Below are 144,179 nucleotides of genomic sequence, written 5' to 3'. Positions count from 1 at the left end.
GGAGAAACAACAATAACCAATAGGGGTATGTATAATACACGGATACACAATAGCGTCGCGCTGGCACAGTCGCCCAATCGGAGTGTCGCGCTGGCACAGTCGTCCAATCGGAGTGTCGCGCTGGCACAGTCCTCCAATCAGAGTGTCGCGCTGGCGCATTCAAACTGAAGTACCATTATACGGGCACCAGCCGACACAAACACACACATACATACTAGGGGAGCGGAGCCGGCGGCGGGCTCGAGCCGCCAGCCGTAATAACGGGAAACACGACAAACATGACGGGACATTTACGCAGGCATCACAAAGATTTAGATTTATCAAATTCAACTAGAAGTGGGAAAACAACGGTCCAACCAACTATTTCATCCTCATTTACAGTGAAACTTCCACACTTCAGCTCGCGCGAAACGCCAGATCCATAGGTCTATTTATAGCAGCAGACCTGCAGCCTTGGAAAACGCTGGATTCAAACATTTAATTAGTGTACTTGAACCACGCTACAGTATGCCCAGCAACTGTAAATGTTGGGATATAGTTTGTTCAGGCTGTATTTGTTCCATGACTTTGGATACAATATATTTTTTGTTGTTGTTGCACATTGCACATTATTTTAAGAGGAACGCACAGCACACTGTTGTAACCAAAAACAGTCAATAGATGGCAGGCACCCACTGTGACTTTTTGTTTTTGTTTTTTTATTTTTTATTTTACACTTCAGTAAGAACAAGACGGTTAACTTTATATTGTAAATAAATTCTTTGAATTTGATCATTCCTGCCTAATGTCAATTATCATATATTACATAAATTTACACAAAAATAATATGGAAATTGCATCACCTATATGTAGCCGATCTTTTGAAATAAGATTTACTGTACAATGAATAGAACCAATGATCATAGACTAGCCTTAGCCTACAGAAGCATATGCCTCTGTGTTATAAAGTGGGGGAGCGGAAAAAAAAAAAAAAAAAATCGAAAAAAAAATCGAATCGTGACCCCAAAATCGAAATTTAAATCGAATCGTGGAGTTGGCGAATCGTGACACCCCTAATATATATATATATGTATATATATATATACATATATATACATATATATACATATATATATTAGTGCTGTCAAACAATTAAAAAATTTTATCTGATTAATCACACTTTAATTTGGATTAATCACGATTAATCAGCTAAATTGCGTCTTCGCGTAATATAAAATAAATATAAAATACCGTTAATATTTTGACATTAACGCATTTTATTATCTGAATGTCATTTGCAAACATTGATTAAATGCATGTACGCAATTGCATCCATGCGTGTATTGCTCAAAACATAACAGCATCATATCATTTGGGTGCAATTCAGCAATTATTTTGCAAAGAACGTGCTAAATACTGACGAAAACTTGGTAACAGCATCATATCAACTGGGTGAAATTCAGCAATTATTAATTAATTAAACGCAAATTACTTTTGTTTAATCTAAAGTCCCGTCGGGGTGTTTTTTTAAAGCGAAATTTACCACCGAGCACACCAACTGAAGTCACCCCGCTCATTTTGGAACAACAGGCGTAGGAAATGCCTGCATTGACGTCATCACTGACCTGTGCAGCCTTCAATGTAACCATCCGCCGTTACTTTCAAGGCCCAAGTGCGCTCCAAAAAAACGATTAATCTGCGTTAATACGTGATTAATGCAACATTTTTCTGTGATTAATTAATCTATTAACGCTTTAACTTTGACAGCCCTAATGTATGTATGTACGTATATATATATATATATATATATATATATATATAACACAATTTATGCAATTTCCATTTCAAGAACACCTTTGTTCCTGAATTTCCCCCCCATCAAAGATTAACTAAATATCAAATAAACTGTAATTCATAAAAATCAATAAATTACTTGTGAGCTATTTGACCTTTTCATTTTCATACTAAATTATTGTTCCCTACTTTTGCTGTACTAATCTCAAATCCAAATCGATGCAGCACAAGCTGGACAAGATTCTCTGAAACACTGAAAACATGTACTGTACTAGAAGAAGTTAGATTCCTGTAGAAGAATGGAAAAGTGTCATTTTTATATATTTAATTAATTTGCCATTATTTAATGCTGCTTTTTAATTTAAGGACATTTGCTTTCATTTAATGGGCATTTTTAAGGTTTATTTGTGGAATTAGTTATTTTATTACTGGTCAAAGGAATGCAGTTCTTTGAAAGGAATTACAAACAAATAAACAAATGAAAAAAAGTCCATAAAATGGATGGACGGACTGGTAAATAAGTACAATCTGTCTCGGAGTGAAGGGAAAAACTTTTTTGGAACTTGGCACCGATGGCAGACTTGTCGCAAACACCAAAAAAAAATAAAAAAAATAAAATAAAATAAAGATCCATCTGTTGCTCTTAGATCATTCATTATTGGCACTATTGATCACAGTCAAACCCAAGAAAAATAAAGTGAGAAAACTAAAGTTGACCAAAAACGGAGCGAAATCCTTGCCAAGAATTGGCGGAAACTTTTTCGGTTTCTCCAAAATGGGATTGATTGACGCTGAAGTTGAACATGTCAACAACGTTTCATGCGGGCCTTCCAATTGATTACGTCGTGGAGACAAACACCTCATTCATTCCAATGGCCAGCACATTGATCCCCCGTGGCTCATTGTGTCACATGCAAAATGTGCTTGCTGTCGACTCGCTCGGCAAACTGTTCAAATGTGGAAGTATGCAGCATGTACAGAAAAGACACATGCATGTGTGTGTGCATATGCATGACGGATGCGCACACACACACACACACACACACAGTCTTTCTTCTTGTCTCATTGGCAGGCTCGTGTCCCATCTGCTCTCCAGGGGAGCTGACAGAGAGATAGTTGTCATTATAGAACATCTCCACTCACACATACACACACAAAGTACCCCCCCCCCCCCACCCCCCCTCGTCGCCACTCACACATGAAACCATGCACGTTTACTTTTAAGCAGTCCAACTACATTCTTCTGTGCTAATTGACTGTCATAACAGCGGAAGAGATTAACTCCCAGTCCAAGAGATGATAAAGGATGAGGGGCCGAAAGAGGGTCGTCTCATGCCACATTTTTTTTTCTTATTTGTTATTGATATTTACAGGCAACCTCGCGCTCATGAGGATTTAGCGTTTAATGGCAGGCCCGGCTTACGGCGGGCAGAAGCGAGCCGCTGTCACAATCTCTCAGATTAGCCGACGCTTTGTGATGGGCTCGCCCGGCAAGATGCGACTTTGTCTCCCCGGCACTGCGGAAAGAAAAAAGGAGCTTGGAGGAGCAAGTTTTTTTTTTTTTTTTTTTTTTTTTTTTTTTAATGGAACGGTGCCCGCTGGTTGGTTTTTGCTTGTGTTTTTTATTTATTTATTTATTATTATTTGTTTTTGGAATTTTTCTTCCCCCAGTTCTGTATCCCAAACGATTGACTTGGACGTCTTGAAACCTGTTTTCTTGAAGACGTGTAATCTGTGCACCACTCTTAATTTCATCATCGAAAACTCAACAAAAATAATTTCGTCAACACACATTTTTCACCGGACTAAAACTAGACTAGACTAGACTAAAACCCTCATGAATAAACAATAACTGGGACTAAATCAGCATCCATTTTCGTCGACTAATGAAGACGAGACAAAAACTTAATTTCATAAAAACTTGACAAAACTCTATGGAGATTTTAGCGCATGAACAAAAACGAGACGGAAATTCTTGTCTGTGCTAATCTGTCACTGTTTTTATGAAAAAGAGGAGAGAAAATTTGATGTGAAATAGTTTTAGATCCAAAATGTTCAACAAAATCTGCTTGCTGACAAAAAAAAAAAAAAAAAAAATGCAGGGATTAGACTAAAACATTGACAGTTTTTGTTGACTAAAACTAGACAAATAAAATGATGTTTTCTTGGACTGAAATATAGACTAAAATGCTCGATTGATAGTAAACTAAAAATGGACTAAATAAAAACGGGATGAGGTTGACTAACTAGAGTAAAAACTAGCAAGCATGATTGAACCTGGACTAAAACCGAGACTAAGTGTAAAAGTGGTGGTTAAAATTAATACGTGCAATATTTCCAAAATGAGAATTCATGATTGTCCATTTTCTATCATGCTTGAGATAAGATATGAAGCCTGTCCCGGGTGGCTTTGGGAGAGTGGCGTGGTACATCCAGGATTGGTCGCCAGCCAGTCGCAGTTCACAAGATATACACTAGGGTTATAATAGTTTTGGGTTATCATTATATAGTTGTTGTTTTTTTTAAAATTATTTTATCTTGACTTTTGTTTTCTAAATTCAGTTGTTAGTTTGTATATATAAAAAAAATACTTTTTACTAGTTTTTTAACATATGGAGTATTTGTCGAGGGCAAGATAAAAAACAAAACAAAACACAAAGTCATAAGTATTGTGCAATAAAGTAATGTTTAATTGTTAAAGGGATACGTGACTCATTGAGCCATTTTCAGAATTAAAAAGTTAATATTTTGTCAATAATTAATGTGGAAACTTCATTATTTTTCATGTACAATTTTTTATTTTTTATTTTTTTAAAAGTAATGTTTCTACTTGCTGTCGACTGCTGATGACATCACCTGTGCTGAGGAAGTCGTTAACGACCAATCATGGCTCAGTTTGCTGACCAATCCCAGAAAACAGGTGAGCCATGATTGGCTGTTACCTACTTCCTCAGCACAATGATGTCATCATCAGTCGACAGCAAGTAGAAAAAATACTTTTTCAAAGTATTAATTGTCCATGAAAAACTAATGACGTTACCACATTAATTATAGACGAAATATTAACTTTTTATGCTGAAAATGGCTCAATAAGTCATGTACTTACAAAGGATTGTCTGTTCAATTATAGTTAGTTTGAATTAGTTTTATAAATGTACAACAATGTCCCTTCAGTTAGTTGTTGTCTTTTTTAAATTTTTTATTGTACTTTGTTAACATAGTTAAAACTGTTTTTTAGTATTTGTGGTAGTTATTTCATTAGCTTTCGGGAGGAAGCCGAGATTTGAACCAAGAACTGCTGAACTGTGAGAAAAGATGTATTAACCACTAGCCTACTATGATGGTCATGTCATTTGTAATAGGACTTTTTTTTTTTTTTTTTTTTTTTTTTAATGAATATTGGTTATTTTGAAAATGTTAACTCTTATTAGAAGACCCAGAAAATGTCCAGTTACAGTTGGTTACTTGCTCGTCTTCTACAGTATGATCCAAACGACAGGAAGCGATTTCCTATCGACCGTAAAAAATCTCTCCAACAATCCTTTGCATGGGTGATAAAGAGAAGGAAAAAGGATAAGTGATATTACACAAGTTGTGTTGTGTTGTCTGGCCAGCCGAAATGCACGTTTTTAAAAGACGAGCATGAGTTTTGTGTACATTCCAAACCTGTGAACGCTCGCATTAGCGATTCACAGCACCTGGCACTGACAGAGAGGGTGGAAATGCAGCTGATGGTACAGTACAGCACTGAATATTAATGACTTTTTAGGACTCATCACGAAACATTCCACCTGATTTTGAACATGGAGACAGTAAAACCAAGCTTTCTAAATTCATATAGTAACCACATCATCACAAATTTCAGTCACCACATATTATTCTTCTCTCTGTGACCTGGGTTGCTTTTTAAGTTTATCTATATGCTGTCGCTGTTTGCATTTTTTTTTTTTTTTTTAGTGATTGATGACACATCGTTGAGCCTGAATGTCAATCGTAATCGTAGCAACCACTGGCCAGTTTTGTTTTCACTTAACAATTGACTTCTGTGACGCTATGAATAATTTAATGTCTAAGTTCTTTTAATGGTTGGTTTTACTTTTTCTTTTTTTTCAGGGTGAAGACAGACAATCGCAGTTACACGAGCAATCACTGTTGAGCTTCCATGCAGCTCAAATTCAGGTAAGATTAAATCAACATTTTTTTACTTCCGTTTGCCTTGGGGTTCATAGTTCAGAGGATGCCATGTTGTTGTAGGTGTCCATAAAGTTTGGGTGTATGGTTCAAAAAATGTTTTTCAAGTGTAATGTTGAAAAATAATGGATTTCCCAATTTCCCTTTAGACTTCTTGACGGCAACAAAACAATAGGTTGCCAAAATTGGCGTCAAAGTTGAAATTCTTCCACTACTTTGCAATGTCTACTTAAGACTAACAAATCCATTTGTTTGTCTTTAGACAGAGCTAGCGTCATTCATGAAAAATAATATAAATAAATTAAATGGTGAAACCCCGATGTACCCAAACTTTGTTGACACAATTGACATTTCGACAGTGGCTATAAAAAGTCTACACACCCTTTTCAAATGGCAAATGATTTTGTGATACAGGGTGACCCAAAAAGATGCGTACCCAGATTTTATTCGATAAAAAAATCCATTTTTTAACGAATGTCTTTTCTGTTGCAGGACGTGAAAGGTGAACCTATGGATGATCATTTGCAGCTATAGTTGCCCTGAAAATGTCTTGGACAAATCAGCAGAAGATATTCTCCCTGGAGACCTATTTTGCGACAAAATCATACCAGAGTGTACAGATTCAGTTTGGAAAGCGTTTCCATTGTCGCAACTTTCCATCAAAATCAACGATTGTTAGTTGGATTAAGAAGTTCAGAGAGCATGGGACTGTAGTGGGCCTATGTTCTGATTTCGTCGCAAAATAGGTCATCCATAGGTTCACCTTTCACGTCCTGCAACAGAAAAGACATTCGTTAAAAAATGGATTTTTTATCGAATAAAATATGGGTACGCATCTTTTTGGGTCACCCTGTATATATATATATATAAAAAAAAAAAAAAAAAGAGACCAAGATACAATAAGTCATTCCAAGTAGTGTTAATAATTTTGTCAACAAAAACTAAACAAATATAATTTCATCAACACACATTTTTCACCGGACTAAAATTAGACTAGACTAAAACCCTCATTAATAAACAGTAATTGGGACTAAATCAGTATGCATTTTTGTCGACTAATGAAGACGAGAGGCGAAAATTTACTTCACTGAATTAAAAACTGCATTAAAATCTATGGACATTTTAGTTCATAAACAAAAACAAAATGAAAATTTTATGATTTTGTAAAATCCTGTTGCTGCTAATTTCTCACTATGACACTGTCACGTCACACCCCCCCTTTCAAATCTGCATTTTGAATGTATGAAAGGTGCTATATAAATAAGTTTGATTGATTGATTGATTGATTGAAATCTACAGCTAGCGAGTGCAACATGCACAAAAAACGTGTGACAGACAGGAGGTGGATTCACGGTCAAAGGTTATTAAAAAAAAAAAAAAAGTAAATTATAGCTATAATTTAACATTAATCCAATGGCTATGAAGTTCCAACAATAATGTTAATCCAACCGCTAACTAATGTTGGCTAACTTAATAGCTCGTAAAAAATAGAGCCATAGTAGCCACTTGTTGATATATTCTAATTGTGCGTAAAGTTTTTTTTTTTTTTTTTTTTTTTTTTTTTTTTTTTTTTTTTTTTTTTTTTTTTTTTTTTTTTTTGTAATCAAAAAGGTGACAATATTTTATGTGAAATAGTTTTAGATCTGGAATGTTCAACATTATCTGCTGGGGAAAAAAAAAAATACAGGGGTAAAATGATTGTACTGACTAAAACTAGATGAATAAAATTATTATTTTTTGACTGAAATAAAGACTGAAATGCTACATTTATAGTTGACTAAAAATGGACTAAATAAAAATGGGACGAGGTTGACTAACAATAATAAAAACTCACAAGCATGATTGAAGTTGGACTAAAACTGAGACGAAATTTAAAAATGGTGGATAACATTAACAGTAATTCCAAAACCCCACCTTTCACGTGGCTTTACAAAAAAAAAAAAAAAAAAAAAAAAGTCTCATTGCGTGTTGACAGTGTCCTGTATCCTAAATTTTACAATTCTGCAGTATTTTGGTAAAAGTGATGAAATGCAGTACAATTCAGTGACAAACATAAACAACAAAATAGATTTTTATTACATTATAAATAACTTTATCTTCTACAATAGTTTTGCATTTCATTGTCAGCAGTAGCAGTGAAAAAAAAAAAAAAAAAAAGTCAATAGAAAGAACTGTTGGACATTCAAACTATTTTATTGGCGCTTTTGTCACACCTCTTGTATTCCTTTGAAATTATTTCTTCCCTCCGTGGATGACAAGCTTGCTGTGGTGGCATCTGTCTGCTGCTCCCCAGCTTGTCTGCGTGTGATCACTTCTTCTCCGACTCTCCTCCGCACTTTAACTCCTTGTCTCAGTGCAATGGTTCCAAACCCCACCCCCCTTCCCAGACCACCACTCGGCTCCCTCGCTGCCAACTCGCTGTCGCTGTTAACTCCCATAGCATTTTATGTATTGCCAAAGCAGATTGTGTTTGGAGGGCAAGCAATTAAGCTCAAAACTGTAATGTCATTTTGGCTGCAATATTTATGCACAAGAGAAGAAGTGAAGAAGTGAGGGGTGGTCTTGGTGGTGGGAAACAGGGAGGGGGTTCTCTCACTGAGAAGGGCTTAAAGCGGGCGGGACGCTGCGCCGTCGAGAAGAATGATCCCGAACGCAGATTTAGCGGGACGGAATCTGCCACTTGGCTAATTACGAGAGGCCAAAAGTCAAGCCTGCTCGCTTTCGGCTTGGTGATGAACCGCAGAGCTTCCATCACAGTCTTCCGCTTTCACTTTTGCAAGAACCCCATTCCCCACTATTTTTTTGTCTGATGCAAGTTTTGCTTTTTTTTTTTTTTTTTTTTTTTAATGAATCTCATTAAAAAGCATTTGGTGAGAGATTTGTTTCAGAGAGAGAGGACAGGAATTTTTCATGAATTTGCGTTTTGAATTTGGTTGATTGTTGATTAGCTACGGAGCTAAAAAACGAGTGATGTCTACTGTGACCAGTAGAGGCACTGCTGGCTCAGCCTCAGTTAGTTTGTGGCCTGAATGTTGAACAACATGACATTACAGTAGCAACGGAAAGTTTTCACAACTCTGAACTTTCTTCTGAACTCAGCTGTCGTAATGTGCGTGTATTTTTTATTTTTTTATTTTTTTAGCTTTCTAGACTATACATAATATGAGTGTGACGATATATCAATTTCGTGATAAATCATGATACTTTGTCTCCTGGTAGATTATCGATACATCTACGCAAGTATGGCAATATTTGTAGATAATATACAGCCACGAGAACGGCTCCATTGTTTATTACTTATTGAGCAATAACTTGGGGGGCCGCTAGGGCCCCCCCAAGTAAATTGAGAAGCACTGCACTCAGCCAAGCTGGCCCCTGCAATCTCCGATCTGAGAGTCAGCAAGACGGGAAAAAAATACATTCACAGACAACAAAGGCAAGACAGGATTTTCAAGTAAATAACAGGATGGAGATTAAAAGGTAAAAAAAAAAAAAAAAAAAAGATATTTTCTGAGCAGCTCTGTAGCATCTTTCCCTCGAGAAGAGGTCACAGGCTTGTAAAAGCGTTTTTCACTATTTAACAAGACACAAGCATTCCAATTAAATATCAACCAACAAACATCTTTGCTGGGTGCTTTTCAGACAATTTCGGCTGTTTTGAAAATGAAATTATTCTGCTTTTACAGTACAGCCGCAGGATATAACAACACGGTGACTGAGTCAAGGTTTTCTTTTGGCGTACTGTGCAGGACAAAATGTCATATTCAGTTCGTATAAAGACCTGCTGTTTTTTCTCCGATTCCGGGGTCAGGGCGAGGTGGGGCTAAAGTGCGTGCTTTGGCTACATTCTCTTCGAGACCTCTCGGCTCAGATATCCGGCGGTGAATGGAATGAGCTTCCTCCCCATTGGAGGCGACAAGTGAATGGACGGTTCAGGAGGTGAGGACGGCTCATGTAAAGAAACGAACGGGGCCCGGATGAAAGAGCGCGTGTTTAGGTGAACGGATGGTGCTCTAAACGCCAATAACAGTCGGTCAGTGGTCGGTCGTGCTCCCAATTACTCCGGTTCAATAGACTGGTTCAAATCCCAAAGAGCCCCGAGACCTGTCTTTGTGCAACCCTGCTACTGTACATGTTAACACCCCTGAGCCTCCTACACTCATAAAAGCCTGCAGACATATACTGTACATGCATCTATCGCAACATGGTTGAAATGAGTCACGAAACCCAGAATATTATAAAAATGTGACTTGATTTCATCATCAGCAAAGCTGCAGTTCATTTCAAAGTGCTCTTATGACAGGATGTGCGTCCACGTAATACAATAAGCTCATGCTAATCGTGAAATGATGATTTGCAAAGGCCAGAACAAGTGCATAGGTGTACAGTTAACATTTCGCAGAAGTCTGGGCGCAGCGCAAACAGCTGTGAACAGCAAATCATTACAATGAATATGTATCCAGAAATAAAATACGACATGCGGTGGTTGGCATGGATCAGTGGTCGAGTGGTCGACAAAGTCTATTAAATATTATATATAATTATATATATTATATATAATATCAGCAATTGTTATTTGCGTTTATTTGTGCTATTTTTCACCACAGAGGACTAAGTTTGGAGATCTACAAAATAATTCTCATATATTTTTCCCCCTTTGATAATGAATTTATTAAATTGATCTCATGACAGAAAACAAAAAGCAGTTTCTATCTATCTATCTATCTATCTATCTATCTATCTATCTATCTATCTATCTATCTATCTATCTATCTATCTATCTATCTATCTATCTATCTATCTATCTATCTATCTATCTATCTATCCATCTATCTATCTATCCATCCATCCATATATCATCCAGCCCTCCATCCACCTATCATCTCTGAACGCATTATTGCTGCTTTAGTTAGTTTCAGTGGGAAAAGTTGATTTGAGATAGGAATGATTTGAGTTATGAGCAAGGTCCTGGAATGAATTAAACATGCCAATCAGGATTAGGTTACCACTGTGTTTTATTCAAATTGGTGGATGGACCCTAAAGAGTGTTGGTGTTGTGTTGCTTTGTGTCACATGGCCAGTCTAACAAGAGAAATGATGAAAACCGGTCAGAAACATCTTATCTTATTGTTAAAAAAAAAAAAAAAAGTTAAACAAATGTATCATCCGATGAGTCGGATGGAGATTAGCGTCGTCTCCGCCAAGGAGCTGCAAGTTGTCTCCCTCGAGTGACGGCAACAGACGGAGGTGATCTTGCGAGGAGGTGCGAAGTGGGAACGGTGCAGGGGGGAACCCCTACTGGGCACGAAGGCACACGCCCCCGCACACGCAGTCTCTCTCTCTCTCACACACACACGCTTGTCAGACAGAGCCCTGCAGTTGCACCTTTGACACTAAGCTTCCACAAGCAGCAACTCGGGCTCATCCTCACTAACACAGACTGGCAGGTGAGGCTAAGCAGCCTCTCTGTTCTCCTCTACTCTTCTCTCCCTTTCTTTCCTTTTACTTTCACCCCAATTTCTTTTTTTCGCTCTATACATCTGTTCATTCTCTTGCACACAAACCCACGCTAAGCATCATACCCCCCCCACCTCGCATCTCTTCCCCTCGGTGGCTGCGGGCTGCAGGTTGAACTCATCTGTCAGGATCAGAACGGGGCTGGAGTGACGGGAGACTCCTGTTCCGGCAAGATAAACAGCCAGCGCAGATCAAAAATATTCTCCTTGAGAACACACACACACACACACACACACACACACGGATTCACGCATGCACACACGCACGCCCACGCGCGCGCACAAAAGGCATCGAGATGCAGGGTGTTAGCGCCTTGTCAGCTTAGGAAAAAAAAAGCGGTGCATGCATTCCAAATTCAGGAGGCACCTTGTTATTTACGGGGGGGGAAAAAAAAAGTTTGAATCGGACCAAAAACGTTTGGCGAGAGGACCAAAAAACCCAAGTGACAAACACATTTTTGGAAGAGCCTCAGAGACTTTGACTGAATATCGGAGCGAGAACATTATTTTGCTAGTTTGACTTTTTATGTGTTGAATCGCTACCATCTGGCTGTGAATGTACACGACAGACAAGAGTGCACGGCAAAAAAGACTGCAAGACGTTTGCTCAGTCATACAAATGCTTTGCCATTTACTAATTAAAAAAAAAAAAAAAACGAAAACAAATTAAGATATTTTCTGTCAGTCTAGATGATCCTGATAAAAAAAAAAGTACTTATTGTCTGTACTTCAATACATATTTTGTTGCTTTTGGTTCATTTTTACGTACGTTATTTGTAACCCATTTGCCATGCGAGTGACACACGTCAACAAAAAAATGTACGGTAATCAGAGATGGCTTTATGTGTCCATGAGAAATGTGTCCATGTGAAAGGGGCACGTCACCCCACAAAACATGTATGTTTTTATTTTTTATTAAAGGGATACTTCACTTATTTAGCCCATTATAGAAATAAAAAGTTACGATTTTGTCTATAATTAATTTGATACTTTCATTATTATTCACGTACAATTAGTACCTTTAAAAACACATTTTGCAACTTGCTGTCGACTGAAAATGACATCACAAGGGCTCAGGTAACCAATCACAGCTCACATGTTTTCTAGGTTTGGCCATGTGACATTCACAAGCTGAGCTGTGATTGGTTACCTGAGTCCTTGTGATGTCATTTTCAGTTGACAGCAAGTTGCAAAATGTGTTTTTAAGGGTACTAATTGTACATGGAAAAATAATGAAAACATCAAATTTATTAGAGGCAAAATATTAATGTTTGACTGCCAAAAATGGCTAAATAAGTAAAATATCCCTATAAGGGTGTATTCAGACCAGAAAAGTCCTTTTGTCCACTTGTTTGGTCCAGACCAAAAGCAGACTTTATTTTTTTCGTTTGGTGCAGTTCATATTCACACTGTGCTTTTTGCAAGTGGACTATATTGTGCAATCATGTTGACCCGCGTGATAATCTGTGCTCCAATTGGACAAAAATGACGATCTGGGACTTCACTCGGCAGATCTGTTCAGGATAGGAGGGAATTTGCTGTACAATATTTTCGAGCTGATTGGACGACGCGACATCTTTGCACGTTTGTTTTGAACAATCAAGGCAGCGGATGAAAATTTCGTCTTCCGTCTCGTCTTGCAGGGGAAGCGCAAACATCTTTACCAGATAAAAATGCACGAAGCACCTCTCACTGTTCAAATTCAACAAGGAAACGGTAATTCTGCGAGAGGAACTGCCTCGTCCATTCGTCCCTGTTAGGTTTGTTTGTTTCCCCCACACCCACAATTGGTGCTTATTGGTTTCCGCCCACCCTAAACAACGCCTGATTGGTCCGATGTAAAGAAGTTAGGCTGCAAACGTAACAACGGGAGCGGTACAAGAGTTATTCTGTCGAGTCCGTGAACTCACAAATATCGCAAGAATTCATCTTGCTGGTAAGGTTAGCGAAAGATTGGAGAGCGCAAAATATTTTCTTCTTGTAACAGAAAATAAATGAGAAGTACAAAACAATGTCTTTACTTTTTTTTCTAGCATCTTTTCATTTTTTTTAGTATGCAAATTTGACAAATGAAAGCTTGCACAATATGGAGTTTATCATACATTGTACAATTGTTTATATCTAATGTTTAATTAAAAATGCAATTTTATTTACATTCATAGACAATTCATAAAGGTAAAAATGCTATTACTTTATCACTTATTATTATTATTATTATTATTATTATTATTATTATTATTATTGTTACCTGTGCTAGAGAAAAAACAAGGAAAGATGCAGACTTAAAAAAAAAAAAAATCATCTACAAAACTTTACTTGCACCTATGAATAAAAAATGTTAGTAAAAATTTGTTGTCCAGTTTATTGCTGGCTTGCTTTTCTGTTATTTGAGTAAACTATATGCCATGTTCAAGAAAAGTTCGGTCTGAAAAAAAAGTGGTAACAGCGCACTTCTAATAATTATGTAAAGTAAATACACTTTCACTTACACAACCTGTATCAGTTCTTCCCAACATTTATTGAGCCAAAAAGTAAATATAGTGAAGTAATGCTGATCTCGTCTCACACAAATGTAATTAATCTTTTTTTTTCTGTTGTATGCATGGCAACAGGTAGACACACAGGTTAATTGTATTTTCTGCCTTCTAGTGGAAGAGCATTTCCTTGTTCTGTCTGCCTCTATACATTGCCGCCATAGATATCCAAACAAAGATGGCGTATTGTAGTAAGTAAATGTAATCTTCAGCGAAATGGGATCATTTCCGCAATAAGGTGTTGCATAGTTTACGGCAACGATAGATCGTCAGAAATGACAAAATCACTTTTTTTTGGAAGAGCCACACAGACGTCGCTGTTCGCTTGAACTGAACATCTGAGCGAAATGCCAAGATTCCCAAATGCTCCATTTGATGTTTGAAGCCTCGAGTGGCAAGAAATACGGAAAGAAGCGGAAGGGGCGGAAAAGGGGGGGAAAAAAGAGAATGAGACGGGAGGGAAAAGAACATTAGCGAGGGCCATGCCAAGTTCGGGATCTGCCAGCCCGAGGTGAGCGCTGTTGCATTGTGGGAGTGGGAAGCGAGAGGAAGATGGGGGGTGTCAGGTATGTCTCTCTTTCTATCTGAGCGCTCCAACATGTGCTTTTTCTTTCCCGGCTGCTGCTCGGCCGGATAACAAATCATTCCCTACAGCGCCTTCTGCTAACCTCGTCATTGCGCTTAATAACATTTGGAGATGCTAAGCTTGTAAATTAGCAAATCTGGACCGAGGAGATATTATTTATGCTTGTCTCCTGTCCTGAAAGACTTGTCTTGATGGGTAAATTGTGTTTAATTCTTGGAGGAAGCCTTTTTTTCCTTTTTTTTTTTTTCCTTTTTTTTTTTCCTGCTTCTTTCGCCCCAGCGTGAGATGAGATTAATCCCTTGACAACCTTTGCGGGCGCACTTCAAAATTGCTCCCAAATGTCACCGCGAGATTTGCGGAGAGGAGGAAACAGGCGGCGTGCAAAAACGGGGACACATCCAACATTCTTCCTTACGCACATACACACACATACACTGCATGTCTTTTAATATGCTCCCTCCTTCAAAAAAATACAAGAAAAAAAATGAGGCACATGTGAGACATACAGACACACACCCTACTATAAAGCAGTGGGGAAAAGCAAAGTTAAATACTGTACTCGGGTATCTACTTTACTTAACATTCATTTTTTTGAAGCACTTTTTATTTTTACTTCCTAGTAAACTGAAAGCAGATCTCTGTGCTTTCTTGTCGTTCAAATGGGCTCGTTATTGTTTTGAACCTTCACAGTTGACAAAATAATATATATATAAAAAAAAGCGTTAAAACATAATATAAATCACAATTAAGATTAGGGATGTAACGATATCCACAATATGATATTATCACAATATGAAGGTCACGATACGATAATTATCACAATATTGTGGGGAGGTTGGCGATACAAAAAAAAAAAAAAGTCACAATATTGTATAAAAAAAAATGTGCTCATAGTAAAACAAAAAACTTTTGTACATAAAAGCAATGCATATTAACAACCTACATTCTCGAATAACGCTTAATATTGAGGCACTTACTTGCAAATGCAAGCACACATTAAGTTCCTCCATGTATTGACTTCGGTTCACAAGCATATTACAATCCCCTTCATCTGACCAATAGCGTGCATTTTAAACAAGAAGGGCCAAAACATGCCTTGTGAAAATTAAACTGCACTAAAAAAAAAAAAAAAACTAGCCACCAGAGGGTGCTAGAACTGCACAAATAGAAACCAACCTGACTTTTTTTTTTTTTTAACAGATGTGCTGCTTTTAATATTGTGACATGACGATGACGATATATTGTGGCAGTTTTAATATTGCGATATCACAATATTGCCATTATCTTTACATCTATAATTAAGATGCAGTTTAAAAAAAATGTTTAAATGCAAATATATTGTTCAAAGTTAAATACCACCCGTGTTGTTTCTGAATTACTGCTCTAAATGATCTTCTCATTCCATCGGCTCACTGTTGTCCAAACACTTACTTGTGCCCCCCCCCCCTGGAATTGCCTTTTCCTAATCTGTTTGCTCCGAGTCAGAGTGCCTTCCTGTGTCACTTTGGGCCAAGCGTGCGCATCTAAGTGAATCTCCAGGCTCATTTCCCCACCTCGGGGTCTTACTTGACAACTTGACCAGGGAGCGGATGGGTCCTGGTGCGGTTCCAACCTCCCCGGAATCCCGGCCGAGGGGGCGATCACTTTCCGAAAGATTTGCACACATACCAAGTGTCAACCCGCATCCGTTGCCCCCCCCCCCCCCCCCTCCCTCCTGAGGTTTGTTTATTAAGGGAACAATGCCTAATGTATGCATGTGGATATCAGTTGACCAAATGGAGCATTATTCCACAAATTAAGATAATTTTAGTGTAAACCAGGGATGTCAAACTCATGTTAGCTCAGGGGCCGCGTGGAGGAAAATATATTACCAAGTGGACATGAAGTAGTTCTCTCAAATACAAATGAAAATCCTATCAGTCATCTCAGCAGAAGAGGACAGAGGCTGATCGATCGGTGCACCCCTAGTTGATAGATAAGATGTGATGATTGATAAGTCCCTAGTATTGTCACTGTGATTAATGTGAATCAAAGTTGACTAACGAGTCAGTCACTATTGGACAATGGGCCATGAATATTTCAAATCAAATGAAGAGCTTTTTGCATTTCAAATGAAAAGAATTGCAGGTTCCCAATTTTAATGCACCACACGCACACACTTGTATATACACTGGGTGGGGCCACATTCACGGTGTAAGGGTAGAGCTCGCCAGTCGGCGAGCTGGCGGACTCAGTAACAGGGTTAGGTGTCACTAGTACGCTGGCGTGACGACCGGGGCCTCTCCCCACCGGGCTCGGTGTTCTGGTGTTCCGCCTTTTCCCCTGGTGCTTCCTCCTCTGCTTCCCCCCTCCCGCCGCTGTGCTACTCTCGCACGGCTGGAGGTGGGGTGGGCACGTTTTCCCTCTCTGCGCTGCTGCCCGGTGCCGGTTTCCGGGGGTGGGGGGGGGGCTCGCGGGGGGCCGGGTTCGCGTGGGGGTTGGCGGTCGTCGGGGGGGGGGGGGGGGGGGGGGGGGGCGGCTTGTTTGGGGGGGGTGGGGGTTTGGGTGTTGGGGGTCGGGGTGTGTTCGGGGGTTTGGGGGCCGGGGGTGGTGGGGCCTGGGTCCACGGCTTAGGCGTGGACGGCTTAGGCGTGGACGGCTTAGGCGTGGACGGCCCTGGCGTGGACGGCTTAGGCATGGACGGCTTTGGCTTGGTCGGCGTGATGCAGGGACTTGGCGGGACCTGATGCAGAGACTTGGCGTGACATGATGCAGAGACTTGGTGTGGCTCAGGGTCTTGGAGATGCGCCCGGCGAGACTCGGGGGCTTGAGACGGTGACTGGCGAGGTTCAGGAGCGAGAGGCTCAAGCGTCACCTGGTTGACCGTGGCTGAGGATGCACTGGTTGATGACTGTTCCAAAACGTGATCCATACAGTCCATTCCCCATTCCAGTACGTTTCCGGAGTTCCAGTCGATTCGGGGGTTGTGTTGACGTAGCCAAGGGTGTCCCAGAACCAAAGTGGGTGTCGAAGCTTCGATTACATGGAAACGGAGGTTTTCGATGTGTTGTCCTATTCGTACTTCTAGGGGTTCGGTGATATGGGTGATGCTGAAGAGCTCCTTGCCATTCAGGGCTCTGGCCTGGATGATCCGGGGAAGGGGTGCGGTGGTGGCTCGTACTTGCTTAACGAGGCCCCAGTCCATGAGGCTCTCGTCGGAACCGGAGTCGATGAGTGCTGGCATGTCAATGGTCATAGCATGGTGGCGTATCTGGGCTTGCGTGATTCTTTGTGTCTTAGCAGGTCGGGGTGACGGGAAACTCACCGGTGAACCTCTCTTCACGGTGCAAGTTCCAACCCGATGACCAAGTTCACCACAGTAGTAGCAGCGGCCTTCTTGGCGGCGACGCTGTCGCTCCTCTGTGGTTAACTGGGCCCGACCAAGCTGCATGGGTTCCTCGTCATTCCCACTGACCTCCCTCGCGGAGGATGACTGGGGAAATGCATATCGTGGAGTCTCACTTGCCAGTGGATGCTGGAGGGGTCCAGAACCGGGTATCCCTTGGAGTCCGCTGCTCTGCTTGAGCTCCCGCCTCCGATGATCAGTGCGGATGGCAAGCGAAATCAACGAGTCCAGGTCGCCGGGTAAGTCACTAGGAAGCAAGAGTTCCTGCATTGAGGTTGTGAGTCCCTTTAAAAAGTGATCATAGAGAGCTGTGTCGTTCCAGCCACTCTTGGCTGCTAGAGTTCGGAATCGGATGGCATAATCATTGACCGATTCTCTGCCTTGTCTGAGATAGCTGAGTTCTCGCGTCTTCTCTCGATCCATGTTGACTGGATCGAAAACTTGGCGGAGAGTCATGCAAAACCCGGCTGCGGTTGAGCAGGTCGGGGAGTTTCGTGCCCATTCCGCGGTGGCCCAGTCCCTGGCTCGTCCCGTCAGGTGGGAAATCAAGAAGGCCACGCGGGAACGGTCTGTGGGAAATGCCTGTGGTGAGAGTTCGAAGTGAATGTCACATTCGGTCAGGAATGCCTGACAATGTCCTGGTTCTCCCGAGTATCGCTCCGGGGAGGCCAGTCTCATTCCAGCCCCGGTCAAGGCTGGAGTCGGGATCGGGTATTCAGCTGCTTCCGGTTTCGTGACGGTTGGCGAGGAGTGTTGCAGGTGGTTCACCAGCTCCTGCACCCGTCCAGCAAGTTCATCTATCCGGATGACCATGGCTTGCTGGCCCTCCTCCAGGTGCGACAGGCGGACAGCCTGTTGCCGAAGTGCAGCCACCAACTTCTCCGCTGGGTCCATGCTGGCCGAAGTGTACTGACACGGAGCGAGGAGGTAGGACTCAGACGCAGAGTGTAAGTTGGCCAACAAGGCTGCAGCTTTAATCCAATGAAACTCAAATCGCCTCGCAAGGAGGGAAAAAAGGCTGAACAAAAAGAGCTCCAAACGGGAGATACAAAAAAGGGCACTCAAAAACAGGGACAACAAAAGGCGCTCCACAAGGGAGGAAAAACAGGGCAAACTAAAGGCGCAAGACAAGGCAAGGCTAGACATCAAACAAGGACGGTGGTACGAGGACTGAGAGGACGCTTCCATGCACTGAGATATGTGACACTTCGGCAACGAGGAGAGAATTCAGGTGGCTTTTATGTCCGGGTTGATTAGGAACAGGTGGTAGTGATCATGGGCGTGGACCGGTAATCAGTGAGGCTGCAGGAAGGGTAAGTGACCTGGGGTGAGAGTGGAGTCAGGACTATCAAAATAAAACAGGAACATGACTGTAAAAACAAAAGCATGAACCGCCACTCTGGTGGCGGCGTGACACCGTCGCACCAGCATCTACTGAAACTCAACAGAAGTAGCCTCTCCCTCCCACAGCCCCTTGAATCAGTGGGTGCTGGTGTCTGTGGATCTCACTTTGCTTTATCTATCCTTCCCTCCTTCCTCTCTTTAGTTTTTCCTCTGGTCACTCAAGAGATCTCAATTTATTGGAAGTTTGAGGTTTCTGGGGTTGGCATAAGACTCTGGTTTTGTAACCACGCAGGATGGGTTTTGTTGGTGCTGGATTTCACTTTGATGGATTGGATGTACTGGCTTCTATGGATCTCACTCTGCCTTATCGATCCTTCCCTCCTTCCTCTCTTTAGTTTTTCCTCTGGTCTCTTGAGATCACGCTAAATTTGCTGGAATTTAGAGGCTTCCGGGGTTGGCGTAAGACTTTGATTTTGTAATCATGGGGAAGGCAGGAAGTGTTTGGTCGGTGCTGGATTTCACTTTGATTTATCTTTCTTTTCTCTTTATTTTTTTCTGACCTTTTCTCTGGTCTCCTGACCATTTAAACCTCACGACTCTGGCAAGATTCTGAAGTACCTGGTTAAGGCGAAGGGTAATGGGATATTTATAAGGCTTTAGGTGAATTAATGAGTATAAATTTATACGTATTTGCACGCACACGCACGCACGCGCACGCACGCAGGCACGCAAGCGCACGCACGCAAACGCACACACGCAAACGCACGCACACACAAAAAAAAAGAAAAAAAAAAGAAAAAAAAAAAGAAAAAAAAAGAGCAATGATGATAAGACGTTGAATCGGTAAGACTACCGAATGAACAATTCTGAGCTCTTTAAAAAAAAAATAAAAAAAATAAAAAATAAAATAAAAAAAAAGAATAGAATTGCAGGTGGGTGGACAAAAGGGCAACAGAAGCAACTGAGACAGGTGGACTTAAAGCACACTCTAAGAACAGTTGGGTCAAAAATAACCCAACTATGCGTCAAAAAATGAACCGATCCGCTACTTGGGTCAATTTGACCCAACTTTGAGTCAAGAAATGGGTCTTTCATTGTAAACCAACTCATAAATATTGGTCAGATCATGTACTTGGGTCGAAAAAATTGGGTCATTTTGTATTAAACAGCTCAGAAAGTTAGCTCAAATTGACGCATACAGTGGATTACTTTTACCCAACTGTTTTTAGAGTGCATTAATTGGAAGACAAGTCACAGGTGATCTGAATGCTCGGGCAGGGAGAAAGGTGATTGGCTGAGATGGAACCATGCGAAGACAATTGCCACACAATGACGTCATGAACAAACAACGCACAATCTTTCCATTAAAATAAAAGCACGGTCGCTATACATTTTTTTCTAGCTATTAACACAAGATCATCGAAGTTCAGTACAATTTTTTCTTTTTTTTTCCCCTCGTCTGCGTCAAAGAAAAGTTTGTTTGAGGTGGTTGACTTAAAAGGTCAGATTTCATTTTCTGGGCTCCACCAGTCACAAGGTCCATCTCCTTTTCAGGGTTTTTTCTTTTTGTCCCTCCGACAAAGAAGCTGATACATTTTTTTTTTTTTTTTTTTTGAGCGATAACTGACAAAAGATGACCGCGCCAGCCGAGGTCGTGATGTCAACATTTGTCAGCTGTTCTTTCAAAATATTTGCCATTGACTGCATTGCGATGGAAAGAAGAAGAACAAGGATGGTTTTTGAAAGTTTTCCGCACTCAAAGAGAGGAATATCATAATCCATAAAACTGAATAACAAGCATTATCTATGTGTGAGTGTGTATGTGTGACACAGGTACACCGCGTCTGTATCATAATCCATAAAACTGAATAACAAGCATCCTCTATGTGTGAGTGTGTATGTGTGACACAGGTACACCGCGTCTGTCTGTCACTGTCTGCACAGATTTGACACTTTTTTTGCGAGCTTGTGCGCACAGCGCCGAGAGAGAGGGAAAAAAAAAGCTGTCCTCCTGCACCGCCGTGTTTGTTTATTGAACAGTTTGGAGACAGAGTACTTGTGTCGGATAAGTGACAGTTAGCACGATGCGGCCAAAAAAGTGGCACGAGGCTCCATTTCAAGACTGATTGGTTGGCAAAGAAAACAAGGACGCCGTCTTTTGTAGACATAAACATGTAACAATACCCTACTTGATATTATATAGTGTGCAACACTTCAAAATTGCAATCGGGAGATGCTTTTGCTAAGCAAAAAATGACAAAACTAACATTTTGTAGAACAGTAATGTCGTGGTTACAGTTCTGAAGTTGAAGATTCTAAATTGTCCGTAGGTGGAAATGAAAACAGTTGTTTTTTTGCTTCTCATCCAAAATCAAATAGATTAGATTTTAAGCCGAAGCCAAAAAATCCTAAAGATGTTAAGCAGTACAGAAACTGGATGGATGGATGGATGGATGGATGGATGGATGGATGAATGGATGAATGGTTGTTTGTGTATGTGTCCTGCAATTGCCTACACCCTTAACTAATTTGCTCCCAAAAACATATAAATACGTTCTATTTTGAATGTTTTAAGTGTCGCAAAGACGTATTCATTCGTTTTTTTTAATGTTTTTTTTTTTCATCCTAGAGCAGTGGTGTCAAACTTAGTCCCTCGAGGGCCGCAGCCCTACAGGTTTTCGAGGCCTCCCATTTTCAACACAGCTGATTCATATTTAAGCTCATCAGCAAGCTCTGCAGGAGCCTGATAATTATCCTGATCCTTGAATCAGGTGCGTTGGAGTAGAGAAGCCTCGAAAACATGCCGTGCTCTGGCCCTCGAGGACCGGATCTCGACACGTGTCCTAGAGCATACAAAAGTGTTTGATGAAGCCTCTCAACTGCAAATAACGGTTGAAGAAATGGTGGTTATTACACAAACAGCCAGCAGGTGGCAGAGTATAAGAGCTCAACCAGGGCCATGTTGAAAAAAAAGCTAAATTGTTCAGAATTCTATATTGATTTGTGAATAATGATGAAACTTAGCTATATTCTAATGCTTATTGCTGAAAAATGGAAACTTTTTTTTTCCCCCCTGATGAAAGAAGAGACTCTAATCCAGTGGTGCCCAATCCAGTCCTCGAGAGCCCCTGCCCAGCCTGTTTTTCATGTCTCTCTCTTTCAGCGCAGCTGAATCTAATGATCAGCTCATCAGCAAACTTTGCAGAAGCCTGATAACGATCCTGATCATGAATCAGGTGTGTTAGTGGAGAGAAACATGGAAAACGGGCTGGATAGGGGCTCTCGAGGACCGAACTTGGGCATCACTGCTCTAATCTTTCTTTTGGTATGTTCCATGTTTTTATAGCAATAGAACACAATATTCTGTGGGCCTTGAAAAATCAGTCAAAATCCAGTAAAACAGCCGGCCGGGATTGCTTCTGTGAAAATGGATGGGACTGCTTGAGTTAAAGAGGAAGTCAACCCCAAATTTTTGTTGACAGGGTTAGGGTTAGAATATGTTCTATGCAGCCCCACAAATCTATGTATGGTATTCTGGTTAATATTGCGCTAGTGGATTTTGAGTTAAGCAGCAAAATCCAGCCATTTTTATCCATCTCAGGGGGCTGCCATTTTGCCACTTGCTGTCGGCTGGAGATGGCATCAATGTTGCTCAGGTCTCAGGTAACAACAGGTGAGCTCTGATTGGTTGTTGCTTGAGCCCTGAGCAAAATTGATGTCATCGTCAGTCGACAGCAAGTGGCAAAATGGCCGCCCCCTGAGATGAATAAAAATGGCTGTATTTTGCTTCATAGTTCATATTCCAAAAATGTCATATTAATCAAAATGTTATGTTTAAACCGGTGAGGTCATATAGAACTCCTTATTGTCAACAAATGTTTATGGTTGACTTACACTTTAAAACTGCTGGCTCAAAAATTGCACTCACAACTCACAACTTGGGTCAATTTGTCCAAACTTTGGGTAGTTTGATACAAAACACTGATGGCTATTAATACCTTGTATGAAGCACCGATGTCCGCAGAGTAAAATGAAACAGCACCTTAAAAGGATTATTAAGGAGGGCGAGACGGAGATGAATATGCACCGTGAGAAAATGTTCTTTGCAGGCATTGCTGTCAAACACAATAGGAAGTGCATGTGGATTTATACAGCGTGTTTGCGGATCGGGTGAATGTTGACATCGCAAACATCATTTTAGGGTCAAGCTATCCCACAGAACTGCAACGTTCTGGCGGGCTCGTGCGTCAACGTCAAGCCCCGTCTGCGTTTATGGGCCCGTGTTCAATTGCGGTCACCGTCGGGCTCTCCCGGGCCTTGTAAAGAAGGTCGGCGCGCGGCGGCTTAGCCACGCTCACGCTCCGCATTTATTTCCATCAACCAACGGGACAAGAGGGAGAGTTGAAGACTCGCTCCATAACGCTCTGTTCCGACTCATAGGAGGTGTTTATGTTCCACGTAAAATATTACTATTAGTAATATTTAGGCCTTATAATATTGCAATAGTTGGGGATTCGGGCTGCTAAGTTGCATTAAAAGAAAAAAGTGTGATTTTACTCATTTGCTCCCAGCAATTTTCACTGAACCAACCCCCTTCACTCCCGGTTGTTTTACTGGATTTTGACTGATTTTTCAAGGCCCACAGAATATTGTGTACTATTGCTATAAAAACATGGAACCTACCAAAAGAAAGATTCAAGTTTCTTCTTTCTTCAGGAAAACAAGTATATTTTTACCTGTTTCCATTTTGCAGCAATTAGCATTAGAATATAGTTAAGTTTGCAAACCTGTTTAAAACACTGGGGAAAACAGCTTGTTGCAGCATGGCCCTGCTTGATCTCTTATACTCTGCTACCTCATGCTGGCAGTTTTTTTTTAATTTATTTATTTTATTTTTTTATTTTTTGTTTTTTTTTTGTTTTTTTTGTAATAACTACCATTGCGACCTCTTCAGGTCAGAAGTTGCATCAAAGCCTTCTGTATGCTCGAGCTTAAAAAAAAAAAAAAAAAAAAAAAAACTTTTTGGGACCCTGGCAATCTTTAAAATAAAATATTTTTATTTTTGGGAGCAAATGAATTAATAAATTAATGTAACCCTCCAAACTGGCGATGGATATGCTCCTGAATTTTCTTTGAAAGGACCCCTGGAAATTTCCACAGTAACCCTAAAATGGCTGCTTCTAGGGGTGTGCTCAAAAAATCGATACGGCAATATATTGTTGCGGGCCTCATCACAATACACGTATCGATACGCAGGCGTCAGAATCGATATTGCTCGCTAACTTTAAATCGGCAGTTCACGTTTGCCTTTGCGGCTTGCATTGTACCTAAAAAATCAAAACCAGCAGCATCTTTGAAGTTAATTGCCTTCAATTAATGCAAGAATAGCTCACCGGTGATTGGACACTGTGTCTTGCTAAGAAAAATGAAAGCAGAGGAAGAATGTCAACATGTATTTATTGATAAACTTAACATAGCACATGTCTCAGTATACCTATTTTCCTATATTTTGTTTAAAAAATAAATAAAATGTGTCTTATGTCTTATTTGGGATACATATGTATCGCGATACGTATCGTATCGTGGCCCCTGTATCGTGATACGTATCGTATCGTGAGGTTGGCGGCAATACCCAGCCCTAGCTGCTTCCAACCAAAATTGCTGACTTCCTGTGTCTTTTTCAACATTGGCAACTCAGACTTTTTTTTTGTGGGTCTGCTCACGGTAGACCTCGACTCATGACTACCAAGTTTCGTGCCTCAATACCAAAATCACACAAACGGAAGTCTTCGACAATTGCTTTGAAGACACGGGTTCTTGAGACTTTTTTTTTGTGCGTCCATTAACAATTTACGTTTGTTCCAACTTTCTATGCTGATGAGTGAAAGAGCTTTGGGGGCTGAGTTGTCTTTTGAGAACCCCCAAACTGAATGGCTAACTGCCTGTGTCTTGAAATTAGTTTTTTGAGGGTCTACTCTCGTGGCTATTGAAGATTTTTAGAATCGATTCATCTATTGATTATTCATTCGATTAATCGACTAGACGGATTCATTTTAATTTTGCATTAAAGTGTATTACAAAAGCATTTTTTCCCCCGATTACGTTTTTTTAACCAGTGATTAGTGTTTATTTGGCAGGTTAATTGGGCGCTCCGAATTGTCCCTAGGTGTGCGTGTGAGTGTGGATGGTTGTTCGTCTCTGTGTGCCCTGCGATTGGTTGGCAACCAGTCCAGGGTGTCCCCCGCCTACTGCCCAGAGCCAGCTGAGATAGGCGCCAGCAGCCCCCGCGACCCTTGTGAGGAATAAGCGGTCAGGAAAATGGATGGATGGATGGATAGTGTTTATTTGGTACTTCGTATTCATATAGTAATTTTTATTCATTTGATTATTTTTTATTTTATTTTTTTACGTTTATGTTTACTATTTTACCGGTTCGGTCATTGTTTTCCAAAGTAAAAACAGATGCTTGCAAATGTCTACTCACAATTGACATAAAGCAACTTTCATGCCAAGTAAAACTGGCTTCAGCGGATCAATTTCTTCAAAGGACCGCTGTAACTGGCTGTCTTCCTGTGTCTTCTTGCTTATCATTATGTATTATGATAAATAAGTCTAAATAAATCGTGTACATGTTATTGAATCAGCAGTTGGCCCGAATTCCAGTCGGGATTGTGATCATTGTTAGATGTTCTGCTGCATTTCTTTATTTTATTTTTTTTCCCCCCTGCACGATTTAGTTTACTTTAGTTGTCTATTACTCCACAATCAATCCTCTTTATGGATCATTACGAACAAGGGAGAGCGGATAAAGAAAGAATGAAGCGACAGTATTATTAATAGCATCCAAAAGCTTCCAGTGAAAAATCATTAAAAGCAAGCTTTGTGCCAACAATTGCCTGCCATTGAACAATATTGAGGATTTTATTATCCCAAATTGCACTCGTGCCGTTTTAAACAATCGCTCCAACCTCCCCTCCCTTGATTTATCTTCAGGAGTTATGGACCTAAATCTACTCATAATACACAGCTCACCGAGGGTGTAATCCCCGACATCAGAATAAATCCATGACAGATCCGCTGCATGTAGACGAGCGGCCGGAGCCAGCCAAGGCCATGATGGCGTGGCCTTGGCGGGGCGCTAATGGGTCGTCTGCGAACTGACATTAACGCCATTTAGGACACCTCCATCCAGGAAATCCTTCTTAGCCTCACAGTACACTACAGCAGCTGTTGCAAGTTTAGCCTTAAACCCGCACAATCCCTTACTATCATCATACTTCCTGTCTTTTTGTTTTGTTTTGTTTTTTTCCGTGGCCTCACCATCGCGTGCGGTCTTTCCAGAATTGTAGGCCACTGACATTTTTGAAAAATTGCCCATTTGATTTTAAAAGTTTCATGTTGCAAGCTAATGTTAGTTTTGGTTTAAGAGTACATGCTAGCTGTTAGCTGCTATGCTAACTTAGCCAAGAACAAACTTTAGTCATAAATAAATATGTAATTTGTCTTATTTAACTCTTAGACTGCCAAACATTATCCAAAAAACAACCCCGACATTGCCAGCCAATTTTGAGTATTTTCACTCATCTTCCAAGGCAAAGAGTATATTATAAATAATAATAATAAAAAAAGTATCTTTCAACATATTGCGGTCTTTAGTAACCACCATTTGAAAATAGGTAATTTGAGTGACATTGATAATAAATTGAAAATATAAGGAGAAAGCAAGTTTTGTGAATAGATACATTTTCTGCATTTCTGCGATACATTTAGCAACTTTGACACAAATATTTTTTTTGTTTCGTGACACTGTGAATTAGATTTAATGTGACCAAGGCTTTGATCATTCACGTCATCCTTGAAAACGTTCCATTTCGTCAGATTTGTTATGTTTCATTGTAATTTCATACACTTTGAGTCCATTGAAAAGAGATACAATGCTGCCATCTGCTGGTCATAGTTAGTGGGTGTTTTTGATTTCACAACTCCATTGACCAGTAAGCATTCCACAAGAAGTTGCACTGCCCATTGATTAAAAAACAAACAAAAACAAAAACAAAAAAACCCATAAATGACGTCAATTAACGTTTATGGCGGCATTCATTAGTATTTTAGCATACATCATTAAAAGTTTTTGGCGGTCAAACAGTTAATCTTGAGTAAAGTACACTAAAATGAAAATTAGACCTACCGTTAGTCTACCCACAGTCAGAAGTTTTCTTTATCTTCCTTTTGATGGCTGACAAGGTTTTGGAGTCATGTGTATGCAGCTTTGGCGCTTAATTACTACTATTTGAAATGTGTTAGTGATAAAAATAAATTGTTTCGACAAGTACAAGGAAAACAACAAAATTATAAAATAGGTTATCTGTTATTAGGGGTGTTTAGTGATAGACCGATATGGTTTTTTCAAGGCCGATACCGATACAGATTATTTGTAGTCAAGTTGGCCGATAACCGATATTTCAAGCCGATATTCATTTGCAGTAAAATGGGGAGGGGGGGGGGAATTCTTTCAAACTATATATAATTTCTCACTGAGTAACAAATTCATGTGAATGTAGCTCATTTGGGGTTTTTGTTAGGGTTCGTAAAAACGTTTCAAAAAGATTTTTGCGGTGAAAAATTGTGTGAATATGTTCCAAATCTGTTTACGACAAATAAAAACTGACTGCGAACATCTTACAAATCCTGATGAAAACCCCAAATTCGCTACGTTCGCAAGTATCCCCTGCTGAGTGAGCTTTATCGGCCTTCAGATTCAAAACATGGCAGATGCCGATATTTGTCAAAATGCCAAATATCGGTCTATCCCTAGAATTGCCAATTCATAGGTCGCGATTCGATTCGATACTGACTTGTCTTGACTTGATTAATCCCGATATGAATTTATAAGTCGATTGTTGCGATTTTTATTTTTGTACTCAAATTTAGAAAATACTAATCAGTAAACTTACATGTACACTGTAATATTTGTATGCAAATGTAATATTTACTCATCTGAAACTTGAGTCTTATAACTGTGAGCCACTGTATTTGACATACAGGTTGTAATCTATTTCATGTTTGAACAGCAGTGAAATAAAAAATTAAGGCTTAATATTCCATTAATATACATAACATTCCTCCGTGCTTAAGGTGTAAATTCTAACCTTAAAACATTTTGTTGAATATTTTTTTTTACGTTCGATTTTAAATGTTTTAAGTGTCCCAAAGACACTTTTTTTTTTTTTTTTTTTTTTTTAATTTTAGCGCACACAGGCTTTGATGCAGCCTCTCAACTATAAAGGGACGGTTGAAGAAATGGTAGTTATTACAAAACGGCCAGCAGGTGGCAGCAGAGTATAAGAGATAAAAAAAAAAAGAAAAAAAAAAAAGAATAAGCTTAAATACAATTCTAATTAGATTTGTGAATAATGGTGAATCTTAGCTATATTCTAATGCTAATTGCTGCAAAATGAGAACAAATAGAAATATACTTTTTTTTTTTTTTTTTCCTAATGAAAGAAGAGACTTTATTCTTTCTTTTGTTTTTATAGTGGGCCTTGCAGAATCAGTCCAAATCCAGTAAAACAGCGGGGAGCGAAGGGGGTTGCTTCTGTGAAAATGGCGGCGGATGAATGAGTTAAAAATCGATTTGGCTGCCTAATAATTGCTTCAACAATTGTGAGCTGTAATATCGTGATATATTGCCCAATCATTTTTTTAAGACCCCTATCTGTTATAGATGTAAATTGTTCATGAAGAGGGTACAGACAAGCAAAAAAATAAAAAATAAAATAAAATAAAAATATTGTAGGGAGTATATAAAAGTTATTTTAAATACCAAATAACATGACAATTGGACATCTACAGTTAAATGTTGTCATTGTTTCAGCATTTTGTTCATGGATTACTTGAAATTTCACGGGTGGGAGAAAATTCTGGATTGACCTGCATCCAGCTGGATTGTCCTGGATTTGTCCCAACTGCCAAAAGTCCTAACAATTCCAGCCCGGGGGAAGGAGCAAGACGGAGCCAGCTGGTGCAAATGTGCTTACAAATGCATGCTGACAAGTTTTTTTTTTTTTTTTTTTTTTTTTTTTTTTTTTTTTTTTTTTTTCTGTCCACCCACCCTCGTCGAGAAAAACAAAAAATAATGTGCAAAAGAAAGGCAAGTTGGTCTCAAGTGGGATTCAAAGTCAACTGTCAGGACACATGGCGGTCAGCTGTGGCTTTTGGCACCCGTGTCGCCACGCACGTGCCGGCGAAGAAGCATCCAAAGCTAAGAGACAAATAAACGAGCTTTTAAATCTTGGAGCCAAATGAAGCGATGGAATTAAAATTACAAGCCCCCCCCTAGTTCTGTCTTTCCAGGGGCAAAGTGAGGGGCCAACGAGAAAGAGAAAATCTCCGAGACTTTAGCGGGGGCCCGGCGGACTTGTCGGTTTCCTTGGCCGGTCGACAGTTTCCCGGCCTGGAGGGGTCAGCGGTGGGCTGTCTGAGAAGCTGGCAGCCACCGGGGCTCCAGCGGGGGTTGTTTTTTTGAGGAGTGGGGGGGGGAGTGGCGGGTGGGTCTTGTGGCTGCTTGGCATGCAACGGACACCAACGGCTTCCAAATAGCGACACTCCTGCCAGGGCCCACCGAGCTCTCGCACATTACACCACACGAGCGGAAGCGCTCCAGGCCCGCCGCATGCAAACCCCCACCCCCCCTTGACAGATTCATAAGAAAACCCGCTGGGTGCCTTATTTATTTAGCCGACTGTAATGTTTCACAACTCTCAATACTCCAAACAATTATGTCTTGCAACGCGAGCTGTCGGGAGAGTCTGTCCTGGTAGGATCAAGAATCTCCCGAGTACTTAACTTCCGCACATATTCGCGTCCTCAGTTTTGACCTTTTGCAGCACTATAACTGAAAGTTGAACATTTTTGCAACTTTCGCACACTTCTGTGGAAGAACTCACTTAAATTTATGCTCCAGTATCACAAAAAGTTTTAGTATAACAGTGTACAGCAGTCAGACATACGGACTGCTCGTTTAAGAATTTTTCATCCGAAACTTGGGCTACTTAAATTGGAATGATGACCAACATTTTGCACAATTTTCTATGCTTTTTCCACTTAATTGTGTTTTGCTATTAAACCAGGAAGCGGTGAGGCCAGAAGAACTATTAGAAATATATACAGCATGTTTTCTGTGTAGAATTTTGTAGCATTTCATACATTGTTTATTTACATTTACATATTTCCAAAGACGTTTTTTTTTTTTTTAATAAACCCGGAAGTGGTGCATTCAGAAAACCCATAGGCAAATACACAGGTTGTTCTTGTAAGAATTTATTTTTAGGATTTCATACAAAAAACACCTGTAATTTCTGGTTTTACATTTGTAAAAAATATTTATGTAATTTCACTCTTCATAATCAACAAAATGTAAGATTTTGTATGGTTTATTACTTGAAAAAAAAAAACATACCCAAACTAATCTATCTTTAAAATTTAGTAGGGTTTCATACAAAATAAGCATTGTATGTTGTATGAAATGATCATTTGATGGCCTTCAATTATCTATTTGATTAAAAAAAAATGTGATATTCAAATTGAACTAAAGTAAGATTATGTACATTTGCCCGCTAAATTGTCAGCATTTTTCAACCAGGCAGTAGTGATGGCAGAAATTGTGGAAAATATTTCGAGAATGTTTCAGGATAATATAAAATATCCAACACTTGAATTAGTAGAAAAGTTACATATTTATTGATTTCCTTAATGAATGTTGTCAATTACTTTCTGAGAATGTCCTCCATCATTATGTCAATGACTGAATTCATAACAAAGCGTGTCAAATTGTGGGTGATTTCCTGCTACTTACCGATCAATCAATCTATGTTTACTTATTTACTTTCCTATGCGTCTTCCCACCAATTTATGATTTACTTTGATTTTTACTCCCCCCCCTTAATCCTGCCTCCATTTGCATTTGTTACGTCTCTATCCTTTTATAGACTTGCTATTCTATCCACTTTGCACGCTCTTGTATTTGTTTTACCTCTGGCCCATTTCTCGTGTCGTCCCATGTCCCCCTTTTAATCCCTCTTAGAGCATCCTCGCACATCTTCCCCACGCTCGTTCCTCGTCCCTCTGCCTCTTCATCTTTGCGTATCCCCTGAGCCGATTCCCTTGCCCCCCACCACCCCACCGCCTCGTCGACAGCCCCTTGTATTCCCTGTCTCTCCGCTCATCCGTTTATCACTGGCCCTTGTTCCGCTAATCCCCGAGGGTTTTGTTTATTTGTGTTTCGAGCCGCTTTTACAGCTTGCGACTGACCCCACCTATTTTCTCACCAGTCATTTGAACAGCAGGGCTGCTTTGCAGCTACGCCGCCAATTAACATAGCATTATCATAATATTTGCATGTGTGCATTAGGGTGTTGATGGGGAGAGAGAGAATAACAGTTTTTTTTTTCTTCCCTTGTGTGTATGTGGTCAAGAAAATGATATACATTCCACGGAGTATGACGTTAAACGATGTTCAAGCGCCCACGGGCTGCACACAGCGAAACAACATGTTTTCAAGTTTGCTGTGAAAAGTTCTGCCCGTGGGTCCGCCTACACGCCAACAGCTGACGAGCCGTCAGATCGCTTCCTCTTCTCATCTTACATCAGCGTTTCTGTCTTAATGCTTTTTTTTTTCAGTTACTTGTGAAGTACACCTGCACTCTCGTCACCTCTCAATCACATCCAATAAAAGTTGTCTCTTCAGAAAAAGACTTTAATCACACGCTTTGAATATGAGTTATTAGTTTTTTTTTCATGATGAGTCGTCAAAGTTCGCCACGATGCTCCACGCCCACACGCAGTGAGGGAAAACGGAACGTTTCCTCAATTCTGCGTTGCCCATCTGTCTCATGCAGGTGGTGGAAATTTGGTAGAAATCGGACAAGATCTCTGTCAAGTTCGTCTTTGAAGGATTCCTGGAAAATGAGCATAAAATTGTTGGGCCTCTTCTGAGGTATTCTTCTGTTCATGAGACTTTTTGTTGGTCTAGTCATGATTGGCTTGTCCACCAACTTTTGAGTGAAATTGGCTTTGTTCGGGGGCTCAATTTTTCCTTGACGAATCTCTGGAAATGACACTGAAACAGCTGCTTCAACCAAAAAAGCTTACTTGGTGTATCTTTGTAGACATTGTGAGCCTTTTTTTTGTAGGTCTGCACATGATAGTCAGCTTACGAACATTTGTTGGCAAGAGAAACAGATATTGGGGGAGTCTTCTCTAGAGGAAAACTGGAAATGATCAAAGTGAGCCGAAAATTGTTACTATTCCCCCACATCGCTTAAGACAAAGATTCTTGAGGTTTTTTTTTGTGGGTCTACTCATGATGAATGTGCCTACCAAATTTTTTCTTAACTGTTTCAGGGCTTCATTTTCTATGGAACACCCCTTGAATTTCCCAAAATGACCCTAAAATAGCTGCTTCAGATTTGCTGCCTTTGTGTGTCTTTTTAGACATGGGTTCTTGGGGCTTTTTTTTTTTTTTTTTTTTTTTTTGTAGGTCTGCACATGATAGACAAGCTTGGTTGCGGGGGAGGAAACCTGAAAATGGTCAAAGTGAGCCGAAAATTGTTAGTCCAACCAAAATGCTTGATTCCCCACATCTCTTTAGACATAGATTCTTGAGGCTTTTTTTTGTGGGTCTACTCATGATGAATGTGCCTACTAGGGGTGTTAAAAAAAAATCGATTCGGCAATATATCGCGATACTACATCGCGCGATTCTCGAATCGATTCAATAGGCGGCTGAATCGATTTATTTATTTATTTATTTATTTTAATTTATTTTTTTTAAAGAGCTCAGAATTGTTCATTCGGTAGTCTTACCGATTCAACGTCTTATCATCATTGCCCTTTTTTTATTTTTTTATTTTTTTATTTTTTTTTATTTTTTTTTGTGTATGTGAATCGATTTTTAAACTTCCATTTTTAATGGAAAAATATTCAACAAAACGTCTGACTTCGGGTTAGGATTCACACCTTGAGCATGGAAGAATGTTATATGAACGGAACATTAAGCCTTAATATTTTATTTTAATGCTGTTCAAACATGAAACAGATTACAACCTCTATCAGACTGAAATTTCAGATAAATAAATAATACATTTTCATATAAATCTTACACTACAAGCTTACTGATTAGTATTTTCTAAATTTGAATGAAAAAAAATCGCAACAATCGACTTATAAATTCGTATCGGGATTAATCGGTATCGAATCGAATCGTGACCTGTGAATCGTGATACGAATCGAATCGTCAGGTACTAGGCAATTCACACCCCTAGTGCCTACCTTTTTTTTTCTTAAGTAAAACTGTTTCAGGCCTTCATTTTCTATGAAACACCCCTTGAATTTATCAAAATGACCCTAAAATAGCTGCTTCAGAATTGCTGACTTTGTGTGTCTTTTTAGACATGGGTTCTTGAGGCTTTTTTGTGGGTCTACACATGATAGACAAGCTTCTTGAGTTTTCTTTCGAGGAAACATAAAAATCGTCAAACTGATCATGAAACTGCTTCCTCAAACCAAAATGTCAGATTCCTTGTGTCTCTTTAGACATGGGTTCTTGAGGCATTTTTTTTGTGGGTCTACTCATGATGAACCACATTTGATCTTGTTCAGGAAAACTGCTTTCAGGGGCTTCATATTCTTTCAAAGTTCCCTCAAATTAGGCAAAAGGACCCTAAAATGGCTGCTTTTAAAGCAAAGTTGCTGACTGTGTGTCTTTTTAGACATGGGCCTTTTACTTTGGTCTACTTGTGATAGACGTGCCTGGCAAGTCTTATTTTGGTAAGGGGGTCTAGTCGCCCAACATTTATCCCGAAAAGCCGCAAAACTGGCTTCAGGGGCTGAATTTTGTATGCCTGGCCCCTCAAACGGACCAAAGTGACCCTAGAAATGACTGCTTCAAAGCAAAATAGCAGACTTCTTGCGACTTTTCAGGCATGGGTTCTTGAGGCTTTTTTTTGTGACTCTACGATAGGCATGTATACCAAGTTTTGTGTTGCAAACTCAAGCTGTCTTCAGGGGATGAATTTAAAAAAAAAATTCCAATGGGTGCGAATGTTATTTAACAGTAAGACTCACATACAAATAACTAAATGCCCATCAAATGTCAGTTGATGGACAGGGAGACCAGGGCAAAAGTAGGCCAGCCAACGGCAGCGCGAGTGACGTCGCAGAGACGGGAGTTTTTTCTTCTTTTTTTTTTTTGCGGATACCGAGCCAGCTTCTTGGCTCCTGATCCCGGATCAGCCCCCGCGGGGGCCTTGCTGCTACGTCGCGCGCCACGCCTGTCCCTCACACGCCGCCACTCTCGTCACATTAGGCTGTCGCTCAAAACGCCGCCGCCGCCGCTGCTTTGTGACAACCTAATATGTGCTTGCTCACGTTCGACCATTTTGTCTCCCGTTTTGAAGGGCCCTCAAGTTGAGAGCCTCGTGGTTGTCGTCATGCGATATCGTGACACGCAAACATGCAAAGTAACTTGCTGGCCATGCACCAAAGTATTCGTCTCTAATGCACACAGGTTTATAACACGTTTACAAAAGACCAACATTTTAGAATGTTTTCATTTTTTGCGTACTTTTGGGAAAGTCTTCTTCACATTTTCAGGATGACATTTCGAGTATTTTCGTATTGCTGTCGAATGTCCAAATTCTTAATTTGACCCAAACAGTATGTGAGGGTTAAACGGTACATTTCCGCATGCATATTTTATTCCGCAATGCGGCGTCGCGTTATATCATTTTTATGGCTTGAGTGCTTGCGTTTTCTGATATGAGAGCATTTTATGGACTCTTAATGCATAATTCACCAAATATTAACGGCCTTCTTCTTCTTCAGATGATCACTGACGGATGTTTTTGCAGCTTAGCTACTCCGCTAGCATTTGTTATTTTTTTTTACGAGATGTTTATGAATGTGTCACGCTTTTAACGACACAGTGCATGTCACGTTGTAGGATGGCTGATTAAGCGAGAAAGGTGAGGAAGTAAAAAAAAATAAAAAATCCTTAACTTGCTTATGATATATTTATTTATTTATTTATTTATTTATTTTCTGGAGCCTATTCCAGCTGACTTCAGATGGACGGATTACACTGTTGACCGATGACCACTCAATTAAAGTGGAGAAATACCGTTAGGCACCATTTAACAAGATCCAATCCAAGAGTGGCATCAATATTGATTGCTTTATGCCTTTGCCATTAAGCTATTCATAAATCAATGTTTACTATCGAGGTGTGCTATCCTTTTTATTGTTACATGATTAAAAAAACAAAACAGTCAAGATAATGCAGTGCATTTTTAAACCAATAAAAAAAAGAGGTTACCACAATATGACATGCAAGGTGTAGCGCTTCTACTGGATATAACTACCCTTTTTCAAAAATAATCAAAATCAGCCACAGTTCTGCAGATAAATTACTTTCTCATGAAACAATATATGCTGTTCGGTGTTGGCCATTGTTGACAACAACAATGGCAGATTATCAGGTTAAATTATTGCTGAGAATCTATTGAATAGGGCCCGACCGTTAAATTGGCTCCTGTTAAAATCCGTGAAAATTGTCAGATTTAAATTTTTTATTAAAAAATAATAATAATCTGCCAATTTTTTATTTTTTTTTTGCCCATTTTTCTCTCTGTTGTGAAGTTTATTAAATAAATGTAAAGGACTGCAAGACAGTCAAATAGTCTGCCTGTAATTCACATCGTTTGAATTATTAAGGGACCAAAAAATAAGTCATTTTATTCATAATTTATATTTTTTATAACGTTATCAAACTTTTGTTCTACCAAAAAAAAAAGTGTAACATCGAGCCCTTCTCTTGAGCATGTTTTCTCGCTTTTACGGCAATCTTTAGCTAAAAATAGAGCCAGAAAAATGTATGGGAAACTTTGTTTACATGAACCTTTTAAAAAATTGAAGAAGAAACAGATTGGCAACCAACTCAAAGATAACATGTTTTGGCATCTCTAAACGCACCTTTGCTTTTTATTTTCAAGGCAAAGAAAGTAACAGAAAGGTAAAAGTTTATGTATTTATTTATTGGTTAAATGTTTTTAAAAAATGAATCGGCTGATAAATCAGTTAGTGGATTTTTTGTTGTTGTACTGGAACCGATTCATTTGATTGACATTATTTCCTATGTGAAATATTGCTTTGGATTTTGTACGACTTTACCGAGGCGGTAACAAAGCCCAAAGTACAGATAGTGTGTTTTTTGGAAGCATGGCTGCTTGTTTTGGTTCTACTCCCCCCAACACGTACGCCACGGACGAGGCCTTTTGGCCCAGGCCGCTGTGCCGCACTCGGCTCGCTCTTTTTCTCGTCTCTCGCCTGTAATCCCTCCTCCTCATGAATACATTAACGCCACAGCCCTAAACTCCGCTTAGCTGGCGGCTCAGCGTCACAGCACATCCTATTACCGACTTTAAATCATTAATGTGACATCGTTTTCACCAAAAAAAAACAACAAAAAAAAACACCCACAGTTTTGTCACACAAACTACCAATGAGCATCCTTGGATTTTTTTTTTTTTTTTTTTTTTTTTTTTTTTTTTTAATCCAAGCAAGAGAAAAAGTTTCAAATGAATGCAAATGCAAATATGTGCCCACTGTAATAGTTTTGCCGTTTTGTTTCAACTATTGTGATGCAAATAGCCGAGTGGATAATTTGCGCTTTAAGCTGAGCTAACTCCTACAGTGCACCTTGGGCTGTGTATGTGTGAGATTTAATCTGTGAATACAGTTGACAATAAAGAGGAGAGAGGAGAGAAAAAAAGATGTGAATCTCCTCTCTTTGCTTCTCAACTATTCACACATAAAGCTTTTTTTTTTTTTTTTTTTCTCAAATTTTTACCTCCAGGCTGCCTCTGAAAAATTCATCACGCCCAGAGAAACAACTAAGTCTTTCACTTACTGGAGGAGTTGCCGATCTGCACCCGTCTTTATTGCATCAAAAGGGCATTTGTGTGTGTGTGTGTGTCTATGCTAATGAGCGAAAATCCTCTCTCCCTCCGAGTGCTTTCAACTGTGCTTTATGCACAAAGTGTTTTTTGTTGTGGTAGCGGGCGGGTGGAGTTGATTGTCGAGCATATGGACGCAGATGAGTAGGACATGATTTTCATCGGCGCACTAGAGTGGGGTTGTGTGTTTTTGAACCTGTGGTAAATGGGAGCATCAATAAAAGATTCATCTTTACATTTTTTTTTTTTTTACCTATAGGATGCTCTCTTGCTGAGAGTATGCAAGTATGCGACTGGCTCACCCATTCCTCTGCCTTAATAATGCTGCTAGCGGGTCTCGATGTGGCCCAGCATCTTACGGTGATGATTGAATTGTTGCCATTTCGTGCAGGAGATGGCAAAAAAAAAAGACAAAAACAGTAGAATGAAATAAGCGCCATAATGACATCTCTGGAGATCTGACGGTAACCATCCAAATCACTCAAAATCTTGTTTTTAGTCATTTTAGTAAGCTACATTTTATTTTAATTTATTTCTTTATGTTACCCTGTATTTACACATAACCTAGGGATGTAACGATAAGCACGATATCTTGATATCGTGAAACTGCCACAATATCGTCGTCGTTAATGTTCACGATATTTAAATGCAACACATCTCTTAAAGAAGTCCAGCTGATTTCCATTTGTGCAGTTCTAGCACCCTCTCGTGGCAAATTTTTTTTAGTGCAATTTAATTTTCATTAGGGATGTTTTGGCCCTTCTACATTTAAAATCAACACTAATTGTCAGATGAAGGGGAACGTAATATGCGTGTGAACCGAGTCAATATGCGGAGGAACTCAATGTGTGTGTATTAACAACATACCATAATAATAATAATAATAATAATAATATTAATAATAACATTGATGTTATGTACAAAACCACAATATAGTGCCTTTTTTATATTATTGTTCATGTATTATTATTAATATTGTAACCTTTTTTAAACACAACCCCCCCCCCCCCCAACCCCCCCATATCGTGATAATTATCTATCGTGAGCTTCATATCGTGATATCATATCGTGACGTATGGATATCGTTACATCACTAATATAACCCTGCTAAAATGTGTGCAGCAACATCAAAACAGCACTAGCCTAAAACCATGTTCAATCACTAAATGAATACACTACAAAAAAAAATAAAAAATTATTACGTGTCATTGATTATAGCGGGAAAGTGATTGCCGGCACCATCTGACCTATCAAAACATTTTTGAACAGTTTTGGTTACATCTAGTGTTAATTTTGTCAACAAAAACTAAACAAAAAAAAATTCGTCAATACACATTTTTCACCGGACAAAAGCTAGACGAGACTAGACTAAAACCCTCATTATTAATAAACAATAACTGTGACTAAATTAATATGCATTTTCGTTGACTAATGAAGATGAGACAAAAATGTACTTCACTTCATAAAAACTGGACTCAAATCTATGGACATTTTACTTCATAAGCAAAGACGAGACAAAATGATATAATTTTGTCAAATGTGGTCTCTGCTAATCTGTCACTGTGACACCCCCCCTTTTTTATCAAAAAGAGAGAAAATTTGATGTGAAATAGATTTAGATCTGAAATGTTCAACATTATCTGCTGACAAAAAAATATGTACAGGTAAAATGATCGTTCAGACTAAAACTAGACAAAAGCGCTGAGAGTTTTTGTTTACTAAAACTAGCCGAATAAAATGAAGTTTTTCTTGGACTAAAATAAAGACTAAAATACTCCATTAATAGTCGACTACAAATAGACTAAATAAAATTGGGATGAGGTTGACTAACTTTGATAAAAACTAACTCTTGTATTGTGTTTGAAACTGGACTAAAACTGAGAAGACATTTCAAAATTCCTAATAAAATGAACACTAGATCATCTTCCCAAATTCTTTTTCATACGTCTTGGAGCCATGAGCGATGCAATAAGTGAAACACTAAGCTGGCAAAGCAGCGTAATAGAAGGAAATGACTCTGCATGCATGCACTTACCTTTGCGGCTGACACACGTCCTTTCTCCACTGGAGCATTACAGTGACACATTTTTTAACAAAACCGGCTTAATCAAATGTATGTAACTGAACTGTTTTCGCTTATATTATCGTCTAAAAAAAAAAAAACACATCTAGACTTTCAGTCTTCATGAGGAAGAGGCTGAGTTTTTTTTTTTTTTTTGCTTCTTCTTCTCAGACTGTTCGAAGTGTCCAGCAGATTTAATGGATTTGTTCTCCAGCTATTTTCAATATAGTATAATTATACATATAAGCTGCTTCTTAAAGGTCATATTGTTGCACATATTGTTGCATTATGTTTCATTAAAATTGATGAATAGTCCCCAAATCAGTTAGGTTCATGCTAAACACTAATAGAGTAACATGTCCCGGCTGGTGTTAGCAAAGTTATTGTCACGCCGCCACCGGCGTGGCGGTTCATGCTTTTATTGTTGTATCCCTGTTTCCTGTCTTACCTTGAAAATCTAACTCTTATCTCACCCCAGGTCACTTGCCCTTCCTGCCGCTCCATAATTACCGGTCCCCGCCCTTGATTATCACCACCTGCCACCAATCACCTACAGCAATAAAAGCCACCTGCATTCTCCCCTCAGTGCCGAAGTGTCACCGTCAGTGCATGGAAGCGTCCCACAGTCCTTATGTCCTTGTTCATGTTGCCTAGCGTTGTTGCCTTGTTTTTGTGCCTTTTCCTCCCTTTTGGAGCGCCTTCAGTTACCCCTTTTGCCTTGTGCCCTTTTTCCTCCCTAGCGGAGCGCTTTCTGTTGTCCCCAGTACCTTTTGCCTGTTTTTTCCTCCCTAGTGGAGCGCTTTTTGTTCTCCACTTTTTCCCCTCCCTGTTCTCCTCTCAGTTTGAGAGGAGACCTCTGTTGGCCGGAAATAAACCTGCTGCCTTGGTGGCCTACCTTACGCCTGCGTCTGAGTCCTACTTGACCTCGCCTTGTCAGTACACTTCGGCCAGCATGGACCCAGCAGGCATGGTCGAGGCCGCACTGCAGAGCCAGGAGGCCCGGCTCAACAATCAGGACCAGATCCAACAGACCATGCGGTCCCGGATTGAGGAATTGACCAGCCAGGTCCACGAGCTGGTAAGCCTCTCACGGCGTCGAGTGCCAGCTTCCACCAGACAACTTCCTCATCCTGAGTTCTCCGTCCCGACCACGCCATTCACCGGGGTAGGATTAAGACTGGCCTCCCCAGAACGATACTCCGGTGAACCCGGGCGCTGTCAGACTTTCCTCACGGAATGCGACATTCATTTTGAACATTTACCACAGGCATTTCCCACAGCCCGGTCCCGAGTGGCCTTCATGGTGTCTCACCTGACGGGACGGGCCAAAACCTGGGCGACCGCGGAATGGACCAGGGGTTCCTCGGTCTGTCAAAGTGTACAGGACTTTCAAGTCGCTTTGCGCCAAGTCTTTGACCCAGAGAACAACGACCGAGAGAAGGCACGAGCATTGAGCCGGCTTCAACAAGGCAAAGAACCTGTCAGCGATTACGCTGTCCGCTTCCGAACATTGGCAACGAACAGTGGCTGGAACGCCATAGCACTTCACGATCATTTCTTAAAAGGACTCTCACCTGCCATTCAAGAACTTCTGATCCCCGTAGAACTCCCCACGGACTTGGACGCTTTAATCTCCCTCGCCATCCGCACCGATCATCGTCGCCAGGAGCTGGCTAAGATCGGCGGACCTCGAAGGAGGGAGGAACCCACCCCCTGGTCACGGCAACCGGAGGCCAGAAGGCTGCAACCCATCTTTTCTTCCCGACCGGAACCAGGAGAGGTGGACCTCGCCAGCGACGAACCCATGCAACTGGGAAGGGCTCGGCTTTCGCAAGAGGAAAGACAGCGCCGACGCCGAGAGGGCCGTTGCTACTATTGTGGTGGTCTTGGACACTTGGTGGGATCCTGCACCACGAAGGGCAACTCTCCGGTGAGTTCCCCGTCACCCCGACCCGCCAAGAACCACAGACTCACGCAAATTCAGATAGCCCACCACAATGTCACCACAGATCTGTCAGCCCTTATCGACTCCGGATCCGACGAAAGTCTCATGAACTGGGAGCTCGTAAGGCAAATACGAGCCTCCACCGAACCCCTTTCCTCGACCATCCTGGCTAGAGCGCTGAATGGCAAAGAGCTCTTCAAAATCACCCACATCACTGAACCTCTGGAAGTCCGAATCGGATCTCACTTGGAGACTCTCCGCTTCCATGTTTTTCACGCATCGTCCTCCACGTTGGTTCTGGGCCATCCTTGGTTGCGTGTACATAATCCCAGAATCGACTGGAACACTGGAGTCGTTCTGGAGTGGGGAACGGACTGTATCTCACACGGGTTGGAACCACCCTCACCCCGAAACTCCACAGCCCAGGTTCACCAGGTGACTCTCGTCCCACCGGCTCAAGAAGAGTACCCAAGCCTGCACACTGTTCCCTCCTGCTACCACCACCTGCGGGAGGTCTTCAGCAAAACCAAGGCCATGACTCTTCCTCCACACCGACCGTATGACTGCCCGATCGATTTGATTCCCGGTTCGACCATTCCCAAGGGGAGACTGTACTCGGTTTCAGGACCAGAACGCCAAGCCATGAACAATTATATTGACGACTCCTTTAAAGCCGGCCTCATCCGACCGTCTTCCTCACCTGCAGGCGCAGGTTTTTTCTTCGTGAGTAAAAAGGATGGATCCCTACGCCCATGCATTGATTACAGTCCCCTGAATGACATCACTGTTAAGAACCGGTACCCCTTGCCCTTGATGTCCTCGGTGTTCGACCAGCTGCAACAGGCTAAGATTTTCACCAAGCTCGATCTCCGGAACGCCTATCACCTCATTCGGATCCGCGAGGGAGATGAATGGAAGACGGGCTTCAACACTCCACGAGGACATTATGAGTACCTGGTCATGCCATTTGGCCTCACGAATGCTCCAGCCGTCTTCCAGGCCATGATAAATGAAGTACTCAAGGACTTCATAGATCACTTTGTGTATGTTTACTTGGACGACATCCTGATTTACTCTCCTGACCTAATGAGCCACCGAGACCACGTAAACCGAGTCCTGCAACGCCTACTGGATCATCATCTGTACGTGAAAGCTGAGAAGAGCCTGTTCCACGTCAACACCATCTCCTTCCTGGGATTTGTTGTTTCACCCGGGAAGGTGGAGATGGACTCGGACAAGGTCAGCGCCGTACGAGAGTGGCCCACGCCGGACTCTCGGAAAAAAGTTCAACAGTTCCTCGGATTCGCCAACTTCTACCGTCGTTTCATAAGAAACTTCAGCACCATTGCCGCGCCCCTACACGCCTTGACCTCCCCACAAGTCCGGTTCATGTGGAACCCGGAAGCCGAAAAGGCATTCAGAGACTTAAAAGCACGATTCACCAATGCCCCAATCCTCAGGGTCCCTGACCCCAAACGCCAGTTCGTGGTGGAGGTAGACACCTCCAGCATTGGAATTGGGGCAGTTCTGTCTCAGCGTTGTCAAGAGGATGGCAAGACACATCCGTGCGCCTTCCTCTCACGAAAATTATCCAAAGCTGAACGCAATTATTCGGTCGGAGATCGGGAGCTTCTCGCCGTAAAAGTGGCTCTTGAAGAATGGAGACACTGGTTGGAAGGCGCCGAACTCCCTTTTGTGATCTGGACCGATCACCGAAATCTGGAATACTTACGCCAGGCCAAAAGACTCAACCCTCGACAAGCCAGATGGTCCTTGTTTTTCAACCGCTTCGTATTTTCTCTGACTTACAGACCAGGCAGCAAAAACGTCAAGGCGGATGCGTTGTCAAGAGTCCACGAATTCGAGCCATTGAAAGCCGAGCCTGAGACCATCCTGCCCCGGGACTGCATAGTTGGAGCCATGAGATGGCAAATTGAGGACGATGTCAAGGAGGCACTGCGCAACGTCACTCCCCCCACGTCTTGCCCGCCACGTCGACTCTTCGTGCCTGAGGAACTAAGGTCTCAGGTGATACACTGGGCTCATACATCACAGCTGTTTTGTCATCCTGGAGTCCGCAGGACCATGTATGCTGTTGCCAGGAGATTCTGGTGGCCGGCAATGGAGACCACCATAAAAGAGTACATCGCCGCCTGTCCGACTTGTGCCCGCAACAAGACGTCCACTCAGTCCCGGATGGGTCTACTCCAGCCACTACCAATCCCATCCAGACCATGGGCAGAAATCTCAGTAGACTTTGTAACCGGACTGCCCCCATCTCACGGTAAAACCACGATCCTCACAGTTGTTGACAGATTCTCGAAAATGGTTCGCTTCATTCCACTAACCAAGCTCCCGTCCGCCAAGACCACAGCAGATATCATGATCCACCACATTTTCCGGTTCTACGGCTTTCCATTGCACATCGTCTCAGACCGTGGACCACAGTTCGTCTCCCGATTCTGGTCACAATTTTGTAAAGCTCTAGGTGCCAAAGCCAACCTGACGTCTGGATACCACCCTGAGGCCAATGGACAGGCAGAACGATTGAATCAGCAACTTGAAACCGGACTGCGATGCCTTGTCTCCCAGAACCCGACCACCTGGAGCAAGTACCTGGTATGGGTCGAGCTTGCTCACAACTCTTTGCCCACATCTGCCACAGGTCTTACCCCGTTTAAATGCGTCCACGGCTACGATCCGCCATTCTTCGCCGAACTAGAAGAGGAGGCAACGGTCCCCTCGGTCAAGGCCATGATCCGTCGGTGCCACAAGGTCTGGTCGGCGGCCCGGACGGCGCTTCAACGCCAGGGAGACCGGGTGAAGAGGGCCGCCGACCGGAAGAGGAGACCGGCACCAGAATACCGCCCAGGCCAGCGAGTTTGGCTATCAGCCAAACACCTCAGGCTCAAGGTACCATGTCCAAAGCTGGCCCCATGATTTGTGGGGCCTTTTCCAGTAACCAAGTCCATAGGTCCTGCCGCCGTTCGACTTCGCCTACCAAGATCCCTCAGAATTCATCCAACGTTCCATGTCAGCCAGGTCAAACCCGTCCACGAAAGCCCACTAGTGCCCTCCGAACCCGACCCACCCCCCCCGGAGATGATTGAAGGCGGCCCCGTTTACAAGGTCAGGAAACTGTTAGATGTTCGTAATCGGGGCCGCGGGCGACAATACCTGGTCGACTGGGAGGGGTACGGCCCGGAGGAAAGACAATGGGTCCCCTCCCGGTTCATCGTTGATCCCTCGCTAATTGATGATTTTTACGCTGAACACCCTGACATTCCTGGGCCGTCAAGAGCCGGCCGTTGAGGGGGGGGTACTGTCACGCCGCCACCGGCGTGGCGGTTCATGCTTTTATTGTTGTATCCCTGTTTCCTGTCTTACCTTGAAAATCTAACTCTTATCTCACCCCAGGTCACTTGCCCTTCCTGCCGCTCCATAATTACCGGTCCCCGCCCTTGATTATCACCACCTGCCACCAATCACCTACAGCAATAAAAGCCACCTGCATTCTCCCCTCAGTGCCGAAGTGTCACCGTCAGTGCATGGAAGCGTCCCACAGTCCTTATGTCCTTGTTCATGTTGCCTAGCGTTGTTGCCTTGTTTTTGTGCCTTTTCCTCCCTTTTGGAGCGCCTTCAGTTACCCCTTTTGCCTTGTGCCCTTTTTCCTCCCTAGCGGAGCGCTTTCTGTTGTCCCCAGTACCTTTTGCCTGTTTTTTCCTCCCTAGTGGAGCGCTTTTTGTTCTCCACTTTTTCCCCTCCCTGTTCTCCTCTCAGTTTGAGAGGAGACCTCTGTTGGCCGGAAATAAACCTGCTGCCTTGGTGGCCTACCTTACGCCTGCGTCTGAGTCCTACTTGACCTCGCCTTGTCAGTTATAAGTCAATATTTTAGACGTACAGCACAAAACCAAGTACAAATTTATACAACTAGAAACTTTAAATTCAATGAATTTATGGAGTTTAATCGCCTTAAAATGTATAAAGCCCATCATGAAATGTTATCAATTAACATGTAAATCAAATATAAAAAAAAAAAAAAAAGTGAAAGTGAGTAATTTAAATTAAGAGGAACAGGTATTTTTTTTTCCAGACCTAAATACAGAACAAAACAAAAAGAATAATGTATTTCAACTCAAGGTGTCAGTTTGTGGAACAATCTGGGTTATAAAACTAAATCATCCCAGTCCATTTGTATTTAAAAAAAAAAAAAGTATTAAAGCTCAGTTACTGAAAAAAAAAAAAAATATATATATATATATATATATATATTAATAATATACAGCACAAGGTCATGATTATTATTATTGTTATTTATTTATTTATTAGCAGGGACAGATATCAAAAGTTTCACTTTTTTCTGTCCCCTTTCTTTTTCTTTAAAGAATGAAATAAAAATTTCAAATTAAATTGAATGATTGATGGTTGCCGTGGTAACACCAGAGCGGCTTTTCTCCCCTCTTATCCACATTGATTTGAAGTTAGTTCAGGGTCAATTTGTTGATTATTATTTGCTTTAAACTTCATCAAAATTCAATAATACATTCTTTTTGTAATGTTTGTAAAAATTAACATCAATGCTGGGACTAACCCAATGTACGTTGTCCTGGCATCCACCAAGAATTTAATGTAATTTATGAAAGTCGAAATCATGCCAGTGACAAATGTCCATTCGAAAGATTTTCTGTAACAATTACAGTTAAAATGTTGTCTGAGTTTGGTCCGCACTGCCAATTGTCAATCATGCTCAGGCTAACTTAACGTGCCTTGGCTGGCCCAGTAACGTTGATGTTACATCATCATGATGCTTTCGTAATTGCGCCCTTGTTGTTTGTAATGCATTCCTAATTAGCCAAGCCGTTTTGTGTAAAACGTCAACAGTCTGTTTGACAGGTTTAAGCCAGTATGCGTCCTGGCTGGTCCACCAATGTAAAGTCAGAAAGTGCATAGTGGAGGAGAAGTGATGAAGACCAAGACACAAGTTTTACCGAACACATTGCTGTCTTTATTAGAGCCTCGTCTGGCAGTAATACTGAAAAAAAGTGAACTTAGAACAGATGGTGGTGGTAGCCCACGACTTTTTCTCTCTTTTTTCGCCCCTCAATTTTTCATTGTTTCTTTCAAAAATTTTCATCATTTTGTTTTTTTTTTTTTTCATGTGAGAGTACTGCGACTCTTGTGGCATGGATAAACATTAATAAAAGAGACAGAGGAAGAGAGAAGAGGAAAAAAAAACAAATATACAACTTATATTACACTGTGTTATGAACAAAATATAAATCTATAACTCTATGTTATATTTACATAATTATCTTTCTTGATTTTTCAAGTTGAGATGGTCAGGTATTTTTATTTTTTTCGTAATTCTGACTTTGTTTTGAGCTCCATTCATGACTTTGATTGTCTTAAATAATATGATCGCCTTCTTCATTGTCTCAATACGGGGGCGGGGCCGACCTTGCCAGCAGGGATGATTGACGTCCATGTGCACCCCCCCCCCCCCCCACCTCTTCTCTCCAGCATCATGGCGTGATAACAGGGCTAGCTGTACAGCAAAGTCAAGTCATGAGAAGTCAAGGCTCTGTGGAGCTCAAAAAAAGCAGCAAAAAAAAAAAGTCTCCTGATGGAGTTTAATTCATTCCAACCCCAAAACGTGTAAATACGTTTTTGGGAGTGAAGGACAACGTATTAAAAACGTATTTACACGTTTTTGGGTTGGAATGAGTTAAGATGCCGTACGCACACAGCGGAACACCATTGGTGGGGTAAACACTGCTTTCCTATTATTATAACAAACCACTATCACAAAAAAAATAAAATAAAATATGTACAGGATATATAATGCAAATGTAAAAAAAATAAAAGAAAGAAAAAGACAGCATAGGACTTGTTTGGTTGTCACAAATAATCTCTTAAGTGTGTGTGCATGTGTGTGTGCGTGTGTGAGTATGTGTACAGGACTGTCTCAGAAAATTAGAATATTGTGATAAAGTCCATTATTTTCTGTAATGCAATTAAATAAGCAAAAATGCCATACATTCTGGATTCATTACTAATCAACTGAAATATTGCAAGCCTTTTATTATTTTAATATTGCTGATTATGGCTTACAGCTTAAGAAAACTCAAATATCCGATCTCAAAATATTAAAATATTTCCTCAGACCAAGTAAAAACAAAAAAACCCCAAAAAAAAACAAGCCATAATCAGCAATATTAAAACAATAAAAGGCTTGCAATATTTCAGTGTATTTGTAATGAATCCAGAATGTAGGGCATTTTTGCTTATTTAATTGCATTACAGAAAATAATGGACTTCATCATCCATCCATCCATCTTCTACCGCTTTTCCGAGGTCGGGTCGCGGGGGCAGCAGCTATAGGAGGGAAACCCAGACCTCCCTCTCCCCAGCCACTTCAACCAGCTCCGCCGGCGGGATCCCAAGGCCAAGGACTTTATCACAATATTCAAATTTTCTGAGACAGTCCTGCAATCCAGTCAATGATGTTCCACTGCGTATCCAGCCGCACTAGTAAACATTGGGGCTAGGGCAAAAAAAAAAAAATCTTCACATTATACATTTAGAATAAGCAATACAAATAAACTTCATAATAATAATTATAATAATAAAAAATATCATGTTCTTTTCTCTGACTAGAGATTCTGAGTGCTTTTTAGAAACCGACGGGTTACATCTTCAACTTGTCCACCCGGTGGAGGATTAATACGAAATGGAAAAACTTAAAAGGGAATAAAAAAAAAAAAAGGAGTTGGGGAGAGGGGGGATGTTTAGATCTAATACCTGCAGACTAAAATAATGTCATAGAAACCCGATATAGAGAAGAAAAATAAATTATACTGTACATAACTTACTAAACATAGCTGACCATCCTTATAATTATTGTTAATAATATTAGAATAGAGGCAGTTTAGAGAAATAATAATAAAAATACAGTATTCAAATACAAAACGGAAACACTGACTGGCGGCCCGCTGAGGTCAGCAGGCGAAAAACATATAATAGTTGTCTGTTTGTGTGTGTGTCTGTGAAATAAACAGCAGTTAGTTTCTTGTCGTTTTTTTTTTAAGTACAGAAAAGGGGCTAAACCTTCACACGCACACACGGTTGCATGGTTCAAGCAATGTGTCACGGCTGTTGAGCTCGTGGCGGGACGGCGCGAGATGACAACGGGTGGATTGTCTCGCAAACACAGTGCCTTTTTTTTTTCTTGTCATCGACCCCACCCACAAAATTATAAATAAAAGAAAGAAAAAAATCACTCCCTCGCTGACGTCCATGCTTGCGTGGCGGCGAGTTTTGAGAAAAAAACAAACAAAAACAAAACAGCAAATCTCCAGGAATAGATCTCTTTCTTGATGAAAATAAAACATCAGGTGCTTCATAACAGGCTTTGGGGGGAGGGGGTGGAGAAATGTCTCTTTTTTTCCTATTATTATTCAAACTTAGCACAAAAAAACCCCAACAAATCACATTCACAAGCCACTTATTGGCACCGTGTACCTGAGTGAGAATATTATAGAACTGAGAACAGGAAAAACAAAACAAAAAAAAAAGTTATTTTTTTCTCTCTTTTCAAAAATGTCTCTTGAGGAAAAAAAGGTCCGCCATCTTTAAAGTGTCATCTGTTTTGGCCCGTGACAGATCCTCTGTTTTGCGACATTTTGTGGACAAACTGTTTAAAAGGTCGCTTTTTTTCCCTCCCCCCCATCCCCCCATCCCTGCCCCCCCCCCAAAAGGGAGTGACGTTCCTCCCGGATTCTCCCCGGCAGCGTGTCGGGGGCTGGCTGGCTGGCTTTGACTTCCTCCCAGATTGTGTAACAGTCATGTGGGTGACAAGTCCTACGCGTCAGCTGATTGGTCGGATGCTGGTATCGGGACTTGGATGGGAGGGGCTTTCGGCTCTGCCAAGAGTCCGCAGTGGGGGAGGGGGCGGAAAAGCAAGGGGTGCAAAAGGGCGCTGGACAGGGCTCCTCCTCCTATTGGGCGACGTGATTCTCGTTGTCGCTGGCGTAGTCGGCCTCCTCGTCCTCGTAGTCGAAGTCGTCGTAGGCGTCGCCGTTGCTGTCGTCCAGCCGCAGCTCCTCCTCCTTGACGCGAGGCTCGTCACCGCCCTTCAGGCCGCCCAGGCGGGGCGAGGCGTGGTGGTGGTGGTGGTGGTGGTGGTTGTTGGCATTGGGCTCGGGGCTGCTCGACATGCTGGAGTGCTCCGAGGGCATCTGGGGTGACGGCATGCCCGCCATGGAGAGGGCGCCCGGGTAGACTACGCCCGCCGACGATAAGGGCAGCTGACTCTGCTGCCTGGAAGGCACACGTGCGAACGCAACTTCACTTACAGTGCGCGTTCCTGAACATTTCTCGAAACAAAAAAACGTTATACTACACTATAAAAAGAAAAAAAAAAATGCTGTTTTTACGTTAAAATACTGGCGGCTGTGGTTGCCGAAAATGTACCATAGTGTTTATTATGTCAACGAAAACTGAACAAAAATAAATCCGTCAACACACATTTTTGACCGGAGTAAAACTAGACTAGATAGACTAGACTAAAACCCTCGGTAATAAACAATAACTGGGACTAAATCAGTCTGCATTTTCATCAACTAATGAAGACAAGACGAAAATGTCCTTCAATTAATAAAAACTGGACTGAAATCTATGGACATTTTAGTTCATGAACAAAAATGAGATGAAAATCATATGATTTTGTCTCTGCTAATCTAAAAAAAAGAAGTAAATAATACTTATAACTTAACATGAATCCAACGGCTATAATGTTCCAATAATAATGCGACTGCTAACTAATGCTGGCTAACTTACTAGCTCATAGCATGGAGTCATAGTAGCCACTGTTACTGTGTGTCAAGTTGTTTTTCATCAAAAAGATGAGAGAATATTTGATGTGAAATAGTTTTAGATCCAAAAAGGTTCAATATAATCTGCTGACAAAAAAAAAAATAAAATATATATATATATATATATATATATATATATATATATATATATATATATATATATACAGGGATAAACTCGTTGTCCCGACTAAAACTAGACTAAAATGTTGACAGTTTTTGTTGACTAAAACTAGACGAATAAAATGTCGTTTTCCTGGACTAAAATAAAGACTAAAATGCTAGATTTATAGTTGACTAATAATGGACTAAATAAAAAGGGTATGAGGATGACTAATTGTGATAAAAAACTAACAAGCGTGACTGAAATTGGACTAAAGCTGAGGCTAAATTTAAAAATGGTGAATATGGTAATAAAGTGCTCTCCTACCTTACAATGCCCTCAAAGTGCTTTGCATTTTGACTGGTACTCATTTCACCTATTGATTACATACATATTCTATATGTATGTATTTATTATAGATCCATCCATCCATTTTCTTAACCGCTTGCTCCTCACAAGGGTCACGGGGGTGCTGGAGCCTATCCCAGCTGGCTTCGAGCACTAGGCGGGGTACACCCTGAACTGGTTGCCAGCCAATCGCAGATATTGATTATCAAGAATATATAATATACAAGTTGTTCTGTAAAGTTGTTTGTATTTGCACCATATATACGTATATATGGTTTTACAAAATTATTCAGGTAACCATAGCTTCCAGTTTTGTTTCTATAAAAATAAACATTATTTTTACACACGGTTTTACAGAATATCCAAATATTCTAATCTGTAATATGAATTTGTAAAATGCATGTTTGTTTTGGCATAAACAAAATGTAGCAAAGAACCTATACTGATAAAAAAAAGTGTTGTTCTCACATTTCAATGATGTCATTTTAACTGTATCCCAATGTTTTCTGTTTTACAGTTAATCTGTGTTTAAATTACAGTAATTTGTGAATTATCCAAAAGAATTTGATCTTTTTCACATTTTCTTACTGTCAAATACACAGTTTCAGAGTTTTACAACACATTAATGTAAATTACACAATGTTTCATTGTTTTTTAATGTCCCGATTTACAGAAATTCACTGTTAAATCCACAGACATTATGAGCAGTCTCGATAGTCGAACGTGAGAGTTTTGTGTACTGACCCTACGCTGAAGTACTGCCTCATTTCCTGCCGCCGGGAGCGCATGATGGCCTTGTACTCGCCGATGCGCAGTTTCTTGCCGTCCACCAGGCACGTGCGCTTGGGCCGCGGCTTGTACTTGTAGTCCGGGTACTTCTCCAGATGCTGCTTGCTGAGGCGCGCCTGCTCCTCGTAGTACGGCTGCTTCTCCAGGTTGGTCATGGCTTTCCAGCGCGAGCCTGGGAAAAAGAGGGAGATAGTCAGGTTCATTGAGGATTAAGGCTGTGGCGTCACAATATAGCTTATTGAAGGTGTGAAAGCTGGATTTTGACTGATTTTGCAAGGCCACAGAATATTGTGTTCTATTGCTATAAAAACATGGAACCTACCAAAAGAAAAATTAAAGTCTCTTGTTTCATCAGGAAAAGAGAACGTATATTTCTATCTGTTTCCATTTTGCAGCAATTAGCATTAGGATAGCTACAGTAAGTTTCATCATTATTCACAAATCTGTTTAAAACGGTGGGGAAAACAACTTTTTGTAACATGGCCCTGGTTGATCTCTTACACTCTGCTGCCACCTGCTGGTCGTTTTTGTCATAATTAACATTGCTTCAAGCATTCTCTTCAGTTTCATCAAAGCCTTCTGTATGCTCAAGCATATAAAACCCATAAAAAAAACTTGTAAATACGTCTTTGGGACCCTGGTAATATATAAATTAGAACATATTTATATGTTTTTTGGGAGCAAATAAGTAAAAAAACAAAAAACTTTGCATCGGCTCCAAAAGAGGTCGGCCCACCGGGCATCTGCCCTCTATGCCAGATTGCCAGTCCAGCCCTGGCTGCAAAGCATTACAGGGAGCTCCTCAACTAACTCGAACATGATTCCTTGTCACGGCAATGCACACACAAGTTAATCAGCTTGTCTTAGTCATGTCATTATGATATAGTGTATATATATATATATATATATATATATATATATATATATATATATATATATATATATATATATATATATATATATATATATATATATAAACTATGAGCAAAAGCAAAAATAGTGACATAAATCAAGGTTATAAAGTCAAAGTATTTTGCAAAGTTCCTCCGGAAAGGGGAAAGGCCAAAGATTTACACGGAAAAGAAACATTTAACATTTTAAAAGACAGTCCTTCTTAAAAATATGGCTTTTATTTCTGAATGTTTGGTTCAATAACTGTGTTTTTTTAAAGAAAAAATAAATAAAAAATGAGGAAAAATTCTGCATTCAAAGAATGTGGGAAGTCAAATTTATCCCACTCAGAGTGTCCCACTTCTGACCTCAAAGTGTTCGAGGTAAATGTAAACAAAGAGGGCTGATTCCGATAAAATTGTTTGTTGTTCACATTAACGCAGTCAGTCCAAATCACGTTGTTATGTGAACCAAGGTCAAATAATTAAATGAAAGCAACAATAACTCAAGATAAGTACATATTTGTTTTGCCGTTGACGGTCTGTGTCTCCATGGGGGCTCGACAATGGCGGTCAGTCATGTCGTAATACAAAACAAGGTGCAAAAACATTGCAAAAAAATAAAATTAAAAATACAAGTTTGTGCTTTTGTACATTACAGCAATGTATGTAAACAACCTACAATCTCTAATAACACTTCAATGCCTCAAGCATTTACTGGCTAATGCAAGCCCACATTGAGCTCCTCCACATATTGACTCACTTCACAAGCGTATTATGTTCCCCTTCATCTGACCATTAGCGTGAATTTTAAACATAGAAGGGCCAAAAGATGCCTTGTGAAAATTAAACTGCACTAAAAAAACTAGACACCAGAGGATGCTAGAACTGTCCATCCATTCATTTTCTTGACCGCTTATTCCTCACAAGGGTCGCGGGGGCTGCTGGCGCCTATCTCAGCTGGCTCTGGGCAGTAGGCGGGGGACACCCTGGACTGGTTGCCAATCAATCGCAGGGCACACAGAGACGAACAACCATCCACACTCACACGCACACGCACACGCACACCTAGGGACAATTCGGAGCGCCCAATTAACCTGCCATGCATGTCTTTGGAATGTGGGAGGAGACCGGAGTACCCGGAGAAGACCCACACGGGCACGGGGAGAACATGCAAACTCCACCCAGGAAGGTCCGAGCCTGGACTCGAACCGGAGACCTCAGAACTGGGAAGCGGACGTGCTAACCACTCGACAACCGTGCCGCCCATGCTAGAACTGCATCAATGGAAATCAACCTGACTTAAAAAAAAAGTGCTGCTTTTTATATCGTGACATGACGACGGCGATATATTGTGGCAGTTTTAATATCGCGGTATCACGATATTGCCGTTATCATTACATCCCTAGTGGTACCCAAATAATTCTAAAAATAAATACATTCTCAAAAGCAACAACTTTTTCCAAAAAGGGCTAGAGTCACATGTCAGGAGTCATTGTTTCACAAACCAATTACAACAGTGTAATGGCGATTTGTATATCCAATAACGTCTTATTTAGTCATTTGCACTTCTTTGCCGGTCCATCAGAATATCGCTTGACTAACACTTACAGTTTTGGCCAAAATATTGCAGTCTGTTTGAGTGCACATTCAATTCCTGCATATCCTTAAATACAGAATCACCGAGAGCAATTAACAAACCAGGACAAATCACCAATCATTAGCCCGCTAATGATGAATTATTATTAACATAACAAAATGACGAGACGATAAAGATGTGTCGAACAGGCTTAAATTGAGCCTGCTTGTGTCAGCCGGATCCACTCGGGGGGGAAAGTGGGGTTAATGAGGGGACGACAGGTACTCATCCACACTAATGAGGGTTGCTCCCGTCAGCGCCGCTTCTACTCGTGGATCACGACCAAGTGTGCGTGTGTGTGTGGGTGTAATCTTGCGCCTGTTTCCCCCGAGCGCAGCCTCATATCTGGTCTGAATTTGCACTCGACTACTGTATGTTTAATGGCTAAAAGCTGTCAGCACTTGGCCGTTCTCGTTCGTCTGTTGTGCGATCTGTTAGCAATTGAGGACGAGAGAGATACACGACGACTGGAGAGAGAGAAGAGGCTTATTAAAACCAGATTTCCCTGCGTTATAAAACGCTTTTGAGCTCTTTAAAATGTCAGGGCCGATCCCGGCGGTCTGGGGGAAATGTCAGGCGGCGGCGGCGCTGCTTGTTTAATGCATAATGAATTATATCATCATTTGTCTGAGGCGCGTACGTTCTCCCCGGCCGTTTTACGCGATCGCCGCCGTTTGCGAGGGAAATCGCTGCAAAGTGTGTCTTTGGTGGATGAAGAGACCGGGAAGAATTACCAAAAAGCCGTTTATGTTCTTGGTGCCAAGTTAGCTATGTTGAATTGAAGGATGGAGCGTCATTTTAGCCAGGCTATTGCCTTTTCGAATAGTAAAACAAAAGTGCTTTGATGCCATAATGGAACTTATCGATTACTTGGCGATTGTTCGCTATATTAGCAATGGGACCATTTCTCAAACCAGTCAAATTTCAAATTTGTCCCCACAGAGCCAAGCGCTGGCTCTCAGTGACATCATTGTTTTTTCTGTCCTCTGGTTGGTCAGAGCAAAACCTGCTGAGGCCCACTTAAATTCGCAATGCAAGTCTATACACAGTAAATTCTGTTGTCTAAATTGACTCTGTTAGACTAAATTTTGATGAGCAAATAGACTCGGTTGTAGATTAACACTAAGAATAGAGTAAAATAAAAAAAAAAAATGAGAAAAAAAAATAAAACGCACTCAGGGGTTAAGGTTCAAACTCACAACCTTCACGAGACCACCTGAGCTATGCCCCTCCTACTGCTTTTCTCCAAGAGACCAAAGATGTTTTTTGGTCTGTTGGAATTAGGAGGATTCCATGCAATCATGGAATCAGCTGCAGCTGACATGAGCGACATACTAGCAGAAAGCCAGGGAGTAGATCGGCTGTCTCCCAAGATGAAGGTCATGAGTTTGTTCCTACCTTGAGTCACTTTTATTTTTTTAATTCTTTATTTTACTTTCTTGTGTAAAGTGTAAACATTACTCTAAAACCGAGTCTATTATATAAATAGAGACAAATTGTCTCTACAGAATTTACTGTGTAGTGACATGTACATAATTATATATTTAATCATCATTTTCTCTGGTGTATGCTGAATTTTATTTACACTGTTTTGCTTCTTGTTTAGCTAAATCTTGATTCTGTATTCTGCTAATTTGCATTTACGTCATACTGATGGGTCTCAATAATCGCAACGTGACACAGTGACAGCAAATTTCACGGCTTGACACTGTTGTCGGTCGTGCGTGTTTACCGAGGATCTTGCTGATGTTGGAGTTGTGCATGTCGGGGAATGCCTGCAGAATCTTTCTCCGCTCATCCTTGGCCCACACCATGAAGGCGTTCATGGGCCGCTTGATGTGCGGCTCGCTGCTGCCCCGGCCTCGGGCCTCGCGGAATATCCGCGAGTCGGACACACTCGGAGAGCCTAAATTAGAAAAACAAAAACAAAGAAGAGAGCATGAGGGCAAGCAGATAATAGAAATTCATATTTATTAAAATTGGGCTGCCTGTAATGTGCATGCCAAAGCAACAGGTGGCACTATTATGACATAGTTTTAGCAATGGTAGAAGAAGAAACGAAGGGATAGCCATTGATGCCAACCCATCATCACCTATCATGAACATCCACAACGTTTTGATCACTCCAGTCAACACAAATATTTTTAATAATGAGTATTAAATGAAACTAAATGAATTCTGTATGTATGATGACCTAAATTCCAACACAATTTGAACAATTGCCCAATTTTCAAGTGAACTTACTTAGTGTACAAAATGTCATCCCCGGAACATTTATTTATTTATTTATTTATTTATTTATTTATTTATTTATCTATCTATGTATTTACTTTAACTTACGGCAGCTGCCTGTAAAAAAATACAAAGAAATGTCAACAATTGGCATCTCTGTGAAGGCTCATTACAAATACAAATAAATAATAATTTAAAAAAAGGCTTAAGTTAAACGTGTGCCACGTGCATGCCAAAATCTACATGTGGTACTACAATCACTAATTGAGCAATAGTAGAAGAAGAATGTGGAGACTAATTAACTGACTTGAAAGAAAGGCATTTGTTTGCAGAAACACAGCGATTCAATACAAATACAGCTAAATATAATTGAACAAAAATAAAACTGGTAAATTTTCAGCCTGAGTGGTGTAACTCTATTGTGATGTTATTGGGAAAAGAAACACAAACAAATGAAATAAAATAGAGAACCAATAGAAAAACATTCAGTCTGGATGGCGTTATCATTTGACAGGCTAACAACACAACAACAAAATATAAACAAAAATGGAAAATTATTCAGCCTGGATAAAGTTAACAAATGGAGATTATAAATGAATAACTGAAGTGTATCTATTACTTACAAGTTCCCATAAATATTGTTCCAAATTTATGCAATGTCAACCTTAAAGCTGCTTGAACTTGTGTGCAAAATGACATAACACATACACAGTGATGTCAGAGTACAAATGAATAAATAAAAACCAAAACTATAAATAAAATGAAACTTAGAAAATGTAAATGAATGAATAAACAAGCCTTTATTACTAATTAGCGATTTTGTCTTCATTGTGCTGGGTTGTCATGTTTTGCGTGTTTACCGTCAGAGTCGCCGCTCATGGTGAAGTCCAGCATGGCCTGGCTGAACTTGTCCTCGGCCTGCTGCTTCAGCTGTTGACTCAGACTCTCCAAGGCCGCCTTGTCCTGCGCAAACAGGGCCTGGGAGTCAGTGAGCGCGAGTCAAACACTTTGAAAATGAAACCAAAAAAAATAAAAAATGATTTGATGACAAAAGTTTGTTAAAGATGCACATCAGGAGAGTTGAGTGAGAGTGATAGAGTGGCCCTACAATCAAGATAATTGTCCAAAAAGCATCCGCGCGCGTGCATGCTTTGAATGTGAACCGACCGATGCTCCGGTTTGAATGTTTATACGACTGTTTTGGATTTGCAGCCACCTGCGCAAGCGAGAGCGAGCGCGGCTCTCGGAGGGTTGACGCATTAGAGGGAGAGCGAGGCCACGCCGCACGGCCCCCTGGGTATTTATTACGGCCAATAAAAGCCTGATTTACTGCACATTTACATGCTTAATGTGCGCTGGAACTTGACGACGCGTACACACACACAGACTGGCAGCATTTTTTTTTTTTTTTACAGTTTAATTATACGATTAAGAGCGTGGAAACAGCCCAGTGTTGTCTTGTAAAACAACCTTCCAAAAAAAAAGTCTCCATTTAGACATGACCTGAACAAGCTGGCTGCCTGGATGGAGAGCGGGCAGAGTGCTAATCACATGCATTTTCTCTGTTTTTAGCTCAAAACACTTTAATTGTTGGTGGTAATTTCCCACCCGTGCACGTTTTTTTTTTTCATTTGAATAGAGAAGAGAGCCATTTATCTCTCTCGAGTCATCTGCAGGGAGATTTGGAAGAATTATCCGCATGTCAAACAAGTGATCAGACCTCATTCCAGGGAAGAAAAAAAAAAAATCATGTCTTCCACACGTTCAGATATTAAGATTAAATATGATGCCACACATGCGTGTGCGAGGCTTTTGTACAGGATGGGATGAAGAGGGAGACAGAGTGGATGGCAGCCTAGTCTGACATTAAGCCCCAGCGCCGTACACGAGAAAAGTGGATTGAGCGGCCTGACACGGGCGGCGAGACACAAAGTAGCGACAAAACTAATCCCTCCCGGAGTGTCAGAGACGACTCTGTTGTAGCCGGGCGGCGAGGCTTGACGCCGACGGGGCACAAAGCCAGCAAAAGGGGGGCGGACCGAGCACAAGTTAACGCGGGCGTCACTTTGAATCCAGTCACGGAAACAGAAACTAATCTTTGGTGGTCTATCTTTGCCAGCGACATACAGTGACAGCTGGAACAAAGAAATGTTCTTCCACTAGAGGGCAGAAGCTCATCTTCAGATATCATTATGTTCATACGTTTTTTGGTGAATTTTTTTTTTGGCTTGGTAATGTGCCAAGACTGTAAAAAAAACGGCTCATGAAGGTTTGCTGCAAATCACAAAGCAACTAATGACAAAAACAGAGAGTAAATAATTGAATAATAATAGTAATTGAATTTCTCAGCCTGCATTTATGTCTGTGTGTCCGCGTATGTTTCCCCCCGTGCACCAGCCATGCGACAACACAATGTGGTTGACAAATAACCACAATTTTGCCATGCTGCCGAGGAGCCGGCACCGTCACTTTGCATTAACGTCCCGCGTGCATGCTCTGTGTTGACACACAAACACACGCATGCACACGCCGCCCTGCAGTGCTCCTCACATACACAATCAGAATTTATCAAGCGATTATTTAGCCTCAGCATTGTAACACTTATGAACTTCCATTATTAATTTGTGATATTGAGAGACGATACAATTAAAAAAAACCCACACATTTCAATTAATTAAAACACATTTTTTAAACTTATTGCATTTATTTCAACACAACAAAAAATGGCAAAATATTCATTAAAATTAGAGCTGTCAAAATTAATTGATTAATCGACAATTAGTTGATTATCAAATTAATAAAGTATTTTAATAATCGTCTGCAGTTGTCCTGTAGTTCTGTAGTCTTTCATGAAAAGAGGCTGATTATCATGTGTTAAATCAAAATAAGACATTTACAAACATTTGTTTTTACTTTGGAAAAGAATGACTGGACCGGTAAAATTGTACAACATCAATTCCGCCCCCCACCTTATTTATTTATTTATTTGTTTATTTATTTATTTATTTTAAATCTCAGCTCAGAAGCCGATGATGTCCGTTGCATTAAAGCTTGAAATCACCTGAAAGCAGTAAATGTAGTGAATCAATATGAGAGTAGTACTATTACGGTATGTAGCATATAACATAAGAAAAAGTGAAAGTGACATTTAAATCTTTAATTTGAGTTCCTTACCGTATGTTTTTTAAAGAGTTCAATACTGTACAGTTCTATTTTAGTCATTAATGGAGTCATTTATTGGGAGGCTGGAACAGATTAATATCATTTCCATTCATTCCAATGGGGAATGGTGATTTGAAGAATGACAAAATGACATATTGTGCGACATGGTTGCCATTTCTTTACCTTGTTGGCGCGTCCGTTGTTGAGTCCGAGGCTGCTGACGGCCGCCACCTTGGCGTCGAGAACCTGCTGCTCCCGCTTGAGCTGCTCCTTCATCTGGCGGGCCTCGGCGAACGCCTTGCTCACCGCCTCGTGGTCGTTCAGGTAGGCTCCCGAAGACAGTGATGACAGCAAGTCTGCTGAGGCGTCAACAAAAGCGGCCATCAGAGCGACTTACAATTGTATGTTGGACTTGCGTTTTTTTTAAATACGTGAACGTAATTCACATTTGGCGCTGCGTATTGTTGTTTAGGGGAGGAGGCAGAAGTTTTTCAGCCAGAATAAATCTTTCCTTTAGCCATGAGGTAAAGACATTAGCATACACTTGAGGAAGGGGGGAAGTGAATGTGAGTCAGAATGCGCCCCATGCTGGCATGGCTTCAAGCTGCCTCCATCCGTACCTGCCTTCAGATTGAAGCATGTGCTGATGTGCATTCACGTAAAAAAAAAAAAAATATATATAATTACATTTCCCATACTATCTGAGGGGCGCCCGTGTTGAGAGGGGCAGCCAGGTAACCCCGCAAAGTTCCCCGTCTCTCGCAGTTAGCCGCTAACAAAGAGCCACCGCTGGCTTATGGGGCCTTTATCTGCGCTAAGCCGCCCCCGCTAATGCCATCTCAGGCCAGATTACCGGCTTCAGATTGGTAATGACAGCGCCGTGAACTCTTTTAGAAGTCGGGCAAATCTGGACGTGAAAAGGGGCTGAAAAGAGGAAAGTGATGGAATCGGGTGGCAGTCAATTTTAATCTATATATATATATATATATATATATATATATAATAAAAAAAAAAAAGACGGGAGGGAGGTATTCTTCTCCATGTCAATGTGTGTGCGTGTTCCAATGACAGTGATGCCAAGCATCCTGACAAGTGGATGTGACCCAGATAGTGGGGGAGGCTTCTATTTCACCACACACATTTTCCCCCCTCTAAATCTCTCCCGACAGGCGAAAAGCATTTTGGACCACAAAAGCGCTCACGACAGGACGGTCGCGAGGGGGGAACTTTCGTGACACATACACAAAAAAAAGTGTGAACGTGAAATTGAAGGCAGTGACAGGCCTTCAATTTGACTTGAGATGGGAAGATGGATAGGCGGAGAGATGAAGATGGAGATGGAGAGAGAAATGCCTCTGGGTCTGTTAGACCAGAACGTGACGGATGGAAAGATGTTGCCATCACACGGACTTCATCACCATTATACCCGCACGTATTCATGCACTTATTCACATATATTAACTCATTTAAACCCAAGAATGGGTAAATACGTTTTTTAATGCTTTTTCCTGCACTCCCCGAACCATATTTATACGTTGTTGTCTTTTTATGATTTTTTTTATGCTTAGATCATACAGAAGGCTTTGATATGGCTTCTGACATGAAGAGGTTGCTTAAAGAAACATCAGTTATTACAGAAAAACGGCCAGCAGGTGGCAGCAGAGTATAAGAGATCAGCCAGGGCCATGTTGCAACAAGCTCTTTTTCCCTGTTTTCAACAGGTTTGTGAATAATGATAAAACTTAGCTATATTCTAATGTTAATTGCTGCACAAGGGAAACAGATACAAATATACTTTCTTTTTTTTTTTCCCCTGATGAAAGAAGAGACTCTAATCTTTATTTTGGAAGGTTCCATGTCTTTATAGCAATAGGACACAATATTGAATCTTAAAACTGCATTTTACAGACAAATTATAAATATGACCATATCATTAAAATTGTGGGAAAATGTTAAAAAAGGAATGAATCCTTTCCTCTAATCATTTTCTGGTGATAAAAGTTTCAAAAAAAAAATGTGGTGTTCACAAAAAATGGATTCATTTCTCACACGATTCTCCTCGATTACAATTGTTAAAACCACTTCAGTAAGTATATATTTTAGTTTTGCAATTTTATCTGTTAGTTTTACCAATATTTATATGAAGTGACTCATGAAATGCAAAGAATGAGTGACCCTCTCCAGCAAAATGGCTTCCTATTCCACAAATATGGCTGACATTGCACCTATAAAATGCTGTAAGTAATCAGTGAAACAAGAATTACACTTCATTCAAGTTCACATCTTTCCTCTGGGAGCTTCCTAAATATCCTACTAAACTGTACTATAAATACACATTTTAGACCGAGTGTTGGTATTGTGAAAACATGAAATAGATCCTCTTCAGCAGCATTCGGCGCTTTACTACTGCAATTTGACACATCGGCGAATCAAAAGTACTCAGTATCTGTGAGTAGTCAGAGTGGTGTCGGTCTAAAAAACAATACATCCCTAAAACAACTGTTAAAACAACACATTTTATTGTAGCGCGTGCCCACAACTGCCAACATGTCCGTATCAAAACGAGCCCGTCTAAACTCTTTTCCAATTTGTCCGGCTCTCCAATCCCCTCTGAACCTGCAACAAGAACCCTAATACCGCCTTGAAGCCGTGCAGTAACAAATGCGCTGGTGACCGGCTAAACTTGCCGGCAACAGATGGGCCCGCGGCGGCGGCGGCTCATCACAAAAGCGTCCGAATATTCCGCGGGGATCACACACAAACTTGAAACAGTGTAATCCATTTTTCCCGAACAAAAAACATCTGGGACTGCAAATCCACTAATCTGATATTAAATCCTCAGATTTGTTGAAAAACAGTGAGATTAGCCAAAAAGTCAGATGGGGGGGGTCTTTGATGACAGCCTATTGGGAGGAGTGATTGCGATTGTGTTTGAGCGTTTGAGTTGCGTGTGCATGTATGCTGTCATTAACGTTGGCTGTTTGCGCTGTCCTGGCTCATGTAAGCGGCTTGTCTAATCTCATTGGTGATACTTCCTGTCTGTCATATGTGCCTCGCTTTATTATTCCCCCGGTTCAAAAAAAAAATTAAAAAAAAATGGAAGGGTGTTAATCCCCCTTCCATTTTTCTCCCCTCCCCCATCACCACTTCATGTCTCTTTCAGTCACTAATAAACACATAACAATGCAGCAGGCCCCCGAAGGCAAATAGTGACACGGAGGAGGGGAGGAAGAAAAAAAAAAAAACACACACACACAAACACACTAATTATAGCCTGTTACATATGTGAAATATATATCAGCATAGCGTGAAAAATGGATTAAGCGCACAAAACGGTGATTCATTTATGTCATATTTCATGTACGCGTGAGGGCGCATATGGTCGGGGATGATTACGCCGGCGACAATGGCGGCACTTGCAAGGAAGGAAGAGTGCTATTTTTGGTCATGCGTGCCAACAGCACATCCAGGAATGTTGCGTTTGAAAAATATGGATTCGCGCTGCGTGGCATCAAGCGACAAATTCGGATAGGAAGAGAAAAACACAAACGCATGGAATCGGATATCTTCAAGCCGTCTCCGTGCGTGGATACAAATCTGATATAGTCCCCGTATATGCAAGATAGATGTCATAAAAAATAAATAAAATAATAATAATAATAAAAATAATACAGAAAGGGTGTCAGGCGGTTAAAATTGTTAATCGAAGTTAATTGCATGAGTTCAATAATTAACTCACAATTAATTGGAAATTAAATTTACTAAATTTACAATAAAATGTACAATAAAATATTTTTTCCTAATTGTTCACAATAGAAATATTGTTGCATTTCTTAGTCACTGATACAGTAATTTCAGAACAATTAATACAAGTTTTAAAATTGTACTGTACTGGAAATAAGTGTGACATTGATCTTGACTTCAATAATTAACTCACAATTAATCACAAATTAATTACACATTTTCTATCTAAATTTACAATAATATGTACAATATTTTTTTTCCCAATTTTCACAATAGAAATATAGTTGCATTTTTAAGTCACTGATACAGTAATTTCATAACTATTAATAAAAGTTTTATAATTGTACTGTACTATAAAAAACAAGTGTGACATTGATGTTGACTTCAATAATTAACTCACAATGGGGTATATGCCATGGAAGAGGCGGGACGTGATTTTGCACATCACGTTTGGTTCTGGTCCGGGTTGCGAACGCGCAACCGAGGGGCACAAAGTCGGAAGCACAAGTATTTTGACACAGCCCACACGTCGCAAACCGAACCGGAACCAAACTGTTGTGCAAAAACAGTCCCGCCTCTTCCGTGGCATATACCCCATTAATAGCCAATTAATTGCACATTTTATATCTACATTTTTATTTAAAATTTACAATAAAATGTACAATAAAATAGGAAAATTCTATGTATGTGTGCATAGGGGAATTCTCTGTATGTGTACACAGATCTATGTATATTTTATGTGGTCAAACAATCTCTACATTTAGGACTGTTTTGTATGAATGAAAAAATGGGTGTGTGTGTGTGTACAAATAGTTGACCAACCTATTGAGCTGACTCTGGCCGGAGGTCCTCCGATGCTGGAGGGGGCGACACTGTGCTTCATGGAGCCCGCGGGGCACACCTTGGCAGCAGCGGCAGCAGCAGGGACCTGTGGGGAAGTTGGGGGGGAGTTGGGTGACTTGCTCTCGGATGCCTTCGGCTTGGCCGACAGGTTCAGTGGCTGTGCACCCTCACTGTCCTGCAAAAACCAAAACAGCACAGTGTCGCCCGCTGTGACTCGGAATTTGGGAGCGGGAGACGGACCTTCTCGCCGCTGGCAAAAATCTAAATAAATAAATGGAGCCCATGCACAGCAATCTATGGCAAGTCTTGGCTGGACAGATGATTCGGTGCATGCCACTGCCCAAACAGCTCATCACAAAGGAACGGGACATTCACATGCATAAAACGAGTTGAATTGGAGCCAATTCCGTCAAGGAGGAGGGATGGACGTGCTCATGTGGCATGCGGGCAGGCTTTGGACAACATGCACAAAGATGCCGCTCCTTCAAGTTTTCCACACGGATCGGCGTCTTTCGGCAAACGTCAACAACACAACACAATCGCAACGTCACACCATGTGACCATCCTCCCAACCGATCCATCGCATTTCATGAATCGGGATGCTCCGACAAGCATTACAGCATTTCTATATTTTAAGTGCACTAACTCATTTGCTCCCAAAAACGTATAAATACATTATATTTTAAATGTTTTAAGCGTCCCAAAGACGTATTTATACGTTTGTTTGTTTTTTGTGTGTTTTATGCTAGACCATACAGAATCTTTGATGCAGCCTCTTAACGGCAAAGAACTTTTGAAGAAATGGTAGTTATTACTCGACCAGCAGGTGGCAGTAGAGCAAAAGAGATCAACGAGGGCCATGTTGGGAAAAAGCTCTAACACTCACACTCCTAATTAGATTTATGAATAATGATTTAACTTAGCTATATTCTAATGCTAATTGCTGCAAAACCGAAAAAGATAGAAACATACTTTTTTTTTTCCTGATGAAAGGAGAGACTTTAATCTTTCTTTTGGTATGTTCCATGTTTTTATAGCATTAGAACATATTCTGTGGGCCTTGCAAAATCAGTCAAAAACAGCTGGGAGCGAAGGGGGTTGCTTCTGTGAAAAGGTGGCGAGTGAATGAGTTAAAGGAAATGAACGGCCTGCCTTTACGCCAAGGTTATTTTAGTAAAAAACAAAAAACAAAAAACACACCCTAAAACTAAAATTCAAAGAACAATTTCATTACCAAAATAAAATAAAAACGAAAATGCTTTTTAAAAAAACAAAAACTAACTGAAACTACATTTTATGTTGACAAAACTAACTAAAACAATAATTATAGCAAGAATGTCCTGTTGATTTTAATTGTGATTTACTATAAATGAATTGACACGTCGACAACCACAAGATACGACACTCGGGGTGTGGGGGGTGGGGTTGTTATTGTGTTTGTTGTCATGGCAACGTCACCCCCGCTGTTGACCGAATCCAATCGGGGTGGGAGCCTCACATGACGGGACGGACATATTCAGATCACTCCGCGTAATTAAAAAAAGGTAAAGTGAATAACTTGAGATGGAATACGCCATTTTTCAAATATATTTCATTGAAATCTCGCGTTAATAGAGACATTCTGCTCTTTATTTTCTTGCAGTCTAATTGCTGCTTTAGGCCGAACAGTACAATACAGTGGATTCAAGTCCTGTATGTGTGAGGGGTGGGGGGTGGGGGTATGTATCCACTCATTAAGGGAGACTTTCACTGATTCCCACTCCTTAAGCCTTATGAGCCCCTCACAACTCAATTAAGCCTTTCCAATTAAGCCCCCCGCATGGGTACGTGCCTGCATGTGAGCGCCACTTTGGAAGGCTGCGTGTGTGTGCGCGCTGAGGCCTAACCGGATTGTCCTTCATTAGGGGAGGGGGGGGGGGGGGGGGTCTTCTCTAAATCGACGGAGACCCCCCCAAAGATGCCTTCAGTGAGACAATGGGCCGAGGAGAGAACGGTGGAGAAAAAAAACAAAAACAAGAAATAACAAGTGAGCGAGGATCTTCTCAATCCATGACCCATATTATGCCGGGCTTTGGCTGGGGAACGCGTTTGAATATTTATTACAAATAGATCACGCCGCCGCCTCTTGTACACTGGATGGGGGGAATTTCCTCCCTGAGCCAAGCCAAATCCTACGGCGGGAAGGTGGCCAACCTGCATTATGCCACTGTGGAGGAATTAGTTGAGACAGTCGAGCTGAGAGGCTTGGACCGACTTGTTGTGTTGTGTGTGCGCGAGACATTGTTCAACAAGCTCCAAATCGTACGTGTGTGCGTGTGTGTGAGGCCTCCAAAGCCTCTGAAAGGCTTGCAATGTTGAATTAATACAATTGCTTTTGTGTCTCTCTTGGCTGATGAAACAGTTTCAAGCGTTGTGACTGAAAACACGCAGAGTGACAAGAGAGCCAGAGGGACGCAGGAGGGTGTGTGCGTGTGCACGTGTGTGTGTGTGTGTGTCCCTGTTTTTGATGTGTACCATCCATATGCACAACTAAATGCATTTTCACTCCACCTCCTTCCCTAGCTGGACATTGTATGAGAATGCATTCTCGTGCACTTGAGATTTTCCGACAGCACGGGAATGGAGGACCAAAACTGCCAAAATTCAAAATAAATCAATGACTAAAAGTGAAAATAAAAATGAATATAAATATATATATATATATATATATATATATATATATATATATATATATATATATATATATATATATATATATATATATATAAAATGACATCCAAAAAAATGAATATAAATGGAAATAAAAAGAGCAAAAAATACATATGTAAATAAATAAATAAATACATTTGTATTTAATTTTTTAATTTTTTTTAAAAGCCGTTTTTATTTTATTTATTTATGTATTTACTTATTTATTTATTTATTCATTTTTTAAATTTATTTCTTTATTTAGTTATTTATTTATTTTGAATGTTGGCAGTTTTGGGCCGTACTGCCAAGTCGAAATGTTATTCAAATGAGGGGGCGGTCCTAAGCGTGTCTTGGGTTGTACTCCGTTGCAAACTGCCTGTCATTGGTCGAGTGAGTAGCTTGGTGAACAAGGAAAGTCTTGACCGGCTTGCAATGCAGAGCTCCAGCAATGGACGACTATCTATCGATATATCGATATATATATACGTGTATATATATATATATATATATATATATATATATACCCAGTTGTGTTTTCACTTTTAGTCATTTATTTATTTATTTATTTAGTTAGTTATTTACTTTGAATTTTGGCAGTTTTGATCCTCCATACACAGGAAACTCGAAATTGTAGTAAAAAAAAAATCACTCTTTGACTGCCCATTACTCAACTGAAATTTGGTATAGTAAATGATCAACACTGTTTGTATTATTTTTAATTGACTTTTGCATTTTTATCTTCCTCTTAGTATCTTAAACAGATGTAAAAAAGTTTGGCATGAAAAGAACTGCACTGCAAGGGGCGGTACTGTAACTCAATTTGGAGGTTGGGCCCACGAATGCCCAGCCATCACACCGGCACTGCAATGAGAATTTTATTTCTTTTTTGTCATGGGGATTTAGGCTGCAAAACCAGTGACAGCTGCTAATTTGAAATTGTTTGCTATTTGCAAAGTAAATCTATGCTCATAAATGGCAACGCGAGCTCAGAATAAGACTTTAAAAAAAAAACTAAATGACGATAATCAACCCCAATCTTGAATTAGGTCAGTAGTGTTGTGACAGCGCAGTAGCCACTTTCTTGTCCTCCATATGGCGCATCCAAAGAGGCAGTCTTGCGTATAAGAACGCTGCATGTATGCTTGCCGTGATTTGTGCGTGTGCACGCTTCCGTCTTCAACACCTGTGTGTGTGTGTGTGCGCGCGCGCCAGCGTCTCACCCGAGGGTAAAGCACTTAAGTGATGTGTGCCTGAGTCCAAACAGCTGTGAGCAAAGGCAGGCAGCGGGCCTCGAAATGACCGGAGACCTGAGACACAACCCGCAGGGGGAAAAGGCACCTCTGAAATATACATGTCACTCGCCCAAAGAGAGCGAGAGAGAGAGAGGAAGGGGCGGAAAAAAGAGCGGATGATAGAAAGGGATGAGAGCTGGGGGCACAGCGGTCACTCGGCCATTTGGGCTCCGCAGGGCCCGGCGGGGTCCAGGCGCATGTCAGACGCTCTCGCTGGGCAGGGGGGGAGGTTATTACAGCTCCTCGGCCGCGGGCCGCAGCACTTTGGGGGTCAGCCCGAGTCCATATATATGCTAATGAGATGGCGGCGGCAATATGTTTGTGCTGCTACTGCTGCTGATGTCCACGTGCGCCCGGTCAGGATGTGACCCGGCTTGTCAACAGAATCGCACCGTTTGTTCCCTCCCGTGAGAATTTTCAAGTGTGTGTGTTTTTTTTTTGTATTTCTTTGCTGCATTCAAGACTGATGGGAAATTGGGAATATCCCGGTTGGAGCCAGAGTTATTATTATAGTTTTGGAATGTTTGATTTTAGTTAGTTTTGATTTAATTTTGAGTTTGTTTTTTCACATTTATTTAGTTTTAATTAGTTTTCATTTTGGTTCTGTTAGTTTTTGTTAGTTTTAGTTATTTAATAAATGCTTAATTTTACTTTAGTTTTTTTTTTTATGTATATTACTTGTGTGCAATATTTAACTCATTCAAACCCAAAAACGTATGAATATGTTTTTAATACTTTGTCTTGCACTCCCGAAAACGTTTTTAGATGTTTTTTTTTTTTATTGTATTTTTTTTACATAAGGCTTTTATACAGAAGGCTTTGATATTGCTTCTGACATGAAGAGGTGGCTTAAAGCAATCGTAGCAAACAACAATGAAACTTAGCTATATTTTAATGCTAATTGCTGCATAACGGAAACCAATACAAATATACTTTTTTTTTTTTTCCCTGATGAAAGAAGAGACTCTAATCTTTCTTTTGGTAGGTTCCATGTTTTTAATAGCATTAGAACACAATATTCTGAAGACCTCGCAAAATCAGTCAAAATCCAGTAAAACAGCCGGTAGCGAAGAGGGTTGCTTCAGTGAAAATGGCTGGGAGTGTATGAGTTATAAGCGACATCATCTGAAGGTACTTTTCTATTGGCTGCTGCTAGATGATGTCACTGATATGTGACACATTTTCAGTCGTCCCTATTGCCGTTAATATCAAAATCGCATTTAAAATCATCCCCAAAAGCTCATGATTTAAATTAATTACCAAAGACTAAAACGAAGGATATTTTTGCAATGTGAAAACGTACCCTTTAATAGCCAAAATCCGTCAATAAGCAACACCCGACTGTAACAGTTTTATAATAGCCGGTAGATGCCACAAGATGGCAGCAAACCATTTTTTTATTCTACAGTGGCAACTCGACGTACAATCAGCCAAATTTACGTTTATCGATACGAGCTGTCTCTTATCTGATTTTTTTTTCCTTTTTTTTTTTGTCATGGGAAACGAACAAAAAAATTGAGTAATAAGCACTTATGGTGGCAGTGAACATTAAAGAAAATACGAGACACCAAATGTATGTATGGATATATGTTAGAAAATAATGCTGATTTATATGACTTTCTTGTTTCAAAATTTCATCGCAGTATGTCACAACTATTTTATGGCGCTTAGGTTTTCTGACTAAATCCACATCAAGAGACTTCGGTCCTCTGTGCACTAGGGTAGGAGTGCGTGGGGGTGTGTGCGTGTATGGATGGCTGGTCAAGGTCCCAAAGGCTGACCACATATTCATTGAATTCCACTTGGATTCCTGCCACCACGATTGGCCAGCCAGCTGGGAAAATGGCCCAAACAGCAAAACTTCTACGCTGCGTTGTGCTTGGTGTACGTGCTGAGGTTTTTATCAGGAAAAGGTAATTGTTTGATAAGAGAAGACGGAAAAAAAAAGAAAAAAAAAAAGAGGCAAACTCCAAACAAACAAGAGCGTGGGAACATGCACATGTCACATGTAAAGGCAAACATCGACGGCGTTTGTGTTGCAAACACTAGAAAACGCCAACGTACACATGATGTACCTCGTCAATTAATGCAAATGCCGCCGGTAATTGCGTGTGTAATTCTTGATCTGATTTACGGCAAGTGTTTGTAATGTAATCAGGATCCTCTTGTAGAGGTTGAACACAGCCAAGGATGCAACTTGGCCAATTTTCACTGAACCAAGTGGGTGGAGGGGGTGCAGCGCCAGCCAAAAAAAGACCTAATTGAATTTTGGGGCTGCTCCATTCAGTGGGCGGGGGGGGAGGGAAGAAATGCAGTTTTTTTTCGTTATTTTTTCATTTTATAAATTCAATTTGGAGGAAGAAATGCACTGGATAAAGTGCCCTTCATGTTCACTTACTTTATTTTAACACTTCACTAAAGCTAAACGGGGGTTGGATGATTTTATTTTTACACTAATAGGCTTTTATTATATTATTTGTAACTGGACTGAAAAATGTGGAATTATTTGCTTATTTGGGATTGAATTCATGAGCCCATGACTTGACTTGACTAATAACTGCAATATGCTTATTTATTTATTTATTTATTTATTTATTTATTGTGGCCATAATATAGAAAAAAAAATGTACGCACAAATTATTAATTTGTGGGTTTAATACTGTTCAAATGAAAGCGCCATATAAATAAAGATGACTTGCTTGACTACAAACTGCAATATGCTTATCATTTATTTATTTATTTATTTATTCATTGTGGCCGGAATATAGGAAAAAACATGTATGCACAAAATATTAATTTGTGCGTTTAATACTGTTCAAATGAAAGCGCTATATAAATAAAGATGACTAAAAACTGCAATATGCTTATTTATTTATTTATTTACTTATTTATTGTGGCCGTAATATAGAAAAAAAATGCACACACAAAATATTAATTTGTGGGTTTAATACTGTTCAAATGAAAGTGCTATATAAATTAAGATGACATGACTTGACTTGACGACTAAAAACTGCAAAATGCTTAAGTTTACCACAGGGGTGTGTAGACTTTTTTTTTATTTTTTATTTTTAAGACTTTTTTTAAATTTTATTTTAAAGACTGTAGCTTCTCTTCACCTCCTTTTGTAATGTTATGTCCATCCATTTTCTTAACTGCTTTTTCCTCACAATGGTTGTGGGGGTGCTGGAGCCTATCCCAACTGGCTTCGGGCAGTAGACGGACTGAACTGGTTGCCAGCCAATTGCAGAACATAAGTTAATAACAATGTTAAATACATCCACTACTCTTTTTGTTAAATGTGTTAATCATTTTAGCGATGAGTGCATGTACTTTTAAAATGTCTGTGCATGTACGTGCCTGTCTGTACCTACTTCATAGCTGCTTTTAAATCTTTTTTTTTTTTTTTTTTCTAATGCTGCGTAGCACCTGGTAACTTTGTTTGAAAATGAGCTGTACAAATCAAGTGAATTTTACTATTTTGTGGCCACAACTTACCACACGTTTTAAAAATATTTTTTGGCAGGGGCTGCATACAGATGTCTTACGGACTAAGGAAAAAATAATTATAGATCCAGGATGTTTCAAAAATGTAATTCTCAGGCTGTCAGTGGCCATTACTGCCACCTAGAGGACACACGAGTCCAAGTCTTGGCGGCGGTCTATTAATTCAACTCTGGAGAAACCGCCACCAATTCAAATCACAACGTATTGATCCCCCCGTGGCTTTCCTAGCATTTAGCACACAAGCGCATTTTTTCGTCCGTTTTTACCTTGGGCTTGTTTGGCGGCGGGGAACTCCGGCCCTTGTCGCTCTGCGAGTGTGTGTTGGTGGGCGGGGAGTGCGTGCCCAGGTTGGCTTGGGACGCCAGGCCGTGCTGCTTGACCCCGGGGGAGACCTGCATGGCCGCCAGCTGAGCCGCGTACAACTGCTGCAGTGTCAGAAAAAAACAAAAAGAGGGGGATGGAAGAACACCAAGAAGAGGAGGAGGAGGAAGGGGCAACATGAATAAATGAATACCGGAGCGAGCACAAAAAAAAAAAAAAAAAAGAAGGGGTCGGCTAAAAAGCTGAAGAAGAAGAGGCCATTAGTGGCCGGGGCTTGTTTGTGCGACACAGAAAGGGACATCACTACTCTTCCTTCTTTCCTTTTCCCCCACGGGAGCAGCGCTAACAGCCTCTCTGACAGGCCCGGAGATGTCCCCTCCAGGTGCATCGTGGGAGAAAGGGAAAAAGATTGAGGATATCGAGGTCATGCCGTGTGTGTTGCTCAAGGTGAAAACCCCAAAACTTGCAACTCCAGCAAGGGACACGTTTGTCTCCATTTTTTGTTCATTAAATCCGCTTTCTGAGTATGCTTCCCCGCCATCATCCACGCATTTAATTAAACGGCATTATGTCGTTGGACTATTTATGCAATTTAGTGAATAACACTAAACAGTGTTTGCAACAACTTGGAAGGGTCTTTCAGTCTTGCTCAAGTCTCTTTCATGTGGCTTAATACAAATCTGCGAGATGCCGCTTGGCTTTTTCCACAAATTGTCGCATCTGAAAAGCAAGCGACCGCCTCGCTTTTGCGAGAACCAACAGATGTGTGTGTGTGTGTGTTTTTTACATAGTTAAAACTGATTGTTATTATTTATTTTTGGTTTTGTTTTCTGGAAGGCAACCATCCCGCTTTTTTCCCCCTTCTTTTTTATCTATAGTTTAACTTGCGGCCTTCTGTTGAGGCTTGGCGGCCGGCCACCGGCGTCAAACAAAGGCTGCTTTATGCAAATGGCCAAGCAAGAGATGCTTTCTCCATCTTTCTGTCTGTTTGCAACTCTCCCCATCAGCCCCTGACAGCCGCCGTAACTCGCGATCCCCTCTGCTGTCTTGATACAGACATTTGTCTCTCTTTAGACAAATAAGAGGAGTGAGTCAATCGAGCTGGCGTGCGTCAAGGAAGGGAAGGGGAAAAAAAAAACAGTTTGGGAGAGAGTCATGTTTGAATGCGGAATAATCTGCTGTCTGTCACTCACGATATTCACTGGGAGCTTTAAAAGTAAGAGCACATCAGTTAGGCATTAAAAGGTTGGCGTGAAAGTCTACAGTGGCAGCGAGTGATGCCTTACAAAATACAGGTAGCACACAGTGGTTAACATGGCTGCTTCACACTTTCTGAGGTTATATATATATATATTAGGGGTGCACCGATCGATCAGCCGGCCGATTTATCGGCCCTGATTTCCTTAATTGTGGAAGATCGGTTATCCTCCGATTCCTTAAAAATAAACCGATCTTTTCCACCAATCTCATCTCCCTCCTCAGAGGTCTGAAAAAGTCAGTCACTGTCCTTTTATGTTGAGATGATTAATAGGATTTTCAGTTTTAATTGCGAGAACTACTTCATGTGCAGTTAACACAACCCATTTGTATTATTTTGCCAATATTCATTGTTTTCCAATAAAACAAGATTGGAAGACTGAAGGTATATGCTGCTCGTAATGAAAAAAAAATGGTATCGGTCTCTTACTGGGATTGTCAAACTTCTTAAAAGATCAGGGATGGGTGATCACCCGAAAATTGTGATTGGTGCATCTGTAATATATATATATATATATATATATATATATATATATATATATATATATATATATATATATATATATATATATATATATATATATATATATATATATATATATATATATATATATATATATCCTACACACACACACACACACACATATATATATATATATATATATATATATATATCACAAAATTATCTAAATTTATCTGTACTAAATGTACAATATTTTTTTAAATAATTGTTTTAAATAATTTTTCATTCTTAATGTTAAACTAACAGAAATATGGCTGCACCTTTTAGTCACTGATACCGTAATTTCATAATCATTCATAAAATTGAGTTAAAATTAAAAAGATGTACTGTAAAAAACAAGTGCAATATTGATTTGTGTTGAGGTCGTTTTTCCGCCACGAGATGGCATAATTGCATTCGTTAGACATAGGTGACAGCTCAGTGCATTTTTCTTTTCATAATAAGAGCTATCTAATCTTTAACATGAACTTAATTGTAAAATTCTGCTCATGTTTAAAATTATTAAACACTATTTGACCCCAGTCTCCACAAAGGTATGCATTATCATCCAATTTATTGCTGCTAAATTGTGACATGGACATGTCTGTCATTAATTGTGCATTTAAAAAATTTGTGGCGTTAAAGGAACTTTAAATTAACTCAGAATTAACACTTATTTTGGCATCCCTAATATATATATATATATATATATATATATATATATATATATATATATATATACACACACACACACACACACACACACACACACACAAACACACACACAAAGCAGACTAACCTCCACCAATAGGAACAAGTAAGATATTATTCAACATAAGAGACAAGCTAATTAGTAAGTGGGCTGTTAACACACAATATGGAGAAAATGTCCTTCTGCCCACTTGACTGACTTTTCCACTTCTAAATCTCCGCTTGGAGTCGCAGCATCTGCCGCGCTTTCCGACTCGGAGGGGAGGAAGTCTAATTGTGGAAGCGCGTGGCTGACAGGAAGCGCCGGTACACGGACCGACGAGGGGGGTCCGGCGACGAGGACCACCTCGCTGAGATCAGATCATCCTGAGCTTCAATTAAGCGGTCCGTGTGACCCCCTCCCCCACCAACCAAGTCCAACCCCCCGCAATTGTCCTCTCCTACCAGCTGCACCACAGGCGCAATGTGTGTGTGCACGTCCTGCCATATTCGGACCAGTGCTTCAAAGGCCGCCTTTATTTGCCGAGCGAATTGAGTTCCATTACAAGGCCAGCTCCCGTCACTCAAAGCGTGCTCAATGGGCCGGCGAGCAATCTCACACACACATATGTGCGCGCACACGCACACATACGCCACAGAGGGCACTGCCGAGTACGCCCTGAGCGTCGCCGCAACGGCGTGCATGTCAACAAACAGGAAGTGACAGCGCAAAGCCCCCTGGGGTGACTGCAGGAGCACAAGCGCGGTGACACACACACACACACACTTGGTGAATCAACAAATGGGGGGGGGGGTGCAATCATAGTTGTTGGATGTGAATAAGGAATTTGAAATGTCACTCTTCAGACGCGTGTGTGTGTATTGTGCGATTGAACTGTGACAACCATCTTTTTTTCTTTTTTTTTTTTGCTTCTAATCCCCTATTGCAATGACACATCTGCATTCTAGTGTGCGTGTGTGTGCACGTTGAGCCTGAGCACTACTGATTTTGTTCAACACATTTAAACACAGAAGAAATGGTGCAAATGTGAAAGTCTGCATGTGTTACGATATGTGCCTTTAAGAGGCGGGGTCTGTTTGGGGTTGGCATGTGATGTGACATCACGCGGGTGTCCGGCCGCGAGCTGTGGCCGACAGCAGCTGTTCTTCTAAATGGCACAGGAAGTGCATTGGTGGCTATGGCTCCCCTTTCCCACTTGTGGAGGGTCATTGCAGTGAATCCTCACAGTTGGACAGTCACAAAGATGTGAACTGAGGGGAGGAGCTTCGTTCAGTTCGACCAAAGTCGTGTTTGAGGGGGAAAAAAGTGCTTTCTGCCCAGTTTTGCCCATATTTTGAGGGACACTGGGGGAACATCCTGCATTATTCTGACTTGTCATCTTATTGGGTGGCCGTCTTGATGTGTGTGCGCGTGTGTGTCAATCTGCGGCTTTAGTCCGCAGATCCCCGCTCGCTCTTTGTTATCAAGAGTTCTGCAGGCGCTTCAATGAGGCCGCCATTGTTTGCGCGGACACTGAGGACCATTGTGGTAAAACTTGCAATGGATTCCTCTCTGTCTGTCTTTCTGTCTGTCCCACTTCCTGTCCGTCTGCCCGCTCACGTGTCACACATACTGCATTTTATTAAAGGACTAAAACAATCCGTGTATCATTCGTTCAGTCGTTTTTCCAAACAAAACGGGAACGACTTGTTTTCTGTTTTCCAAGTTTGGCACAAATGGAAAATGGGGGAAACGGACAACGGGCGATTTGGGACGTTTCATCCAGTTTGGATAGTTGCACTTGACGCAAGTTGTGTGACCCAGAAGCAATTTTTTTGTTTATTTTATTTATTTTTTTTTTACTTTGTTGTTTTACCTTACTCATGGCTCAACTTTGACGGTGGTCATGTCTTCTGGCCTCAGAGTTACCCTCACACCCCCACTGAAGGGCACAAATCACCCATGTTTGCAATTTGTAGTGCCCATTCACGGATCATATATTAGTGGTTAGCTGATTGCCCGTGCATGCCCGTGCAAGCCGTTGAAGCCACAGGGCGGCCATTTTACCGCTACCATCTCGCGAGCAGATACGTATACGTACAGATTAGACATATACAGCTTGTACGCTCTTATATAGGGCATGGGATTGGTGGTTGACTGGGTTGTGATTATTTTTGAACAAGTGAACGGTATGTGCTGCTTTGAAGACCCCCTTTTTCTTTTAGCACGTATCCAGTAATATATACAGATCAGTGCATGACCGCGAGTCAGATTAAAAACAAATATATATCGCTTTCGGGTCGCACAACTTGCGTCTGGTAAAAATATCCAAATTGGATGTAAACGTCCCAAATCGCCCGTTATCCGTTTTTGTTACATTTATGCACAAAATCGGAAAACGAGTTGTTCTCCGTTTTCTTCATTTTAGTTTTTGGAACAAATATTGAGAAAACAAGTCGTTTTTTGTTTGTTTTTCTACTTCCCGTTGATTGATGAACATATCGCTGATTGATTTTCAGATTGCTGTTTGTCATGTGTCTTTTGTCTCGCGCTGTTTCCTCTTCCTCTTCACCCCCCTCCGCCTGTCTGTTGTCCGCCTGTGGTCCATTTCTCCGGTGTACAGCGCGGTAATCCAGGACAATATGTTCCAACATCTGCCTCTCCATATGATGCCCGACCCACGCCATTGACCCTCTTTAAGCCGCGCACACGCACACACACAATTCTCCTCCCTATCCTCGCTAAATTACGCCACCTTTCCGCGTGCCCCCCCCTGCCTAAGTGCATCTGTATCTGCGGGTCTCGCTTGTCCTTCTCGGCCCATTTGTGTGGATAATATCAATAATATCAAGGGTCAATAAGGGAGGCAGATTAATACAGTCTAATGCACAATGTCACACTCATCTACCCCCCAGATTAAGATGCTAAATGCCAACCTTGTCCACTCGGTTGCCTTGAAAAACCAACACAGGATGCAGCGTTAAGCTGCCTTTGAGTGTGAGAACGACTCACATTTGTACTAACGCAGAAATAGCTTTAAATCGTTAGGAGATTAATACTTTTTTTTTTTTCTCCAAACGGCAAAGCACTCAAAGTATACTTTCTTGTTATTATTGTAGCTTTCAGAGAAAAGGGGTTAGTATTCCACACTGGCCTCCCTACTTACTGTAAATGCGATCCCATCCAAAGACGATGGATTCTTCAGTTATTTCGACATGTCTGATCATTTCATTTCATCTTGCGCCTTATCAATTTGTGGATCTCCATTTGTGTGATTTGTGCGAGTTGATTTTATGCATCACGGGCAATATGATTGTGTTATGCAATTTGAGCAATCGACTGTAACTAAAGATAGTGTTATAAGGCTCGCGGGTTTCTTTATCATTGGGAAATCGGATTATGATAAACAAACTACATTAAGCTGATAATGGGCCCTGAAGTATTTTAGCTGCATTTCCCAACCGCAACATTAATACAGTGTCAAATCGTCCTATTAGACAGCGTCAATCAAAACTAAGCATTGTTTGTAAAAAGTACTCGACAAAAACGTATCAATACAGTGTAAACACAAAAATGTATTGTGTTGCTATGACGACCTACAGACCAAGACCTCCTTATCAAATGAGATGATCCCAAAAGAAATCCTCCCATATTTAGACTTGGTGAGCCCGGCCAAATCTCTGACAAAGCCTTAATCTCAATGTGAGTGTGTGCGTGTGTGAACGTAGACGGATGGAAGATGTTGTTGTTTTTTTTTTTTTTTTTTTTGTTTTTTTGTTTTTTTGTTTTTTTTTTTTTTGACAAAGCCGCGACTTTGAGTCGGAACACGGCAAAACATATGGACAGCTAGATTGCAGCAGTGATCCGAGGACATTATTCCAGGCTCAACGCACACACGCGCACACACAGACGGGCGAGTCCAAATGAAATCAGCGGTGGCGCTGAGAAACGTTCACGCTGATAGAATTTCACACAGCTTTGCTATTTCTCCCCGTAGTGCCCCGCATATGGGCCGGTGGCGTGTTTGGACAAACAGGTGCGCATGTACTGTACAATGCAATACAACTGCTTGACATTATTTGCCCTGAATGTGTGAGCAGTCTATGTGTCAGCCCAGGGGGCAGCTGTCCATAATAATCACCTTTATACGGGATCACTTCATGAAATATGACTTGGAAGTTGAAGCTACGTAATGACATGGTGGTTGAACTCCGTTACCTGGAGCTGAAGGGGTCCCAGGCCCGGTGTGGCGGCAGCAGCCGCGGCCATTGTCGTGGGGATGAGCTGGAGCGGGTACGGGTCACCTGTCCAAACGAGATCGTTTTAGTCATCAAGCAGGTTAGCACACTATGGATCAAGGATATTTTAGTTAACTAAAACATAACGGAAAAACTAAAACTAAAATCCAAAAACAATTTCTTTATAACGAAATAAATAAAAACGAAAACTAACTAATTGTAGCAAAAATGTCCTTCATTTTAGTCTCTGGTAATTTAATGCATGAGCCTTTGGGGATGATTTTAAATTTGATTTTAAGTAGTTTTATTTTGATTTTAACCAGGATAAGGACGTTTGAAAGGGTGTCACACAGAAGCGACGTCATCTCGCAGCAGCCAATAGAAAAGTACCAACAGTTGATGTCACTCCCATCGTGTTTTTTAAATATTGCGCACAAGTAATACACATAAAAAACACTAAAACTAATACTGAAACTAACTAAAACTAAGGATTTATTCAACTGAAACTATTAAAAACTAACGGAACCATCATGAAAACTAATTAAAACTAACTATATTTAAAAAAAAACGAAAACAAAGCTCAAAACGAAATAAAAACTAACTCAAATGAAAAATTCCAAAACTATGATTTCCCCTTCTATGGATTAGCCGCCGTCAATATGGATTTATTTTAGGCTCATGCCGATTCTGATATTTGCTATCATAAAAATCAACATTAAAAATAAGCTAAAAATAAAATAAAAATGTACAATGATTAAAATTATTTTTAAAATTATTTTTGGTCTCTTGCAACAATAAAGATATGAATAGCAGGCGGGACATTTGATTGTTTTACAATACTTTGACCTTTATTATTTTGCAAGGTAGAGAAAAAGTTTGTTTTTGCATCTTTTTCTTGTGGGTGGTGTTTCCCATTTTTATCGTTTTCTGTTGTAATGTGTTCATGTGCAAAAAATTTTTTTTGATGGTGTCGTACTGACAAATTGATGGCACAAGGTGGGGTCAGAGATGGCAGATTTTTTTTTTCCTTTTTTCCCCCCACAGGTCATATTTATCTTGTACTACTATTAAGACAGTCATTATCACTGCCTTGACAAATTGGAAAAGTGCTTTTTGTTTTTAAGTTGCAAATGCTAATTGCTTCATTTTTTTTTCACTTCGCAGGAGTGGCGTCGTATCCGAAGCTCTACTATAAGGTAATCAACTTCAATGAAATCTGATCTAAGTTCCCCAAATATTAAAATGAGTTGTGTAAATTCCTCTTTTATTCCCACAAATTTCTGTTAATCCCCATGAAAGGTTTGGAAAATTCCCTCGATTTGGCAACTTTTCTCTGAGCAAGAACACGACAGAAATGTGGTTCACTGGTAGCAGTTTTTGTTTTTTTTTTCGCTTTGCCTTACTCCTCTTATAAATCCCCACCCCACCCTGTTTTCTGTGCAGCTGTTAAAGCTGCCCTTTGTGCGCGCGGCCTTTAATGAAAAGCCTGATTGTGTGTCTTCCTCCCCTAATACCCTCCGACAAAGAGCGCTGAGGTGAGGGGATTCTGATAAAGCGGGCGGCGCTGTTGTAATTAAGAGCTGCACCATCACCGATTGCAGCACCCTCCTTCCTTTTTCTTTCTTTATTTGTTTTTGAAGCCTCGACTGTCGGTTATTGTCACCGGACACTTTGTGAGGCACACCTGCACCAACTACAGACATGTATCACAAATACTGTAGTACAATATTGGATATGAGGTGCCCGGGTCCCTAATTTTGTGGCCATCCTACATCTCGTCAGGGCTGATAAATGAGAAAAAGAAGGAAAAGGAGACTTGAATTATTAGTGATGGCGACTGTGCAGGTGCAGATAGCCGTAATTGTTGGGCAAGAGATTTGAAGGGGGGCTGGCTAATGTACTTAATTGTCATGCAAAGGAAATTTGAATGTGTTGAATGAAGTAAAAAAAAAAAGAAAGAAAAATGAAGTGCTTCTTCATTGCAACCTGGAGATGTTTTTAGGATTTGAACCAACAGATGACAGTAAATGTGACCAAACTTTTCTTTCCTGCCTTATTTTCCCATATAACTCTGGTCCTAAAATATATTTCTTCGGAAAAATAACAGACTAAAAAAAGAAGAAAAAAAGCAATTAATTCTCAAGACAAACATGAGCCGGACGGATATTTGTGCTGCTCCTGCGGGGTCGCTATGACAAAAGGAAGGACGGAGGAAAACAAACATGGTTTTGGAATAAGCTCTCAGTCACCGTTTGCTCTACTTCAATTAGTCCATTCGTACACTACTTCGATCCAGTAGTACCAAACTTATAAGGCATATTGATTCATTCTTTTTTTGTCATTTTTGGCGGTTTTTACAGTAGACATACAAGTTTGGATTCACGGATTAGTGTTTTAACAGTGCAGAGTTCTCATGGAAGACTTGCAGCCTAATTAAGAGCAAGAAAAAGAGGCAGAGAAGGTCCCGTACTAACTCCAAAAAAAGTCATTTTTCCCGGCAGAAACTGCGGTCATTGTTTTGTGTGCGTGTGTGTATTGCTGCTCCACATAGATGTTAACGTAGCAGTTGTTTGGTTTATAATTACCAACATCTATGCCAGTTTCATGAGCCCCTCTAATGGCATGTCACATTATATTTTAGCATTAAGCCAATGGATGTTTGTTAGATGAAATGATATAGTTTGGTTGAACATTGTGTGGTTTTTAAAAACATCAATGGCCATTCGTACAAAAAAAAGCTCGTACTAAAAAAATAAAATACAATATTGTGCTTTTGTACATTACAACAATGCATATATATACAGCCTACAATCTCTAATAACACTTAATATTGAGGCAATTATTTGCTAATGTGCACACACATTGAGTTCCTCCACATATTGACTCGCTTCACAAGCATATTTCATGCCTCTTCATCTGACCATTAGCTTGGATTTTAAACATGATAAAAGGGTCAAAACATGCCTTGTGAGAATTAAACTGCACTAAAAAAAAAAAAAAAAACTAGCCACTGCAGGGTGCTAGAACTGCACAAATGGAAATCAACCTGACTTTTTTTTAACAGATGTGCTGCTTTGAATATCGTGACATGACAACGACGATATTGTGGCAGTTTTAATATCATGATATCACGATATTTCCGTTATCGTTACATCCCTAGTGAATTTTCACTCATTGAAGGTGGGTGTGGAATGTATGCCGCCACAATAAATTGCTTTCACTATAATGTGTGCTGCATAAGCAGGACAATATGCATGTTCAACTTCATTCGAGTGCGCCAGGGAACGAACGTTCTGCGTCCAGTAAGAATTGGCAAGATGCGCACAAATGCAAGCCTACCCGCATCTTTCGGTGGGTGGCTCGAATTAAAATGAAGCAAACTTGTTTGGGAAGCTGTGAAATTCTGCAATTTATTTATTTTTGGGTGGGGTGGGGGGGGGGGGGGGCACATTGCGCTTGCATGCTATTTGTGTCTGTGTTTATTTTTTGTGTTTGTTATATGGCAAGCGCATCCCCCCACGGTTTCCACGCTTGTGCGTGTGTGGGCCGTATTGGAAACCCGTTCTGGCTGCGGCCCGTGTTAATGTGAGGAGAACCTGGGGCAGGTCACATTACCAGCCCCTCCCCTACCCAAAACCCCTTCCACTTTGCTAACCCCCCACGGAGCATTTTATTCCCAGCATCTCCTGGCAAGTGCCCACTTGTCTCTCTTCCTCTCTCTCTCTGTCTTTATCGTGGTAAACAACACATTGCCACACAGCCGGAGCGTGATCGCCAAAAAAAAAAAAAAAAAAGTCATGTTGCTTTTATAAATCGAAAAATAGAAGACAAACGGTTGGAGCCAAAGAAGGAATCAGGGAGATTAGCAAATGACAAGGGGGTGTTCAAAGTCTGGCCCGGGGGTCTACACCTTACGCAACATACACTTTTAAGAGTTTACTTTCAAGTAGCAACTAGTGTTAATTTTATCCGGCATTTTTAAATTTAGTCTCAGTTTTATTCCAGTTTCAATCACGCTTGTTAGTTTTTATCATGACTAGTTGAGTAGTTTTAGTCATCAAAACCTGTCAACATTGTCAGGATTTAGTTGTTAGTTTTAGTCAGGACAATCATTTTACCCCTGGAAATATATTTTTGACGGCAGATATGTTGAAGATTTTGGATCTAAAACTGTTTCAGATACAATATTCTCTCATCTTTTTGATGAAAACTACTTGAAACACAATTACAGTATATCAACAAGTGGCTGCTATGGCCCCATGCTACGAGCTAGTAAGTTAGCAAGCATTAGTTAGAGGTTGGATTAATATTATTGTTAGAACGTTATAGCTGTTGGCTTTTTTTTTTTTCTAATTATAAAATCAAATAATTTTCACCACATTTTTGTTCACAAACTAAAATGCCCATAGATTTTAGTCCAGTTTTTATTAAGTACATTCTCGTCTCGTTTTCATGAGTCGACAAAAATGCATACTAATTTAGTCCCAGTTATTGTTTATTAATGACGATTTTAGTTTAGTATAGATTTAGTCCAGTGAAAAATGTGCATTGACAAAATTAGTTTTGTTTAGTTTTCATTAACGAAATGAACACTAACAGCACACTTGTATTCATTATCTGTGTATATGGATGCCACTCACTGCAGCCCGGTTTGTAGTTGAAGCCGGGGGGCATGAGGAAGCCCTGCTGTGCCGCCGCTGCCGCCAGGGTCCTCTGGTCCGGAGGAAAGACGGGAATCATCAGTGGCGGGAGTTGGCCCTGGACCTGCTGAGGTTGCAGGGATGGGAAGTGGGGGAGGGTGGGTCAAAGAGAGGGTGAATAAGTATTGGTTCATCAACGTGTACTTTGGACCACATTAGTGCAGGGAAATGATCTAATTTTACTTTGTTGCTCCAAAAATTCATAATATAATATATATTAGTTTATCGATCTATGCCAGTAATGTATAGTGTCATCATGCATTCAGGCTCATATAGATCATTGACATATGCAGCACACGACATAAACTTTCTGGAGTGTGGACAGTTCCTAGCAGCTGGCCATTTCCTTGTACAGCATTTGAAAGATGACGTTCCGCCATTGAACCCCGCCACACACACTCGCACGCACGCTCCAACGTATCCATATCGGCGCACTCTTCGGCAGACAGCCATGCGACTTCACAAGGTTTTCCTCCGATTTTGAAAGGAGAAGCGCACAAGAAGAAGAAGAAGAAAAACTCCTGCGTACGGGCGTCTTTGGCAAGAGGAGCCAAGAGAGAGCGAAGGAGAAGAGACGGACGGGGGAGTCAGAAAAAGAGAGAGAAGTAGGAGACAGATGGTTGCACAAAGCAGCCCGCTGCCAAAAAACAACGCACAAAGGCTCATGTGTGTGTGTGTGCGTGATGGACGGACGTACAGTTTTGAGACGGAGCGATGGGAGAAAGGTGACAGAGAGGGAAGACGAAAAAAGATGCAAGCTGCTTGGATGGAGGGAATTGGACAAATAGCAGAAATTGATTCTGTCCATCCATCCACCCATTTTCTGAACCGCTTGCTCCTTACAGGGGTCGTAGGGTGTGCTGGAGCCTATCCCAGCTGGCTTTGGGCAGTAGGCGGGGTAAACCTTGTAACTGGTTGCCAGCCAATCGCAGGGCGCACAGAGGCGAACCACCATCCACGCGCACAATCACACCAAGGGACAATTTGGAGCGCCCAATTAACCTGCCATGCATGTCTTTGGAATGTGGGAGGAGACTGGAGTGCCTGGAGAAGACCCACGCAGGCACGGGGAGAACATGCAAACTACACCCAGGAAGGCCGGAGCCTGGACTCGAACCCAAGTCCTCAGTACTGGGAGGCGGACGTGCTATCCACCCAATCACCACCCAGAAATTGATTCCTCACTTGACAAATTTGAAAGTGGAATAGCGTCCATCATCAAAATGATATTTGACCTTCAATGAGTAAGCGGAGCCCATTTTCCTTTGAGGTGATTCAACCTTTGACCCCATCCCCTCCCGCTCCCTCCTTCGCTGCTCCTCCGCAGTGTGTGCTTTGACGCCGGTGACATCCCTGAATAGGATAATAGGCAGATAAAAGCCGTCTGATGGGGAAAATGGATGTGAAATGGCGGCACAGAATCATCCAGTCACATTTGAGTGATATGGGCACCTCAAGTGATTGCCGAGTAGTAAAACACTCACTTTTACCTGCGTGTGTGCGCGGCTACAGTACATTCTGTGTGTGTGTGTTGTCCCCCACTTCTTCCTCCCCTCCATATCCTCCCGTGTGTCGGCATGCCAGCAACACTGTAATCAAACTATCCCGCCTCAGGGGAATAGTGCTCTCTTCAAGCGGCTCCTGTTTACACTCTCCCCCCTGCCCCCCCCCAAAAAAACAAAAAATAAAAAAACAATAATTACACCAGCATTTTTTTTGGTTACCCATAAAACCACGCGTTTGCGCGATCAGAAAGCGAGAGGCGTTCCAGCGCGGCGCTCGGACAGGCCCCCCGCGGGGACGAATCACAGGCAGAACAGTTCCGCTTTGCCTTTCAGGCCTAATTGGACATATGCTGGAGCAGAGCTGGCTTGGGAGACGAACGCGCCATTGGGAGGAGGAGATGGGAGACTTGCGCGTGGCTTTTCTTCTTCTCATTGCAAATGAAAATATCGCATAAGATCCTTAATAGGGCTCTCGGTTTCTCTGCGCTATCACTGTCCTCTTTCATCGGAACACACACATAAAAACATAAAATAAAAATAAAAGACAGCATACAATAGGCAGAAACGAATAACCCGACAACTCTGGTGCACAATGCATGAGATTCTCCACAATAGAAGAGAGAGATCAAGCATTTGAGAGGAGAGAATAATTCCCAACCCATATGTTGCTGTAATAATAGTCGACTTAACAGCTGTTGGGCTGCTCAGTGGCAGCGCACACAAGGCAAAGTCACGCGGGTCAAGAACCACCGGATGCCGGGATGGGCTTAAATCTTGGGACTCCCATTTCTGGGCCTGAGACCATCAGGACGCAAGTTCATCCTAAACTCACACAAGCTCACAATTTGAAATACAGAATTGTGCAATCTATTAGCCCAACCCCTGACTGAATAAATAATTGATTAAAAGGAGCATCCCAACATTGCATTCCCTCTCATTTAAGATCTTCAAAATTTGGATTTCAAATACATCAAGTTCTCAAAGTGTCACAAAAGTATACTGAAAGACACCAATTAATCATATGCCTTTAGTGTTTCTATTGGTTAGTAGGCATGTAACGATATCCAAACATCACAGTACGATATCACGATATGAAGTTCACGATACAATAATTATCATAATATTGTGGGGAGGATGGCCATACAAAAAAAAGTCACAATATTGTAAAAAAAAAAAAAAAAAAAGAAAAAAAAAGAAAAGAAAAAAAAGCTCATACTAAAAAAAAATAAAAAATAAAACAGACATAATATTGTGCTTTTATACAATACAGCAATGAAAATATACAAATATAAATATTATATATTAAAATATATAAATCTAATATATATATTGAGGCACTTACTAATGCAAGCACACGTTGAGTTCCTCCACATAGACTCTTTTCATAAGCATCTGACCATTAGCGTAGATTTGAAATGTATAAGAGCCAAAACATGTCTTGTGAAAATTAAACTGCACTAAAAAACTAGCCACCAGAGAAGTGCACAGATGGAAATCAAACTGACTTTTTATTTTAACAGATGTGCTGCTTTTAATATTGTTACATGATGACGATGATATATTGTGGGGGATTTAATATCGCAATATCACGACTAAGTATCGTTCCATCCCTATTGGCTACACTGACTTTTTAGTACATACGTCAGACTTCAGTCTGTATGTGTTGCGAATGGAATGAATCTGTCCAGGACCTTCAGCATCAGTAGCGCTGGCTGATTTTGTTAGTGTTATGTTAATAGATCATGACTGATTCTGAACTGCCACAAATGAAGTATGTGGCCCATTTGTGTTCTTCATTAGTATTGATGCTTTCTGTAATTGTGACAGTAGTCTGTTTCCAATGGAGTGCCCAGGTACCGAATGCTCGGCTCGTCATTGCTCAACGCGACACCAAAGTCAGTGAGGAGTTCTTGAAGAAAGAGGGAAAGGATTCTCCCCGAAAGTGAGACCCGCGAGTTTGATGGAAAGGAGAAAGAGATGCTTGTGTGACAAAGCGAGGGCTCATCTATCAGACAATCTGCACATCTCGACGTATAAAGGAAAGAAGCGCATCTGAAAACAGCGGGCACTTTGGGGAATAGCACTCTCTCTTCGCCTTCTCTTTCACAACAGTCCCAAAGTGAACATGAAACCCTTACAACGCTACAGACAAAAACATCACACCGCCGCTTCTGTCGACTCTGGGCGGGCATTGAGAACGAGGAGCTTTTAATCTTGCCGAGCCCTCTTCCAACATCCAAAAGCCATCAAGCAAACGCAACTCGTCTGAAAGAAATACAAATGGACAAATGAGAGCCCGTCAAGAGAAAGCCATCTCTAATCAGCGCTAAACGTTTCCAAAAGGAACGAGTATCTGGGAAGAAAGTGAGAAGTTTCACAGGGCCACGGAGGACAGGAGGAATCGTCCTGGCGAGAGAAAGTTCTCAGCGGCGGATAGAGTGAACAGAATGAACAAGAGAGGGAGAAGGCGGCGCGGCGCGGGGGGCAAGAGTTGAGAATAATTGGCAGCGAGCGGAGACGGCGTTCAGCCGCGCGCCAGGCGGCACAGCTTGAACTTAAAGCGCCGTCGCAGCATAATGAAGATGTGGCCGCTAATTAACATATGGGGTGCGAAACAGGTTGGTTGGCACGCGGCATGCTTCCCAAAAAAAAAAGAGAAAAACTCCAAGGTAAAGTTATTATTGGGGAGTAATTAGCTCTATGAAGTTAATGCGCTGAACAATAGCTGCCAGCGCCGCACAATATGGCCCGCATCTGAGCTCGTGAAAAAAAAAAAAAAAAAAAAAAGCCCCCGCGCTAAAGTGCCAGTCCCTCAGCTAAAATCTGTTGGCGGCCATATGCTCCGGCAATTAATGCAAGACCTGGATGACCTTTTGCTGAACAGGGGAGACAACCAATAATTAATTTGGAAGCGAGAGAGCTTCTAATATCGCTCCATTAACTTCCCGTGTATGGTCGACGACGGCGGGCCGGTCTGCTGTGACATCATGGGCACCGATTGCAGTTACATTGACAGACCTTGTAATTGGTGAATTTAACAGACCTTGTTAGTTCCACAACTATCCATTCATCCACTTTCTATTAGGGATGTAACGATATCCAAACATCACGATACAATATTATCACGATATGAAGCTCACAATACGATAATTATCACAATATTGTGGGGAGTTTGACGAAATTTAAAAAAGGTCACAATATTGTAAAAAAAATAGCTCATACTAAAAAAAAAAAAAAAGCACAATATTGTGCTTTTGTACATGGCAGCAATGCATATAAACCACCTACAATCTCTAATAACACCTATTTAGGTGCTTACTTGTTAATGCACGCACACATTGAGTTCCTCCACATATTGACTCGCTTCACAAGCATATTACAATCCCCTTCATCTGACAATTAGTATCGATTTTAAACATAGAAGGGCCAAAACATCCCCAATGAAAATTTAATTGCACTAAAAAACTAGCCACGGCAGGGTTCGAGAACTGCACAAATGGAAATCAACCCGACTTTTTTTTTTTTTTTAAACAGATGTGCTGCTTTTATATATTGTGAACATGACGACGATGATTTTGTGGCAGTTTTAATATCACACTAGCACTATATTGCACTTATCGTGACATCCGTACTTTCTATGCTGCCGTAGGTCATACATTAATATTGTTTTTGGATTTTTATTCTTCATTTTCTCACGCTGTGCCTCATTGGAGTGTCTAAAAGGTTGGATGAGTTGGAAAAATGTGATTTGGAAAAAACAAAAAAAACAAAAAAAAAACCTGTCAGTAATATATATGTCAGGTGTTACTGGACTTCAAAGTATGTTTTTCAGAGACAAGAAGTTGCATGTTTTCAAAATGTCCGAATCTTCAATCTCATTTTGGGCAAGAACTACACTGGAGATTATAGCCAGGCTGTCACATTTAATTGGGTACAATAGAGGGAATGCTGTCAGGAATACTGTAGGTCACAGTTGGTGAATTACTTAAGTCCAAGGTACATTTTCTAAGGCCCAAAAGGGAAAAGGCATCTTCCCAAGATTTTTGTGTGCGGATGTTGTAATTGTTGTTGGAATTATGGACATTGCTATGCTTTGTGATCATCATTTTCTGTGCACATTCACTGTCAGAAACGGGTATGGCATCTTAACTGTAGGACTCCAAAGCTCCTTTTCCATGGCCAAAAAATGTTCACGTAGAAGCCATTGGACCCGTAAAGCCAAGACACGATCAGATCATGATCGGTAATCGTCTTTTGGACAATTTTATGCTTCATACTTTGTTGCATGATTGTACCCAATTGCCATATCAATAAGGCTGGATGAGTTTGGATTCAACCTATTGAGCAAGTGACAAGACATTGTACCACTTTGATCCATTTTTCACACAGGAGTCTACAATTTACCTAACATGCATATTTTTGTAATGTGGGAGGAGTTGCGGTTTGGACACCTCTGGACTGAATGCAAGTGTGCAAATGATTCATCGACACATTGTACCTGTAAAGAGAAGACACAATCTGTAAGGAGAACCCAAATTGCACCAGTCGCTGTTTAATGGAGGAGATTAAACAATTATCCAGGCGATTGGGTTAGCTGTTCCAGTCTGAGCGTTCCTGGTGTGCGTGGTACGTTTGAAAATGAATGAACGCCTTTGCTGAGCTTGTGACTGCACCAGGTAGGTCAAGTGATTGAGTTAGCAACGCGGGTTAGCCTTAATGGACAGCTTGTTAGCCGCTGTCGCCGGCGCGTCTGCCCTCTCTTAAACCAGTCAAAGCATCAGGTGGCTTTACTCATTTTACCGTTTTTTTTTGTTGTTTTTTTCCCTTCCACTCTCCCATCCACCCCCCATTACGCTTTCTTGTCCTGCCTCTCAAGCGGCGAACGAGCGCGCTTGATGAGATGAAAGACGAGGTGGACGTAGGGGAAGTTGAGACGCAGCTAAACCGTCCGTTTTGCTCCGGTGACTTTTGGATTCATTAGCCGCCGAGGCGCCCGCGTCGCCTCGTCCTTGTGTTTCAATACACTGTTGGCGTCTATTCTTTTGCGCTCTCCACATAAACCCCAGACGCTCCGCAGGTGAGCTCCTTTCATCCCCCGCCACGCATCCCAGCAAGGCGGCCACCGGGGGGAGCCTCGGAGACAAGTCGCCTAATTAGAACGAGAGAAGACGAGAGGCAACATGCTCACCATTTCCAACTTAACAAGGAGGCCCCTGGCAGGGGGTGCGGGAAGACGCGGCTGTGTCTGCATGCGCACACATTCTCACGTTTTGACCTGGGAATAATTTGTGTCATATCGTCCTAGAATGGAAGGATCAGTCCCCCCCCGCCGGTGCTTACTTAAGCTTGGGTATAAATCTAGATTGTGTTTAAGATTAGTGTAATGAGGGGCCAAGGGTACATTTATGGTTACACACATGTCTAGTTGGATTTTAAAAGCCACGGTTTAGTTGGACTAAAGCTGGAAATTCAAGACTTTATGGGATTAAGTGTACGGTTGGTACCATAACTTACGAGAAGTTGCTTGGCCGAATATGCGATTCATTAAGCGATAGTCTTTGTCAAATATTTGCCAAGGCTCAATAACACTTGGGAAACATCTCAACTTAGAAGTCACACCTGTGGGTGTATTTCACAAAGCAGGTGCAATAAACTGTGAGATTAACCCTCAACAACGAGATAGGAAACTCTGCGTTTTCGGTTCCAGCACAGCTGATTCCAGTGAGTTATATCAACGATGAATAGTTGCACCTGGAGTTACCACCAGACTTAAAAGACCACCTCAATGGAGTCCGTCAAGTCACCATGGCAACGGCGAAGACGAGCGCGGCGCCGCCCTCTGCTCCTGTGTTGCTTTTTTTTTTTTTTTTTTAATATATATTTTATTTTTGCCCCTCTCAACTGAAAATCTTAATGCGATCATATGTCGAATTTGAAAAAAAAAATAGGGCAACACCGCAGCGGCTCCCCATAGAGGAAGGTGGCGTGGGAGAACGTTGCTGCTCGGGTCAATGCGTAAATTTAAATGTATAGTCCTTTGCAAATCACAATAATATTACAGATGAAACCTGTTGAATAATAGCTCATTAATTAATTTCATTTAGGTGCAATCCTATGAGGGACAAGCGCACTTGACTAGATGAAATATAAAAACATTATCCAAACAAGTATAAGAAAAAAAAAACGGAGCACAATACATGGTGCGATGTGAGTGCATATGACTACATCTGGTAATGTTGCGAATGATGGATTAAGTTGTGCATGTAGATGATGGACTGTGATGTGAAACAGTACCACTCAAAAAGATAAATTGTGCCGAATATTTAATTCCCTGCGCAATAAAACGGCACCTTCATCAATGGGGTATATGCCACGGAAGAGGCGGGACTTCCAACTTCTATGATTTTGCACATGAGCTTTGATTCCGGTCCGGGTTGTGAATGGGCAACCGAGGGGCACAAAGTTGGAAGCTCAAGTATTGGGACGTAGCCCACATGTCGCAAACCGAACCGGAACCAAAGCTCAAGTGCAAAAACAGTCCCACCTCTTCCGTGGCATATACTCCATAGGCTCATTGTCAAAAGGACATGCCATGTTTGTGACAAAAGTGGACTTTAAGCTATAGACTACAGGCGTATTTACGCAAAAAGTCGCCGCAGCGGACTGAATGAATGAGGAAATGAATTGTCGTGTGTGGCTGAAAGGAGGCGGGGACAGGGAAAAACTTGAGGTTCATTGTGAAAAAACCTGCTACTGACCAGGTTAGGTTCATGGACTATGTTACTACGGTAACTGACCGAGAGCTTAAATGATCTCTTTTTATGAAACAGGCTAGAGTTCCCCCTGATCCTCTGGTTTCAATTACGTCCCTTTCTGAAACGGAAGACGGAGAGTTTCCCACATTTTACGGTTTCTTGACCCAGGTTTCTCACTAAACCTGCCTTGTGAAATCCCTGTACCCCTGAAAAACACCACACAGTCCAATAACGGGATATATTAGTGCAGATTGTACCTAGAGGGGTTGCAATTGACCTCAGCGTTACTCTTATTTCTGACGGTGTTTGTCTAATGGCTCATTAGCGATGCTAATTCCAGGTAAGAATCAATTAGTCAAAACGAGTCAATCGCTGACTTCTGGATACTAATGAGCACTTATACAATGAGCACGTGCGTCGAGTGCAAAGTAAAGCGGTGGGGTTGGATCCCATTCAATGGCCTACATAAGCTGTCACGCATGTAGTACGCGTTCGATTGTGCGGTTATGAAAAAAAAAAAGTCGACAATAAATATTTTGTCCTCCTTTCACAAAGATGTGTGCCACTCTCCTCTCTTTTTCATGAGCTTGATCATTCGTTTCATTTCATCACCTCGTCCAAGTGGACGCTTGAAAGCATTCTTCACGGGCCTTTGGGGGTTTAGGGCCTAACAAAGCCAACTCACACACACACACACACATGCGCACTACAAACAGAGAGATACACAAGAAGGGACAGCTGAACTCGGCCTCGTTAGGGGGAAATGCAATCACAAGGGGCTTATCATACAGACACAAAACACGCACACACACCCCGACATAGTGAACCTGGTGCCCTCGCTCTGGCAGGCCATTGTATTGTGGGATTGCGCCCACAATCGCTTCATGAATGATTAAGCAGCGCCTTTTTCTCCACCAACTCTTTGATGCCCAGCATTTGATCATCGCGCATCCTTTTCGAGATACGTACACTTAGTTTACGCCATCGCCAATGCCCCTCCAGCTGCCCCCTCCTCCCCCGCGTCATGTGAGAGGCTATTGTTGGGGAGGGCGTTCGACGCTTGTTTGGGAAAAGGTTGCAAAGTCATGGGAAAAGAGCGCTTTGTCTCGACGGGGTCGTGAGGGAGTGAATCATGAGCGGACGTGTTTACAGCTCCACACACACACGCACACACAGCTGCGGCAAATGCACATATACGCGCATACGTCCAATCTAGAACACATAGACATGTCTTCACGAACAGCGCACTTGCGAGACACAAAAAAAAGGGGAGAACAATGTCGAATTGAACTTGCACAAAGCAAATAATCACAGCTGCTTGACACCAAAAAACGCTATCACAAGGCTCCTTATCACGCACAACTGTGTATGGCCAACTCACGGGGGGGGGGGGGGGGGGGGGGGGGGGGCAGCGCATGCATGTGTGTGTGTGTGTGCGCTCCGTCTTGGACGGGGCATCTCGGTGATACAAAGCGGGCCTTTCTCAGCTCAAAATTCAGTGTCATCTGCCTTTAGAAAGTCCCGGGCTATTAGTTCCGAGCCACCTGGACCGACATAGAGGATCCACTGTCGCACCCAAAAAAGGACAATACTTCCATTTTTCAAGTCCGTTTAGCTCAGTCCATCCAGCCCTGCTGCATCTGGCCCGCCGCACGCCGAGAGAGCGACGTTTGTGGATGAAACCAGGTGGGAAATGTCGCATGGGGTTCATGACATTAGCAACAAGTCTTGCTGTAATTGAATGGATTGGTTGATGTGACGGCCAATCAAAAATATCACAGTATAAAAGAGTATAAGAGTATCACATGGCCTTTCGCACCAAAAATGGTGGCGCAAAATCTAGCCAGCCGCCACTGTTTATTGGGGATGTAACGATACCGGCAATACCGTGATATCGCGATATGCAGTCTCCCACAATATATCATCGTCGTCATGTCACGATATTAAAAGCACCACGTGTTAAAAAAGTGAGGTTGATTTCCATTCGTGCAGTTCTAGCACCCCCTGGTGGCTAGTTTCTTAGTGCAGTTTAATTTTCACGAGGCATGTTTTGGCCTTTATACGTTTACAATCCATACTAATGGTCAGATGAAGGGGAAAGTAATACGCTTGTGATCTTGTGAGTCAATAAGTTGAGTAAGTGCCTCAATACATATATTTATATATTTTTATAAATATTTTTACAATATTTTTCATTGCCGTATAAGAACAATATTCTGTTTTTTTAGTGTGACTTTTTATTTAGTTATTTTTTTACAATATTGTGATTTTTTTAATATCACCAACTTCCCCACAATATTGTGATAATTATCGTATCGTGGCCTTCATATTGTGATATCGTATCGTGATGTTTGGATATCGTTACATCCCTACTGTTTATACATTTCTGAGCCACTTCCCTAAGAAGGACCAAAACTGCCAAAATTCTAAGTAAATAAATGACTAAATAAATAAATGACTAAAAGATTTATTTATGTATTTAGTCATTTATTTATTTTGAATTTTGTCAGTTTTGGTCCTCCATACTTCCCGTCAAGTCTCATTTATACCTGTGGCTAAAAAAGTCAAGTGTGGAGAGTCTCTGTCAACTAAATGCAGTCAATAAATAGGTCGATTACTTCCAACAGCCTCTCAAATGTCCACATTCAGTTGGTTTCTCATCTGTTTTCTTCTTTTTGTATTATTAAAACAAAACTACAATCCTGTTTCTTCCCTGACAGGGGGTCAATCAACAGGTTTAATTTTCAGAAAAACTGAGAAATGTATTTGGTACATCTGTCTATCTATGCAACTGGCATATAGTGACAGGAAAAACATTTACATAGACTTACACTAGGTGGCAGAGGTTCCAGTTAACCTGTTGCCATTCATGCTACACAATAAACGCTTTGTGTAGAACTACATAGATTTCACACTGAGTAGTTCAATTTTGGAGCAAATTGATACTTTTTGCAACATTTCGGTTTGGTGGCATGATTATTTTTTTCTGTAAAATACATGCCTTGGCTCAATCAAGGTTGAGAACTACCGCTCATGTTTTCCCTCTAGGTAGTACAGTTGATCTGGCTTTTCTTTCCTCCATTGTTCCCCGACACAAAGACGTTTGCTTTGTCACGAATAGCTTGACATAATACCGACGTGACATTTCATCTCCTTGGCATGCGGCTGTTTGTTACGAGAAGAAAAGAGGCATTGTGTGAAGAAAAAGCAACAAGTGGTGGTGACCTGTTGCCACCTTTTTAGTACCACGACTCAACAATTGGTAACCCCCAAAAAAGGGTTGCCATAAAAGTTCACGCGCAGACTGCACATGTTGACTTGCCCCTCCAGTTTGGCTTGAAACTACAAAATGGCCTTCCAGGGCCTTGAAAGTGCACGCACACAAACTTGTGCTGACTCGCACGTTATGAAACATACATAAAACACCACCATCTACGTGCACACGCACACACAAAGCATCAATGCACGGCTGTACACGCACAAAAGCGGCCTCACCTGGATTTGCTGCTGCAGGAGGTTGATTTTGTGCTGCTGCTGCAGGAGCTGCTGCTGTTGCCGGGCAATCTGAGGACAAAAAAAAATCAGCACATTATTCAAATATATGGAATATAGAACACACCAACCGTGTTGTGTTTACGGGGTGAGGGCAGTGCGACACGTGCACAGGTCTTGGGGGGCCCCAGTTGCACGACAGAGGCAATGAAATATTAAGAACGAAGAACGAAGAAGATCTCATCTGGTCTCAGCTCGCTGCCAAAGGGTCAGCGCTGTTGCATCGACATACTTAGGGACCATCTGCCATCTATTGCTAAGGCAGTGACGTCTCAATTTGTTTGTCCTTGCAAAAGTTGTTTGTATATTACGTTTTTGTTGTATTTCAGGGTCATCCTGCCTTTACATGTTTCAGAACTATTCTTCTACTACTGCCTACTTGAGTGACAGGAATATCATCTCTTTTATTGACCATAGAAAGTTAAAAGCTAAATTGGCAGCTATTTGCTTCATGATGTTGGTGCATCGCGCTTTGAGATTGGAATATGTACGCTCACGTATGTAAAAGTAATCAGTTTCCTTCACCCAATTTTTGACTGGATGGTAACGTAGTCAGTGAAACAACCTCCCTCATGTCTCACACGGTCCGGTGTTCATTCACACGCTACATTCTTACAACCGACCACAGGTGATTTTTTTATTTTTTTCCCGCTGCGAGTGCATCGCGTCGAGTTTACCGTGCAAAGCTGGCTTCCCGGCAGCTAAAACCGCAACAAAAAGAAGGGGAAGCCCGTCTTTCTATGCAAATACCTGTCAGAGTCTCGCCTGACAGCGTTTTTGTCTCACTTGCAGCCGCTCCGGCGCGACGTACCCTAAACTCACTCCTGCACCCTGTTCTGTTTTGGTTGCCAGCAGCGCATATCTGTGGTTGTAAAATGTGTTGCTTTTTTTTCCCAGCCACACCTAAAAAAAAAAAAAAAAAAAAAGATGCGCAAAACCCATACCGATTCGCTAATCATTGGTGAACTTGTCTAGTCTGGGATTTTTCTGTAGAAATGCTGAAACGGGTATGTGCAGATTTATATATATATATATATATATATATATATATATATATATATATATATATATATATATATATATATATATATATATATATATTAGGGCTGCACGATATTGGAAGATGCAATATAGTTGCTGAATATAGTGATATCGATATCATTGCAATATTTATCATGTTACCTAAAGAAATTAGATTTTTATTATCAAATAAAAGAATTACACTTTTTCATGCAGCAAAATCAGCAAACTCAATTAAACTAATTAATTGTAATTACCTCTTGATAATGTTCAACTATTGGATGGTGGTGCACTTTGTAGTTAGAGTTTGACTGGTGAAATTCAGATAAAAGCATAAAATTTAATCTGAAACTTATTGCAAGACTTGCAATAAGACTATGCATATTGCATGGGACAATGTCGTGATATCGATATTTTTTCGATATATTGTGTATACCCCTGTGTGTGTGTGTGTACATATATATATATATATATATATATATATATATATATATATATATATATATATATATAAATCTGCACATACCCGTCATGTAGAGCATGATGGAAGATTCCAGAACGGAGTGGAAGCTACTGGTTGACAAGCTGGTAACTACTACTAACCAATATGAATTACACTAAGTTGTTTGGGCATAAGATATTTTCTGGCTGTCAAACTGCATTATCGCTGTTTGTGTGTGTTTAACCTGTGTGTACTGGTGCTTTGCTGGGAATCTCCAACTTCCCCTCCATGATTGGTGGCCCTTGTCCCCGACTTGACCCACCCAGTAAAGTCAGTAGCTGCACACATCATCACCACTGTGTTGAAAAGGGACTCGTTTGCCTTTTCGAGCTGGCTGGCGGCATGTACAGTACTACAGTACCCTCTTATAAATGTACAGACAGCCGGGAAAACGGGTTGGGTGGCGTTAACGGTGTTTCCCAGCTATTGTTGTGGAAGGACTGATTGTGTACCTGGTCCTGCTGCTGCTTGGCCAGCTCCATCTGCTGCCTCTGTTTCTCCATCTGCGAGGCGGCCAGCTTCTTCTGCTCCTCGTGGGCCGCCAGGAGCTGCTCCCTCAGGCTGCTCAGCTGGCCGATCATGCCCATCAGTTGGCGCTCTTTCTCCGCCAGGCTGTCCGGGGTACCTAAGGTAGAGGGTGGGTGGGGTTGATTGTAATCCTTGGAAAGAAACTCAAGGCTTGAACTTGAAGGAAGGATGCACATTTTTGTTTTCTCTCTGTCAAAAAAAAAAAAAAAAGAAAAGAAGAAGAAGAAGAGGGCTTCATTCAAGCTCGGCGTGAAAAGTTTGTGGAGAATACAAATACGGCGCACGCGGATGTCTTCTATCCGAAGGCCAGAGAGGATTGTGGGAGTCGGGTCAGAAAGGGCAAGGAACAACAAAGTAGTGTAAGGCTATCCATGGCTTGTTGGTCCGTCTAATATACGACCGGTTAGGGGCTTGGTGTCGCTTTCGACGGAAGGTGTGTTGTAAAACCAGATGTTGACTCGTTTTTTGTTTTTTTTTCCTGTCATTACTAAAGAGCACATTCATCATTGTTTTTATTGCTTCATTTACATAAAAAATAGTCAAGAAGTGGAAACTTAAACAAACCAGAAATTAGCTCCAGTCTAACAAACAACAAATGATGATTTTTAAATTTTTGACAAAAAAAAACGGTGGCTCTTGAGACTTTTGTGTGTGTGAGAGAGAGAGAGAGAGAAGGAAAGTGTGTCTGGTCTGTGTTTACCCTGCAGTCAACCCGCCTTCTGCTCACATTTAGCATGGCCTGACCTTTAACCCCTCAGATCCTGACATACCAGCTCCATTACACACACACAGACACACAATTACACACATACACGACTACGTTTCCAAACACGGCGTCGCGCGAGGCCTAAATCACTCAACAGGATGTAGTTAAAGGAGAAGCACAATCAGCGCTGGGTCCTCCAGTTTTAAGCTTTACTATATACGCGTTACGCGCGACTACAATCGTCCATTGTTCCTCAGCTGCTACCTTAAAGAGGTCCGCATTCCTGCACCAGTCAAACCAGATGACGGCCAGAGAAAAGGGAGCGAAAGGGGACTAGCTTGTAGGGGGAGGTGATAAGAAGAAGGTCAGGAGGAATGGAGGTGAAGACAATGCGCTACATGGAGTCTGACCCGGCCTTTGACCGCACGGGAAGGTGAGAGTCGTACTTGGTAGTTGCACCAAAACCGCCAACACCCCCCACAATCCATCCCTCCATCCATCCATCCATCCATCCATCCATCCATCCATCCATCCATCCATCCATCCATCCATCCATCCATCCTCTAATATCTATACATTTATCAAATATCCATCCATCCATCCATCCATCCATCCATCCATCCATGCATTCAGCCAGCCTCTCCCTTCCCTCACTCCATCCATCCGCCAACAATCAACAATAAAGGCAACTGTCGGGAGCGCTGGCTGCTGGAAAAATAAAATAAACAGGCCGCTGTCCTAACGCACAGACCCACCTTTGTAAAGCCAGAAAGAGAGAAACGTGTGTGTGTGTGTCGCCAAGCTGACCAAGACAAGAAAGGGTCCAGTGTTAAAAAACGTTGGCCTGTTCAAGTAAAGGGGGTGAAGTGAGAGGGGATAACTTAAAGGGTAGAAGGGGTGGGGGGGTTGTAAAGGTGAAACGATGGATCAAAGGAGGCTTTCTTGTCTGGTGGTGGTGGGGGAGGGGGGGGGGTCAAACACACGCACACACACGCACAAATGCAAACACGCTTAAATCGGGGGGCGCACAAACAGTGCGGATGCGGGCACCGAGGTGTAAGAGCGTTCCTTTCAATGAAATAAAAAAAAAAAGTGTGTGAAGATGAAGCTGCTTTTCTTTCTTCCCCACATCAGATGCGAAGCTTTAATCAGTAAACCAGAGCAGACGGAGCGACAAAGCAAACCCCCCTTCCCGAACCAGCACCCCCTCTTTCCTCGAACTTCTACGACAATCCCCCTCCTCCTCACATCAGCTTGTTTCTTCAGCTGCTGTGAAGAAGAATCGATCAGAGGATTGTCCCCTTCCGCGCCGTGATTATTACAGCCCGAGTCGGCCTAAAACTCTCAAGATAATGAACCAATTTGTAACAATGCCATGCTTGTCGCTCCGTTTCGGAGGGCTAATTAATGACCGAGCACCCCGTCCCACCCACGAGGAAGGAGAGGGGCCAAAACGGAAAGCGGAAGGGTCTACAAAGTCTGGCAGATTATTAGCGAGTATATTCACGTGAAGGAAGCGACCCGGTTATTCTCAATAATTGGATTACGCTGATTAGTTTGATTCAAGTGTTTACTCCATGCTGGAGTCTAACTTGATTTTCCCATTGACAAAGCTTGATACAGTTTGCTTGCCTCCTACTTTCTTAATTTCATCTCAATATTTGTTTTACTTTCCCAAAAGTTGTTTTAACCACCAAGGTATGACAGTCAGTAATGAAACGATTCAAATTTATTGTACTCACAATTCATTTAACCAAGTGCACAACTAAGCAATATCACAGAGCTGGTAATGATGAGAATGTATGGAAGTGGACGTGGAAAGTGGGACTTAGAAAAAGTTCAATTTCACAGTGTTTTCCTTTCATCAACAGAAGGGTACCAACAATTTGTCCATGTGAATAAATTATAGTTGTTACTATCATAACTATCTGTAAAGTGCAATTTGGGTTAGATTGTGTACCCAATGAAGTGTCCAATGAGGGTCTTGAATAAAAAAGTTATGCTTCATCAATGCAAGCGCAATCAAAGGAGACAGACAAATTCACTCATATGGACTGGTGATTTTTGCCCCCAGCTGTTGGTGTGCGGGCGCGATGCAGGACGCCCCCAACACGGAAATGTCAGCTCAGTGGGGAGCTGGGCAAAAAAAAAAAAAAAAAAAAATAGAGGGAGGTTTGATCAATGAAGCACACCCTCGCGATGGCGCTCTGCGAAGCTCTTTGATTACATATCTCGCTTCCTAATGAAGCGTCGATGCCGGCAAATGTTTCTCTTTTTATATTTGTCTTTGGCTCCTGCACATTATTGTTGCCTTCCTACCTTTTGGTCTGGTCAGCCTGGTGCTTTTGTGGTTGTTAATTAAATAATGCTCTTATATAGGCAAAGAGGTGTTTAATGGCCTTGTATAAGCAAGGGTGGGTGATCATTGTCATATTTGATCATCACATTTATATCCTTATATCATAGGAGGGTAACCTTGCTCTCTCAAGACGAATTCTGGCGGTATTTGTGAGTTCACAAACTCCGGAGAATACATCTTGTACCGCTCCCGCTGATAACTGCCGTTCCCGAACCGCTGCTGGTTTGGACCAATCACAGAGCGACATTGTGTTTGGGAGCGGGATATGCAACTGTGACGAAACCAGGAAGCCAGTGCCGACGCCGGAACTGACAAACAAACCTAACATGGACGAAAGGACGCTGCGATTAATTCTGTTCTCGCAGAATGACTCACCATTTCCTTGTTGAATGTTGAACAGCAAGAGGCGCTTCGTGCATTTCTAGCTGGTAAGATGTTTGTGCTTTCCCCCCTTTGGCAAGAGTGAACACGGAATTTTCACCAGTGGCCGTGATTATTGTACAGAATGGCCCGCCTTTTCCCGACCAATTACCGTGGAGAGGTACCAGATTTATATTACATATCCATTATCCATATTACATATAACCTGGCTATTGACAGGTTAATTGGAGGGTGTTTCATATATCAATTGATCAATCATTTATTCATTAAATACAGTCTCCACCTTCAATATGGGTGGTTGTGTCTTAATTTCTTTTTTGGTCACAGCAAGAAGTATTCATCTCCTTATCGGCGTCTTTTTTTTTTGTGGTTTTCCTTGACTTTTTATTGACACAGGAAGGATTTCTATGACCATATATGAGTGCAAAGATGAGCATGAGGGCAACAGGAAGGTTGTCTTAATAAGGTCACAGGAAGAATGTTTTTTTTATTGTTTTTCCGGTTGTTCGTTCTAATTAGGAAGCATTGCAATTATTTGGAATGCAAAAGGATTTATAGGAAAACAGGCTTAAACAATCCTTCATTCAAAAGCTTTTCTGGGAAATTTGAGGGCAAACTCATAAAAAAAAAATATTGTTGCACTCAATTAGAGTGACAGAAAAAAAGGGACTATTTGTTGCTCGTTCCGCCATTTGTATGTTCCCGGAGTCCTCGTGGCTTATGTGAGCAATGAGTCAGTCTTTCATAACTTCGTATTCAAATGTTGGATGTGAAGTTGTCGTGAGACGTAACCTACCTTTAATTTCGCCAATGTGCCCTGAGCCCATGGCCAAAAGTTTGTCCTTCCAGTCCTTTGACAACAGCCTCTCAATGCTGGGAGCTTCTGTTCAGGGTGACCAAGGACACAGAGGAGAGAGAGGAAGAGGGAGATTTAGTTGGCTGGCCAATATGACAATAAAGCACCTTTTTAAAGTCCATTTACTGTAATAAAGGCAGCAGCGGCTCAGCCTAATGGCCGCATCAGCGGGAGCAGACTGAGGGAGAGCGAGCGAGAGAGAAAGGACAGGAGAGGAGAGGGATGCTGATAATCGAGCGAAAGGAAATCCGAGGAAAAAAAACAAGCGCGCAAGAGCGGGGAGGGGAAAAAAAAAAGGGACAAGAGCGGAGCGGGCCGGCACAAGACAAAGCGAGAGACAAGTGGAGCGCGCGGGTAGAGGAAGTGCGAGAGGCTTTTTGCCTCTCACCTGCTGCTAGAGAATCATTAGCCCTGTGGGCCCAGAGACAAAGAGGGCCTTAATGCACCCGCCACAATGGACACATTATCAGCCGCCGCTTTGTTTCTCTCTCGCTGACGTGACACGCTAAAAACGATCCCCACTCCGACATGTATGTTTACTGCTAAAAGATCGCAGCCGAGGGACCCGAATTCAAAGCGTGTGTCTTGTAGGGATGTAACGATAACGGCAATATCGTGATATTGCGATATTAAAACTGTCACAATATATCGTCGTCGTCATGTCACAATATTAAAAAGCAGCACATCTGTTAAATAAAAGTCGGGTTGATTTACGTTTGTGCAATTGTAGCACCCCCTGGTGACAATTTTTATTTTTATTTTTTAGTGCTGTTTAATTTTCACAAGGCATGTTTTGGCCCTTCTGTGTTTAAAATCATGATAATAATGGTCAGATGAAGAGGAATGTAATATGCTTATGAACCGAGTCAATATGTGAAGGAAGTCAATGTGTGCTTGCTTGTGTGCTGAAAATATTGTGACCTTTTTTTTTTTGTATCGCCAACCTCCCCACAATAGCATAATAATTATCGTATTGTGATCTTTATATCGTGATATCGTATGGGGATGTTTGGATATCGTTACATCCCTAGTGTCTTGTGGAAGGAAATATTAATTAGAAAGTCATGGTTCAGCGCTAGTTGGATGCAAAAATTGCCCACAAAAAAGTTTGGGCTCTCCGAAGTGAAGGTCTCACTGTACATATATATTAGAGTTGCGCTGCGTTGCATCATGAATATAGTGAGCACTAAGATAAAGGAGACGTGCTGCAAATGTTATTTACCGGGAGCCATCTGCACTTGGGATGCGAGGTCTTAGCACCGAGGGAGGTTTTTAACACTGCAGGGTGCGGGGAGGGAGATTAACCCTGTCAGCCAACGCAAACACACACACACTCAAATGCACAAACAAACAAACACTCTCTTATATCGTATATACGACTGCGCCGTGCTCACAGATGAGACAAAAGTTTGTTTAGCTTTGGATTATTCCCGACAGATGTGAGGAGGCAAAACATCTTCATCTTGCTGCTGGTGCCACAGCCTGTCTGCACTGTGACACAAATTCTTACTCAAATTCATATTTAAGGATGCCTCATTATCCATATAAATGACAAAAGTCCATTTATGGTGTCCAATGCATCAATTTGTGTTTTTGGTCGTTACTGGGCTATTTAAAGGGATGCTTGACTCATTGAGCAATTATCAGCAGTGGAAAGTTAATATTTTGTCCGGAATGAATTTGATAACGTCATTATTTTTCATGTACAATGAATACCTTTAAAAAGTAATTGTTCTACTTGCTGTCGACTGATGATGACATCACCTGTGCTGAGGAAGTAGGTAACGGCCAATCATGGCTCACCTGTTTTCTGGGTTTAGTCAGCAAACTGAGCCATGATCGGTCGTTACCTACTTCCTCAGCACAGGTGATGTCATCATCAGCCGACAGCAAGTAGAAAAGTTACTTTTTAAACATATAAATTGTACATGAAAAAAGAAGAAGTTACTACATTAATTATAGACAAAATATTAACTTTTTACTGCTGAAAATGGCTGAATGAGTCAAGTATTTCATAAAGGGGTCATTGTTGCATTTAATTGCTCAATTTTCAGTTATTTTATACTCATGAAAAAAGTATTTCTTTTATGGATTTGATTCATTTGTTTAAACTTTTTTATGTATTTATTTGTTTTTGCTTCAATAACCTCCACTTAACTCAACTGCAGCAATTGGAAATTGTTATATTGTGTGTATATATATATATATATATATTTTTTTTTTATTTTTTTTTTTATTTGCTAAATACACCACATTGAACATGTGAGAACTGATAATCAGCCAAAAGGGACATCACGCAAGACAACTAATAGCCTATGCGTGACAAAACTCTTGAGGTACCACAATTAATCGACTAATTGACAAGGTATAACATCAGATTATTCGACTGTTTTGATTATCGATTAATCCTTTTAGAGATGTTAAAATTGTCCAAAACTGCCAGATTTTTGTAGTCTTCCACAATGACAATTTTGGATTTGATCAAAATAAGACGTTTGCAAACATCTGCTTTACTTTGGGAAACAATAATCAAAAATCATTGTTGATCTATTTTTTTTTATATTATGGATCAGTGAGTGGCTCATAAACGGTTTGTGCATTTTCTGCATTGTCATTTTGGAAAGTTGTCTTAAAGCTAGATTCAATGATTATTTTAATAGTTGTTAGTTACAACTACTAAATTCTTTTTTTTTTTTTTTGCTTGAAAAATGTGATTTTGTAATCATTGTTAAGCATATCGAAAGTATTGTGGATGTAGCAGTAGTCTTCATATAAATGTCCATTTTATTGCAATGGGAAGCATAAGTCCAGTAGCTGTTGCATAGCTTTCGAACGATACACAGCCAAATCACTTGCATCTTACTCAAACATACGACAATACAAGCTCAGCTCACACAAACACGCACACGCAGGCACACAGATGCACTGGAGCGTGTCCTACATACTGTAGCAACGTCTCTAGAGGCCTGAATCAGCTCCTTCCCCGCCGACTTTAGTCGAGTGTTAGCGCACAACGGACCCGCGAAAGGATCAATTGGGAACTTCCCGCCACAGACTCTCTCGGCTTCATCCCTGGCTCTCCTCCGTCCTTGACTTTACACGATCCAGCCACATGCAGCAATCAGATTCTTCCGAGCAACACATGCGCCCAGAGAAGGGAGAAGGAGTGCCTTGCCGTGTTTCCCTCCCTCTCTGACAGCTGTCTCAGCATCACCCCAACAGGTGCTATTAGCCCCCAGTGCTCCCTGCCCCCTTCCTCCCTCAACAATGACAGAGGCTTTTAAGCCAAAGAGCTTTGACAAGTGAGAGGGAACAACAAATGGCAGCCCGTTTGCCCTTCTCTCTCTCTCTTTCTCTGCCTCTCTTGTCTCCATCTCTAGTTAGTATTTTTATTTATTAACAGGGCTGCAGCCATTGTCCCAAGTGACAGGTCGGGGACCACTTTAACTATTCATAAAAAGCCAAGAGGCTCTTTCATTGTGCAGAGGATGGCAAAAAAAAAAAAAAAGTGGAAAGAAGACAGGAGGAGGAGAAGATGCAAGGAGGCACGCCGTAGTCTTCTGAGTTGTTGATTGATGAAGCGGACTTGGCACAGAGATGACCCCACGCTGACCCCCTCGATAAACACAATTCAGAAATGGACACACGTACTGTATCTAAGTCAGACTCAGATTTATTGTCATTCAGCAAATATATAAAGTATCCCAAATGTTGTCACCGAACGATATGTCAAAAATGCACGGCACAGTATAAAAACACGAAAAAAATAAATAAAAATACAGTAAATAAAATAACACCTGAAATTAAAAAAAAATAAAAAAATAAAATACAAAAATAAAAGAATTTACACTTTCGGGGGAGTTTTTACTCCTTTATATATTGCACGTGTCCCTTTCATTTTCTATTCATGAGTCTGAATAAAAACTCTTCAAGGATCTGGCAGTTTTGCACCTCAAACTCCGATAAAGATGGCAGCATGGCACCCAATATCCTTCAACTGCGACCTCCTTGTCCCCTCTGTTTGCTTGTTTAGTTCCTCATAACTGCTGGATGTTGAGTCAATTTACTGCTTTTATAAAAGGACGTCGTCAATTTAAAAACTACATCACATTAATTAAAGAAAAGTGGCGAGCAACCATACTGTATTGTTCATTATTACAGTACATTTCTTACCCTTTCAACTATGTTTTCTTTTAACTTTTTAAATTGTTTTTATGCATAACTTTTCAACATGTTTTTTTTTATTATTGTTAAATGAGCTTGTTTCCAGGAACCATATGATATTTTTTAATGATTACATTTCAATAGTTTCTAAACTTGAATGTATGTAATAAGCGTGACAGCAAATAGTTACAACCAACACTTTCCAGGAACCACAGTGTAAAAATCTTTTTAAAAATATATTTTAAATATTTTCATTTGATTTGATTAAAAAAAAAAAAACTCTTAATTTCATTCGTGTATTCAATTTTAAATATGTAATTTCTCTATTTTTATAAGTTGCATGAAATCAAAAACCTTAAATACAGTTACCACATTTTGTCAATTAATTTAATTCGATACATTTTCCCACTTTATTTCACATTCTATTTCATTTTAGCCTGTAATTGAACTTGACAGTTGCACGAAAACATAGCAACCGCTCGTGACTCCCGACAGTTGCCAGGAACCACATCATATAAACGAGCAGCACAACACTTTCCACATTTTCCACTTTTTTTTTTTTTTCTTAGGTGACGTGTGCAAGTGTGAGTTAATCACGAGGAGAATTTGTGCCCACACTGGGGTGTGGGCCCTGCATATTTAAATGGGTGGGGTTTTGGGCAGATACCTGCCTTAAAAAAAAAAAATAATAATGAAAAGTTACATTTTTAAATATATATATATATATATATATATATATATATATATATATATATATATATATATATATATATATATATATATATATATATATATATATATATATATATATATATATATATACACACACATACATATGTTTGTGGCCGGCTTTTGGATCTCCCAGTGAGCGAGAAAGATAGGTCGTGGTCCAGCTAAGGAACAGTGCCATCTCTCGTTTCTCTTTCACACTTTCTATTGTTCCCTCACATGTTGTTTTTTTTTTTGCCCTGAGTCACCACAAGTGGCCAGCTCCGTTTTTCCTATTATCTCATATTTGTGAAAGCGAGGGAGGGGACTGGTGAGGTGGAGGTGGAATGATGGAGGAGGGGGGATGTGGAAAGGGAGTGAAAAAAAAAAAAAAATCGAGTCAGAGCCTTCGGGTGCACAACAAAGGGGCCTCTGTGCCAGCGCCAGACCCAGCCGGGCTCTGAGGAAGACGGAGGATGAAGGAGGAGTAGGAGAAGGGGCCACAGGAAAAAGGCCCTGGCTTTGGACACCCACCCCTCCAAAAAGAAAAAAAAAAAAAAACAGGCTCCACATTGACTTGCCTTGGCAGCCAAGATGAAACTATGACTCCCCCACCTCCGCCGCTCTCCTCCTCTCGCCACTTCCTTCTCCGTCCTCCCTCACCGCCTTCCCGAGCGGAGCAGGGGTCAACGTTGAATAAGCAATTATACAAGCGGTGGCGGGCGTTTGTCTAGGCCCCCGCCGGCACCCCCTGAACACTGAAGTATTGATACAACGGCTGCAAATGTGACGAGAGGCAGACAAGAGTATGTTGAGGTACGATGGCACGATTCGATTACAGCCGAGTTAGGGCGAGGCCTAAATCTTTGCGACTGTCATGTTATTAACCAGTTAAGTGTGTTATCTAAACCGAGTTAAAGACTGAATCAGAGCGAGCGCATACAAGACTTTTTTATTTTTCTTTTTTTTTTATGCTAATGCAACACAGTCTACTTTTCTGCTCAGATTAAATCTGCACTGATGGGATATCGCAAGAAGATGGCGTTTTCAAGTTTTGATAATTTGATGACCTTTACAAATGGGTGATAGGTCAGTGAGTGTTTAGGCCAGATGCTCCAAAACCCCTGCAAAAACATTTAATTTATTTTCCGGCAGTGGTTCTTAACCTGGTTTAAGGGAGTTCCTGTGCACATTGAAAACTTTTCAAATTCAAGACTACAAAATGAAGAGGGAGAACAAACTTTTAATCTAATCTGGCTCTCTTTATCTTGAATAATCCAGAAGCGATGTGTTCTCTTATATTCCCCATCTCCATACTTAACTCACTCCCACTTCACTCCCAGCCATTTTCACTGAAGCAACCCCCTTTGCTTTTGGCTGTTTTACTGGATTTTGACTGATTTTGCAAGGCCCACAGAATACTGTGTTATATTGCTATATAAACATGGAACCTGCGAATAGAAAGATTATCCTCTTCTTTCATTGGGAAAATAAAGTATATTAGTATCTGTTTCCATTTTGCAGCAATTAGCATTAGAATATAGCTAAGTTTCATCATTGTTCACAAAGCTGCTTAGAATTGTGGGGACAACAGCTTGTTCTTAACATGGCCCTGGTTGATCTCTTATGCTCTGCTGCCACCTGCTGGCCGTTTTTGAAATTACTCCCATTGCTTCCACCCGTTCTCTGCAGTTCAGAGGCTGCATCAACGCCTTCTGTATGCTCTAGCATAAAAAACAACATAAAAAAACCTAGAAATATGCCTTTGGGACACTTAAAACATTTAAAATAGAATGTATTTATTTGTTTTTGGGAGCAAATGAGATAAGGAAGTTCCTTTAGTTTTGCTTGATAGCTATGTGTACCGGACTCCAATTCAAATCATGCGGTTAAGATGCTGACGCCATCACTCAACTCAACTCGAGACAACATGTTCAAATGACCCACCGCTGCTTTCTTAAGATGGAACCCATGAAAACAGCAGAGGCCCCAGAATTGAACTTTGTGGAACACCACACGTTGCGTTATACCTGTCCATTCATATTGCGCATATCCGTCCGACCACTTTTTTTTTTATTTTTTTTATTTTTTTTCTCGACATAGTCAGTGTTAAGGGGTTACAATAGCAAAGAAATCACACGACGTACCATCACAACAATCACAAGTCAACTACTAAGCACACCAACTTCCCTGCAGTGCAGATCGGCCAAGCAATAGTAGCATGATCATCACAAATCATTTGAGTTGACCTCTGCTGAAGCCCTGAGACTGACTCACCCAACCCGGGTCATGAACCGCTGTTTTGCAGACTTGTTTTGCATCTTCCTACTGTCTCAAGCATGCACAACTCCAGACTGGCTCTTTTGCACTGTGGATGCACGTATTTCAAAAGATCTTATTCCGACTGAAGCATTTGCTTTTGCAGTCTGGCGATCTCCCCTTCCAACATGCTCCCTTACGAAATGATGATGTTGTTATTTTGATGATCAATTCGTGTTTGGTTGAGCTGGTCCATGTGTCTGGACACATTTCCATTGATTCCCTCTAATGGCGGTCCAGATCGCTTTGCCAAGTAAGAAGGGGGGTGGGAGGGGTGGTAAGAAAGAGAAAGGGGCGCTGTAATAGAACAGTTCGAGAGGGAGAACAGACGTATCGCAAAAAAGCTTTTTGTCCACCTTTGTGAGGTGAGCAACTCGCAGCACCAATTACTGCCTTGTTGTGAGGGATGCGGAGGGCGGGGGGTGGGGGCTTGGCAACAGTGGGGCCCCTGTGTAAACATCAAGAATCCCTCCTTCTTACTTTCCGACTCACACTGAAGCTGATGGGTGCGAGACAGAGCATCCCGTAAAGTACCCCCACAACCCCCCCACCCCCCTCCCCTCCCCCTCGGCCGACCAAAGTTTTTAGAATCACAAGCCGGCTCCAAGTTTTCATTATTAATAAAACGCCCAGATCGTTTGGCAGGCACCAGGAAGCATGTGCGCTAAAACTGTTTGACTGTTTGGCTTCAAATCACTGCTGCTCGAGTGAAGTGAAAAAGAAAAAGCAAAAAAAAAAAAAAAATGAAGGAATTATGATCTTGTCATGCCTTCACATGTGGGCAAGGAGAGTCACGGATGCGACCCACAGCGCATTCATTGTGTTATACGAGGGTACAAAGTGTCGCGGTGTCATCATGAGGACCCTTCCAATAGGAAATGGGCTGGCAGAGTGATTTCAGAGCGCAAACAGCAGCCCAAGAGCGCGATAAAAATGTTTCATCATTTGAGAGCGGGCATCGCAGTGACATCACGAATGGAGAGGGTGTGGCGGGGTGATTTTAGAGCGCAAGTCTCCCTGTTACATCCTGGTGCGAGTCATTTGCAAATATGGGTAAGCTTGCACCAGGGCTAACAAAAAAAAAAATCCAGATGCTGACCCAGAGAGTAACAACCATGTTACTGACATTCCTCACTAAGGCATACCCCTTTTAAAGGCACAAAGCTTCATTGAGTGTTTTGTTTTGTCCAACAAATCTGCATCAACTACTTCACCAAGCAGCAAATATGAGACGCTAATGCTAATCTATGCCTCCAATTAAAATCAAGCAGCTCTGCTTACTTTAGAGGTCGGACTATTTGCATACAAGTATTGAAAAAGTCACTTTGCCATGATATGTCCGCTTCTTCGTTTTCCATATATTTGAACATATGAATCCAAACAACAGATGTAGTGAGTCTCTTTGCTCTGCTAATATTAGCTACTCGCGTCCAGGATAGTTTTAAATGCGGCGTTCTAAGAATAGTTGGCGGAGGGGCGAAAAGTGACAAATTTCAGAGGGTGTCAGTCAACAATTTCATAAATTGAAAATCCATTTATCCGCACACAGAGAGTTGTGCCCTTCACTCCGCTTGCCTTTGCCTAACAGATGGTGTTGTGGGTGCTTATGTCCAATTTGATTTGAACCAAACCCGCAGCCAATTCTGATACTGGCATGAAATCTCGGAGAGCCCAATCGGCGCGCACACACAAACACACTGGCAGTCGGAAATAGCAGCGGCGAGGGCGCGACATTGCGAAAGAACGATGAAGGGCAAAAAAAAAAAAGACACACAAATCTGGAGCGACATTTGAGAAAGTTGCCGGCAAACTTTGCGGCGACAAACATCCCCCCTTGCATTTTGTCTATATTTTGTTATTCCTTTCTTTTTCTCAAGCCAAGCCGGGGGAAATTAGCGATGATATCCCCGGCGTCGTGTTTTTGCACGGGAGGGAGAATGTTCCTTTCACCACACTTGCAGACGCGCACACACGCCCCATTTTCCCAATTACCGCAGCGACCTCCGCTATCATGAAACGTCCGGCGATATCATCAACATGTTTGAAATCGGTGCTCGACTTATTCGCCTTGCACCCTGAACAGCTGAACGTTTCCAGGCAAAAGACAAGAGACCACATACTGGCTGCTAATTGCCTGATTTACAAATACCCTCATTAGTGCTTTGTGTTGCTTAATTACACGAATTTTCAATGTTTATGGGGACACAGAGAAACAATCTATCAAGTAAATCTGGAGGAAAAGAAGCGGTGAAATTCTAATAGAAAATAAAAGGTAAATAATTATGTCGACGCACGTGAATGTATGCTAACGTTATCATATGCACATTGTAGTGTTAATTTCGTCAACAAAAACAAAACAAAAATCATTTTGTCAACACATATTTTTCACCCGACTAAAACTAGACTAGACGAGACTAAAACCCTCATTAATAAACAATAACTGGGACTAAATCAGTCTGCATTTTCGTCGACTAATGAAGACGAGACGAAAATGTGCTTCACTTAATAAAAACTGGGCTAAAATCTATGGACATTTTTAGTCGATGAACAAAAACGAGACGAAAATATGATTTTGTCACATCTTGTCTCTGCTAATCTGTTACATCTGTGACACTGTCATGTGACACGCAGCACAACACATGGGACAGACAGGAGGTAGATTCATGGTGAAAGGTTAAAAAAAAAAAAAAAAGGAAATTATGTTAGAATTTAACATTAATCCAACGGCTATAACGTTCCAACAATAATGTTAATATGACCGCTACGCTAACTAATGCTGGCTAACTTGCTAGCTCATAGCATGGAGCCATTGCCATAGCCACTGTAATTGTGTTGTTTTTGACTTGTTTTTCATCAAAAAGATGAGAACATTTGATGTGAAATAGTTTTAAATCCAAAAAGTTCAATATAATCTGCTGACAAAGAAATATACAGGGGTAATATGGTTGACAGATTTTGTTGACTAAAACTAGACAAATAAAAAGATCTTTTTTTGGACTAAAATAAAGATCAAAATGCTAGATTTATAGTTGACTAAAAATGGACTCAATAAAAATGGGATGAGGTTGACAAACTGTGATTAAAAACTAATAAGCGTGATTGAAATTGGACTAAAATTGGACTAAATTTATAAATGGCACACAAAATTAACACTAGCACATTGTTTAAAATTCTTCACATTTTTCCCAAAATAAACCAATGACATATTTTTTCAACTGGTGTGAGGTTGGTGATAATGTAATAGTGGTGGCATCATTTTTAGCATCTTGCTGTCAAGGGAATGTTAGCTGATCCTGGCTGGTTCATTTCAGACTACAAAAGTAGGTGATGCGGGGTTGGGATATTTTCTTATCATTTTAAGTTCATATGTAACATCCAAATGATTATTAACTTGCTATTTAATGGCAAAATTGTTACCTAGAGCGGCTTTTTTTTTTTTTTTTGAATTTCAAATCAAATTCTTGTGAAAATCCAGGACGAAAACCCTGATTTCTCCACCTGAGGTGACAATGTAATCGTCTGGGCATTCTATTACGGCACACACATCTCTTCCTGTCAAACACATCTTGTTAAACTAGGCCGAGGCAGGCGTGTGTGCGTGTGCGTGTGCACGCGCACACTGTGGCTCAGGCTGCCATAATGGAAAATGACACTTGCAATCTGTCTTGTGGCAATAACCCCTCTTCAGTGCTCTTGTCTCCAGTCTTGGCGCGCACGGGCATGCGCACGCACGCACGCACACATGTGCGGGCGCGCTCCACATCCCCTGTCACACTGCAGTGGCCCGCAGGCCGTCCTTGTCACTGCGCGGCTTTATTGCATCACTTTAACGTGACAACAAAAGAAGACATTGTGTGTTGGGCCCTGCCGTGTGTGGGGTGGGGGGCGGCCTCGGACGGACCCACGCATTAGCAAGACAAGAGACCGACGGCGTTAACACACATATACGCGCACACACGCACACTCATGCGTTTTCTGTAGTGAGTCGTGACATTTTTCGTCTGCCTGTCAAAGCGATGGCAGGCAGACAGACAGCGCAGCGAGAAGCTCTTGACACAAGCATGCTGCTTTGCATCGGGGCCCCTTTTTTCCACGTGGTTATTTGAGACGTTTGGTTTGGTGACACTTTACTTTTAGCAGCGTCGAAACCAAAATCAGTAGATTTTCACCTGTTGTGGTCTGGGACTTACCTGCAATATGTTGTTTTGATATCGTTTGTTTTTCTCCCTCAACTTGCGAGTGTTTGTGCCATCAGAAAAGAATGCCTTGTTAAACCTCAAAGGAGGTAACAAAAAAGGCGGCATTGTCTCGCTGAAAGATAAGGTCGACGGGCATGTGAGAACCATTAGACCAGCAGCAATAAGAGTCCAAACAGAGCAGGAATGCTCGGCTGACTAGCATGTGTGCGCTGAGAGCTTTTTTGTGTATAATTTCCATGGGAAGGCAACATTTTTTTTATTTTTATTTTTTCCGGTGGCGGGAATAAGCAAGGATGATGGCGAAGCTGCTTCAAGCTCACTTTGGCCATCTGTGGCCAATGAAAAGGCAGATGGGAACAGAGTTGATTCCACCAATTGCTATATTTTTTACTTTTTTTTTCCTCCCACCTTTTGTTTATTTCATCTTGTGTGAACCGCACACAAACCACATTTTAATGCTACTACTTGACGTGTTTGCTAGTGTTAATTTCGTCAACAACAACTAAACAAAAATAATTTTGTCAACACACATTTTTCACCTGACTAAATGTAGACTAGACTAGACAAAATCCCTCATTAATAAACAATAACTGGGACTAAATCAGTCTGCATTTTCGTCAACTATTGAATACAAGACGGAAATGTCACTTAATAAAAACTGGACTGAGATCTATGGACATTTTAGTTTATGAACAAAACATTCGTGACACTGTCATGTGACACAAAGCACAAACACATAGTTATAACTAAGCATGAATCCAACGGCTATAAAGTTCCAATAATAATGCGACTGCTAACTAATGCTGGCTAACTTACTAGCTCATAGCATGGAGCCATAGAAGCCACTGTTATTATATATATATATATATATATATATATATATATATATATATATATATATATATATATATATATATATATATATATATATATATACGGGGTAAAATGGATATCTTGACTAAAATTAGACTAAAACTTTTTTTTGTTGACTAAAATTAGGCGAATCAAATTTTCTCGGACTAAAATAAAGACTAAAATGCTCGATTTATAGTCGACTAAAAGTGGACTAAATAAAAATGGGATGATGTTGACTAACTGTGATTAAAAACTAATAAGCATGATTGAAATTGGACTAAAACTGAGACTAAATTTAAAAATGGCAGACAAAATGAACACTAGTATTTACACTAGTCTCATCTGGAACATTCCAGTCGGTTTCAGATGCCCACTTTCCACTCATCTGTCCCGTCTTTGCCTGACAAGACACCCATGACTCGCTGAGTGAAGCTAATTGTCCTAACAATGTTTAGCTGCTCAGATACCAAAGACTTCATTGGCGTATGATAACCTTGGACCATAACCTTGTTAGTGCAATTAAGCCAGCCAACAAAACACACGAGGGCGTGATTGTTACAAAACCGGAGTTGAGGGGGTGAAGGGCTAATAATGTGTGCTTTGCTTAGTAGGAGTAAAACATAAGATAGTGGGTTTCCATTAGGGCAGAATTCTCAAATTGAAATTTTCCAACTTACTTGTTTGGTTTGTTAAAAAAATAATAATACATGGGAAGAGGACCTTTTCTTTTTTTTCCACGGAATAAAAAGAGACAAGCAGTGCAGGCATACATGGGCAAAAAAAAAAAAAAAAAGAGGGCTCAGTATTGGTTCTGTGTTGGCTTTGTACGCTGTCCGCGCGGGTGTGTAAGAGCGTGTCAGATAAACCGACGTGACTTCACAAACAAGTTGTCCAGTGTGCGAGTGAGCGCGGCTCCTTGAAACCGTATCACAAGACTGCCCAGTGTGAGGCTTGCGCACAAGTAGGAAGACTCATTCAGGGAGAGGAGGTCAGCGGGGGGTGCGGGAGGGGAGTTCCAATGTCTCGTGCGATGCTCTCACAAGAATTTCTTATGAAAATGTAGGAAAAAGTGTTGTGGGTATGACAAAAAGTTATGCACGGAATTTCAAATTTCACATCTCCACAAGATACTCCACAATCATGCAATGCTCCCCCCCCCTAAAAAAAAGATTATATTAATAGAAAAGTTTATATTTGTGTATTTAGTATTATATTATTTTAAAAAATTGTTGGGGCAGGAGTTTGTTTTGAAAAGATTTTTAGTTTTTATTTTAGATATGTATGTATGTATTTATTTATTTATTTATTTATTTATTTGTTTTTATTTATTTATTTACTTATTTATTTATCTCAAAGCTATAATGTATCTTATATTGTATGTATACTGTATTTTTTTATTATTATTATATTATTATCATTTTTTTAAAATATTTATTTTTAGCTATATTTTTGTCTTGTATTATTATTTATTTAAAATGTGTATTTTGTTTGTATGTTAAAATGTTATTTTGTTTGAACATACATTTATTTAAAAATGCAATTTAGTTTTTCAAATGTATGCTTTATACAGTCGGATTTTTTTTTTTTTTAATTATTATTATTGGAAAAATATTTACCGTAACCAAACCATTTGTTGATTCATTGATTACGAAATACGTATTTATGTAAACTGAACTGTTTTTGTACAAACTACTTTTAAACTCACTTCCTTGCATGACACACAACAGACGTTTGTGAATTTGCAACACATCAGCAACTGCTGATGATTTATACTTAATCACATTTCTACACATTACATCAAGCAGGATGCGGGTTCTAAAATGAACAGACTTTCAAGAGGGGGAAAAACAAGTAAAAAGAAGGCTTGTTGTGCGTGCGTGTCGAGCGAGGTCCCGCGCCAAAGAAAACGGTGACAAATGCGGACACGCAAAAAAGGACGAGCATGAATCATAGATGTGTCAAAGTTTTATGGCGGCAGGTTGAAAGGGAGGCAATGGAGAGTGGAAGTGCAGCATTAATTCTTTCTGGTTTCTTTATGTTCTTGTCACTTCATTCCTTCTGTTTCTGTTGTTTTGTTGCAAAGTTTATTCCTTGTTACTTTGAACCGTATGTTGGACTTTTTGGTTCATCCCAGGAGTCTTGTTTGTTTCTCTTTTGAAATTCAATCAGTCATTTTGAGATTACTCCTGCTCACAGGTCTTACCTACCTGCTTGCTTGCACTTGGGTCCCCGTTCTGCCTCCAGGACCACAAAAATTCTTCAGTCCGTGACAAATCAATCATTAATTCATACGGATGACAGTTTATCTACTGTACTTCAATTGGACTTGTTAAGTCATTCCTTCCCGGCAGCCCTTTTCACTGAAGCAACCCCCTTTCGCTCCCGGCTGGTTTACTGGCTTTTGACTGATATTGCAAGGCCAACAGAATATTGTGTTCTATCGCTATAAAAACATGGAACCTACCAAAAGAAAAATTCTCTTTTTAAGTAATGTAAAAAGTCTCCTTTTACATTAGGGGGAAAAAAAAAGGATATTTGCATCTGTTTCCGTTTTGCAGCAATTAGCATTAGAATATAGCTAAGTTTCATCATTATTCACAAACCTGTTGAAAACACTGGCAAAAAGAGCTTGTTGCAATATGGACCTGACTAATCTCTTATGCTCTGCTGCCACCTGCTGGCCGTTTTTTGTAAAAGCTGTATCAAAACCTTCCTCTAGCATAAAAAAAAAAAAAAAAAAAAAAAGAACAACGTCTAAATCCGTTTTTGGGAGTGCAGGACAAAGTATTAAAAAACATATTTATACATTTTTGGGTTTGAATGAGTTAATTGACTAAACACTTGCAGTCAACTACGACAACTTGAATACAATCTACCAAACGAATGTGGCGGAAACGTGTGTCATCAGTCAGATGACAAGAATAATGAGACCACTTTTGTGGCTTCATCATTTAAACTTTTCATAAAACAATACGTAAGCATATGGGCTGCACTTCTCGAGACCCAAAATTATTTTTCCAAATTGTCTTCTAGTAGCTTGCAATGTTGATTTGAACTTGATGAATTGCTCAGCCCCTGCCATTGAAACACGGGGACCTCTACTGTGCATTAATGATCAGCGAGGTATCATGTCACACTCTGTGACTGCGGTGTTTTGGAAAGGCAACACAAAAACCCACCTGGGTTACAAGCGAGACTGGCGTACAGCAGCTGATTTGCTCCGTTGGTGTAACAATGAGCCAAGAGGACCTGTATGCGTGTGTGTGTGACAGAGAGAGATTGCATCTGCGAATGTGTATGTATGCGTGTGTGTGTGTAGGTGACAGCTCCAGCCCCAAACTGACTGGCATCTGGCGGTGGCAGTTGTTTTAACAGCTGAGCTGACAACATTAATCCGAACGCACCCAAATCAAAAGGAGACAACACCTGTTCACTGCTCCTGAGCCCAGCCAGGGATGAGGAGGAGGAGGAGGAGGGAGGAAGTATGAATGGAGGGTGGCACGTGAAAAAAAAAGATGGAATTGGGTGGTGGGGTGGTATTGGGCTAATCCGGAAAGGCGGGGAGGCAATAAGAGGGCAAGCTGCCAGGGGAGAGGAGGGATGGTGAGGATCAGAAACAAGATGGAAGGACAACAATCCCTCCAGAAGAGCATCGCAGCGCTCGCCAAGCTGCTGAAGAATCGGAAGCGAGGATAAGGGGAGGGGGCAGGGTGGAGCTATGAGTTTCTTGTCTCCCAACATCTGGCTCAAATAACGCCGGGGCATCACTGTGGGCGCCCACAGACCCCCCACGGCCCGGCCCCGACAGCACCAGCACTTCATTTGCGGGAGCCACCCCCTCTGACCGGTCGGCCAGGGGTTAATTCGTGTTTCGGACCTCGTGGCTTCAAAGAGTGACACGGAAACGTGCTGGCTGCGATGCTGAGCGAGTGACTGCCTACACGGACGACGTCTGCTGGCTTACTGCATGGCTGACTTGTTGCTCGCCCACTATGACAAAACTTTTGCTCCATTTGTCGGGACTCACCCGTACCAAGGCGAATATCTGAGGAAAAACACCGAAACCCAATGAGACGGTCCTTGAAGGGCAAGCTCCAAAATCCCCCCCTCTATCAGCAGACAGTCTGCACGCATTGCGTGTGGACAACACAAGACCCACGTCCACTAATCACATGCTCCGAATCAAGCCATCAAAAGCTTATTCGCGTTCATGACGCCGCTTAAATCACGCACCGCTGACAGACACGATAGCATCTTCAGATCTCGCTAAAGGAGTTGAAGGGTTGTTTTATGGCTTTCCATATTGAGTGACATGAGACGGGAAAAATATTAGAAACAGCACTCGGTAGGAGCCAAGGTTATTTTAGTTAACTAAAACTAACGGAAAAATAAAACTAAAATAAAAAAAAAAAACTATTTCATTAACAAAATAAAATAAAACGAAAAAGCTATATAAAAAATGAGAACTAACAAAATCCATTTTATGTTTACAAAATTAACTATAACTATTAACTATAATTATAGCAAAAATGTCCTTTGTTTTAGTCTTTGGTAATTTATTTAAAGCATGAGCCTTTGGGGATGTGATTTTAAGTAGATTTATTTTTATACTAACCAAAATAAGGACGTTTGAAAGTGTATCGCACAGAAGTGACATCATCTAGCAGCAGCCAATAGAAAAGCGCTTTCAGATGACGTCGCTCCCATGGTGTTTTTCATTGTGCACAAGTCATGCACACTTTAAAAATAAAAAATAAATAAAAAATAAAACTAATACTGAAACTAACTAAAACTAAGCATTTATTAAATAACTAAAACTAACAAAGCCACCCTGAAAACTCATTAAAAGTAACTAACTGGATGGATGGATGGATGGATGGATGGATGGATGGATGGATGGATGGATTGATGGACATCATACAGTTGGACGCAACAATGTTCATAGAAGAGTTATTAGTTCAGTGTTTGGCAGTTTTTATTGAGCCAAGGCCCATATTTTATATTAGGAAAATAAAAAAAAATCCAGAAAGTACTCAATTGACTCGCAAATTTACTCAGCATGAAATCCGGGCCTCTTTATTTGGACACCGTTATAATTGTCTCCAATCAGGTGAGCTATCCAGTCATCTTGTGGAAGAGCATGTCATTCTTCTGCCTGCCTGTCACTAATGAGGTTTCCATGGAAATGATTCAACATTTTGAAGCAAATTGAGTGAAAATGCGCAAGACCAACATACAACTCGTCCCCGTTTCCATTTGTAATTATTTTGCGAATACCGAGAGGATTGGAGACTGCACCATGAGATGACGTCGTAAGAGAGCGTCTCTGCCGCAAAGCGCTCGGCTGACTGTCAACGTAATTAATTGTGACGGCGATATAAACTGGCCCCAACTACTAATCAAAGCGATGAGTCAAGATGGCTGCCATGCCACCATGCACTTTAAAAATAAAAGTGTATCAAGGCGTTGATGTCAATGTATTCTTTAGTACGCTAAGGTTTATTTTGAAGTTGGCCTTCTCACAGCGTGTTACCGTCCTGCAAAATCTTCCCGACGGTGTGCAACCACGGACGTCTTTGCTATTTTTCATCAAGAATGGCATTACTGTTCCCTTCTTTTATTAATTCCAGAAATATTTCTATTTCTTTGTCTCCCCAAACATACCTTACTGTGGCATCTGCTGATTTTTTTATTTTTTTTGTGATGACATTATGTGATGTAATATCAACTTACGATGTGCAACATTGTATCTGGTCCTGTCATCATTTAATCGCAAAACATAATTCCATAGCCAAAATTTTGCTTTTATCAAAATGTTGGAAAATCCTCCAAGCATAAAACTTTTTTTGTGAGTGTCGGGGTGTGTGTGCGTGTGTACGTATTTTAGGCCCTTTTACGATTTTCTAGCATTTCCATTCAATCTATTTGTGCATTTCTTGAAAATTTGAATAAAAATAGACGGATGGGAACCTACCTTCTGTATGTTGCTGGCATAGATGGAGGAACAAAGATACATAAGCTATACCTGAAATTTTAACCATAGCCATTAAATGCTGTACATAATGAACGTATGCGCTGTAAAAAGTTTGAACAGAAGACTGGCTCTGACTTGAAGTTCAAATCGTAAATACAGTCTTGCATCCATTTAACTGCATCTCGAGTTGAAATATATTCAATGATGTTCGCTCTTGTGCAATGTTTTTCGTCTTCGTTTTCAGGCTTTTCACCACCGTTTCAATATGAAGTAAACCAAAGGATAAAGTTTGGTGCAGAAAACTCATTAACCTTGAATCCATTATGCAGACCCCCCCCCCCCCCCCCCCCACCGTACCCAAAAAAAAGGAAAACATTCCTCTGTCTCTCCATGGTGATGGAGGGACAGGGGTGGGGGGTGGTGAGTAGAATAACAGAATGGCGAAGGAAAACAACAACAGGCCGTGCAAATGAGGAGAGTTTATGAGAAGAAGAGATAATTTGTGGATTCCCTTGATTTGATTGGAAGACATGTTGGTGAATGGAAGTGAATGGAGTGGGAACGAGGGTGGGTGGGAGGATGGGTGGGGTGACTTTGTGGTAGGGGGGTGTCGTGTCTGTCAATTATTTTGTGATCTGTGTGACAGGCATCTTTTGTATGGGACAGTCCGACATATACTAGCTTTACAAAGTGACTGTAGTGATGCGCAAAATTACACACACATATATTGACCCTACCTGCCTGGTCACCAAATATGACCACACACACATGCACATACTCAGCATGCTGCAGGACACTCACACTGTGACTCGGCCACAATAGCCAAGCTTGGAAGCCTCGGCTGATTCATGAACCTCAAGCCTTTGTCCTTAACTTAATGCCACGCCGGGAGGCCGATAACACAAACACACACAGACGTACACACACGCACAGACCATCAGGAAAACCACAGGACCCTCTCTCCTCTCTCTAAGCCCCTTTATGCTCCTGTATCGGACAAAAGCAGGGGCGCTGCTTTTCCCCTAACACTCACATGCGGACGCGCACACTATTCATCTCTTCGATATCGCTCATCTGGACCGGGAAGAAAGGCAGAATGGGAGTTTCATCCCCACCGATTGTCTCTCGCAAGGTCGGTGGGAAGAAAACGAAAGCAGACGCAAAAAAAAAACAATTCAATAAGAGAAGTGACTTGAATGCGGCTTTCATCGGGGGCAACAATGGCCGGCCACACAATAGGCCTCAGGTTTGCTGCGCATGATATTGCCGGTTTCTCATGGCACAAAAGGGAGGCGAAGAAACAAACGATTTGAAATGCTCTGAAGTTAACTGACACAATAGGTGCATTTCCATGACCCTTTTTCACAAAAATAAAAGTGATATTGTACTATTTCGATAAAGTACAATTTCAGTTTTTCGGTGTTTCCATTGAAGAGCGTTTCTTCTGTGGCACAATTCTCAGAATGTACCGTCTCGCGAGACCTCGCTCTGTCTGTAGGAGGTGCTCATGATGTTTACGGTAGACGGTCGCCCAGTGTAGTTATATTACTTTAAAAACACTCAACCCTCACTGGGTGGGTTCGGGTATTTAGTGTTGGTGTTGTGTGTATGTGCAGGCGCTTGTAACTCGTGTTATGGTGCGGGCGGATAGAAGGTCTCGCTTGTTGCCGGTGGTAACGACCATTTCTGCAACGATATGGAACGCACATTGAACGGCGCCATATTGGCTCTCTAAATCGCTTTGTGCTTAAAAAGTTTTGTTATCCCCTCAGGAGGCAGTTCCGACACAAAAGCGAGTGGCCCCGTACTTCCTACTTCCTGTAACCCTAAAATGTTGTAGTTGTTCCCGGAGGCTGGGTAAAAGGCGGGTTACAAGTAGTTTTAAATTTCTGATGTTTTCTGGCATCTTCCCTGCTAAATTAACCAGACATGGCAGGACAGGGTTTCAAGCTCCCCTCCTTTAATTCAACTTATCGAACAAGGCTCGCTCGGTTACACCTCTCTCTCTTTTGCGCTCATGACTCAAAACTGAGGGTAATGGAAACGCACCGACTGTCACATAGATCGAATGGTAAATTATCTCAAAGAAGTCTGGTAATCGCTACAAAATGATCTGGATCTGTGCTTGCGTGAATCTGTCTATAGAAGCTCAGAAACAAAGCGTGCAACTATTTGTTGTATTTTAGTGCGTTTACAGCCACAAACTGCTCCAAGCGACTCTTGCTTAAAAGTTAAGGGCCCACGTGAGGACTTGTATATTCCATTGTTGATGTTTAGCATGTGTGCTAGCATGGTGGTGAAAGGATAAAGAGAAGTGAAAAAGTGGGGGAGGTGGACTGATGGACGGATGAACGAAACACTGCCCTGATCCGTCCACTTATCAAGCTCCTATTTTTTTTTCCACCCTCCTTTTCTTTCTGCCGCTCCTGCTCCTTGGCAGAATGTATCCGCCCTTCCCATTGTCACCCACTGGAGTGAACGGAGGCGTGAGGGAGCCACGGCCAGTGTGTGCTTGTCTGGCACAATGGCCTCGCCTAAGTGCTGTCCTATAAAATGCCTCAGTGCGCTCTAAAAGCAAGCCCTTGGATCCCTCGCTGCCTTGGAAGTAGATGAAGTGCTGTGCTCTGCTGTGTGTGTGTGTTGCGCGACATCTGTCATTGACTTGGCATTCTCAGTATGGAGACTGGTGCCTCGGAGCACTGCGACGCGGCGAGTATGGTGAGCCATAAAAAAAAAAAAAAAAAAAAACGTCATTGCGCTTGACCTGCATGTTGCCGGCGTGCCTGTAAAACCTGCTATGGAGCATCCAGTATGTGTTTGCGCTGTCAAAAGTGTCAGGTGAAGGCTATAAAGTACAGAGGGTAAGGGGTTTGATCCCTGGGTGGACTCTCCCTTGATAAAGGATGACAATTAAATCCATCCGCCATCCTAGCCATCAATTCAGCCACCAACCTCCTGAGACAACTACCATTAACCAATCCATCCATCTCCAAACGCCCAACCCATCAATTAATTAAAGCAACCAATATTTGCATTGAGCCACCCTTCAGTTCAACTTCTATCATCTCTTCAACCACCCAGCGAGCAACTCAAGAATACCACAGCTGTGTAAACCAAAATGATCAGTCTATGCAGCCTCATCACAAACCAGAGCTTGAACCATCATTTACCAATCCAACCAGTTACCAAACCATCAATCCACCCTTATAACCCCCCCCCCCCCCCCCCACCACCACCACCACCACCATCAAAACATCCAACCCTGCCATCAGTCACACTATCACAGCTGTCAAGCACATTCATCCAATTTCCAACAGTAATTCACCCACAAATCCGGCAAATCTTCCAATCTAACCATCACCTTCCATTTATGTCATCCGTCTACACTTCTTTCCATGTCCTCAACTGTCCCTACATCCGACCCTACCATCTTTCATTCTATCATAGATAGTAAAGCACAAACTGGAGCAGGGACCGACCTATAGGGTTGGGGGAGCAGTTTTACGGTTAGGGTGCCTTGCTCAAGAGCATCACAACTTTTCGATTTGAACCAGGATCTCACAGAAATGAGCAAACGGGTTCCATCAGCATCCATAGACTGGACAGTCAGCCAGTGTCCATCTATCCATCTACCAATTGTCTGTACAACCAACCCTATTATCTTGGATACATTTCAAGTTTCAATGTTTTGGTGTCTTGCTGAATGGCACCGTAGCAGTGGATGTGAACAGGATCTTTGTCCATCCAGGTCCACAGTCTACTACCGGCATCCATTTTGAGCATTCATCATTTATCTAAGCCTCCTTACACAGAAACAACCACAAACCCTCCCACCCCACCAGGGATGCGGTAGGTTAAAGTCCCGCGAGACACTGTTCAAGCCGATGATGCGTGTGTAGGGGTGTGTGTGCGCGTGTGTGGGCGTGTGTCTGTGCGTGTGCACACTTTGTCTGTGCTACATTGTGGGGCCCATACACACATGGTTTTCCATGTTTAACTACCCTTGTGGGGACCGACTTGAAATTGTGGGGACATTTTGGTAGTCCCCACAAGTTCATACCTCTTTCTGAGGGGCGACTTGGTTTTACAGTTTAGGTTCGAATTGAGTTATGGTTGAGGTTAGGCTAAGAAATGGGAGTAGGCAAACATTTTTGATGGTTGAGGTTAGGGAAAGGCATTATGTTTGCTACAATGTGGGGCACATACCCGCATGTTTTTCCAGGTTGAACTACCACTGTGGGGACCGACTAGAAATTGTGGGGACATTTTGGTGACCCCCCCCCCCCCCCACCCCCCCAAATTCAGACCTCTTTTTGAGGGTCAAGACTAGTTTTGGTTCATATTGGGTTATGGTTGAGGTTAGGGGTAAGGAATGGGGGTAGGCAAACATTTTTTGATGGTTGAGCGGGAGAAAGGTTTAAGCAAAGGCATTATGTCAATGAGAAGTCCCCACGATGATATAAAGACGAAGGTGCGTGTGTCTGTTTATTTCAGTCATCTCTCTCGGGATATTTGCACCGACTCTCCTCTGAGCCACCGTACCCCGCTCTCATTATTCCGCATCCCCCTCGCCTCGATCGTGGTGACACACGGGCAAGGTGGTGATTCCGTTGTAGCTTCTTCCACCCTGTTGCTCTTGAGAAATGCGTACATGTGTGCATCCATGCGCCTGGGATGTCGTGTGTGCATGTTGGTAGTGTATCTCAGGGGTAGCAGGTGGTCGGCAGAGTAAGACACAAGATGAATGGGGAGCAGTGAAGCATGGTCGCGACGGGCCATGGGGGACAACATGGCTAGTCATTTATTAGCCGCTTTGGACGCAAACACACACGAGAACACACAAAGCATACAATTACATATAATGCGCATATACGTTGGGATTCGGCCATAGATATTAAAACATAGGGAGGTGCACATATTCTCGTCGATATACACAATGTGCCCTCGTCTGCACAGAAGGTCCATTCATCTACGGAAAGTAGAGCAACGCTGGCCAGAAACTTACTTTGTGTGTGACATCTTTTGTGTGTGTGGGCGGGTGTGAAGCGTAGCTCAAGGCCAGCCTCCGCTAAGTCCGTCCTCTTCTTTTACTTTCAAGATGTTTATTGTTTTTTGACCCATTTTGTGTCTTTGGCTCCTTGTCCGCATCCCCTCCATTAATGTTCCTCTCAAAGTGTGTATGTGTGTGTGTCATTGATCCAGCTGGAAGCGATATGCAAGCGCGCGGGTGAGAGAGCGGTAATATTCGAGGCCTTTCATAATGATTAAAGCCTTCATTAAATTTTCATCCCAACCTGCTGTTTGCTGCTAATGGCCTTTGTGAGCCGCACAGCCAAACAATAGCTAGCCGGGCACAGAAGAAGGATTTTTATCTCGCCTTCAATACGCCCCTCGCCGTTTTCACTCGCTCTCATCTCCCAGCGTCCCCCCTTTTTCCTTGTCCTTAGTTCCTTTCTCTCTTGCTTGGCCCGGGGTTTTGTGCTTGCGAGGTCCGGAGTCGCTTTTGTCGGCCCATTTCATTTGAACCCAGAGCCGATAATGCTCCCGGTTAGACGGCATTGCCGCCTCGACCACTAATGGGGTCTATGAAGACACCACCGTTTTAGATCACTTCTTAACTCTCTTGCTTTAGTTCTCCTATACCTCTTTCCTCTCGTTCTCTTCTATCCTCTCTCTCTCTCTCTCACTTTCTCTCGCTTTCTTTGCCCTGGCTGACTCGTAAAGATCCATTATTCTTTTTTTTTCCCTCCCTGCCAGATCATGAGGTCCACTGAAGCAGCGAACAACACAAAACACACCTCAATTCCAGCTCCGCTCAGCAAACAGCAGTTTCCCCCTCTTTCTTTCATTTTCTTTTCTTTTTTGTATACGTGTGCGCCACAACAGGCCTCTATATCGACTGGAATAAAAACAAGCAGACAGCGAGTGAGCGGACCAGCGGCGGTCTTGACCGCAGTGAAAAGCGGAGAGAAAAGGCCAGAAAAATAAGGTTGGCACATCACAGCTTGAAATGAAAGCCTGTTGATGCACCAGGAGGAACTATAGGTGGAACACGCACACACAAACAAGCACCTACCAAGGCCGGTAAACACTCTTGGAGAGTTTCTTTCACTGCGCGGTAACCTTTTTGGGGCAGAATGTCACGAGATGCTGCAGAGAAACATTAGCTGAAGTTGTTTTCGACAAACCAGGAAGGTATCCGCCAATAAAATGTTATTTATATCAGGAGATGGACACCTGTTGATGATCTCCTTATCACCATTATCACCCTTGCATGTAGTGACTTAAGCAGCCAGTTATCTGCCAAGGGGTAATTAGAGTTGGCCAAAGGCTAATTTTAACTCCAACTGTCCATTCCGACTGTCAAAAGCCAAGACTTCTTTTCAGATGCTCAGCGATGAAGCGTCTTTCATTGGCTGCCTGTCATTGGTAAACAGGGTAGCCGGTTCCGTAGCCAAGGTTACAAAGATAGCGAGATGACACACAAGAGGCAAAAAAGCAAGTGGAGGGTGCATCAGGAGGCTTTTCACACGCGGCTCTCATTTGTCAGGTTGTGATAAATATGCAGAGCTTGGCGGACAATGGGCCCATATAGTTGATGCTGTCTGTGTGTGTGGTGGGGGAAAAAAAAACAACAACAAAGAGCTGCTGTTCATGTGTGGTTTCACAACAGGAAGGCCAAGAGTGAGAAAGAGAAATTCAGACTGACCTTCTGGTTCATTCTTGATCAGCTCCTCCATCTTACGTTGTTTCAGTGTGTCCACGACGTCCGCCAGGCTCCCTTTGCGTCTCTCCGGGGTTCCCAGCGTGGCCGAGCCTCCGTCGCTGCACGGCCGACCCCCGGTGCCGCCTTCGTCTTTGCCTGGTGAGGTAGCATTGTGCAGGGGGTAAGGGCTAAGGGAGTTCCTCTTGGAGCCGTCCAGATCCTGGAAGGGAAGCGAGAGGAAAATAGTCATTAGCTTCATGAATTACCTCCAAATAAAGAGGCTTGGGAGGAGCTGGCATGGCCACTCGTGATCACCATTCTTATCTCCTCATCTTGCTCTCTTTATTCTCGCCTTTTCTCAACATGGCACGGAATTTCCACTTTCATCCCTTGCCAGTTTTCTTAAGTTAGGGCACACTTCTTCCTGGAATCTGCTTTTGACTGACTTGGAGGTACTTGACAGAACGAGCACATGAAACAAACAAACAAAAAAGATCTGCTCTCGGACGCACGCTACCGCTTCTTTACAAAGCCTTCCACTGCTGGGCTTTGAGCGGCGTCCAATGTTACCGTACACAACTCGTAAGGCCGAGTTTCAGCGCCGCTACTTTTGTCTTGCAAGGCTGTTAATGGTGTGAAGCAAAGATTTGGAACTTTGTCAAGCTGTAAATTTATGTAAGGACTCAAATCACAAAAGAGTGAACAACTGGCATGACAGCTACAAAATATCATATATGGAGCCAACGGTAAAGCTCTGTTCTTGACGCCAAGCTGTCGTCGCGACTAACTACCCTACCGTCTTTACTTAGCCTCGAAACCGAGTGGAACGAGCTCTAAATTAAAGCCTGGATTCATTTATTAAGTTTTAGCGGCGAGCGAGGTCGCGAGGCGTCACCAGAACAGCTTGAATGGTGAGTACAGTCGAGCCTTCAATCCAATCGAGGTGGCATTTGTTTGGAAGATTGACTTAATACCTTCTCAGCCCAATTAACAGTGACACTGAGAGGGACCGATTCTGCGCTGCAGCAAAGCAGGGATGCATTCGAGTGTCGAACAACCCGCAAAAAAAAATGTACACATTTGCAAATTTACAGAATTTTGCCAGTAAGGCACACGTTATGGAAAATGACTGCGCGGATGCTTGGATTTCTTGCATGCTTTCCTGTTGTGTTTATGATTTATATGAGCCTAATTGTGTTGTCACCATCAAGTTTAATTAAAGTGAGAAATGAAAGTAAAATGTGATGGGATCATTACGGGGAGGTTAAGACTCCAGAAACCAAGTGAGTCAGTCAGTCAGTCAATCCACTCGCCAGTCTGTCGGCTCAGCCCTTTGCATACAGAAGAGGGGTCAATGGTCCACCGAGTTAATCTTTGGCTAATCTGGGCGCAGGGCAGCAAACGCCACCTCAGAACCCGCGGCACACATACAGTTTGTCTACATGTGATTATACGTTTGCGGCCGTCTGTGCACGTGATGGAGACGTGGCTTTGTTGTTGTCATGAATGTATATTTGGGTGGAGAACATTTGCCAATGAGTAACGTGCAGCCTAGAAAGGGGAAACCTGATATTCAGATCACAGTCCACATCAAAAGTCATCAGGATGAAGCAGATAACGCATAACATGCCAAATAAAATGCTCAGTAAATAGGAAATAACTCCTCAGACGTCGCATTTTCATATTGACACGACGGGGACAGGCACTTGGAATTCCCCCACACTTGACCGACTCTCTCACTTTATCTCTCTTCGATCCGGTGTTTTCACACGCTGAATAAGTCAGCACGCTCAATAATTCATTCATTCTGCCAGCATTCCTGCACATGCATTGTGCACTGAGCATGACATGGTTACTCTGTAACTTCATGTTCCAACCAGTGATAGGCATGCACAAGTTGGAAGGCAGCTTGATGCCACATAAGCAAAGTGCAATATCTCTGAAATCTTTTTTTTTTTTTTTACCTTCCTGCCTAACCAAGGCCATGTCCACATGGTTGAGTTTTACACTTATTTTGACCATTTACCCTCACACAAATTGCATTTCATTTGACCAAAAAGGGACTTTTTGGAAGACTTTCCGTTCTGTATTTGCATGGAAACGGGATTTCACAGTGCATTTTTAATTAAGTGTAATTGCACATTCACTACAGTAGGTGGCAGTGGCGCGCTCATCGTCCGAGATTGCACAAGCAGTATTAGCTCCTTTGTACTTAAACCAATTTTAGAGACAAATGATACTATTTATAGCGGCGGAGCGCTTGGGTGGGTGCGAAATATTTTCCTGGGGGCGTGTAACGAAAAAAATAATAATTGAGAAGCACTGTCGTAGTGGAGAAAAAAAGTTACTTCTTCTTCTTGGTTGCATCCTTCCTTTCGAGCTTACTTCCACCCTCTCCTGTTCCAGATTAGGGTAATTCAAACTTCAAAACGAGCGTCTCTGTGATTACGAGTTGCATCATCGTGAGCACACGGCATGCAAATGAAAGGAGGCGGAGGCAGGCTGGTTAAAAAAAAAAAAAAATTGAGGGAAGGGGAGAAGGAGGGGGGTAAAGAGAGTGAGAGAGGTGATGTTATTAGAGGAAATGAGCGAGTTGACAGAGCAAGCGAGCGGGGAGGGAGGAAAGGAGGCATCTTGAAGGCAGCGGTCACACCTGTCACATCCCATTTATCTAATCCAGCGCCTACTTAAAACAGACACACACTTTCTTTCGAGAAAGATGTCGCGCAAACAAAACAATCAAGAATGAGAGAAGTGTGCGGTGGCGGCGCAGTCGGGGGGGGGGGTTTCGGGAATCCGCCGGAGATGTCATCTCGTTCAACAACGAAGGTCATTTCCCAATGGCGGCGAATTAGCAGGGAGCCCCCCCCCCCCCCCTTCAAAGACCCCCACCATTAGGGTCCATTGCATTACATGTGTGAAGTCAGACAGCCTCATCCCAAAGGCTACAGAAATGGAGCAGATAATCCACGCAAGTGACATTTTTGTAGCCTTGCCATTTGCATCCAAGACAGAGGAACGAGGGAGATGTTCCAAAGCGGTGTCAGTCAGGTGCGCCGCCGCCGCTGCCGCCTCGGCTAACGCGATTTGTACAACTTTTTTCCTCATCAGCATGCATTTATTCCCCTTTTCACCACACTCGTGCCCTCTCCTCCTCGCCAGTGAACAAGTTGTGCCATTTTGTTTGACACCCAGATAGCCCGCAGGTGTGCGCCTGCGCATACACGTTTTACGCTGGCTGCGACAGCCTGGTCGTGTGGGCGGTTCTGCCTTTAGTTTGCAGATGTCAATTCTCTTCTAAATGACTGGAACAAAGTAAAAATTGCGCCTCACTCGGCTTTATCCCTTTACTGCCTCTGCAATGGAACCGAATTAGGCAACTTTTGTCTAAAGCTCATCTGCTTTAAAAACACTTAACTCGTGCCAGGAGAAGAAAGAATCCAAATGTTACATTTCCCCCCCCTGAGCCAGTCAGGCCTAACAAACATACACACACACACTCTCTCTCTGTCTTTTTCTATGCTTGTGCTTGACATGTCTCGGGCTGTGCAAGGTGCACGGTGCGAAGAAACAATATTTGATGCTTGGCGCGTCGCCGTGGATCAAGACGCGGACAATGTGACAGTGGGAAGAGCTGGAAACAGCTGCTCGACTAAAATACACGCACACATACGAGAATGTCACTGATCGCTCCTGCAGGGAGGTAAAGACTTAGCTCCACGCCAGAGCTGCCAATCTCCATGACACACTCGCAACCAGCCAAACACACACACACACAAATCTCTTTACATGCCACGGCTCAACACAGACACTGTCGGTTTTGACTTGGAGGTCCTCAAACTCAAACTGGGATGAGCTGGTCGATAAACTGCATCGGTTTGCTCTGTCAATTCTTAAATGTGATTCGTAATCCGCAAAGTGGAGAATTGCACCAGATTAAATCTGGATCTCATCTAGATTTAGCTGCAGTGTGAACACACCGACATGTAATCCCGGGTTCAGACACTTTGAAATCATTGTATCAGGTTGCAATTTGTTGAAAGGACATAGTAGATTTTAAGATGCATAGGTGACTCAAAAAACGTAATACCTTAGTGCATGTTTGTGTGCATTTTCCAGTGATTTACAATTGAACTATGGTAAACCAAATTTGATCCAGATCTACTCTAGGTGGGATTGCAATGTAAACTCACTGCAGATAATCCTATATTTAGATGTTTTCATTTTGCACCAATTTGTTGAACATGTAGGATCCTATTAAAGGGATACTTCACTTATTTAGCCCATTATAGCAATAAAATGTTAATATTTTGTCTATAATTAATTTGATACTTTCATTATTTTTCATGTACAAATAGTACCTTTAAAAACACATTTTGCAACTTGATGTCGACTGAAAATGACATCACAAGGGCTCAGGGAACCAATCACAACTCAGCTCGTGAATGTCCCATGACCAAATCTAAAAACAGGTGAGCTGTGATTGGTTATCTGAGCCCTTGTGATGTCATTAAGATGTTATTAAGATGTACAGGTGGAAGCCTGAAAGGAGGCTGTTTTCAACATATTCCAGAATATTCCTCCTGCATATTTCAGCGCCACAGTGTTGATTTATTAGCGTGTCGCTGGCATGTGAAATAAACCGCTGTTTGGTCTGTCCCATTGTACATAACACCAATACACAGTGGCACCCTTGAAAATTAAACATAAAAAAAGGAGAAAATATGTTTATAGATTTGTGTTTGTGAAACAATTAGTGTGCCAGGATGCTTGTCTTTACCTCATTTGCATGCCCCCCGAAAAGATAAACACTAAAATAAAATAAACCTTGAGCCACATTTGATTTGGTGTTGGCTCACCTTCATGATTTAACCACTTTTTAGAGATCCAATCGCGCACACTGGGAACTTTACTTGCAGTAAAACGGCCTTTTAGCCAAATTAAAATCATTGTGAAACTATCATAAACAGCAGCCCTCATATCGAGAGGTTTCAATATGAGCCGAATGCTGTTAAGTGAAGTATATTTATATTGTGTGCGCGTTTGTGTGCGTGTAGCAGGTAGGCAATGCTGCAGGCCAAAAGGGACAAAGAGGTCAGTAATTTACAATGACAAGATAAAGCTGTAATTCCCCCCACTCTGATTCCCCCCAATACACTTGCAAGTCAACTGACAGCCGAAGAGCCATTCACTTTTACGCCGGATCACTTTACACCTATTGTCTTGAAAGGGAAAGTGAACCTCGCCCCCACTTCCCCAATCCCCACTCACTCAACCCATCCACACTACACTCTGGTAGTATCCCTCTACGTTTTGATGACAGTCAGCGACGAAGGGATTTCCACTCTAAACCCTCTTGGAGACAAGGGAAGAAGAAGGCAAAAAATATGCCAATACTGTTGCCCTTCTGCTGTGAGATAAACGAGCAAAGCAGTACTGTTTGCAGTTAGACACAAAACATGCTCAAGTGGCACCTGGAGGGCAAAGCCCTCCACCAAAAATCAGGATTTGGATCAGCATCTTAACAACATTTTGTCAATTTTTGCTGAGAAATTAAGGGAAAACAGATACATTCTATAAAGATAACATCACAAAATAATGTTTTAACGTAATATTTATCTTCATTTGGGCTCCCGTGCTCACGATGACAGGACTTTGGTTTATAGTCAAGCATATGCATAGTCCACAATAGGGAGGGGCCCACTGCCTAATCAGCTGGCTAGTTACAAAATTAGCTCTCTATTATAGCTGCTAAGCATCTTTTCATTGTTTTACAGCGTGTAGGTATGTGCAGGGTGAGATAGGGGAAAGGTGTTTTATTGGCGAGGACACACTATGACGCACAGTAAATGGTGCATGCAGCTCTAAATAGAGACAAAAACACTCCTACAAATACAGTGTAGTTCATGTATGCCCTGTTTTGACATTCATGACAGTTATAATTATCATTTTGCGAGCAAAATCTCCATTTTGGGACTTTTCACACTCAAAGAAATCATCAATTTTTGCAGGATTCATCATCCTGGTTAAAAAATAAATGTTATCTGAATCTGGTAGCACTTAGCAAAAAAAAAAAAAAAAAAAAAACACAAAAAAAACTTGTATTCGCACTTCAATATGTTTGCTTTGTTCTTGTTTTGTTACCTTATTCTTTACTCCAAAACTGATATTTATGTTTTTGTACGGCACTTTGTATACGGCAATGCCTGTTCTTAAAGCGCTTAATAAATAAAGTTGAGTTGAGTTGAGAAGCACAAATTTACCTTTTCCTTTAAAGACAATTCAGCCCCTGAATTTAGTTCCATGCAACGACGTATAATTGGGTAGCTATATCGACCATGAGTAGACCTACAAAAAAATCTCGAGAACTCATGATTGAAAGCCACCGGAAGTCTGCCATTTTGCTTTGAAGTGGCCATTTTAGGGTTATTTTGGCCGTTTCCTGCAGGTGTCCGTCAAAGAAAGCCAATTTTACTTAACAACGTTAAAACTTGGTAGACCTGACTGTCACGAGTAGGTCCACAAAAAGCTAGAACCTATGACTAAAACGCTATATGAAATACTACATTCTAGTTTGAACTTGCCCTTTTTTTCGTTTTTTTTTTTTTTTTTTTATTACAAAAAAATTCAGCCCCTGAAGTCAGTTTCATGAAACAAAGTGAAATTTGGTCGACATAACTACCGTGAGTAGACCTACAAAAAAGTCAAAACCCATGATTGAAAAGCCACAGGCCATTTGAGTCATTTTGGCCGTTTCCTGGGGGTCAGTCTAAAAACAAAAAACAAAAAAAAAGTCCCCAAAGCCAATTTCACTAAGCAATGTGAAATCTGGCAAAAAAAAAAAACAAGAAAAAACTATACATCTCCTATGTCTAAAAAGACACAGTAAGAGCCACCTTGGTTAGAAACGATTAGATATTTAAACCCTTGCTGGTATTTTTCAAAAATAAACAATTCTGTCCGATTGAAACCAAACTTGAATGAAGTCTATTAGATAGGCAATGTAAAATAATTGAAAAAAAAAAAGTCAGTTTTGATCATTGCAGCCAAGTTGGATGTACAAGGTCAACGCTTTATCAAATATCTCTATGAGAATCCTACTATCTCAAAGACACCCATTGATCATGTTAGCATGATTAAACATGTAAATGAAGTGTCTATTTTTAAATTGAGGGGTGTGTGAGGGGGGCGAAGAGATGCGCCATCATCGCGCGGCTTGGCTGGTCTACGCTAATATTCAGTGACTCAGACCGAGCCATGACACTGTATGAAACCCTCATGCGAACATCCGCTATACATTCGGAAGCGCCGGCCAATGTCACACTTCATCCTGCGCACAGTGAATCAGTGCGATGGCTCACGTTTGGCAGTCACGCAACCGCGCGTCAGATGGGCTCAAGGCTGACGGCTGGTGGCGGCGCGCACACGGCCGCGAAAAAAAGTGTGCGGTGTCAAACGGTAGCCCTGAACCTCATTTTCCAATAGAAGGAAATTGCATAAAGCGAGACAATTATGTGTACGCCTGGTGCATAAGGTCTTCAGTGCCTCCATTTTCCTTCTTACATCTGGATTACTGTGTACATAATCTGATCTGTGGTATTCGCGTGTGCCCTGGGGGGTGGCTTCCAATCCAACACGCCTTATGGGAACGGACGTGAAAAGGCTGAGAGCCAAGTGAAGGCAGGAAGATGATGATGATGATGACAGCTGCAAGGTCTTGTCAAGTTTGTAAAAACTGTACGGAAGCCTTAGCCCAGAATTCGGACCATCTACAAGTTCTTACCGTGTTGTTGGGGGGGCTGTCCAAGGTCCGAAACGGGGGTGAGCGCGGGGACACCTTGCTGCAGTAGGAGGCCAAGGGGAGGTGGATCACGCCACCCAGTCCCTCGCTCTCCTCATCCTCCACTCGCTGTCTGCTGGTTGCTATGGTTACCTCTCCATCTGTCCCCCCATATGGAGAGGCTGGTCGCTTGGAAGACATCCTGGGAGCCAAAAAACAAGGAGAAGGAAAGGTAGGACGACAGAGACGAAAAAGGGTTATTTGGGATTTGGACAGTATATTTAATATGAAAGAATGAAGACATTGAGGGTGTTGTGGTGTCTTCCATTTTCCACAAGTACTTTTCAAAGTCTAACGTGCCTTCCCTGGGCACAAAGCAAGTATCTGTCCACCTGAAAATACATTTGAAGTGCATCTCGAAGCAACCACTAACAATGAAGCCATTATTTAGCCAGTCAGAATCTTGAACAAATTCAATATCAAAAATGGCAAGAAGGGAGAAAATAACACACCCATGACAAGACAAAAACATCAGTTTTCATATCTACAACTTTGAAACATCATCAGCCTAACGGAGAGTTTTTACCAAAGAATCAGTGTTCAGGGATTTAAAACCAAAGTCTGTTTCATAGATGAAGAGGGAGGTCTGGCATTTATTCCCGTTTTTTTTTTTTTTTTTTTTTGACAGAACTTGCCGACGTTAAGTTGCGTGGCAATTGCTTTCAATACAAAGGGAGCATGGTCATAGATTTATTCACTTGTTTATAACTTCAAACTCTGGTTGCGCCTGCTTGTTATCCGCCTCCAATACTGCGTTTGTTCCAGGACGTTTACAGTCTGACTTGAACTATTTTCTCCACATTACACTCCGGACAGAAAGCCAGCCAGAAAAAAATCCTGCTTCGATGACCAATGTGAAGATTTCGTATGTAGACCAACGGCTACAATTTAAATACAAAATAAAAAAAAACACATACATAAAGGTTCAAGTATGAAGACAATGAAAGCGTCTTCTGTCTCGAGCACTTTGACGGATCCATGCGTTCATTCAGGTGACGGAACAATAACCCCTTCAGCTCTTTGGCGGACCTTCAAACACACTCCCAAGTCTTCCAGTGTGTTTACCACGGGGGCCATTCAACGTTCACATTTCCAAAAGACGGGGCCATTACTGCAAATGAAGCCCGCTTGCACTGGCATTGTGCAGGAAATCACCATGCCTTGACAATGGGCTTTCACAGAGTGGGGACGAGAAGAAAATAATGGACAGGGAGAGAGAGAGGGAGAGAGGGCGAGAGAGGGAACAGTATGAACGCTGACAATAATATGCGTTTATGAAAACCTTCTGGACAATAGGGAGACTGAAGGAAAATGGCGAGCAACACAAGAGCCCCGCTGTGTCAATTTGTTACTGTGGCTTTGTTCCCTTGAAAAGAAGCAAAAGGATATAAAGCCACATCTATTAGGTGAACTCTGTCTCTCGCAAGGTAAATTTGCCTCCGTGTACTCCAGCTGAATAGGGATGCAGTGACTATGCAGCAATAATAGAATTTAATGTGCTTCTCAGCGTCGGCTGAGTGCTTTCAGATGCACTTGTCAGCCTTGAAGCCACCGCGACTATGACCCTGGGTAATAGGCAGCTAACGGGCTGTCTCCCAGAGGCAACGCATGGCGAGGATGGAGGGGGCTGCGTGCGTGCGTGTCCAAGTCCAAGTGTGTGCGAGTATCTCACAGAATAAGCAACAGGTATCGGACTTTTGATATCTTTCTTTCTTGCTGCAATTTCCTCAGCCGCCTTCCTCTCTGTTTGGTCTCCGCTAAACTGATTACCCACTATTGGATTTCTTTTGGAGCGCGTATCTGGCATTACTCCGAAGGAGCAGCCCTGCTACTAATTCATTGCTTATTTACCTTATGACAGCCAAAGTCAAACAATCTCCAGTGCCGCCACGGGCGGAAAGGAAAGCACATTGGGAGGGTTGGAAAGTTACGCGGCTAAAATCCAATGGCGTAACGTCGCTGTAACACCTTTCCACAAGATTCAGCCTCCCGTTTGTTTTGCCAGTAGAAGGCAACATACAAAGTACACCGTCATCCAATCATTTCATCGTTTTGGACGTCAAACTCTCCAACAAAGTTTTATTTTCGTATATCTCTGTTACACAGTTGCAGTCTTAATGGGTGACCCAGTGCAATTCTTCATTTCAAATTGAATCAAACCATTACAGAAACAAGATTAAGTCAGTGGGGGCAAAAAAGATCAAGTTGGACCCAAATGCAAAATCGCAGTTGAGGTCGATTAGTCTAGGGTATCTTTGAGAAATATTTTTTTTTTTACTTTTTGTTAATATAGTGTATAGTTCAGAACAATTTGTCTTGCCTCCAATGTATGCAGTCAATATGCCTTTCTGGCATTTACTTTTTTTTTTTTTCTTTTTGGCTCAAATAGCCTTCGGATGAGGATTAGGGTGAGCTCATGGGGTTTCTTGGAGATTTTATTTTGAACGGCATGGTTCAGAACAGTGTCTTGTCTGCAATCTACGCGGCCATTGTGCCTCTCTGGGATTGACTTTCTTCCGGATTGGCTCAAATAGCCTTCCGTTGGGGGGGTTATATCACCACCTGTTGCTTTGGCCTGCAAAAATGCGACTTCACCTCAACTGAGCTTTTCTTAAAATGTCATCAAGTGACATTTTTGGGATCCCGGAGTGCGGAAAATGTTATGTCAACAAAGCCCCAATGTGTAACAATGCAGCGCAGATACATGAAAGTCAACACGCCATAAGATTTCTTTATCTGCACTCGTTCCACCTTTGTGATTCTTACTCAGCATAAGCAGACGCCATAAATGATTGCAAACGAGTTGTGTCGATGACAAAGACCGATTAAAACCCACACGTGCAATTATGAACGTTAAAAGTGGAATCGTTTCAAGATAACGTTACGCTGCGTGTCATTATGTGGCCATAAAATCTTTTGTGTTCCTCCATTCACACAAGATCCGACGTGGAGTGTCTGGCCCAGCTGTGCAAACGAGAGAGCAGACACACATGCAAGCATGCATGCGCATAACAGAGGCCCCAACACTGCAGGTCTGTCTTCATCACTGCCTGTTTACTTTACCTCCTTTTCACTCGCTCACACTGAGGCCTTTTGTTTTGCGCGCGCACACCGACACACACGTCCCCTTGTGTCCCGCACACACCTCTGCCTAATCATAACCCTATGTACACACGCACACGCAGCCGGGGTCACCTTTGAAATACCTCACACACGTTCCGCTATGAGGGGGGTGGGGTGTTGGCGGGGGTGTTCTGGGAGTCTTCGATGCACAGTAGCGACATTGATCATACTTACTTACATACGATCGCACGTATCGAAACAAATTTCACATTTACGACCACGAGGACGACCCTCTCTCCTTCCAAACTTTTGACCACGTCCTTAGAGGGGAGGCCATTCACAGCTCCAGTTCCTATAAAATCCCTCCCCCGCCCACTTTACGCCTTTGAAGTGACGTTACTATACAATTGGGCACGGCGTGCACACAGGTTATGCCGGCGACGCCATTTCAACTCCAGGAAGATGCTTGAAAAGCGAGAGTGACGGCAGGATTAGCACAGATGACGCTTTCTCAATTCTCAGCGTGGGCCGAGTCATAATTCGAGAATATTAGCATCATTTCTGCACTGAACAAGTCAAATGCATCACACGTGACCACCACACACGTTATCCGTAGAAGGCTGCAATGATTTTTTTTTTTTAATGACTACTCATGTAAGTGAAAATTGAAGATGCAAAACTCAAATTTCTCTCTTCTGCCCACGCACACACACACACACACACCTGACATAATGATTTAACGGACACCACTGTTTAAAAGTTGGTACATTTTTTGCCCTCAACCGTCGAGTTATGTAATAAAATTTGAGGGCGAATAAAAAGAAGGTCTTGAGTGAATTTCTGATTTATTTAATGTTTTCTTTATTGCAAAAAAAAAAAAAAAAGTTTTTGGTCACTTATTGTAAATTGTCTTTATTTATCAAAGAAAATCCCTTTTTTATTACTTCATGAACAGGCTGGACCGGATTTTATGTTTAGTGAAAAAAAAATGACATTTGTTAGTGACCCCAAACTTTTGACAGACAACTCAGAGAAAAATGCAATCATTTTAAGTGACAACTCACCCATGTTATATATTTTTAAACATCAAATCAAATCAAAAAAGCAAGCGTCTAATCTGTTGTTTGTCTCCTCTGTTACACAAAATGACGGCAAAACCGCACACACACACACACACACACAGTGACAGCACTAAGCCGAGATTAGAGCGCCACTTCCCCCTTGGCTTTTTGATGATTAGCGGCTCCTCCGTTAAGTCGCTCTCATATCACATATGTCCACTGCCGCTAAGTCACTAATCGTGACGGGGACGCGAGGTGGTCCATTAACCGGCCCGCGTAATCGCCGCGGACGGCGGGTTAACCGTCTCCGGGCCGGTTTGGCAGGCGGGCGGGCGGGCCCTTGTAATCAAGTCATCCCGCTCAGCGTTGGCACGCCACGCCGTTTGCGAGGCTTTACGCATGCACGCGTGTTTTAAATACATGCGGCCCGGCTTATGTTTGTATGAGAAAAGTGAGGGACAAACGCAGTAAAGCAAAGAAACGCGAGTCGGACTCTCCACTCGCTCGCTCGCACACGTCGGCGCTGGCTGCGAACATCATCATGGCGCTAACTGCTCTTGTTAACTCCTTTTCAGGGGGAGCGTGGGAGCTCCCCTCTGGAGAATTCTGCACGCAGTAAAGTGAAATGTGCATGTACGCTTTAGATTCCAAGCCGTATTTCTGCTTTTGACACGAGCAGGCCGTCCAATCCATCCTGGACGCGTGCGACGGGGGAGGAATCAAATCCCTGAAGTGTTTTTTTTCTTATTATTATTATTATTATTTCGGATTGTGAACTTGTCAGTTAACTCTCGGAGGGGCATATTTGAGCCTGGGGCGTTTTGCGACGTTTTCATCCTCAGGCGGGAGTTTGAACAAATGTCCCCCCCACTGCTCTTGATGCCCCCTTTATCCCACCTCTACGTCTTTATCTCGCTGTCAAACACCCCCCAAGCTCACTCCCGCTTCCTCTCTTCACGGCCTGGTGTTGTCTTACTTACTGTCACCTCCTTACACAATCAGCTGTTTGTAAGAAGGTCATTCACCCCCCCTCACCCCCCTCTAAGGAAATTGTATATCTATTTTTAGCGAAGGGCAATAGAGTAGACTGACCAAGTAACAATCATATTATTTCTACATACAAGCTTATGATGCGTCCCGAGTCGGACTATTTTTAACTGCACTGTTACATTTTTGTTCTCTTAGCAATGCACGCTGGATTTTCCCCCGGATGAACACGTAAAGCAAAATCAACGCTTACACACTCACACACACAAAGCGTCCACTGTGTGAGAGGTACGAAACTGGCCCGCCGTTAGGCCACAAAAAGGCGGGAACGCGGCAAACTGAATGTCCACACACACACACACACACCCACACACACGCAAGAGGGACGGAAGGACAGTCATGTGTCTGCATGCGTGTCCATTCATGAGGTTTGCGGAAAACTCAGAACAAATGGGACATTGCCGCATCACTTGAAAGTTCAGACGAGTGAAGACAGCGCGTGGGAAAATATCGAGGGAAGAAGTGAGGCTGGAAGACAATGTGTGTGTGTGAGGGAAGGAGGGGTGGGGGTGGGGGTGGGGGGTTGTTTGAAAGGAGACAGACGGAGAGAGGGAAAAGTGCATCCGGTCCGGCGGAAGGCTTGCACTCCCTTTCTTGTCTTGATGTTTGCGGGGGGGTTGCACGACATGGAGCGGCGTGGTGTTTATTGAGCCAGGGAGCCACTTTTTCCATTGTTACGCTGCCTCTGCTGTTTGTTAAGCAATCCATGAAGGAGTCGCGACATTTGTCTCACTGTCAACCCCCCCCCCCCCCCCTATAAACTACACATACATACATGTGAGCTCATTCTCCGAATGACACACACACACACACACAGCTGCTCTCTTTCATTTGTCCCTCACTTTTTAGACCTCCTCCCTCTCTCTCTTGCTCACTCGCTCACTACCTGGTAAGACAGAGGCTTCATTGTCGAGCTCGGGGAGGGACCTCGAAACCTCCAACACTGCCTCCTATTGTAGGCTGGAGGGCAGCGTGTGTGCATTGGGGGAAACTGGATGGCGGGCGAATTTCAAGCAAAGTGATTTGAAAGAGTCCCCTTCGCTTAGCTGAACTTTGACTCCCACCATGTGACCCCTCCCTGTGTCATATGACCGCACATATCCATCTCCACGCACAACATACACAGGCCCAAATTCCCCCCCTACGGTCAGCTGACTCCACCTCGGTGGTGGGTTCGAAAGAGGCGTGGGGGGTAGTGTTCTCCAGTGGTATTATTTTTTTTCTGTTCCCCCTCCTCCTCCACGGATGGAGACACGGTTATCAAGACTCTCCGGGGACGGACAATATGGCCCAGACAATGGCCTCCAGTCCAAGTTGGTGTGTGTGTGTTGTGTGAGGGAGGCCGGGACAGGGCCACAGGAGAAGAAGGGGCAGAATTGTGCATTAGTTTGCAGAGCACGGACGCTATACTCAATTACTTCTTTTGCACACGCACACACACAGACCACTTTTAATCTTGCCCGTTTAAATGAAGCACTGCTGGGAGCAACTTTTCAAACAGCGGTAAGACGCTTCCATTGTTCAAAAATCACAAGTAAAAATTGTAAAAAAAAAAAAAAATCCTTTCAAATCCTCTTTGAGGGCCTTTAAATGTTAGTATGGAGGCCTTATGAATTGCAAGTGTCATTCAAGGAATGATGGAAAATGTTCCAAATTCCCGTGTGTGTGTGTTGACACTTGAAATTCACACGCACCCTAATAAACACAGGGCCCAAATGGAGGGGTGTTACAACCCACATTGAAAAATCCCTCCCTCCTCTTTTTGTCCCCCCCAAAAAATTTAAGCCCTTCTCACTTTCCTGTCACCCCTCGTCTCCCACCTCCCCTCCCCGACTTCCACCTTTCTAACTTTACTTCCCATCACAGAGGAATGTATCAATTTGCCCACATCAGATCACTTTTTTTTTTTTGTTCAGGTAACTTTTTAGTTTCTGTTTATAAGTAAAAAAAAAAAAAAATAATCTATTCCTCAGATTAATCTTTGTCAAAAAAAAGTACAACACCAAAGTTGTCATTTGCCAGTTTGATTTGTAAAAGACAAAACAAAGCAGAGGCCGAAAAAAAACAAAAACAAAAAACTGAGCGGCTAAAGTGAAAGAAGAGGAAGTGCGATGAAAAGATGAAGCCACTTACAGAGACGCAGGAACCGAGAGCATCGCGAGGCTGGAGCGTGCGCACACACTGACGAGTCCCGACCAGAGATTGTGGCACTTCACGCAAACACACGCACGCATGCACACACACCCGCAGAGTGGGAGATACCCCCACGCTGGCTCTTTTGCATACATATGAACGCACGCACGTGGCCGGGCGCTGATGATGGAGTGCATTACTGGAAAGCGACGAGTTTGAAGTGCTCCCCACTTAAATCATTGTAATCCCCGCAGTTATCGCCATATATTCTGCTTTCCCACGTTAATCCTTGAAATTTTTAATTCCTTCCTTGACGCTGTTGTTATTACTTTTCTTTCCCGCCTCTCAATCACTCGGCCGGATTTGATTATTATTAAAACATTTATTTTTATTTATTTTTTTATTTTTTTTTACCGTCTTCTAAATGTGTTTTTAATTCGAGGGCCCCTAAAATCCCTTCCTCCTCCGCCTCCTCTCAACTACTGTTTATCTGCGAACAAAAGATTAGTTTCATGAGGCAAAACAGACGCAGACTTACTCATGCAATGAAAGTCGAGCAGAAGGGAGAGAGGGTGAGAGGTGTGTGTGTGTTTATTAAAACGCCGGGTATTATAATATTATAACATAATCTGGCCTTCGCAGCAGCCAGCAGGCATTATTGCACTTTGTGTTGACAGTGTGGCAAAAGGGCAAAGTTGCAAGGGTCGCACCTTTTAAACGTTATAGAGACATTAACATATTCAAGACGAAAACAACAGCATTAGAAAGTGAGAATAAACTGAAGAGTGTTGAAAGTTACTTTTTTAAGTAAAAAAATAATAATAATAATAGTTGTGATAAGTGTGGCGAGCTTTTACAAGAAACACACGCACACACTGACCTAACAGGGGAAGTGAGATGTAAATAAAGTGATGAAAGTGGAGGCGAGATGATGAGGGCTGACACACACACATCTCAGTGTTGATCTCACACACAAAAACACACTTTGTCTATGAAGAACTTCCTACCACCTTCTATTCTGCATTTTACACATTTTCAGTCATGTTATTGTTGCGCTACTTTCCTCTCGCTATCTGTGTCCTGCTCCGTTCCCACATCGCACTCATGCGCTGGCAAGTGTGTGTATGTGAGGGGTCGGCACGTACCTGTTACACTCCTGAGGTAGCTCAGGCTCAGTGAGCATGCTGGAGTAAGGGTCCGCCTCTCTCGACAACAACAACATAAAAGAGTCCCACAAAATGCTCGTCTGGGCCAGGTTAGGTAGGTCTCCCCTCACAACAAGACAGGATACGAGTGATCCTTCACATGCGCTCTCTCTCTCTCTCTTTCTGTGTATGTTCCTCTCTCGCTCCACTCACACACTTTCAGACGGACACCCTCCCTCTCTCGCACGCTCTCTCTCTCTCTGTTTCTGTGCCTCTGTCCCTCCTCTTCTCCTCCCCTGGCTGTAGGCTGTGAGATCCAGCTCTTAAAGGGCCAGCAGCAGAGTCGGGTTCGCTCTCATCCACGGGGCCGTTGGAGGGTCCGTTTTGGCCGAAGGGCTCATCAGTTTCTCGCAGTTGAGTTTCACACAAACAAATCATGGAGACAACTTGGACCACAAGTCCTTCCGCGACGACTAAAACGCTCAAACTGGATGGGCACAGGCTCAAAAAAGCACCCCGCTGTCGTCAGGTCACGTGGGATTCAAAGTGAGGTCAATAACACGCATTCACTTCCTGTCGCTTTCTCTGCGAGATTTCAATCTGCAACGTAAGCGACTATTAAAGGATGCAAATTGAGAGGAAACGATAAAACCACAGATGACACCCACGCAACTATTAAGAGCAAGAGACTGTGCGAGGGGCCACACGTAGGGTACGACTGGTGGTCCAATACGAATTGGGATAACCACACATTCTACACTTCTTCGAATAGTACAGCCCTGTTACGAGTTTTGACGTCCCTCTGGCAAATGACATTGGAGACTATGTATATCTTGTTCTGTTAGATCTGACTACGGTGTTTGACACACTGTATTCTGTTGGCTCGTTTACAGCACCAGGTGGGCATTGGTAGTGCTCTTGAGTGGTTTAGATCCTATTTGGCTGACAGAACATTCTGAATCCCGCACTGCCCCATTGTCATATGGTGTTCCACAAGGTTCTATTTTGGGGCCCCCTAGTGTTCTCATTATACTTACTGGCCTTAGGCTCCATCCTAAGAAAACATGGGATTTCTTTTCATTGCTATGCGGATGACAGTAAGATCTATGTCCCGAAGTAAAATGGACACTTTCTCATTGAGGCTACTTTTGTCCTGTCTGGAGGAAATCAAAACCTGAATGGCTTTAAATTTCTTGAACTTCAACAAGAAGAAAACAGAGGTTATAGTCTTTGGTCCCAGTGGCCCTTTTCATCCTGCTGACTGGTGCACTATCTGAGGCTAACAATCTCAAACCTGGCTGTTAAGATGGACAGTGAATTTAAACTGGACCAGCAAATTGCTGCTGTTGTCGAATCTATATTTTTTCATCTCTCAGCAGCACTTAGAAACGGTAATCCATGCCTTTGTTACATCTCGACCTGATTGCTGTAATGCACTTTATCTTGGAATCAGCCAGTCCTCCCTCAAGCATCTCCAGCTGGTCCAAAATACTGCTGCTCGTCTCCTAACTGGTGCCCTTAAGAGGGAGCACATAATCCCTATTCTGGCCTCTCTTCACTGGCTGCCCATGAAATTTAGAGTCCATTTTAAGATTTGTTTGTTTGTTTTTAAATCTCTAAATGGTATTGCTCCACCTC

The 144,179-nt window shown here is 41.8% G+C and overlaps 1 protein-coding gene across 9 annotated transcripts; it reads right to left on the bottom strand.

Moving 5' to 3' along the window:
* Positions 1-49,085: 49,085 nt before the first annotated feature.
* Positions 49,086-142,792, bottom strand: sox5 (SRY-box transcription factor 5). 9 transcript variants are annotated; one of them, XM_077500081.1, is made up of 15 exons: positions 142,542-142,792; positions 134,036-134,234; positions 126,256-126,472; positions 101,268-101,354; positions 96,950-97,122; positions 94,919-94,987; positions 83,104-83,230; positions 78,444-78,529; positions 71,721-71,879; positions 63,947-64,142; positions 59,564-59,739; positions 57,079-57,196; positions 55,719-55,892; positions 51,413-51,629; positions 49,086-49,666 (listed from the first exon to the last, which is right to left on the bottom strand). In XM_077500081.1, exons 1-15 carry the CDS (start codon positions 142,616-142,618, stop codon positions 49,345-49,347), a joined length of 2,397 nt encoding a protein of 798 aa, XP_077356207.1. In that variant the 5' UTR covers positions 142,619-142,792; the 3' UTR covers positions 49,086-49,344. The 9 variants fall into 9 exon arrangements, with proteins under 9 accessions (XP_077356207.1, XP_077356210.1, XP_077356208.1 ...); XM_077500084.1 differs by having other exon boundaries at positions 57,079-57,181; XM_077500082.1 differs by having other exon boundaries at positions 59,564-59,736.
* Positions 142,793-144,179: the final 1,387 nt, after the last annotated feature.

Source organism: Festucalex cinctus, chromosome 16 (genome assembly GCF_051991245.1).
Source record: "Festucalex cinctus isolate MCC-2025b chromosome 16, RoL_Fcin_1.0, whole genome shotgun sequence".
In the NCBI taxonomy this organism is placed as follows: Eukaryota; Metazoa; Chordata; class Actinopteri; order Syngnathiformes; family Syngnathidae; genus Festucalex; species Festucalex cinctus.
This window is presented reverse-complemented; position numbering and strand designations above follow the sequence as displayed.

Bases quoted from the DNA above. Each gene is read 5' to 3' on its own strand.
- sox5 (XM_077500081.1), bottom strand. From the start codon at position 142,618: ATGTTGTTGTTGTCGAGAGAGGCGGACCCTTACTCCAGCATGCTCACT. The intron at 134,235-142,541 runs GTACGTGCCGAC...TTTGGCTCCCAG, and splicing joins CTACCTCAGGAGTGTAACAG to GATGTCTTCCAAGCGACCAG. The intron at 55,893-57,078 runs GTAAACACGCAA...TTTCTAATTTAG, and splicing joins CATGAGCGGCGACTCTGACG to GCTCTCCGAGTGTGTCCGAC.